The sequence below is a fragment of the Primulina eburnea genome, chromosome 17 (assembly GCF_022965805.1).
Source record: "Primulina eburnea isolate SZY01 chromosome 17, ASM2296580v1, whole genome shotgun sequence".
NCBI lineage: Eukaryota > Viridiplantae > Streptophyta > Magnoliopsida > Lamiales > Gesneriaceae > Primulina > Primulina eburnea.
Window position 1 is genome coordinate 28272061 of NC_133117.1, and position 121896 is coordinate 28393956.

Sequence of the window (121896 nt, forward strand, 5' to 3'; positions counted from 1 at the left end):
TGACTGAACAAGAGTGTTTGTCAAACTGAACTGAGAATCCATTATCGCATAACTGACTAATGCTTATCAGATTATACTTAAGATTCTCGAATAATAAAATATCATTAATGGTGAAGTTACCATGGATAAGCTTACCCTTACCCACAGTTTTACCTTTGGAATTATCCCCAAAACTGATGTTTGGACCATTGTATTTGACCAGTTGTGACAATAAGTTTGAATCTCATGTCATGTGTCGTGAACATCCACTGTCCAGATACCATATTGATCCAATACTTGTTCCTGTTGCCTGCAATTAAACACAGAATAAGATTCTGGTACCCTTTTCTATTTGGGTCCATAGTTGATTAGTTTTTTTGGAATCCAGACTTGAATCAGTTTAACTGACTGTCCTGTTGCTGTATTCCATATAGTCCTTCCCTGTCTGTGTGTGCTTGGTGTATAGTGTGTGGATGATATGACATGTGTTTTGTTCTTTTTCAACTGATTGTTCAGCCGATATCTTTTCTGAACTGGCTTACTATTGTAGTAGTTTGAGTAGCCATATGAATATTTCCTGCTGAGAGTTTTCGGTTGCTGATTCCATGAGCCAGTCTTACCCTTTGGAGTATATCCAATTCCACATCTCATGCCTTTATTCATATTCTGAGATGGTTGTTCAGTCAGTTTGCACGACTCTTCTTGATTTTGTACCATAACTGATTTTACAAAGTGAATATATTTCCCTTTGTTCATATTCAGTTTTGGTTGAGTATCTTGGGAAGACAAATCATCTTTACCACAGAATCCTAAACCAGTTTTATCATCAATTGATTTCTGAGAGTTCTGTATATTAGTTAAAGTTTTAGATGATTTGTTCCAAACTTGAATGAGCTCATTGAGCTTTGTATTTTCAAGCGACAATTTTTGAATCATTGATTGATTCCTGCTTCTTTCATCAGTGAGTTCATCAATCTACCTTTTCAGACTCAACATTTCAACGGATTCATCAGTTTTTGTTTTATTGTCTTTGGGATCATCTTGCTTTGCTCTGAGTTTTTCAAATGATAAAGCAAGCTTTTGATACTCATTGACCATGTCATGAAGAGTTGAGATGAGTTCTTCTCGTGTAAAATCAATAGAGCTAAAATCAAATACCTGCTCGCAGCTTGATTGATCTTCTATGTTATCTGCCATTAGACATGTTACTTCTTCCTCATCCTCACTTGAACTGCAAGAGCTTTCTGGATCTGACTCTTCGCTGTCAGTTTCTGCCCATTTGGCTTTGCTGTCTTCAGCTAGAAGTACTTCATGTCTCTTCTTGTAAGGCTTCTTTTCGTCTTTAGACCTTCTTTTGTGCTCATACATCTTTTTCTTTCTTTCAGTTGAGATTTGATTATCATTTTTAGGCTTTGGACAGTTGGCAATAAAGTGACTGGATTTGCCACAGTTGAAACATACATTAGTCTCTTCTCTGGAGTTGTTTCTTTGGTAGTTTTTCTGAAAATTTCCTTGATTTTTCCTCATGAATCTTCCAAATTTCTTAATGAATAGAGACATGGCATCATTGCTCAGCTGATCAGCAGTTTTCTCAACTGAACCAGTTGTTTCATTTCTAACAGCAGTCAAGGCAGTAGTTGCTGCTGGAGTAGATGGTTCTCCTTCTCGAGTTTGAAGTTCAAACTCATATGCTTTTAGATCTGCAAATAAATCATGAAGTTCAACTTTGTTAAGATCTTTGGATTCCCTCATTGCCATAGTTTTGACATCCCATTCTTTGGGAAGTCATCTGATTACTTTCAACGCTACTTCTTTATTTGTATACACTTTTCCAAGTGCATTTAGTTCGTTGATGATACAGCTTGTTCTTTCATCATACTCATCCATTGTTTCTCCCATCTTCATTCTGATGTTGTCGAACTTCTGCATAGCAACTGAAAGTTTGTTTTCTTTTGTTTGATCATTTCCTTCGCAAAGTTGAATTAACTTCTCCCAAATTTCTTTGGCGGTTTTGCACATTTTGATCTTACTGAACGTTACTTTGTCCAGTGTCTTATACAATATGTCTTTTGCAACGTTGTCTAGATTTGCCTTTCTTTTGTCCTCTGTAGTCCACTCACCTCGAGGCTTTTCAATTCGGTGAGGTGCCCCTTCAGTAATAGCAACAGCTGTGTTTGCTTTCAAAATTTTCATGGGTCCGTCAGTTATGACGTACCACATGTCATCGTCTTGTGCAGCTAGATTAGCCTGCATTCTGATTTTCCAATCATCAAAATCTTCCCTGGAGAACATTGGAATCTTATTGAATGAAGACATAGTGATTAGATTGAAGATAGATAATCTTTGACAGGATATGCCTTGCTCTGATACCACTTGTTAGGATCGGTTATTGACTAAGGAGTGTTTAGAAGGGGGGGTTGAATAAACACTTCTAGGAATTTAAATGTTTTTCGAAAAAGGTAGTTCAGTTTTGTTACAAACTGAACTGAGTATCCCGTCTGTCAATTATCAATCATTTAAACTGAATAAGCAGTTGCGGAAAATAAACTGATTGAAAGATAGAATATCTAACTGGAAATAAAAAGCTGAAGTAAAGACAACACAATATGTTTCTGGATGTTCGGAGAATTGAATAACTCCTACGTCACCCCTTCTATCACAAGGATAGGATATTCACTAAAAGACTTTGATCGAGTACAACGCTTGTACAGACCCACTTCAGTTAGGACTTATCTATTGCCTGAACTGAAACTCTTAGTATAATACAATGATCTCTGTAAGTAACTGAACTTAGCACTTATCGAGTTATCAATATTTCACAGTGCTAGATTGCTCAATATGTAGCCTTGATTGCTACGAATAGATCTGATAGGTGTGAGCGAGATTTTAACAGAGTAATGGCAAGTTTGAGATTGGTCAATCGTCTATATTGTCAACTGCTCTTTAGTCATATTTATAGACTTATCTTTCAACGGTAATTTTGAATTCTCGTATCCGTTGATTGCCTCCTTATCATTTCTTGGACAGAGTTCTTGATTGCCGCTTCATCATTTATTGTAAATGGCGTATTAATCTCAATAGCCGAAATACGTTTTTCTATGCAGTGCGGCTTTCCACATTCAGTTGCTGTCTGATATGTCTTTTTGTCTGTTGAATGATCTTTCCCGAGGTATCATCAGTTGAGAAGCTTTAATGTTTTCGGCTGAATGTTTTAACTGATCAGTTCTCAACTGATCAGTTTGTGTCAACTGATTTTAGTTGAATGTTCAGCTGCCGAATATGCTTTCATGTATTAGTTGATTTTATGTTTTGTCAAACTCCAGAATTTAGTTTCCAACACAGTGTCATTAAAATAGATTCGTCCTCTCCTGTATGTGCTTCGAGGATCGTCTTGGACGTCTGCTTCCCAGGATACAACAGAACAACCAGCAGTGACTTAGCATGAGGCACTACTATGGCGAATTGAAAACGTACCTTGACTTTATCACCGAGATTTAACAGAGACCAATTGGAAAGATAACAAAATGTAATGCAAGAAAGTGCTTGAAAGAAATAAAATTTTCATGCATTTGAAATGAGGAAATGAACACACTATTTATAATCCCCAAAATGCACACCAAAAGTCATGAAAGATTAATTAACTCAATTAATATTCCTATTAACTCAAGAATATGAAGAATCAAAAGCCTTCAATTAATTCAAGAATGTGGAAAGTCAAAAGAGACTCCACAATAATGAGCCACAACCAACTCAAGAATGTGGAGAGCCAAAAGGCACTCCCACATTCATCAGATATAATTTTTATTCAAATTTCCAACAAATACAGTATATAAAATAAACTAGAGTAATTAAAGTTGATTATGTTCAAATGATATAATTTTTTTCAGACAAAGATATCATTATGATAAATCATTTATACTTTGTTAGAAGTAAATTTCTATATCAAGAGATCTAAAAGCTACTTGACAAAATTTCGAATGTTATGAAGTAGTTCATTGACAAAATTTCAAATGTTATTGACAAAATCTCTAATTTACTCTCTTCGCTCTTGATCAAAGCATTCTTTATCATCTCCACTTTCATTGCATATGTATTTGTTCCTTCTGTCATTTCTCGGTTTTCTGCATCTTTCCCATCCCCCTTGGGACAAAAGGCTGATGTTTCCTTCAACATATTCAGGGCCAGTTCAGAGTTCGTACCTGCCAATTCAACTTGACTTTTAATTGAGTCGAGTTCACATCGTGCTACATTTATGCTATTTTCCAAAGATATAATTTCTTCCTGCAAAATTCGGCATTTGTTTTAACTCTATCTTATCTGCATACATTGCAGCATTCTTAGCCTCCGCTTCCCTAGCTGTCTTGGCATTCTCCTCAATTTTATTCTCCATCTCAAAAATCATTCCCTCGAAAACACGGGTAAGTTGCTTCTCTTCAACCCAAGCTTTCTTTATTTCATCCATTTCAATTTTAACCCGTTCAAGAGCGTCTCTATAACCCACAACTTGTGATTCTAAACTGGTAATTTTTCTACTTTATCACCACAAGATTTCTCCAATTCGGATATAATTCCCTTAAGTTCATCCACTTGAATCTTAAATGAGCCAATTTCAATATCCAATAAACCTTTAGCCTCCACCAAAACTGCTTTTTTTATCTATATTTTCTATTTCTCTCTTGTATATCATCTAATTGCTTCAACGCCTCACCCAAATCCTTCTCAATAGTGTTTTTCTCATCAATCAAACACTCTACTCTCTTCTCACCCAACTTGTGTTCTTCTAACTGTCTTTCAATCTTCCTCCCCTTCCTCACCTTCAACACGCTTAGTTTCCAACTTCCTAACTAAAACAAAAAAAAAAATTGACCCCCTCTTGTTGGTCTCACGCGCGGTAATTTGAGATAATAAATAAAAAAATAAAAAATAAACCTTGATAACGATATTTACGTTAAAAACCCCTAAAAATTATTAGGGTAAAAACCACGGGTAAGATAAAAAGAATTCTCTATAATCTTTTATTGTGTACAATCACTCACTGTATTTTCAAAGAGAACACACAATCTCTTAATACATGAGAACAAACAACTCACAAATAATATAAAACTAAGCACTCAAATGCTATGAGATGAGAGAAAACTCGATGAATGGATGATTTCTGAATGAGAAAAGAGAGCTCCATTTATATAACTTTTCGTCCGTGTTAAAACGTACGTGTTTTCTCGTATGATTCCTTCTGTTCAAATATATACCTACCATCATTAATGCTTCATGTTGGAATTTATTTTGCCGACATTTCTCCCACTTGGAGACTTGATTGATGATCAAACACATCTCTACTCATCCTTTCAATCTTGACATCACCTGCAGCTTACCTTTTTGTTAGGCCACTTGAGCATCTACACCATTCAAATTTATCAGTGTTCACTTGCTTGATCATAATATCAGCTATGTTATCTTTTGTATGGATCTTCTGCATATCAACACTTTCTTCTTCTACTACTTTCCGTACAAAGTGAAATTGGACTCCAATGTGTTTCGTCCTGGAATGAAAAGCTGGATTCCTTGTGATGTGCAAGGAACTCTGACTATCATAAAACAAAGGAACATTATCTTGTTTGTGCATGATCACCTCCAATAACAATTTAATCTATATTTTCTCCTTGCAAGCTTGAGTAGCAGTCATATATTCCGCTTCCTTCGTAGATAACTTCACAACTATTTGCAGTTTTGAAACACGGCTTATTGCTCCCTCTGCAAGTGTAAACATATAACCAGTAGTAGATTTCTCTTATCAGGATCGCCTACATAATTTGAATCAACATAGCCCCTGAGTGTAAAATGTGATTCTCCATAACATAATGCAGCATTTGAGGTACCCTTAATGTATCTAAACATCCTCTTAACAGTACTCCAATGCTCTCATCCAGGATTGGCCATATACAGACTAACTGCTCCTACCGCTTGAGCAATGTCTGTTCTTGTACAGATCATGACAATGTCTGTTCTTGTACAGATCATGACGAACATCAAACTTCCCATTGCTGATGCATATGATACTTGAGACATCTCCATCCTCTCTGCTTCACTACTAGGACAAATCTCGAATAACTTGAAGTTAACAGAAAGATGGGTCGAAATTGGCTTACTATCTTTCATTTTGATGCGTTGCAAGACTTTCTTCAAATTAATTTTTTGGGAAAGCCAAATTTTTATGTTACTTATGTCTTGGTGAACTTGCATCCCTAAAATCTTGTTTGCTGATCCTAAGTCCTTCATATCAAATTCTCTAGCCAACTATGCCTTCAATCCTTGGACCTGATCTTTCTTAGGGTTTTCTACCAACTTGTCGTCCACATATAATAGCAAAATGATATAATCGTCACCAGACCTCCTGGAATATGTATAAGGGTCTTCACTCAATATGTTGTATCCAAGGCTCATGATATAAGAATCAAATATCTTGTACCAACACATCGGCGCCAGTTTGAGACCGTACAAAAATTTGTTCAACCTCCAAACCAAGTTCTTTTTGTCTTTTTGCAAAACCTTCTGGCTAGAGCATATAGATATCTTCATCAAAATCTCCATGAAGAATGTCGTTTTCACATTTAGCTATTCTAAATGTAGGCCGAACACCGCATACAATGTCAACACCACTCTGACTGTTGTAAGCAGAACCATAGGTAAAAATATCTCATTGAAGTCAATGTCTTCTTCTGAGCATACCTTTTTACCACCAATCTAGCACAATACTGCTCCACTTGGTTATTACCATCACGCTTGATCTTATAGGCTCATCTATTATCAATGACTTTCCTCCCTCGTGGTAGTGTAACAAGATCTTAAGTTTTATTCTTGTCTAATACCTCTAACTCTTCTTGCATTGCTATCATCCACAAGGATACATCTGAGCTTTGAGTAGCCTCGTGGAAACTCGATGACTCACCATCCTCTGATAATAGACAATATGCAATATTTTTGCTTTCAGTGACATAATCTGAAATCCAACCTTGAGGTCTTCTGTCTCGAGATGAGTGCCTCACATTGGAAACCTCATACTCAACATGTTCTTGTTCTTTGTGCTCTAGTACTGCTTCACAAGAAATTTGACCTTCGTCCGTCTTATTTTCCACCTGAAAGATAGTAGTTTCTGAATCCAGTGTGTCTTTGTCTCCCTTTACTTTATCTTCCTCGAAGATAAAATCTCTGTTGATGACAAGCTTGTAGATAGTAGGATCCTACAAGCGAAACTCCTTTACTCCATCAGCATAATCCAAGAAGATACAATTCCTAGATTTTGAGTCCAACTTTGATCTTTCTTGCTCACTATACATAACGTACAGATGACTTACAAATGTATGTAAATGAGAATAATTTGTCGGCTTTTCGGTCCACATCTCCATAGGATTCTTCAGATCCATCGCCACTGAAGGAGAACGATTGATAATATAACAAGCGATTTTGACTGCTTCCGCCCAAATGACTTGTCTAGACCCGTAGTCCTCAAGATAGCTCTTGTTCTGTCCAACAAGGTCATGTTCATCCGTTCCGCTACTCCATTCTGTTGAGGTGTGTAAGCCGTCGTGATTTGTCATTTGATTCCCTCATGTTGAAAAAATGTATCAAATTCGTCACTGATATATTCTCCTCCATTGTCAGTCCTCGGACACTTTATTTTCTTTTCTGAATCAAGTTCAACTCGCGCTTTGAAATATTTGAAGATCTGGAAAACATCTAATTACTTTTTGATTGGATACGTCCAACAACTCCTAGAGAAATCATTAATGAACGAGAAAAAGTATCTCGCTCCTCCTAGGGATAATTGGTGCTTGCAAAACATCCAAAAGAATAAGCTCCAATATGATTTTGCTTCTGGCAGTAGAAGTATCAAAATTTAATCTGTGTTTTTTACTGATAACATAATGCTCACAAAAGGATAGTGACACTTTTGTAAGTCTCGGTAGCAGCTTCTGTTCTGAAAAAAATTTCAACACTCATTCTGACATATGCCCGAGCTTTCTATGCCAGAACATTATTAATTCTTCTCCTGAACAAATTGATGCAACAGCTAGTTTCTCCTTTTTGTGTGTTTATCCCAAAAATACATACAGATTTACCGCAACTTTTTCCGCCTTCAAAACCACAAGGGAACCCTTCAAAATTTTCACGATCTCGTTCTCGGTACGGATTTTGCACCCGATGTCATCCATTTGCCCCGAGGACAAAAGATTTTTCGTCAGTCTCTTCACATGCTGTATCTCCTGTATGGTGCAAACAGTGTCATCAAACATTTTTATTTTGATAGTACCTACTCCAGCGCTTTCCAAGGCATGATCATTTATCATTAATACAGATCCTCTTGAGACTGGTTCATAATGACCAAACCATTCTCTTCGAGACATCATGTGTCACGTCAGTCCTGAATCCAAAATCTACATGTCACAAAATCAGTTCCTGCCTTCTACAACTGTTGCTGCTTCACTGAATCATATTTCACCACCGCATGAAGTACTGGCCATATTTCCTTGAGAACTTTTGATAGGATCGATTATGGGGGTAATCGTTGAGCTAAAATAGCTCGGTTCTTGAAATATTGAACACCGATGAATTAAATCGAGTTTGATGTTCAAACCAAGCGGAAAATACTCGAAATAATCCTTCGTAGAAACCGAATAAATAATTTGTAAACCATTTAAAATATATGCACGTTGAATGAGTTAAAATATTCAGTTGAAGCATTTTATCAAACACTTGGTGTACAATATTTTGGTATTTGAAGAACACATAAAATGCTTCAACAATGCATCTTTAAAACTAATGGAAATGATAAGTAAATGCAATAAAGAAATAGACACGAATTTGTTTATGGATGTTCGGAGATTTCAAACACTCCTACGTCACCCCTTCTTCCCCTTGGGAAGGATCCACTAGAAGACTTTGATTTATACAACTCATTGTACAAACCCATTCAGCTAGGACTTACCCACTGCCTAAAACTGAACTCCTAGCACTCAAGATTGTAGGCAGCACCTCACAATCAGCATATTGTTTAATGTCTCATATGCAAAGACTACAAACACAATGTTTTACGTCTTTGTGTAAAGACTCACTCAACTAAACTTTTCAGCTCAAACTCTCTGTATATGTGTGAGTGATTGTGTGTGAGGAATTTATCAGTTACAGTGTACGTCTCAAATGTTTCCTCACACAAGGGCTTGTGCTCTCAACTAGCTGATATATTCATGCTAAGTGCCCATGCTTTGAATCCACTTCAAAAGCTCTTGTTTGATCTTCAAGATGTTGTATTTATAGGCTTCAACAATGATATATACGTTAGACACAAGAATATGACCGTTGGAAAGTTTCTGTACTGTTTCCGAGATTGCAACGGTCAAATTCAGCTTGCTGGACATTTTCCCGACTGGTCAACTCTGGTCAACTCAACTGATCGTTCAGTTCAACTGGTCAGCAGCTGGTTCAGTTCAGCAGGTCTGGTTGAGTTGAGTTTTCAACTGGTTTGCTGAAATCAGCCTAACTGATTTCAGTTGGTGCAGAACCAGTAGCTTCATCGCCATTTATCAGCATCTTAAGCTTCGATTCAGACTTTGACTTCTCATAATGATTTGTAGATCTTTGTCTTATCTTTCCAACGCATACTGAATCGCTTCATTTCGATAACCGAGCTGAGAGATATGACCAAAATACCACAGCTGCTCAAAGCCAACTGATTGCTGTTTTCGTCCAATCAGTTCGTCACTTCAGCGATCAGTTAGCCCTTGATAACATCCGATTTTGCCCAACTGACGTGAAATACGTTTTGTTCCAAATTAAGTTTTCTAATCAGTCCAATTCGCGGATTGTCATTTGGATCATCCAGTTGAGAGATATCTTCAAAACACCGAAGCTCGCCAGAAATTCAGTTTGTGCAAAATTCAGTTTCAGCTTGCTTCTTGTGTTTGCAACTTCACACTTGAGTAAATATGTTAGAAACACAATAACAAGTTTTGTTAACATCAAAATCAAGATTGCGAACTTGAAAAGTTCCAACAATCTCCCCCTTTTTGATGATCACAAAACTTGGATAAATAATCAACTCAACTAACATATTTCTCCCCCTTTTTGTGTGAATCAAAAAGTCATATTTTCAAAACATTTTAAACAAAATTTTCTCCCCCTCAATATTTAAAAATAATAACTCCATTAAAATCTTAATGAGGTCTCCCCCTATATTTTTGAAATTTTGAAAAATGTAAAAGAAGAGAGATAACTCACCAATTTTCTTCATGGCTCATTTTCTGCTGCAGCACATATGCTCTGTCTTCAACGAATAAACTGTATTTTCTGGAGCATAACTAGGCTGCAAATTTTATACCACTGTAAACCTCTACGAGTCTAGTTTGCAACGCAAAAAGCGGTTCGTCATTTGGACACTCGAGCAAAGAGATCTGCCATTTTTTCCATGGTCGCTACAAGCTGCGCGAAAATTCAGTTTTGCATATATATGTGTAAAAAATCTGAAATTTCGAATTTTAAACATCAAAATCAGTTTCAATGTTCTTTCAAGAACACCCGCTCTGATACCAATTGATAGGATCGATTATGGGGGTAATCGTTGAGCTAAAATAGCTCGGTTCTTGAAATATTGAACACCGATGAATTAAATCGAGTTTGATGTTCAAACCAAGCGGAAAATACTCGAAATAATCCTTCGTAGAAACCGAATAAATAATTTGTAAACCATTTAAAATATATGCACGTTGAATGAGTTAAAATATTCAGTTGAAGCATTTTATCAAACACTTGGTGTACAATATTTTGGTATTTGAAGAACACATAAAATGCTTCAACAATGCATCTTTAAAACTAATGGAAATGATAAGTAAATGCAATAAAGAAATAGACACGAATTTGTTTATGGATGTTCGGAGATTTCAAACACTCCTACGTCACCCCTTCTTCCCCTTGGGAAGGATCCACTAGAAGACTTTGATTTATACAACTCATTGTACAAACCCATTCAGCTAGGACTTACCCACTGCCTAAAACTGAACTCCTAGCACTCAAGATTGTAGGCAGCACCTCACAATCAGCATATTGTTTAATGTCTCATATGCAAAGACTACAAACACAATGTTTTACGTCTTTGTGTAAAGACTCACTCAACTAAACTTTTCAGCTCAAACTCTCTGTATATGTGTGAGTGATTGTGTGTGAGGAATTTATCAGTTACAGTGTACATCTCAAATGTTTCCTCACACAAGGGCTTGTGCTCTCAACTAGCTGATATATTCATGCTAAGTGCCCATGCTTTGAATCCACTTCAAAAGCTCTTGTTTGATCTTCAAGATGTTGTATTTATAGGCTCCAACAATGATATATACGTTAGACACAAGAATATGACCGTTGGAAAGTTTCTGTACTGTTTCCGAGATTGCAACGGTCAAATTCAGCTTGCTGGACATTTTCCGGACTGGTCAACTCTGGTCAACTCAACTGATCGTTCAGTTCAACTGGTCAGCAGCTGGTTCAGTTCAGCAGGTCTGGTTGAGTTGAGTTTTCAACTGGTTTGCTGAAATCAGCCTAACTGATTTCAGTTGGTGCAGAACCAGTAGCTTCATCGCCATTTATCAGCATCTTAAGCTTCGATTCAGACTTTGACTTCTCATAATGATTTGTAGATCTTTGTCTTATCTTTCCAACGCATACTGAATCGCTTCATTTCGATAACCGAGCTGAGAGATATGACCAAAATACCACAGCTGCTCAAAGCCAACTGATTGCTGTTTTCGTGCAATCAGTTCGTCACTTCAGCGATCAGTTAGCCCTTGATAACATCCGATTTTGCCCAACTAACGGGATATACGTTTTGTTCCAAATTAAGTTTTCTAATCAGTCCAATTCGCGGATTGTCATTTGGATCATCCAGTTGAGAGATATCTTCAAAACACCGAAGCTCGCCAGAAATTCAGTTTGTGCAAAATTCAGTTTCAGCTTGCTTCTTGTGTTTGCAACTTCACACTTGAGTAAATATGTTAGAAACACAATAACAAGTTTTGTTAACATCAAAATCAAGATTGCGAACTTGAAAAGTTCCAACAACTTTTCTCAATACTCGCACATTTTTCTTGAAGTTCCCTTTACAGCCACATTTAAAGCAATGAATATTTTTTTCTTACTTCTTGACTTTCATCTATCTCGTCTTTGGCTCCCACTAAAATCACGGTCCATAAATCTTCCTATTATTATCGGTAAAGCCTCTACCTGCTTCGACGTTACCAACTTATCTTCCTTTCTTGCGTCGGCGAGAACCGCAGTTAAGACATCGTCGAATTTTAGAGAGTTCATAAGAATAACGTTGGTTAAGTTGATCATATGAATCTGGTAGACTTTGAAGTAAAAGTTTTGCACGTTCATTTTCCTCAATTTTATGTCCCATAGAAGTGAGTTGGAAAAATAGAGTATTTAGTGTGTTGATATGGTCGATCATCGATGAGGATTTCGTCACCCGAAGAGTATAAATCCTTCTATTTAGAAAAATCTTGTTGTGTAGTGACTTGACCTTGTACATCTTTGTCATAGTATCACAGATAACTTTTGTTGTTTTTAACTCAGAGATACTTGACAGTACTTCATCCGCTCTATAGCCAAGTGTAAATTGGCAACAACATTATCATTCATCTCATTCAACTTTCCATCGTCCGTCATTTCCACCGGTATATCTCCAATAGCCACCAAGCAATTCTCCTTTCTTAAAACTGCTTGTATCTTTCATTTTCATAGCATAAAATTGCTTCCATTTAATTTTGTTATCTTGTACCTGGTCGTCATTACGTCTACAACAATTTAGTAAACTTGACAAAATAATCTCGTCTTAATCTTCAACATCAAACAGATCCTTTTTAATGTTGAAGATCAGTCTAGGCTGCAACCACAGAGCCTACTTAGAAATTTAAGAATTTTAAACAAGGATTTGATATCACTTGTTGATCTCACGTGCGGCAATTTGGGATAATATAACCTCTAAAAATTATTAAGGTAAAAATCACGGGCAAGATGAAAAGAATTTCACTATAATATTTTATGGTGTACAACCACTCACTGTGTTTCCAAACTGAACACACACTCTCTTAATACAGGAGAACAAACACATCACAAATATTATAGAAATAAGCACTCAAATGCTATGAGATGAGAGAAAACTCGATGAAGGGATAATTTCTGAATGAGGAAAGGGAGCTCTATTTATAAAGATTATCGTCCCTATGAAAAAGTGTATAAAAACGTGTTTTCTCGTCTGGTTCTTTTTTTCAAATATACACCTACGTCATTTATGTTTCGTGTTGAAATTTATTTTGCCGATATTTCTTAGACCTGAGTTTGCAGTGGTGGAATGACTCACTTAAATCATATGAGGTATGGATGTCAATTGTTATAGAGTTAAAAACAAAGACTTTGTTTTGATAGTATACATTTGGATTGACATATATAAAATTTCATTGGGTGGCCGATTATATTGTAAAGTCATTTATGATCAATCAAATATGAAAACTAACTTAATCAAAATAATAATAAAACTGGTCAAAGAAATGGACAAGTCGCCGGTAAAACAGTGGTATCGATGGATTGCTTCATTTTATGATCTTAAGATATTCTATATATATATATATATATCATGAGAAAAGCAAACGGTGTGTTTCATTTGATTTTAAAAATTAATTTTATTTTTTTATCATGAGAAAACCAAATGGTGTGTTTCATTTAATTTTTCAAAAAATAAATTTAATTCATATGTGACCAATTAAATTTAGATATTGTTTATATGTAAAAAAGTTTACTTCAGAATCTTACAAGAGTTGTGTCACGGAATGGAACTTGGCACGAGAGTCGAAGGAAAATGCTTTCAAGAGGCAAAGTTCAATCCAGAAAGATCCATAATGTTCTAACCATACATGATCAAAGAAAACTTCTTAAGGTTCCGGATCACTCAAGAGTTTTGTGGAATTGTCTATGTTGTTCGTGAAGAGTCTTGAGCATCTTAGAATCTTGTAGGAGGATGCAGAATATTCTAGATATGACTAGTTAATACTAAATTAATCTAGAATAATATAGCAATTTGGAACACTCTAGAATCGTGTAATTATATATAGAGTTGAGCACTCTATAATCCTCTCATTTTATAAAATTGTAAAATACTCTGAAAAGTAGGATGAGTAGTATAAATAGGTTTATACCTCTTATTCTTAAACACCACCCAAGCTTATCAAGTTAAAGGAAATATACGAGTGTTTTTTTTTTTTTTTACATTTGAAAAGCGGTGACTTCTTAACTGGGATTAGAGTTCACTTCTAATTGTCTTTGAGAAACTATTTCTTCATCACCGTGGATTATAAGACTCAAAATTTCTCGTTTTTTCCCCAAAAATCCAATGGCAAATGAACATATTCTAATACTCATTCATCCTCAAATTAACATGTATGAACAATTGCAAGCAACAAGTGACAAAGTTTTATTGTTTCATTTACAAATCTCAATATCTGATCAACTACGAATTCTACATGCGACTTACGTCTTTAAAATACTGAACCTGCGATTTCATTTAATTTGCCCCGATTATCTCAATCGGACTCACCACTCGTCCTTTAAAGTTGTAAGTGTGGATGAAACCAACAATTGCTTCAGGCGTCATCTCAAAAAGGAATCCAACATCGCCTGTGAATCCAAATTCCATGAGTTCTCCGATAAATCTCATTTTTTGTGGGGTTTCCACAAGAATGTCGTTCCTCTCAACCGATAGCACCTTCAAATCGTCGAGCTCCTATTGCATTTTGGCATATTTCTCGATTTTAGCATCAATCTAGAAATTCAGGCCATGTAAGATGGTGAAGAAAGTGTAGGGATTCATCATGTTTAGATTTAGGAGTTAACACTATTCATGAATTTACAATAGAAAGAACAATTTGTTCATTTATACTACAATAAATAAAAAGGGCCTAGACGCGGCACATTTCACACGCAGTGGAATCCAGATAGATATCTATTATTATATTTATATTCTTTTATTATATATATTAATTATGGTGTAATTTTAAATTTGTTTAAAACTATTTTTATTTTATCAAATTGGTTTTACAATAATATTTTTTTTATATTTTATTTTTTATCATGTCATTTCAATTTTAAAAAATTAATAAGTTCTATTTTAAATTTTTAAAACTATACTTTATTTTTTTACGGAATATAAGCATCGTGTATGCCACTACTATTAATAAAAAAAAACAAAGAATAACTGAATAACTTAGGATCACTACAAAGTCGATCTCCCTAGATTATCATATATCAGATGCTCATTTTGATATTGAAGTGTGAAGCAAACAATTTAAATAAAATCTATATTGATAGTATAAAGTTGACGAACGATTATTTTGGATTCGGGTATAAAAATATAAAGCCACAACCCAAATAACACTTCTCTATAATAATAACTATAAAGAAAAAAGAGTACAATTAACAAGTAGTGTAAAAAATTTGAGTTTTCTTTGTTATCACGATCGATTAACTGTTCGTAGCCCGTAGAAAAGCCTACAATAAGTTATTGTTCTCATCGGGTCCGGACAAAATGGCCCAACAAAACTTGGTAATGTTGGAAATATCAAGTACCATGCATATGAATAAATTAAATATATATCAACAAAAATCGTGCATATGGTGGTACTTGATTATTTTAAAAATAATTTAAACAATATATATCGACCAAAATCGTGCATATTGTGGTACTTGATTATTTTAAATTATTTAAACAATAATTTAGACATTTGTTGCAAGAATAATAATGTGGTTCAGTGGTTCTTCTCATAATATATGCTCAAATTCTCAGTTTATGTACGAAATTAGATACGAGAATTTGAGCATATATTATGAGAAGAACCACATTACTATTCTTGCAACATATATATATTTATATATATATATATATGAATGTATGCTACAAGTAATCTAATTTGTGCCAATAACTATATTGTTATTGTCTTGTGTTTGGTAGATAAAAAAGCATGGTAAGAACTTGCTTTGATAACAATTACCAATTAAATTTAAACATGAGCAAATTCTTAGTTTATATACCAAATTGGATACAAAATATGCTAAATTATATTAATATATGCTCGAATTAACCTATTTGGTGCCTATAACTATATCGTTATTGAATTCATGTGTTCGGTTGATAAACCATAAAACACTTGTTTTCCCAACTATTACTAACTAAATTTAGACATGAGTTTCAAGAAGTAGTAATATGATTCTCCTCAAAATATATGCTCAAATTCAAAGTTTATGTACCAAAATGGATAAAAAAAATATGCTAAATTTATATGAATGTATGCAGGAAATAACCTATTTTGTGTCAATAATAATATCATGATTGTCTTGTGTTTCATAGATAGAAAACATGATAAAAACTTGTTTTTTGATAATTCTTACTCATTAAATTTCGACAAGAGTTTGCAAAAAGAGTTATGGGGTTCCCTTCTTAGTTTATGTACCAAATTTGATACGGCATATGCTAATGTATCCTGGAGTTAACCTGTTTCGTGCCAATGATTATATCATTATTGTAACGTACCGTACTTTTCATACTCAAAATTTGCGGAATAATTAAAAATTTTCTTAAACATAAAGTAACATTCGAAGTTAAAAATATCTCAACCAAGTCCCCCATAAGACGTGGTTGTTCAAAATAACTACAATAAAATTTGCTCACAAAACGTTTACTCAAAATGTTTCCCTCAAAGCATGAAATCAGAGTAAATTAACATTTACATAAAAACATAAACATTGCGGTCCTCGGGTTAGCCTCCCGCTCAGTCCAAGCCTGCCCCTTGGTCACCACCTCCTGTCTCCTCATCAACATACTCACCTGCATCGATCAAGTCTAGTGAGTCGAAAGACTCAACACGTATAAACTGGGAAATGGCGAGTACTACATAGTAAAATCGCATGCACTTTAAAATAAGACATACATAACTTGAAGCTTGAACTTGCATAATAAACTTAGACATACGTACGTACATAACTAGACGGGCCATCAACATAAACTTTCATAAACATACTGCATACTTGAACATACATAACTTCATCATTTTGCGTAGAGGCATGTTTCAAAGCAAGTGACCCATAACATAATAAATACCTGATCAGAAAAACCATAGTACTGGGCTGACAGGGACGTATCCAGTGCCACATACATCAGATCCACGTTCATAATTTAACGGGCCGGTTGGTCCCCGTTCATAATTTAACGCTTTCCAACCTCGATCTAACCCGTTCATAGTTTAACGGGCGGACTGGTCCCCGTTCATAATTTAACGCTTTCCAATCCTAAACATAATTTGGTCACAAGACATGTAGCATACATCAAAAACTTAAAAGATTTTCTTGCACGTCAAACATACTTACTTGGCGTTGTGGGATTCGTTGGATTTCACTTGGAGCCGCTGCTGCACATGCTAAATGAATTTCAACACTTAACTTGCATAATTTAGACGTAGGTACTCGAGCTCACCACCGAAGTGCATAAATAGCTTGTCATTCTAGTTCACTCGGGACTCGACCTCGTTTAATCATACTAACCGTGACATCAAACACCGAAACAAACTCTACGGTGTCGTGTGAACATTTCCCAACCATAAAAGACATACACTTACTATTAAAACTTGAAAAGGAGCAAGAACAAAATGTTTGGACAGAAGGGGTGGCGATCGGGCGGTAACAAATTTCCGCTCGAGCGCCGAGCGTACTGGGAAGAACCCTCGGACAGAAAGAATGGCGCTCGGGCGGTTAGAAATTACCGCTCGAGCGCCGAGTTTACTGAACTTCGCGACTCTGAAACTTAAACTCTCCATTTTTTATTACACAGACCGTGACAACACACCGAGGCTCATCCTAGGACACTAAGGCACTGACTAGACTCTCCAAAACATTCCAACGACGACGTACACCAAGTAAGCAATCAAATTCGTAAACTCAAATTTTGACACCAATTGATTCCTACGATTTCTAATGCGACCAACGATCATGACGCGAACTCACCTCAAACTCATACTCAAATATACCTAAACACAGCAGCAATCACCCGTTGATCCCCAACGAAGCCTGCAACAAAAAAACTTCAAGAACACAATTTACGTAAAAGTCGCAGTTTGAGCAGTCCCACGAAAAACGCCATAACTCACTCGATTGTCATCCAAAAATCTCGAATTTTATATCAAATCGAAGGCATCCAAAATTTCTACAATTTTCTAGTAGAAAGTTTTCTTAAAATCTCGACTGAAAATTTGCAGTTTCAACCAGAACAGTAAAAACGTGATTTTGATCCCTAAAATGGTTTCAAAAGTGATTCCAACACAATTGCTTAAACTTCTACACGTTGCACACATGGTTTTACACATAAATAACAAAGCGCGCATAATATGACATGATCGATGCATCAAGAACAGAATATACGTGCCTTTTTTATATCAAACTTTACCGAAACGACGTCACCGAAGCGGAGATGGAAGCGAGGTTGATCCGGGACGATCGTGCAACGATTTTCTTGCAATAAAATCCACCAAAAAATTGATGGAAGATAAGGGGAAGGGGGCGTCTGCTTGAAGGGGTAAGAACCTTAGGTTTTCTTTCTCAAAAATAAATAAAATCTGAATGTGAAGTGAGTGTGTGTGTTTAGTCGTGTACAGGTGTGTGTAAAAGTGTGTGTGTGTGTGCGCGTGTGCTTTAGTAATTAGGGAGTAGATTATGCTTAATTAAATAATTAACAACTAATTAAAATACTAACACTCTTTAAACTTTAATAAAATCACTCAATTAAAATAACGCAAACCCAAAAATGCTAATTTTAAAAGTTTTAACCTCTTAACTCACTAAACACATAAATAAAGTTTTAAAATGCTAAACCAAATAAATTATTTAAAATGCCCCTTCCTAGCTTAAAAATAAAAATACCGCATTTTAATTTGCCAAGATTCGTCCCCAGTCTTTTCTTCGATCCCGCCTCGAATAAACGCCTGAAACATGAAACTCGAAAAACATTTTAACGTGCACCACATAAACATAAATAATTTAAAAATAATGCCTTCAAATAAATCATGCATGGCTTAAAACTCATTTTAAAATTAATTAAATGATTTACTAATTAAATAAATGCATGGGTTATACGTGTACTGAATTTGGGCACTACAGTTCCTCCCCCACTTATAAAAATTTCGTCCTCGAAATTAAGTCTTACCGAACAATTCCGGGTAGCGAAGTCTCAAATCTGCCTCTGATTCCCAAGTGGCCTCTTCCACAGATTGGTTTAGCCACCGGACTTTGACTAGCTTAGTCACTTTATTCCGGAGCCTACGCTCTTGCCTGTCTAAGATTTGGACTGGTTTCTCCTCATAGGACAGGTCTGGAGCCAACTGTAATGGCTCATAACTCAGAACATGAGAAGGATTATCCAAATATTTCCTCAGCATCGAGACATGGAACACATTGTGCACCCCGACCAGATTCGGCGGAAGGGCAACACGATAGGCTAGTGTCCCAACTTTGTCCAAAATCTCAAACGGCCCAATGAACCTCGGACTCAGCTTGCCCTTTTTCCCAAATCTCATCACACCCTTCATGGGTGCTATCTTGACGAATACGTGATCACCGACGGCAAACTCGAGATCTCTCCTTCTCTTATCAGCATAGCTCTTCTGACGGCTTTGGGCGGTCTTCATTCTGTCCCGAATCTTTGCTACTACAGCTGCGGTCTGCTGAACTATTTCTGGACCAAGTTCTGCTCTCTCACCAACTTCATCCCAATGAACTGGTGACCTGCACTTCCTTCCATACAACGCCTCATAGGGAGCCATACCAATGGATGCTTGGAAGCTGTTGTTGTATGTGAACTCCACTAGAGGTAGTCTAGACTCCCAAGTTTCTTGAAAATCAATCATACAGGCTCTTAGTAAATCCTCCAGAATCTGAATCACTCGCTCAGACTGACCATCTGTCTGCGGGTGAAAAGCTGTACTGAAAAGCAACTTCGTTCCCACGGCTGCGTGTAAGCTCTTCCAGAAGGACGATGTAAACTTCGGGTCCCTGTCGGACACAATCGAAACTAGGAACCCATGCAAACGAACTATATCTCGGATATAAAGCTCAGCATACTACGTCATGGAGAAAGTCGTCTTCACTGGCAAAAAGTGTGCTGACTTCGTGAGTCGATCCACAATAACCCAAATGTCATTAAAGCCTCTGACTGATCTAGACAATCCAATGACGAAGTCCATAGTGATGTTCTCCCATTTCCACTCTGGCATGGGGAGTGTCTTAACCAATCCCGCTGGCCTCTGATGTTCTGCCTTCACCTGCTGACAAGTGAGGCATTCAGACACAAACCTGCGGATGTCTTTCTTCATCCCTGGCCACCTGTACAGAATCTGTAGGTCCTTATACATCTTGGTACCTCCTGGGTGGATAGAATACGGGGATGTGTGTGCCTCTGCCAAAATATCCTGTCTGATCGCTTCACTGCTAGGCACCCACATCCTACCTCTGTATCTAACAATCCCATCTGACACTGTATAAAGAACACTGCCCTTGGCCTCATCTTTCAGTCTCCATTTCTGTAGTTGCTCATCTGAAGACTGTCCTGCCCGGATACGGTCTAGCAAATCAGATTTGACTGTCAGTGTAAAGGGCCTAGAACTTCTTGCTTGAAAATTTGCGGAAAATTAAAAATTTTCTTTTTTTTTTAAAAGAACTTAAATGGCCTCATTCATAAAATCGACTGATGAATCCAATTCATTGTTTAAAATAATAGCAGCGGAAAAATAAAGTTTGCCAACAACAACAATTTAAAATTTATCCAACGACTGATAAAATTGTTTGCGAAAAAATAATAACTTCTGCACCGAGGTCCTCGGGTGCCACTACTGTCGACCTAAGCTGGCTCACTGTCCCCACCCTCGGCCCTGGCCTCATCAGTACCTACAACAATCAAGTCTAGTGAGCCTAAAGACTCAGCATGCATATATCGCAGGATAACGAGTAAAATCTGAAGTAAAATATGCATGGGATAAAATATCATGTCTTGAGGCATGCTGAAAATAATCTGTACTGAGCAATTATAATACGTGCATAACTGAAAATCACAGTAAAAATATTTGCTACTTGGAGCCCTGTACTGAAATAACAGGTAAAATTTTCTATTGAGATTATGGTCTACGCCTATGGCCACTGCACTAAGCTGAACTGATCGGTAACTGGCTACCGGGGAGTCTGAAACTGAACTGAGCTGGCTGGTCACTGGCGATCGGGTGGTACCAAACTGAACTGAGCGGTCACTGGCGACCGTATAAAATAATACTCCCACATAGTGAATGAACCACAAGCCATATCGCATAAATCTCAAAAATAATCATTTTCTATTTAATGCACGTAAAATAATTAACCGGCATAATGAAAATTCCTGTATATGTTACCAACTGGATTGGATTGGATCGTCCCCAGGCTCGCTGCAACCTAACTGTCATGAAAAATATGCAATAGCTTAAACTTGGCCAACTATGCAATTTACGTTCAAAAAGTGCGACTCTGACGCCTAATGAATTCGTATTTAATCATGACTCCGAACCAACCTGAACCGACACTGAACCAACATATAGTCATGATTAAAATACGCTTAAAATACTGAAATAATGCTCCTATAATGATGAGGGTCGAAATCTAGGTGAAATGGAGGCCAAAACGTGAAACGCTCTTTCGAGAGTCAATTTGGCACATCGCACCGTAAATTCTCGTACGACCTCAAAAATGATCCGAATCACGAACGGTCAAAAACATGACCTTCCTAACTCAATGGGGCACTGTCCAGTCCAAGGCCATAGGCTAAAGGCTAACCAAGAACTCAAACGACGCCTCTGAACAGCAGCATACTTGCTGTCAAAAAAATTACAGCAGCTGCGCAAGTGTAGTGTCTTGCTTAGATCGATGTCTTGCATCGTTCCAGTGTCCATTTGATTGACCATGGCACAATCTATACATCTAGGGGCATGGTATGAACCGTGGCTAAGGGCTACAGGCCAACCAAGATCCATACCAAGCAACCAAAACCGAAATACATATGCTGAAATTTGAAGGGGCCGAAGGGACATGAGGGCTGTTGTGATGTTTTTATTAAAAACCGAGGAGCCATGGACCAAGCCACCAAAAGGGCGACTTAGTCACGTCTTAGACATGCTAGGGGAGTGATCTAACCATGGCTATAGGCCCTTGGGGCAGCCAAGATCAGATCCTTCCTCCTTGCCAACAAATCTGAAATTCGAAACTCATAATGGACCAAATGAGAAGTTGCTATCCATTTCTGAATTTCCAGCAACCAGGGGCTTGAACAAACGGACCAATCTGATCCTAATACCTCCTATTACGTGTACATATGTCGCCTTGGGAGCCTGGAGTCGAACCAATCACCTGAAACTCACAAACCAAGAAAAACGTGAAGCTTGCCAAGGAATATCAAAAATTCTGCATGTGTTGTTTCAAAATGTTTTGACATGGACCTCGATTTTTGCTTGAATAAACATGATCATGTACTGAAAAATAAATGATAATATGACTTGACTGAGGTTTGAAAGAATCTAGACATGCCTTGGTTATCGTTTGAAATAGAAACGAAAAGAAGAGACGAGACGGCGCGGAGGAGACGGAGTGGCTTGCTTTTCTTCCTTACTTGGCTCTCGATTTTCTCTCTATTTTTATAATCTGAAATGGGTCTGAATTTTCGAAATGGTGGAGGGGAGAAATGATGGTTATGAAGGTGAGGAGAAGGGTGCACAATAATAGGATCATATCAAGACTAAGTCTTCTCATTTTTGAATTTTGAATTATGGTTTGATATCAAATGAGTTGGTGGATGCTTCTTGGAGGTAGTGGCCGATTTCCTCCCTTGATATCTAGACTAGGATGTGCCCATTAATTAATTAAATTGTGCTCCCAAAAATCCTAGAATTATCCTACTAATTACATGCAAAGAAATGGTCAAAGTTGATGAGTTGGAAATTTGTGGTCTAGGCAAGGGGTGGCCGAAACATGCATGATAAATGGTAGGGGGAAATTGATTATCTAGTAATTTAATAACCCTTAAAAGCCTCACTAATCCCTTAAATAATTTAGTGAATAAAACCCTTAAGTATGCAACTTAAATGGGCTTATTTCTTAATCACCTCAAGTAACTAAATTAAATCCTCAAACCTCCCTTTCTAACTTAAATGAACTTACTTGCTAGCTAAATTAACTTCTGGTAATATTTCTCGAATCTTAAATTCTATCTCAAAACTCCAACTCCAGTCCGGCCTCACTGAAATAACTGAAATGCTAAAAATCAAACTACTGAACTGAAATAATAAAATAATTAACTTCAAAGAAATGCATTTAAAATAATCATGCAATGAAGTCAATTAAATTTTAAAAATCTAGAATTATGCATGGCTTATACGTAAACTGATTTACGGGTTCTACAGTCAGATTAGACAGCCTAGGAGCTCTGCCCTCACGATAAATCTCTAGACCAAACTTCTGATTTTCAGACTGAAGAGGTCTCTGCGCTGACAACTGAGCTACAACTGCCACTTTACTACTCAATGCGTCTGTGACAACATTAGCCTTTCCCGGATGGTAGCTAATTTCGCAGTCGTAATCTTTCACCAGTTCCAACCACCGTCTCTGCCTCATGTTTAGCTCTTTCTGCGTGAAGAAATATTTGAGACTCTTATGATCGGTGAAAATCTGAAATTTCTCGCCGTATAGGTAGTGTCTCCAAATTTTCAGTGCGAAGACAACGGCGGCTAACTCCAGGTCGTGAGTTGGGTAATTCTTCTCATGCACTTTCAACTTCCTGGAAGCATAAGCTATGACTCGACCCTGCTGCATCAATACTGCGCCTAACCCGAGCTTAGATGCATCGGTGTATAGCACAAAATCACCTTGTCCCGTCGGCATGGCTAGCACTGGCGCCTAAATGAGAGCTTGCTTCAACGTATCGAAGCTCTTCTGACATTCATCACTCCACACAAATTTGACATTTTTCTTGGTTAGTGAAGTGAGTGGCACTGCTATGGATGAAAATCCCTTAATAAACTTACGGTAGTAACCAGCTAAACCCAAAAAGCTGCGGATTTCTGATGCATTCTTCGGCTCAACCCATTCCTTGACAGCTGCTTACTTTCGCTGGATCCACCTCGATTCCACTGCTATATACTATATGCCCCAAAACGCTACTTTCTGCAACCAAAACTCACACGGACTGAACTTCACAAACAACTTGCGACTCTGCAGAACCTATAAGACTGTCCTCAAGTGTTGGCTATGCTCCTCATGGCTCTTCGAGTATATGAAAATGTTGTCGATAAACACGATGACGAACTAATCCAGGTAGGGCTGAAATACTCGGTTCATGAGGTCCATGAAGATTGCTGGAGCATTTGTCAATCCAAATGGCATTACTAAGAGCTCGTAATGCCCATATCTGGTCCTGAAGGCTGTTTTGTGGACATCTGAATCCTTCACCTTCAGCTGATGATACCCTGATCGAAGATCTATCTTAGAGAACACTGCGGCTCCCTGCAATTGATCAAACAAGTCTTCGATTCTAGGAAGTGAGTATTTGTTCTTGATTGTTACCTTGTTCAACTCACGGTAATCGATGCAAAGTCTCATACTCTCATCCTTCTTTTTCACAAAGAGTACTGGCGCGCCCCACGGTGAGAAACTCGGGCGGATAAACTCCTTGTCTAGGAGCTCCTGGATCTGTTGCTTAAGTTCTAACATCTCTGCTGGAGCTAATCTGTACGGTGCCTTAGAGATTGGCACTGTGCCTGGCATGAGATCGATTGTAAACTCTACCTCTCTATCTGGTGGAAGGCCTGCGACGTCGTCTGGAAAATCTCGGACTACTGGCACCCCTGATATGGAAGGAGTGGGCACGCCCGGTGCTGAGATGACACTGGCCAAGAAAGCCTGACACCCCTTAGAGATTAGTCTCCTCGCCTGCATGCAAGAGATCACTCGCGGGAAACTCCTCCATCTGGCTGGCTCAAAAAGAAACTGATCCCTGCCCAATGGTCTGACTAGCACTGATCTCTTCTGAAAGTCGATAAGAACTCTATTCTTAGTCAGCCAGTCCATTCCCAATATGATGTCGAATTCTGGCATCGGCAATATGATTAAATCTGCATATACTAGGTGGCCATGCAGTTCTAGATCGATATCTCTGACCACACTGGTAGCTAACAGCTCTTCCCCTAATGGGACTGTCACTGAAAAGTTCGCGTCTAGCCAATGGACTTGAGGTCCAAATGATTTCCAAACGTCTCCGATATGAAGGAGTGAGTGGCTCCTGAGTCTATCAGTGCAGTTGTGGATAATCTCTTAATAAAAATGTTTCCTGAGATGCGTTAGCACAACACAAAACTTATATTCCCAAAATTACTATCATACCTCAAGCATAATATAACTCAATATCCCTAGGCACACAAAATAATACTAGCACGCTAATAATCCCAAGTAAAAATTCCACATACAAGGCAAAATAATACTGAGCTTAGGTAGAAAAGTTTACCAGTCAGTAAAGTGGTGTCTGGGTCCGCCTCCTGCGCATGCATGGCGAATACCCTGCCCTGAGTTGGCTGCTTCCACTGCGGGCACTCTTTCAGTATGTGGTCGCTAGCTCCACACTTGAAGCACTTGCCTGATCCATATAAGCACTGACCCGGGTGCTGGCGGTTGCATTTAGGACACACTGGGTAAGCAACGGGCTTCTGAGGCGCCCCCTGCTGCTGAATTGGGCCCTTGCCCTTTGGTGGTCCATGATACTGCTTCTTCCCTGGTGGCCTCTGATACGGTTTCTTGAACTGGGGCCTCTGATGATGCTGCTGGTGCTGCGGTGCTTGGTAGGTCCTCTTGCCCAATCTGTCAGCCTCAATATCTCGCTGGTCTTTTTCCGTCGCCAAAGCCCTAGATACGGCGATTGCATAAGAAGTAGGGCCAGCTACCCTCACATCACGGCGCAAGATCGGCCGCTATCCGTCCATGAAATGCCTCAGTTTTGCTTGAGCGTCATTCGCAATGAATGGTACGAAGTAACACCCCCTCTCAAACTTTCTAACAAAATCTGCCACACTACTGTCTCCATGTCTCAGCGTCATAAATTCCCTGGTCAGACGAGAGCGTACCTCTTCAATGAAGTACTTGGCGTAGAACACCTCTTTGAATCCGTTCCACGACAGAGTCTGCAAATTTACTGCCACTGATGCACTCTCCAACCATAGCCTAGCATCCCCTGACAGCAAGAATATAGCACACCTGACCCTGTCAGCGTCAGTCAGCTCCATAAATTCAAATATTACCTCGATGGACTTGATCCATCCCTCAGCTACCATCGGGTCAGTAGTACCCGAAAACTCCTTCGGACTCATCCTCCGGAACCTCTCATATACTGCCTCGGGTCTAGGCCTCTCCTCGGGGCCTACAGCAGTCTGGTTCCTCGCGAACTGCGCGAAGAACTGCGTCATACCCGCAAGCATCTGCGCCTGCATATCTGGTGGTGGTGGTGGTGGAGGATTGACTCTTCCCCCGTCTCGAGGCTCTCTGTCCTCCTCCCTAGCTTCCTGGTTAATCATACGTCTAGGAGGCATACTGTTCCAATGAATTACCCAACACGTAAACCCAACATGCATGACTATGATATGAATGACATACGATCCACGAAATTTAAACTTAGACATGAACATGCTGAAATCATGGCTTAATGCATATTATATAGCATAGTTTTGAAACTTTAAAACTTACAGACTTGATGTGTGACTTTGTGAGCTTCTTGCGGCTGGCGGTAGGCGTAACCCTTTACAATAACACCGCTCTGATACCAACTGTAACGTACCGTACTTTTCATACTCAAAATTTGTGGAAAAATTAAAAATTTTCTTAAACATAAAGTAACATTCGAAGTTGCCATAAAAATATCTCAACCAAGTCCCCCATAAGACGTGGTTTTTCAAAATAACTACAATAAAATTTGCTCACAAAACGTTTACTCAAAATGTTTCCCTCAAAGCATGAAATCAGAGTAAATTAACATTTGCATAAAAACATAAAAATTGCGGTCCTCGGGTTAGCCTCCCGCTCAGTCCAAGCCTGCCCCTTGGTCACCACCTCCTGTCTCCTCATCAACATACTCACCTGCATCGATCAAGTCTAGTGAGTCTAAAGACTCAACACGTATGAAGTGAGAAATAGCGAGTACTACATAGTAAAATCGCATGCACTTTAAAATAAGACATACATAACTTGAAGCTTGAACTTGCATAATAAACTTAGACATACGTACGTACATAACTAGACGTGTCATCAACATAAACTTTCATAAACATACTGCATACTTGAACATACATAACTTCATCATTTTGCGTAGAGGCATGTTTCAAAGCAAGTGACCCATAACATAATAAATACCTGATCAGACAAACCACAGTACTGGGCTGACAGGGACGTATTCAGTGCCACATACATGAGATCCCCGTTCATAATTTAACGGGCCGGTTGGTCCCCGTTCATAATTTAACGTTTTCCAACCTCGATCTAACCCGTTCATAGTTTAACGGGCGGACTGGTCCCCGTTCATAATTTAACGCTTTCCAATCCTAAACATAATTTGGTCACAAGACATGTAGCATACCTCAAAAACTTAAAAGATTTTCTTGCACGTCAAACATACTTACTTGGCGTTGTGGGATTCGTTGGATTTCACTTGGAGCCGCTGCTGCACATGCTAAATGAATTTCAACACTTAACTTGCATAACTTAGACGTAGGTACTCGAGCTCACCACCGAAGTGCATAAATAGCTTGTCATTCTAGTTCACTCGGGACTCGACCTCGTTTAATCATACTAACCGTGACATCAAACCCCGAAACAAACTCTACAGTGTCGTGTGAACATTTTCCAACCATAAAAGACATACACTTACTATTAAAACTTGAAAAGGAGCAAGAACAAAATGTTTGGACAGAAGGGGTGGTGCTCGGGCGGTAAAACTTTACCGCTCGGGCGCCTGGGTCCGCGCTCGGGAGGTAACAAATTTCCGCTCGAGCGCCGAGCGTACTGGGAAGAACCCTCGTACAGAAATAATGGCGCCCGGGCTGTGAGAAATTACCGCTCGGGCGCCGAGTGTACTGAACTTCGCGACTCTGAAACTTAAACTCTCCATTTTCGATTACACAGACCGTGACAACACCCCGAGGCTCATCCTAGGACACTAAGGCACTGACTCGACTCCCCAAAACATTCCAACGACGACGTACACCAAGCAAGCAATCAAATTCGTAAACTCAAATTTTGACACCAATTGATTCCTACGATTTCTAATGCGACCAACGACCATGACGCGAAGCGAAGCATCGAACTCACCCCAAACTCATACTCAAATATACCTAAACACATCAGCGATCACCCGTTGATCCCAACGAAGCCTGCAACAATAAAACTTCAAGAACACAATTTACGTAAAAGTCGCAGTTTGAGCAGTCCCACGAAAAACGCCATAACTCACTCTATTTTCATCCAAAAATCTTGAATTTTATATCAAATCGAAGGCATCAAAAAGTTATACAATTTTCTAGTTGAAAGTTTTCTCAATTTCTCGACTGAAAATTCGCAGTTTCAACCATAACAGTAAAAACGTGATTTTGATCCCTAAAATGGTTTCAAAAGTGATTCCAACACAATTGCTCAAACTTCTACACGTCGCACACATGGTTTTACGCATAAATAACAACGCACGCATAATATGACATGATCGATGCATCAAGAACAGAATATACGTGCCTTTTTTATATCAAACTTTACCGAAACGACGTCACCGGAGCGGAGATGGAAGCGAGGTTGATCCAGGACGATCGTGTAACGATTTTCTTGCAATAAAATCCACCAAAAACTTGATGGAAGATAAGGGGAAGGGGGCGACTGCTTGAAGGGGTAAGAACCCTAGGTTTTCTTTCTCAAAAATAAATAAAATTTGAATGTGAAGTGAGTGTGTGTGTTTAGTCAGTGTACAGGTGTGTGTAAAAGTGTGTGTGTGTGCGTGCGTGTGCTTTAGTAATTAGGGAGTAGATTATGCTTAATTGAATAATTAACAACTAATTAAAATACTAACACTCTTTAAACTTTAATAAAATTACTCAACTAAAATAACGCACACCCAAAAATGCTAATTTTAAAAGTTTTAACCTCTTAACTCACTAAACACATAAATAAAGTTTTAAAATGCTAAACCAAATAAATTATTTAAAATGCCCCTTCCTAGCTTAAAAATAAAAATACCGCATTTTAATTTGCCAATATTCGTTCCCGGTCTTTTCCTCGATCCCGCCTCGAATGAACGCCTGAAACATGAAACTCGAAAAACATTTTAACGTGCATCACATAAACATAAATAATTTAAAAATAATGCCTTCAAATAAATCATGCATGGCTTAAAACTCATTTTAAAATTAATTAAATGATTTACTAATTAAATAAATGCATAGGTTATACGTGTACTGAATTTGGGCACTACATTTATTGCCTTGTTTTTTGGTAGATAAATCATGGTAAGAACTTGTTTTCTCAACTCCAACTCATTAAATTTAGATATGAGTTTTCAAGAAGATTAATATGGCTTCTCTCAGAATATAAGCTCAAATTCTCAGGTTATGTACTAATTTGGATACGAAATATGCTGAATTTATAGGAATGCATGCCGAAAGTAGCTTATTTTGTTCCAATAATTATATCGCTATTGTCTTGTGTTTGGTGGATAAAAATAACGATCAAAACTTTTTTCCTAACTATTACTCATTAAATTTAAACAAGAGTTTTCAAAAAAAATGACGTGGTTCCCCTCAGAATATATGTTCAGATTCTCATTTTATGTACCAAATTTGATACGAGATATGCTAAATTTATATTAATGTGTGCCGGAATTAACATATTTCGTGCCAATGATTATATCGTTATTGTAAAGGCCCGTATTTCGTATTCATAAATTTACGGAATTATTAAAAATTATCTAAATAAATAATTATCTTGTCTCATTTAAATAAAATAAACATGTAAATAATTTTTAACTTTAAAATAACAGCGGAAGCAAATATTGTTTTCAACAAACAATTTAAAAATAATCCAACGTAAACATCAATTTAAAAATAATCCAACGTATTAAAACTGAGTTTGAATAATAAAAGGTGCATAAACTAAATCATGAGGTCCTCGGTTTTACTACTGCTGTCCCAAGATCGCTCACTGGTCTCCGCCCGCAGTCTCGGCCTCACCAATACCTACAACAATCAAGTCTAGTGAGTCTAAAGACTCAACATGTATATATCGGGAATAACAAGTAATTATATCATAAAATCGCATGCAACGTAAAAATAAAGTATCGTAAAGCTTATGGTGAAAATCGTATCATGAATAATTATATCTACGTGCATATCTGAAAATCATACGTAAAAGCTTTGCTCAATAGAGCTCTGTCATAACATATCATAGTTTTCTGGTAGAGATAATGTTTCTAAGCAAGTGGCCCATAACATAACGTAAGCGCTTGATCAGACTAAACCACAGTATACTGGGCGGTAGAGATCCATCGCAGCCCTTGGACTGGATGTATGTACCAATACATAATCATAAACCGGTCGTAAGTCACCTGGCGGAGAGGTCCTCGGTTGCGCCTGCCGAATTCCAAACCCAAAACGTAAGGTGGCCACAAGAGATATAGCATATATCTCAAAAATAAACATTTTATATTTTTATGCACGTAATATAATTATAACCTTATTTTTACCGGATGAGTTGAATCGTCCCCAGGCTTACTGCGACTTAATTCTAATATGTGACACATGCTATAAATCTTAACTTGACAAAAACTTAACCAAAAATGAGATTATTAGGACCAACCACTTGAATTTTAATCATGGTATCGTACCAACCCGAACCAACATTAAACCGACGTTTAACCATGATTAACAATACCCCAAACATACTGAAAAATATGCATAATAACTGTAAAACACGAAAATAGGTGAAAGGAATCCAAAAACATAAAACACTCTTTTGAGAGTCATTTTGGCACATTTCACCGTAAATTCTCGTACGACCTCTAAACTCGACCAAATCACGAACGGCCAAAAAAATGACTTTCCTAACTCATTGAGGTACTGTCCAGTCCAAGTCCATGGGCTAAAAGCCGACCAAGAACTCAAACTAACCTCATGGACCGAACAACAAGTTGCTGTCAAATTACAGCAGGAGCAGCTTGTGTATTTGAGGGGAAATTCTGAAATTTAATGACCAAAGCTTGAACGACCACCCAAAGACTCTTACCAACATCCTAAGGCATGGCTTGGACCATGGCTAAGGGCTAGAGGCCAACCACAAACCAAACCACACCCCAAAACCGAAACCCACTCACACAGGAAATGGAAAGACCGAAATATGCACTTGTGTTGTTGTCTAAAAATTTTGAGGAAACCATGAACCAGACCTTGAAAGGACACCTTGGTCGCGTCCTAGACATGGCAAGTGAGAGTTCTAACCATGGCTATAGTCCCTAGGACAACCAAGATTAGAACACACACCTTAACCACCCAAATGACCAAAACCGTGACTCATTATTGCACCTAAGGGAAAGTTGCTGTCATTCTTTCGTTCTTGAGTGTATGGACTGAAACACATGAACCAAAAAACCCCTAACATACTCTAAATCATGCCTATAATCAGCCTTGGGAGCCTGGAACCGAACCAACTCCTGAAATCACAAGAAACATCTCAAACAAAAACATAAGCCAATGCCGAGGACCTGTGCAGATTTTTTTCGAAAATGTTGATGCCATAATTTCGTTTTGCCTCATGAATCTTGAACATATAATGTTTAAAAATATTTATAGGACTTGATTGAAGAGCAAAGAAACAACATATACATGCCTGGAAATTTGTTTTGAAGAAAACAAATCAATACGACGAATACGAGCGGCGGAGTCGGAGTTGTGTTTGCTTTGTTTCCTATTTTATTTCTGCTGCTATGCACGATTTTCAGCTGTGTTTCTTCTGATAATTTCGAGCATATTAGTGTAGATGATGTTAGGGATGAAGGTGAATGATATAGGAGGTGTTAAGGGGTCATAATATGCATTTAAGTGGGGAGTTATAAGTGCAAGAAGTTGAATAGTTTGAAATTGTTGCCGATGGATTCTTGCATTTGTTTTTGTTGCATTACACGTGAGCTTGTAACTTGTTGAGGAAGGATTAAGGTTAATTATGGTGTTTGAATTACCCATAACTATGGAGCTTAAAGGTAGAAAGTGAATGCACCATAAAACCATTTAGTGTCTACTACAATTTTTTAATTGTCTTAACCAAATATTATTACTACTTCTTGCATGGTATAATAGTGTTTTAAATCTTGCATTTTAAATTCTTAAGGTTTAATACACTTATTATATATATTTTTAATGAATTACAATTTAATTTAGAATAAAACATTGCATGGCATGCTTGACTTAAAATTTATGTATTTAAATGTTATGTTTAAATTTCTTGACTATTTTATACCTAGCTTAATTCATCCTCCATTTATTTACATATTTTTTTAAGCTTTAATTAAATATTAACCAAAATAACTTATTTACCAACTTAACTCTAATTAATTTATTAAATCCCAAGGAAATTATTTTTCTTTAAATTAAATTATTCTTTGACTTAACTTAAATTTAGGAATGTCTTTCTTATTATTAATCTTATCTCTAATCTCCAAACTCCGGTCCAGTCTCGTGTATTTATCCTGGAAAGATAAATCTAAACATCTACTTTTAAAATAAATGATCATGACTTAAAATTATTTAAATAAATCAAACACTTCATATATTTATAAAAATTCATTTTTTTTATTTAAATAGTAGCAATTATGCATGGCTTATACGTAATCTGATTTTTCGGGTTCTACGCAATTGTAACAATCAAGTTCAAGAAAATAGGTACGAAGTTGTACTGAAAAGCCTGCAATTGCGTGTTCATTGCTGGGCAACAAAAGAAAAGGCTTTTACAATGTGCCCGAATGAAGTTCCGATAATACTTTTAAAAAGAAATCCCGATTATCTATGTGAGACAAAATTTTATCTTAATTTAGGAAAATTCTACATGTAAATTGAGGTTTACACATTGCAATTGAAATTGCAAAATTATTCATGTTTTTTATTTGAATTTTTTTAAAAGATTTAAGATAATTTTGTAATTTCAAATACAATGTGTAAATTAATGTATAACCTTATGTAGTTATCTTAATTATTATTTACGAAAAGAAAAAAAGGATAATGATGTATTTAAAAAATGTTTCTATTTCAGTACATGTTTGTTGTGTTGTGTGATAGGCTCGTAATAATTTGTGTTTTTATTGTCATATTCCTCATTGTTGTCATTTACAACATGCTTAATTGACACATTTATATGTTATTTTGTTGTAGGGGGAATTTTTTTGCTCTTGGGATAAAAATGTGATTTTATATCACAATTAAAGTTGTCAATATGAACTTTATGCATAACTTGAAACAAAAAAAATTCAGAAGTAGACTTTCCACAAGACGTGATCACGCCTTGTGACTATTCTTCAGCTGTCTGCACAACCGAATCTGAAGTTCGAAAATTGTAAAGATAATACTAGATTATAGACTCATAATTAAAGTGTTTGACTTGTGAAAAATATCTTGAGAGAGATTTTGTTATTTTATTATTGGAGAAATAAATATAGCATATAATTTTATTTCATAAAAAATCTATACTCCTTTTTTGTAGTTTGAACACTAGGTTTTTTTTTAGGGGGAATTGGTGGGCTTCTCTCCTTGACCTAACAAGCATACACATGTGAATAAGTAGGGAGGCGCACACAACCAAGAAAAATAGATTTCTCTCATCTCTCTCTAACCATTCAACGTGAAACACAAGGAGACATATGAATTTTCATATTTTTTCAAGAAATCTAGGCTAAGTTTTTATTTTTGATTTAAGGGATATTTTTATTAATTTAATTTATCATTGTGAGGTTTTTTGCACTTAAATTTAATATTCTTGTTTGTTCAAGTATTTGTTGGTTTATGATTTATTTATATGAAAGTTGTAAATTGATTAATCTTACAATTTAATTCGATATATAATTTTCTATCGTTATCCATGAATTCAGTGATTCGTAATTGTCATGAACGATTGGTACATGAATAGTGATAGATTAGGTGTGTTGTGCTATAATAGCATACTTAATCTAAATATATCGACGAAACCAAATTTATCAATTGCAGCTATTTCGGTTGTTAGATTTTAGGATTAACTGTTTTCATAAAACGAAAATGTTATCTTTAATTAATATAGAACGCTATCATGCCCAGTTATTTATTGATAAGTTTTAACTGGATGCTGGATTTGGTCAATTAAATTAAAAAACACAAAGATTTTAGTGGATATCCCTATAATTCTAAAGTTAATTACTTGTAACTGCATGAATAAATAATATGTTAGCCGATGAACAGTGATACAATTGAATAGTGGAAACTCCTTGAATCAGAACTTGGAAGATTGAATTTTCTCATTCGTCAATCATTTATCGTTGTTATTTAATTCACATTTAGATTTATTATTATTTTTATTACTTTTTAATTTTAGCTTTAAATTTTTATTTTGTTCTTATAACAAAAAATCACCTTTTAATTGTCTTTCCTTGAAATACTAAATTTCCTGTTTTATGTGGATTTGACTCTATTCCCCATTACACTAATTTAATTTAGAAAGTAGAAATTTAAGTTTTATGACTGAACGACACACAAGGTTGTGTAACAAAAATAAAATGGTTCAACCCATGTGGGGTGCCGGACCCTATCATTTTTTTATATTCGGACAATACCATTATCAATCACATTTTAAAGTTATTATTATTTCAAATTTTAGACTAAATCGAAAAAATATGGAACTCTGTTTTTGTTTTAGAAATAATGACATTTTCAATAATAATGGTTCGAGGTAGTTTTAGCTATTAATGAATTATATGTTTCTTGTAAAACTGTTTTACATATTTATATTTGTGAGACGAGTCAAATCAATTTTTATCTACAATGAAAAACATAATTTTCACATAAAACATAATTTTGAAAACTTCCACTTACTTCAAGATTCTAGCCATGACTACATTGTCACAATCAATTTAAACAAAAGAGCTACTAAAATTTTACTGAAAAGACTGCAATTGCTTGTCGTTGCTGGGCAATAAAAGAAAACGTTTTTTCAATGTGCCCGAAGGAAGGAAGTTCCGATGATATTTTGAAAAAAATATTCTTGATTATCTATGTGAGACATAAAATTTGATCTTAATTTAGGAAAATTCCACATGTAAATTGTGATTCAAATTGGAATTGAAATTACAAAATTATTCATGTTTATTATTTGAATTTTAAAAAAAAATCATTTATGATAATTTTTTTAAATTTCAAATATAACATGTAACTAATGTATAACCTATGTTGTTGTCTTAATTATTATTTAAGAAAAGAAAAAACGAATGGTGTTGTGCTTAAAAGGGAAATGTTTCGATTTTAGTAATGGTTTGTTGTGTTGTGTTGTGTTGTGTTGTGTAACAAAAAGTGTTCCAACCTATGTCGGGGCCCGGACGTATCGTTCTCTTTTTCATTTTTTATATTTGAACAATATAATTATCTATCACATTTCAAAAAATTATTATTATTTCAAATTTTGGACTAAATCGAAAAAATAAGAAACTTGATTTTTTATTTAGAAATAATGGTATTTTCAATAATAATTTAAATTCGTACTGAAATTACGTGTTCATTGTTGATTTTTTTAAGGTGTAACTAACTTGATTTTTTTAAAAATTAATGTAAAAAAAAAAAGAATTTCAAAAATAATTTTTAAAAAAATTTTGCATAACTAATGTAATCCGTGCTTACAAAGCGCGGAACGTAAGCGCGGACGCTCGTCCACGTATATATATTATTATTTATTATTATTTTATTTATAATTATTTAATATTATTTATTATTATATTATGATTTATTATTTAATATTATTATAATAAAAAATTAATTTAATTCGAATATATTATTATTATTATTATTATTATTTATACATTTAATTCGAATGAAAAATATAAAATATAAATATTTATAATCTATGTTAATTATTAAATATTTTGTATTATTTGGTTGGGTGATTGAAAAATTAGAGATATTAGAGGATTGAAAAAAAACGTGCATAAAATCAATATTTTTAAAATATTAGAAGATTAAAAAAACATTTATTGTTCTATCTTAAATTATTGTTCTATTTTAAAAATATGAGAGATACGAGAGAATTGAAAAATATTTTTTATTTTTAAATTATTATTTCAAGAAAACATACATAAAATCAATTGATCAAAAGGATATTTTAGGAAGACCCATTTCGAATTCTCTCAAAATTATATAAACACATATTTCATAAAAAAAAAAAATTGTAAAACATATAATTATATATAATCGGTTTATTATTATTAATAGATTTATTAAATAAATCAATCTACAAAAATGATAAGGCCAAAAGTGAAGGAAGCAAGCAAGCATTAATAATTACTTGTATAATATATTAATATTGTATTTTTATGTTGTGATTAATATTATTTTAATGTTGTGATTGAAATTCAATTAATAATTATAGCTTAAATAGAAAATAAACAATATAAATTTACGAATAAAATGAAAATATTGTAATTCAATGTAAGTTTATCGATAATATATGCTAAAGTTAAACATCTTATTGGTGTACTGATGAAAGACTACAATTTTAATTTTTCTTAATTTTCTCCATTCAATCCTCTCATATCTCTAATTTTTCAATCATCAAACCAAAAATAAAAAATATTTAATAATTAACATATATTATAGATATTTATATTTTTTTTTCATTCGAATTAAATTAAGTATAAAAAAATAATAATAAAATAATAATATATTTATAAATATACTTTCAAGTCGTTTGAGTTTTTATGTTGCGATTGAAATTAAATTAATAATAATAGCTTAAATAGAAAATAAACAATATAAATTTAATAATAGAATGAAAATATTATAATACAGTGTAAGTTTCATTGATACTATATGCTAAATTAAACCTCTTATTGGTGTATTGGTGAAAGATTACTATTTTTATTTTTTTAATTTTCTCTTTTCAATCTTCTAATATTAACATATATTATAAATATTTATATTTTATATTTTTCATTCGAATTAAATTAATTATTTAAAATAGTAATATTAAATAATAAATCATAATATAATAATAAATAACAATAATAATAATAATAATAAATAATATTATATATATGTGGACGAGCAAAGCGCGGACGCTCGTCCACGTAAACAAGCGTTCGCGCTTTGTAAGCGCGGTTTACATTAGTTATGCAAAAAAAAATTATATTATTTTTGAAATTCTTTTTTTTTACATTAATTTTAAAAAAAAACCCGGCAATAAAATAAAACGCTTTTACAATGTGCTCAAAAGGAAGTTCCGATATATTTTTAAAAAAAAATCACGATTATCAATGTGAGATATAAAATTTGATCTTAATTTAAGTGACAGGCCGGAAGCTATCATTACTTTTTTAATTTTTATTTATATTCGGACAATTTCATTATCCATCACCATATTTTATATTTATTATTATTTCGGATTTTGGATTAAATCGAAAAATATGAAACTTAATTTTTTATATAGAAATAATGGAATTTTCAATAATAATGGCATGGGGGTAGTTGTTGCTATTAATAAATGATAGATTTCTTGTAAGATTGTTTTACACTTTTATATTTATGAGATAAATCAACTCGATTTTTATCTACAACAAAAAAATAATAATTTTGACATAAAACATAATTTTTTAAACTTCTACTTACTTTAGTGTTCTAGCCATTGCTCCATTGTCAAATCAAGTTCAACAAAATATGTAGTAAATTTGAACTGAAAAGCTGGTTTTATATTCGAACAATACCTTTATTTATCACATTTTAAAGTTATTATTATTTAAAAATTTTGGATTAAATCAAAAAATAAAAATTGAATTTTTTATTTAGAAATAATGGCATTTTCAATAATAATGGGATCAGATGGTTGTAGCTATTAATGAATGATATGTTTCTCGTGAGATACATTTATATTTGTGAAAACGGGTCAATTTGATTTTTATCTAGCATAAAAATAATATTTTTTCACGTTTCGAGTCGGATCAACTATATATATCACAAAAGTGATTTGTAAAAGTGTTTCATACGAGTTTATGTATTAATTGAAATTTTTATGGAAACATACAACCACCACCAATGTAAGAATATTTTTTAATTGGGATTATAAATCTGTTATTTACAAAATATATATTCATGAAAGTCTCATATATTTGATCGAATATGTTTGAATTTAACATGTTTTCCATCTCAATCCTATGAAGACATTAAAGCATTGTTGTAGGGACCCGGACGCTAATCAAGTTTTTAATCATCATTGGGACTAATTAATCAATTATAAACAGGGTCTAAATTTTTTTTAAAATGCGGAACGTAGTGACATACAAACATATACACATCTCAGTATATAAAATACAATACAAGTCCTGTACTGCATACATTCAACTAAACTAAGGTTTAAACAGCTAATGTCAAGTGTCCAACCCTATCTACCTCCAAGTCCGGAGCCACCACTCTAATCATGATCTCATCTCATCTCCTGGACCCTGATCCTGTCCCACCTGCCGTCATGTACACATACAGACAAGACAACAGCCGGATAACTCCGGTGAGAATAAATCCCAGTATAAATCAATGAAACACGCAATCATATAAACAATATAAAGCATGTAATCAGGTAACATGAATATATATCAAAATCTGAAACATAAACAATATCAAATCAAACTGTCGATATTACTCATAATTCAGACTAGACTCAATCCTAGTCTAGGGATCCCGGTTTCCAGATGTGGTATTCCTATATCGAATTCCGTAATAGGAGGAACCGTAATTCTATTACTCGATATAACTCTATCCGGTGTTCCTATATCGACTTCCGTAATAGACGAATTCCTATTCCCTGTTACTCGATATAACCAAACATCCGGTGTCCTGACCTAACCGTCATGGACTGTAGCTCTATCGCTAATATCCTATCTTGAGACATCGTGCAATGTGCCGTGGCGATACCACCACTATCCAGCACTTCTGTCACGAGATAACTCGTCTAATACCTGTCATCTAAATTCAAGAGAACAAGTACAATAATCAATGTAATGCAAATCTCCATGCAATAAAATAAAGTATGTGATTTAGGGAAACCCATGTCTAAACCGACTCAAGTCCATCTCCCAATACCACATTGACTTATACCTTTCTTTCGTCGGTTTCTGGCTCAGTCGAAGTCCTGAACTCACAGCCTGTCTGGCAATGACAATATCAATAATCTCATATCAATATACCGTCCAAATCAATAACAATCTGATCAATCTGGACTTAATTCAAAATCAACGGTATAACGGTACAATTTCAGTATTCCCGTCAATACGACATTACTAGATAACAGTTACAATCCATAACCCATATCCAGTACAATCCATAATCCAATTCCAATTCAAATCTGTCTGGTATAGATCAATATACCCTAAGAAATTCATAACAATTCCATACTCAGTCCGTTTCTCAGTCTGACTTCGATTCTACGATGTCTAATATGTCAAGAACATCATATATGAATTCCATTCAATTCTGACAATCGCATAATTTCAAATCATGTCAAAACGTAGCAAAACTTACGTCAAAGTGTAGCCTACGTCGCTAGGAACTCGGTACCGAAGTCGGATTCAAAATCAGACGGACGGATTTCTCAGAAAAGGCGTAAGGATTTTCAACAACTTTCCTCGACTCTCTTCTCTCGATTCTGATTTCTGAGGAAATGTCTTGCATGTATATATATATATACACCTCGCGCATGCCTTAAGCCAAGTGGCTTAATTCTCATATTACACGTCTCGCGCTCGAGCGGTGGAAATCTACCGCTCGGGCGCGAGCCCGGCGCTCGGGCGGGTAAAACTTACCGCCCGGGCGCGGGAGGTTCTGCCTCGATTCAACATGCTTGGCACTCGAGCGGTCAAAACTACCGCCCGGGCGCCACTTCCTCTGCCCGAGACGAATTGCTGTTGGACTTTGGCGCTCGGGCGGTCATTCCTTACCGCTCGGGCGCCACCAGTTCTGTCCAACAATTTTGCCCTTCTTATAAAATCTTATTTCGTGTCCCGATTAACCCTTTCGTAATCATATCAAATTATAAATCAATAATTACAGATTACTAGGATTAAATTTCAGGGCATTACATTCCTCCCCCCTAAGATACGATTTCGTCCTCGAAATCACAGGCAATCTATCATATCAAACAGGAGTATGTACAAACTGTATAAGGAATTTACATCAAGTAAACAATGCTGGGAATTCCTGTCTCATATCTGATTCCGTCTCCCAAGTGGCTTCTTCAACACCATGACGAGTCCATTGAACTTTCACAAGGGGAATCATTTTCGTTCTGAGCTGTTTTTCTTTACGATAAATAATCCTGATCGGTTTCTCGACATAACTCAATGTCTCATCCAGCTCGGTCTCGTCTGGCTGAATCACGTAAGAATCATCGGGGAGATATTTCCGCAGCATAGATACATGAAAGACATCATGTATTCCAGATAATGAAGGCGGCAATGCAAGTCGATAGGCACGATCTCCTATCTTTTCGAGAATCTCATAAGGACCAACATATCGAGGAGACAATTTCCCTTTCTTGCCAAATCTGACAACACCTCTGAAAGGAGAAATCTTCAGGAATACTCGATCTCCAGCCTCAAATACCAACGGTCGTCGTCTGAGGTTGGCATATTTGGCTTGTCGGTCTTGAGCTGCCTTCATTTTCTTCTGAATCAATTTAACTTTTTCTGTCATATCTCTGATCATATCAGGTCCAGTATCAGGAACTTCAGAGATATCATCCCAATAAAGTGGAGATCGACACTTCTTTCCGTACAACGCTTCGAATGGAGCCATCTCAATACTCGTTTGATAGCTGTTGTTGTACGAAAACTCACACAGAGGCAATGCATCTTGCCAATTAGTACTAAAATCCAGTATCACAGCTCTCAGCATATCTTCCAATGTCTGGATAGTCCGCTCTGACTGTCCATCGGTCTGTGGATGATATGCGGTACTCAGATGTAACTTTGTACCGAGAGCTTGCTGCAGACTCTGCCAGAAGTGCGAAGTGAATCGAGGATCACGGTCTGAAACAATCGATTTCGGTACTCCGTGCAATCTAACCACTTCTCGAACATAAATATCAGCCATCTGGTCATATCTATAGGTCATTTTGTATGGAATAAAACATGCAGATTTGGTCAATCGATCAATCACAACCCAAATCGCATCACAACCTCTGGAGGATCTCGGTAACTGTGTCACAAAATCCATGGAAATATGATCTCATTTCCATTCAGGAATGGACAAACTCTGTAACAATCCTCCTGGTTTCTTCCTCTCAGCTTTCACCTGTTGGCAATTCAGACACTTGGCTACAAATTTAGTCACATCAGATTTCATTTGTTTCCACCAATATTGTGTCTTTCAATCATTATACATCTTCCTGCCACCAGGATGAATGCTAAAACGACTGTTGTGCGCTTCTGTCAATATTCGCTGTCTCAAATCTGAAACATTTGGCACAACAATACGATTATTCACATACAAACTACCATTTCGAACCTGGTATTCCGATTGATGACCAGCTCTGACCATAGCAATCGAATTCTGTACATTCTGATCAATTTTCTGTGCCTCTTTGATTTTTACTATCAATTCTGGTTCAGCTCGAATCGCATATAATCTCAGAGGTTGACAATCGGTTTCAAAAACTAATCCAGACAAACAGCAGTCCTCTATCAAATTCGAGACACCTATCGTCGATAAGGATAGTGCACATACCTTTCGACTCAACGCATCTGCTGCTGCATTGGACTTCCCTGGATAATATTTAATCTCACAATCAAAGTCTTTCAATAAATCCAGCCATCTTCGCTGTCTCATATTCAGCTCTGATTGCGAAAACAGATATTTCAAGCTTTTATGATCAGAATATATATCAAATTTCTCACCATACAAATAATGCCGTCATATCTTCAATGCAAAGACTATGGCTGCCAATTCAAGATCATGAATTGGATAACGGGTCTCATGGGGTTTCAATTGTCTCGAGGCATAGGCAATGACATGCCCTCGCTGCATCAGTATACATCCCAGTCCTCTATGAGATGCATCGCAATAAACCACAAAATCACCAGTACCTGAAGGAATCGTCAACACAGGCGCACTGGTCAATCTCTTTTTCAGTTCAAGAAAACTGGTCTCACATTCCTCAGACCAATTAAACGAAGCATTCTTCTGAGTCAACTGCGTAATCGGTTTGGCAATACTCGAAAAATCTTGGATAAATCGACGATAATATCCTGCCAAACCCATAAAACTGCGAATCTCGGGTACAGATGTCGGTCTTGGCCAAGAAATCACTGCCTCAACCTTACTGGGATCAACTGATATACCATCTCCGGATATAATATGACCCAGAAATATCACCTGTTTCAACCAGAATTCGCATTTCGACAATTTAGCATACAGCTTCTCAGTCCTCAAAATCCTCAACACAGTCCTCAGATGATGAGCATGCTCAATCATATTCTTTGAATAAATCAATATATCATCAATGAATATGATAACAAAATCATCCAAATATTTCTGAAAGACGCGGTTCATCAATCCCATAAATACCGCCGGTGCATTCGTCAAACCAAAAGGCATGACAATAAACCCATAATGTCCATACCTCGTTTTGAATGCTGTCTTTGAGATATCAGAGTCCCTGACTCTCAGTTGATGGTATCCAGATCTCAGATCGATCTTGGAATATACAGATGAACCTTGCAACTGATCAAACAAATCATCAATACGAGGCAATGGGTATTTATTCTTTACCGTTGCCTTGTTCAGCTGCCGATAGTCGATACAAAGTCTCATCGACCCGTCTTTCTTCCTCACGAACAGTACTGGAGCACCCCAAGGAGATACACTCGATCTGATATACCCCTTGGCCAGTAAATCCTCCAACTGTTCTTTCAATTCTTTCAATTCGATCGGTGCCATCCTGTATGGAGCCCTAGAAATTGGAACTGTTCCTGACATTAACTCAATGCTGAAGTCTATCTCTCGAATCGGAGGTAATCCAGGAATCTCATCCGGAAAGACATCAGCAAACTCACACACCACTGGCAAATCCGCCAATGATTGGCTCGATTTCAGTAAGTCAACTGAATATACCAGGAATCCATCCGCTCCCTTCTGCAATAATCGAGTCATATTCATTGCAGATATCAAAGGAATTCTGGCTCTAGAACCCTTACCATAAAATTTCCACTCCTCAGCCATCTCAGGTCTGAATCGAACTATCTTGTGGAAACAATCGACTGTAGCTCGGTACTTGGTCAACATGTCGATGCCGACAATACAATCAAAATCAGATAAACCAAGAACAATACAGTCTAAATCAATCGTATGCCCGTCGTACTGCAGTATACACGATTTCACAGATTTCACCGATATCAAACCTGTTCCTAACGAAGACGTGACAGATACTACAGTAGCTAAGGACTCAACAGGCAATGAATGCATTAAAGCAAATCGCTCAGACATAAAAGTATGTGATGCACCAGTATCAATCAATACATAAACAGGATAACCAGAAATAAAACAGTTACCTGCAACTACATCATCAGGTGCATCCTGTGCCTGCTCCTCGGTCAAAGCAAAAACTCTGGCCTGCTGTCTCGGAGGCTGGCTCAATGTCTGGCTACCTCCGGGCCTCTGCTGTGACTGAGTAGGCGGTGCTGGCTGAAAGGAATGAATGGCAGATGGTCGTCTACCTGCCTGAGCCACTGATCCAGATGACTCAGCTGCCTGGGATCCCTGGGCACCTCTCTGTGGACATACTCGTGCAAAGTGTCCCTGCTGTCTACAAATACGACATCTACCAACTACTCCTCGGCACTGATCTTTGGAATGCCTCCCTCTACAAGTACCGCAGTACGGTCCTGCATAGCTCTGGCTCTGACCGGTCTGTCTAGAGCCACTCGAACTGGACGAGGTAGTCCCTGATTTCTTGAATTGCTTCCCTCTAGCCTTCAAGAAATCCTTCTTTCCGCTACCGCTGCTGCCACCTTCAAATCTAGGAGGTGGTGGTTGTCCCGATACTGGAACCACAAACGAAGCCTCTTTCTGCCTCATCAGGCCTGCCTCGGCTCCCTTGGCTCTGTTCAGGGCATCGGTGAAATTGTTAGGCCTCCCAGTATTCACCAGCGTAAAAATCTCAGGATTTAGGCCATTTATAAACTGGTATGCTACGGCCTCATCATGTTCAGCTACGTGGGGAGCAAATCGGAGCAATGTCGAAAACTTAGCCACATAATCCTCAATGTTCAACTGGCCTTGTTTCAGGTTTGCAAACTCGACTCCCTTGTCCTTCCTATACGAAACTGGAAAGAACCGTAGATAGAATTCAGTCTTAAACACATTCCAGGTAATGGCCGTACCTCTCTGTTCCAATGCCCTTCTAGTCGTGATCCACCAGTGTTTAGCAACGTCATGCAATTGGTGTATTATCAGTTTCGCCCTCTTTTCCTCAGTATACTCCAAAGATTCAAACAGTGATTCAATGTCGTCCAACCAACTTTCACATTCCACGGAGTTCTCCGTACCTTTCAAAGTCGGTGGATGAAATGACTGAAACCTTTTCAGCAACTTCTCCATTGCTGTAGGTGTCACATCCATGGGAGGATTCGAGGTACTCCCCTGTTCTGGCATCCTTCTCGGAGGCATATCTGAAATCAAAAGGATTAGCAACCCCAAACCAAAGTCTATTTCAATCCTCCTCCGATCATCTTACTGCTGATCCAGAATCGGCTCTGATTCAATCGCAATAATACATGTTTTCAAATCAAATCATATAAACATGTATCATAAAGCAGTAAATCATGCCAGCAATCAAAAGCAGGAAAGAAAACACATTCTACCCCGCTCACTAGCTCCTATCTCAATCTCAAGGATCTATCGCTCTGATACCACCTGTTGTGGGGACCCGGACGCTAATCAAGTTTTAATCATCATTGGGACTAATTAATCAATTATAAACAGGGTCTAAATTTTTTTTAAAATGCGGAACGTAGTGACATACAAACATATACACATCTCAGTATATAAAATACAATACAAGTCCTGTACTGCATACATTCAACTAAACTAAGGTTTAAACAGCTAATGTCAAGTGTCCAACCCTATCTACCTCCAAGTCCGGAGCCACCACTCTAATCATGATCTCATCTCATCTCCTGGACCCTGATCTTGTCCCACCTGCCGTCATGTACACATACAGACAAGACAACAGCCGGATAACTCCGGTGAGAATAAATCCCAGTATAAATCAATGAAACACGCAATCATATAAACAATATAAAGCATGTAATCAGGTAACATGAATATGTATCAAAATCTGAAACATAAACAATATCAAATCAAACTGTCGATATTACTCATAATTCAGACTAGACTCAATCCTAGTCTAGGGATCCCGGTTTCCAGATGTGGTATTCCTATATCGAATTCCGTAATAGGAGGAACCGTAATTCTATTACTCGATATAACCCTATCCGGTGTTCCTATATCGACTTCCGTAATAGACGAATTCCTATTCCCTGTTACTCGATATAACCAAACATCCGGTGTCCTGACCTAACCATCATGGACTGTAGCTCTATCGCTAATATCCTATCTTGAGACATCGTGCAATGTGCCGTGGCGATACCACCACTATCCAGCACTTCTGTCACAAGATAACTCGTCTAATACCTGTCATCTAAATTCAAGAGAACAAGTACAATAATCAATGTAATGCAAATCTCCATGCAATAAAATAAAGTATGTGATTTAGGGAAACCCAAGTCTAAACCGACTCAAGTCCATCTCCCAATACCACATTGACTTATACCTTTCTTTCGTCGGTTTCTGGCTCAGTCGAAGTCCTGAACTCACAGCCTGTCTGGCAATGACAATATCAATAATCTCATATCAATATACCGTCCAAATCAATAACAATCTGATTAATCTGGATATAATTCAAAATCAACGGTATAACGGTACAATTGCAGTATTCCCGTCAATACAACATTACTAGATAACAGTTACAATCCATAACCCATATCCAGTACAATCCATAATCCAATTCCAATTCAAATCTGTCTGGTATAGATCAATATACCCTAAGAAATTCATAACAATTCCATACTCAGTTCGTTTCTCAGTCTGACTTCGATTCTACGATGTCTAATATGTCAAGAACATCATATATGAATTCCATTCAATTCTGACAATCGCATAATTTCAAATCATGTCAAAACGTAGCAAAACTTACGTCAAAGTGTAGCCTACGTCGCTAGGAACTCGGTACCGAAGTCGGATTCAAAATCAGACGGACGAATTTCTCAGAAAAGGCGTAAGGATTTTCAACAACTTTCCTCGACTCTCTTCTCTCGATTCTGATTTCTGAGGAAATGTCTTGCATGTATATATATATATATATATATGTATATATATATATATATATACACCTCGCGCATGCCTTAAGCCAAGTGGCTTAATTCTCATATTACACGTCTCGCGCTCGAGCGGTGGAAATCTACCGCTCGGGCGCGAGCCCGGCGCTCGGGCGGGTAAAACTTACCGCCCGAGCGCGGAAGGTTCTGCCTCGATTCAACATGCTTGGCGCTCGAGCGGTCAAAACTACCTCCCGGGCGCCACTTCCTCTGCCCGAGACGAATTGTTGTTGGACTTTGGCGCTCGGGCGGTCATTCCTTACCGCTCGGGCGCCACCAGTTCTGTCCAACAATTTTGCCCTTCTTATAAAATCTTATTTCGTATCCCGATTAACCCTTTCGTAATCATATCAAATTATAAATCAATAATTACAGATTACTAGGATTAAATTTCAGGGCATTACAATTATGCATATTTTAGTTAATCGGAAACAGATCTTCTAGTCAATTAATGCATGCACACATTTTCAGAGAAAAAAGTAATTCTTTTCACTATCATTTCTTATTTTTCCGTCCTGTAAATTGTTATTGTTTATATATATATATATTGAAGGGAGGGCCTGGCCTATTTTTGGGATCTCTGAAAGAAACAGCGAGAAGGAAAATCAAGTAAGAAGCCAAGGCATGCAGTCTGCAGAGAAAAGATGCATGCAGACTTCTGTGATTCATGAGGAAAATGGAAACAAATTTAATTTCGAAATTGCTTTTAGCATTTTGGAAGGTGAAAAAACCTCATTGAATTATAATCCAATATGAAAAAACTGTGGACCACCCACCACGTATAAAAACTCATTCTTTTCTTGATATATAAATTATTTTGGATATGATAAATCATTTTCTTGCTATTTAAAATTTAAATATGTTTATATTCCAATATATCGAATTTGTAAAACCATTCGCAATAAATTAAAATTCTCAAATATAAATCGGAAGCAATGCGTTGCTTTCAACTCCTCCCATGAGGAAACTTTATGTTAACCGAAGTATTGATGTCAATATACTATTCTTAGTCTTTTTCTCATGTTCAAATTATCTTACATGTTATATCAACAAAATTAATATTATATCGTTGATGTAACGTCCAAATATACAAAGAGGGACACGGCTAGGGGAGGTGGTTTGCGCGTTCGGGTTTACGACTATGAAAATTATGAGAAATTAATTTTAAGCTTATACGATGGTTTGGGATATGCTTGAGTCGATAAAAGCAAGAGAACGTAAAAATCGGGAATTTTAGATCCCAAGGACAAAATGGTCATTTTACGTCTCGGGTAGTACGAAAAATTTGGCAGTGTACATGCTAAATGATATTTTTAAAACTTTTATGATAAAAATATGAGAATTTTATGATTTAGAATAAAGCTGTGCAATTTTTACTGTTAAAATGCTATTTTACGAATTTGGAAAGGACATGATATTTTATGAAAATAAAGGAAGAAAAATATGTTGAAGGATGTGAATTAACTGTGACAAATATGATATGATATATGATGATTGGTAATATCGTAAGGGAGAACACACCATAGGGAGCCCGTTTACGGGAGAATTCGTATTTCCATTTACGATAGTGCCTATTGCCGGTCCCCATGCGCAATGGTGAGCTAAGACTGAGCAGTCGACCACATGATACAGGTAGTCACTTTAAGGATCAAATTTCACCTAAAATGATATATGATAAGGGAAAGTTTTACGATTAAATGATTTATGATTTATTTATGATTACAAGCTTATTTTAAATAAAAGTATGATTTTAATGTTTGTGCATGTATATGTATTATTTGTTACATATGGTTAAAACGTGTTGAGTCATTAGACTCACTAGGTTTGGATGACTGCAGGTGAGGTTGTTATTGAAGGAGGCGCTGACACTTCAGTGGATCGAGTCCGACAATACACTCCCGAGAGACATTTATTTTCCGCATTAGCTTGCTAGTTGAAGTTTTGAAATAAAGATTTTGAGAATGATTTATTTAGATATTTTTATGCTTTATTTTGAAGTTAGTTTTGATCATATTAAAGGTTGACGTAGGATTTTTGTTAATTGACGACTTAGGGATTTTTATGCACTTAAGAATTTTAAATGTTAAATTAAATAAATTTTTGGATGTTGGAAATGTTGAGTTATTTAGTATACAAGTTTCGAATTTTACAAAAACAAAAATTAGTAGGATTTTTAAGTTAAAAAGTAATGGACGTTTCAGTTGATGAGTTGTAATTCATTTAATACTAAAATTTTTAATTTAAGATGAAGTTTTTAGTTTGGGTGTACAGTGCTCCCCAACTAAAAAAAATAGCAATTTTCCATAATAATTAAATGTTTAGAAAGGGTTTGGAACATATTATTTTTATTTTTGAAAATGTTTGGAACATATTATTAGATACGAGTACATTGTCAGTTGATTAAGAAAAAAGATATCGTTGAGTAGACAAATATTTCATGAAATAATTGTTTAGCTGGATATCTTAGAGATATATCCAAATTAGACCGTATTGAACATATAGTATCAAAATATAGTATGTTTTTTGTGAGACGGTCTCACGAATCTCTATCGATGAGGTCAATCCTACCGATATTCACAAAAAAATTAATACTCTTAGCATAAAAAGTAATACTTTTTCATAGATGATCCAAATAAGATATCCGTCTCACAAAATACGACCCGTGAAATCGTCTCACACAAGTTTTTGCCATCAAAATATTGAATATTTTTTTAAAAAATTTTATTCAAATGATAATGGATGGCTTAACGAAGTAGTGTTTTATCAAATATTTTTTAGATAAATTATTAACATTGAGATGTGGCCAACCCGAGCATACAATACGGTTTTTTGGTTTTTTGTTTCTTCCCCATTTTGTGCTAGTTTAAGTTACAGCTGAACCATATAAATGGATGGTCAAGATCCCGATGCGAGCACTTTGTACTTTTCTCAAGTCTGTGTTTGTTCAGATTGCATTCGAACTGTTGAAATGAACGATTATGATTTGATCTGTGTGTTTCTTTCTAAACTGTTGAGAAACACAAAATGTGTTGTATAGTTGAACAGTTTCACGAATTCTACATGTTAATCAACACACAATCTCCTAAACATAAAAAAAAATGAAAAACTGTAATGGCGAATATTTAATTAAATCCGAAGCACTGGGAAGTCACGTGAAAAGAGATTCACCTGGAAAAAATTTCCCTAACAAACTTTTACTTTCGTATATTCTTGTTAGAAAAAAAGTCATGTAAATCCTGTGACTTTAACTGTCCTTTGTATTAGTTTTGTACTTAGTCAAACTTAGGTATTGATCCTTTAACTTTTAAATTTTGATTATTTTTGTTCGATTTTGACCCAAGTGTCCCATTTCAAGGCTATAAAATCCAATCATATGACAACAAATTAAATCTATAGATTTTGTTTTTTATTTTTTTTTTGTGTTTTTCGTGAGTTTTCTCTTTGTTTTAATAGAATATTTTATAATTTTGGTTTGATTTCATGGAATTTTATGTAGCATATAATATGATTATTTCCCACTAAATTAAAAATCCCCAAATTTCTTGTCATGACATAATATTTTTAGTTAATAATTTTTATTCATTTTCGTTCTCTAGAATTTGATAAATATGGTAATTGTGTAGCAATTTTCAAAGTTTAAAGACTAAAGGTGTTGCGTTGAAATATTTAGGGATAAAAATATTTAAGTATGACAATAAGAGGACTAAAATGTATTTTTCCCAGGAAGTAAGAATATGACATTTGTACTTATTACTGTTATTGGGGTAACCATGTCCAGCATTCAAAAAATTAGAAAAGGAAAAATTCAGGTTGAAAAAGACTAATATATATTATTTAATTAAGATTCTAGTAAAATGAACACAGGATTAAAGATTGATTTTGAAGTTTTGATGCGATGTTTGTTACTTAGCTCTCTGATGTTATTTTTAAAGCAATATTCCTCGATGTACGTAATTAAATAAATATATACATTTTAATATTATTTATATATAAATAAAAAGGTGTTTTTTTTAATTTTTTAATTAAAAAAAACTAAAAACGTGATTTCCTCTATATAAGTGAGGCTAGCTTGGCAGCCATTCCACCATCGAGAGAAGCATGGTAAGTTCCTCTTTCTCTCAACTAATGAATAATTATATATCTTTTAATAGTTGATATTTAATCATTGCAGGAGAGAATCCCCGATATTCCCCCTGGTCATGGTGCCGCCACTACAAATCTTTTGAATGATGCACTCGCTAAAGAAGAAGAGATAAGAAGGCTAGAAGCTGAAATTGAAGGCAAGCGAAAAGAGCTGGAAAACCATGCTGCAATTGCTGTGCAAGGGCACGATTTTGAAGTGAGTCAGCAGGACCATGTCCATTGTGTGCGCATTTTGCTGCAAATGCATCCGGAATGGAGTGGTGTCCTCAGAGTTACGGCCAACAAACTGAGGACTCGTGAAAGTTTCAAACAACAACTTCACCAGATCGTAGATGAGGCTGGGAGGGCCGAAAAAATTACCATTGTCTGAGAGGGCCGAAAAAATTACCATTGTCTGAAGTTTGTTGGAATTAGTTGGGGGATTAGATGTAATGGCAACAAAAATTAGTTCTGGACTGCTGTAAAACTCTCTTTTTCTTCTAAAAGTTGCTGTGTATGTGCATTTTCTTTCACTCTTCTTGTATTTGAACTAAAACATGGTCGGTTCATGCATTGTGAAGTACTTTTATTTCCATGTCTTATGAAACATTTGAATGGTCCATTCTTAAAATATCCGGGAAAACTTCTATTATTACTACTATTATTATTATTATTATTTATTTTTTAATTTTTTTCCTTGAACAAGAGAAAAATCTTTTGATCTCTGCAAAGAAGCAGATAAATATTGATAAATCAATTACTGTTGCAGTTCATGAATAAAGTTCTTTATGCGAGAGTATCATGGATAGGATATTTGCTGACTTCCCTTGGCAAATAAGGGTGGAGGTTGATGGTGTTGAGATTGAGGTTCCTGAGGTAGGGGCGATCAACATATTTATAGCGAAGAGTTGTATTATTGATCTAAGCCCCTTCATTCTCGATTTTGTCATTTGTTGCGTCGATTTTTTATTTTTATTTTTATATGCAATTATTGATTAAGCCCCTTCTTGCATACTGATACTACATGAGTGCGAAGATCTCATTGAATGTGTGATATTCGTTTGATTCATTTTTTGTTTTTAATGAATAAATTTCCATTACAAAGGTAAATAAGTAACTTTATACAACCAAATCGAGAAATATACCCCGGAAACAGACAACAGAAACATGATCACATAATAGTGCCCGGTGAGAACTCCAGAATTTCTTAACCATGAGCATACTACTTCAGTTGCATATTTCCATGTCTCCTACTTTCAAGTTTCACCCAAAATGTGGCAACCTTAAGATTACCCATTTAGCTTATGCGGATGATTTACTACTCTTATCCCATGGAGATGTGCGTAGTGTGAATATATATATGCTTATGCGTTGCTTGATTGAATTTGGGGATGTAGCTGGGCTTCGTGTTAATGCAATGAAATCTAATATCTTCATGGCTAGCGTTGATGATGGTGTGACACAGGATATCTTGGGGATAACTGGTTTTGAAAGAGGGATGTGTTTTAATTGGTTCTTGCTAATTACCTAGATCGATCCGCTGTAACTTAATCCGGCTGTATAAATTTCATTTACGTGTTCGAACGCCTTATACATATTTGTTGGTTCAAATGCATGTCACTTGTAAAATGGTCTGACCATCCCTCTAGACTTCTCTTGTATACATTGCGCCAATGCATTTTGGAGAAACTCTTTAATTCCAAGTCAATTAAATCAGAAATAACAGGACAAGCGGCTTAGTTACTAATTAATGGACTAACCGGATCAAGATGAGAGAGAGGCGAGATAGGACGAATAAATGTATCTCAAGGGATCAAACTTGTATTTTAGAAAAATTATACAAGAAATTTTCAAGTTCTGTCGATCGAGGCCTTGGGATCGGAGCTAGTCGATTAATCCTAAATATCTTTATACTACATATACTTTGCAATGAGTTTAATTCTTTGGCTACGTTGTTCCATAAATGTAATGACCAAATTAAGAATGGAGCTGACGGTAATTCTCGAACACATTTTGTAAAGCAATTAATTAATAACCATTTCTGCAACATATGATGCAAGCATGCATGCAATGAATTATAACAGCTGATTAATTAATTTCAGTAGCTAGCTATGATCGAGACACAGCATATATTGCTCCAAACTAATGATTCTAGGCCATTATACCATGCAAGTTACGATTAACATCTTTCGAGAAAAGAAAGAAAAGGGAGATTTAAAATCATATAGCTTTACTGTACGTTCCGAAAAACTGTAACTTATATCAGGAAAGAATCGAACTTGAAATCAAGTATTTTATGTTTGACAACCTCTGCCGGTGTTGGTCATAACAAGATCAAGAGTTACTGTCTTTCAAGATGTTAGGAATATAAATTAAACTACAGGTACTACGCACGTTTAGTAACACAAACATTAAAGAAATATATATCATTTGACAACATAGAGAAATATGAATATAATGGAGAGAATTGAAGAGGAAAATTCTATCAAATCAAATTCATTCTTTTCCACGGATACTAAACTGGTAGTGTAAGCACCTTTGGCTCTGTCAATACTTGCAATGGCATTGAGTTCTGTACACAAAGGGGATCACATCATAATTTTTAGTGAATGAAAACCTTTTTTTTGTCCCAACATCTGTTTCTTTTGCATATTCCCAACAAATGCTGTGTGTCGGTGGCATGATGGCCTTTCTATTTTCGGGACTAGCTAATAACTTGGGATTGTACATTCAAAGCCAATAAATCAGGGGATTCATTAACCAAAATATGGCATCGTTGGATTAATGGGGTTGATGCACGCAGCATAATCAATTAACAATGGAGAAGGGTGCGTACTGCACGTGACTCTCGAGTCTTGGGCATTTCAGTACCATCTAACTTTTATGACTGATCCACTAACTTTTGGTCTACAACAATATTCATTTATCAATGGGATGACCAAAAAGAGCTCCTCAAAATTTTTATTTTGTTATATGGGCTTCTTTTTTTTCAAGAAAATATAATATATACTTGGAGCTTGCTCATTTAACTAAGTTTTTATATCACACACACACACACACACACATATATATATAGAAAGATTCGTAGATATGGAATATAATCACAAAGACAAGAAAATCGAATATTTAGAGCCCGGCCACCACGTACAGGTGGAAAAGGGTAGACAAAATAGGTATTTTTTTGGGGAAGATGAGAAGCTGGAACAGGGTATGTTTTAGTGAAAGCGTTTTATTAGTATGGTATGGGATAAAGGAAGACAGTGGCCAAACGTCAACCATCAGTCTCATTAATTCATGTTGGTCCCTGTCATCTCACAATATATATTTTTTCCTGAGTATGTCTCATGTGAGACCGTCTCACGGATCCCAATCTGTGAGACGGGTCAACCCTACCCATATTCACAATAAAAAGTAATACTTTTTCATGGATTATCCAAATAAAGATCCGTCTCACAAAATACGACCCGTGAGACCGTCTCACACAAGTTTTTGTCTTTTTTCCTAGTATGCCAGTCACCCTATTAATTAATTTATGGATAATTACATTTTTAATCTTTATTACTTATATATTTTTCACTTTTGATTTTGTTCACAATTGACAAAACATCTCATAAATGTTCGACGTATTGTCAGCAAATTTTGGTGTTTCGGTCATTATTTTCCCTCACCGGCCATATCAACATTTTTGTGGAAAAAATCAAATTAGTACACGCGTTCTAAAATTATGAATTGCCCGACAAAATTGAAAAACGTGTAACTTACCAAACCGAAAAATGTAAATTTTTTCATCAATTTAACACTCATGCATCCAACCAAATACATAGATAGACCTTTTTATTGTTTTTCAATCCATGCACACTTGAGGAAGGAGAATTTTAGTTTTCTTCGGTATAGCAAAAGCTATATAGGGGGTGTGTTTCGAAATGGATTTTCAGAAATTAAGAAATCTGACGTGTGTGTCTTGTATTTCCTACTATATATATAATGCAATATTTATGGAGTAGTTTAATTTTTTTATATACCAAGTTTTCTAGCAGGCAAAGTAGCTCCCATTACCGCTGTCAAAAAATGATACAAGAAGACTTGTCAAGCCACGTGTCATCCTGTGAAAGCTAGGTTCCCAACTGTATCTGGGATAATTCGATGTTACCCATGCAAAAATAGGTGTTCGTTCTTGCATATCCATAATTTCTTCAGTAAACCCATAAACAAAGAAGAAATACCAATCATTGGATAACCTTTGGAACAAGTCAAAAACTTGTGTGAGACAATCTCATGGGTCGTATTTGTGAGATGAATATCTTATTTGGGTCATACATGAAAAATATTATTTTTTATGTTAAGAGTATTACTTTTTATTGTGAATATCGGTAGGGTAGATCCGTTTCACAGATAAAGATTCGTGAGACCGTCTCAAAAAAGACCTACTCTTGGAACAATAACGTCTGATTTTCCCTCTATCTTACAAGATCTACATACAACAAGGATCTTCAAGTTGTTTCAGAGTGTTTATACAAGCTTTAAACTTCGCTTGTCCAAACGTTTATAAAAGCGTTTTTACAATTTTTTTATAAAAAATTTTGAAAATTGTTTCAAGCACAAATATACGTCTAAACAAATATTCTATAACACAAATACTTTACAGTTAAAAAATAATATATTTTGATTTCTATAATTGACTTCATATGTAAAAACATAAAAAAATATCTATTCTTAAAAAAAAAAAAACACTATTTAAAAAGCATTTTACAAAAATTTTATTCAAACGCATATTTTAAGTTTTTTACTTTAAAAACACTAAAAACGTTTTTAATTGACTTATCCAAACATAGCCTTTTAAGTACTAGTTAGTCTTTTTATAAAAATTAGATTCTTGTAACTCATAGTTGTCAATGATACATACAGTTGCACGGACTTGTTTTCGCCTGAATATACCGAATTTATTTTTGTATACAAATAATTGATATCTACACATTTAAATGAAAAACTGGAGACGCCCCCGCGGTACAGACCGGATTTCCATTCCCTCCTGGTGTGCGTCAGAGTATTCCAAGATGTAACTTTTTTTCGCCGTCCGATCTCATATGACCCACACTCATGTATGAATTGTGTCATTATTTTGGATATTTAATTTTCCACATATAAATGAAAAACGACGAGACAATATATCAAATCTAAAAACGTAAACGATTATGAAAACTCGCCAAAATAAAGTTGAACAGGATTCAAGTAATACGAATAAGTAACACAACCATAATGAAAATACATGTCATAGCAAACATCAGTAGCCACGTGAAGCATGATGTTTTCAAACTCTGAGAGTATACCTCCATAGCCCGAGTATTTGCTTGTCCAGTGCTTGCTAGGCTGTGTTCAACAGCTTTCTCTGTTGAGTCTAGTATCTACAGTCTACAGACAAATATATAAATGAATCCGTCGATCCAAGTGGATGTGAATTTTATAAATGGTGAATCACAGGCCGACTGTGGTCTGGCAAGGGGCTATAAACAAATCTGAAAGTTCCGTTTTCTCGGTGTGAACGTGACAAGGGTGAATGTTGTGTGTATCAGAATGTAAGTGTTGTGCGTAGGTGTTGTAACACCCACAACAACATGCAGCGGAAATTATACTTTTAACACACTAACATGTAACTGGAATAATAGTAATACGAGAGACGAGTCAGTTAATTATGCACAAGTATAAAATACTTGTGCGGTGCCTCAGGGCAAAATAATTCACTAGAAAAACTTGCATGTTTACAAAAACCAATACTAGTGAAAGAATCAAACAACTACCTTAAAAAGGTGAGTAACAAATTGCATCCTAAACCTCTAACAAACCGTATAACAAAACTATATCGGATGCATCAACTGAGAAGTGAAAAATCTTCAAAACTCAACACACTAATCAAAACAGTGATTAGGTGTTGTCTTCAAATGTTGTCAGCACTTCACAGCGAAACTTTTGTCAACGACGCGAGATTGCTTCACTCAGAAAACCTTTCTTCGTACGAATGCGTCTCTTCCCGTCTCTCTTTCTTTCCGTATCTTCTTCTCCTATTTATACTAGCTTGTCTTCACAGTCCTATAAAATATGGAAAACCAATTTTATAAGGAAATAAACTCTTTTGAATCAATGATAGCATATCTTAGAGATTATAACCTATCTTAAAGATATTATCGGTGACTATATTAGCTCTTATACGAGATCATATAATATGTCTAGAAAGGCAAAACAAAAAGGATCTTTTAAACAAGGAAATTATTAAAAAGGAAATATGTCGAGGAATAAAATTCCTTTCAATCTCCCCCTTTTTGCCTTTCTGGACAAAACCAGTCAAAAATAGTAACTCCCCCTGGATTAGTGAACCAGTTATTCAGCCAACTTCAGTTGACTCCCCCTGAAAACAAACCCAGTAAAATGTTGTAAGTTAGATGTTGTAATTTAGATGTTGTAACACCCAGATCATAACATCGAACAATTCAATACCCAGGAGAAACTAAGAACAGAACAGAAACAGAACAACACCAAAGTCAGAATATCATGAAAGCACATTAAAGCTAAAGCAACCTAAGGAACAGAATGAACTAAAACACATTAACCACAAAAATCAGTGTCCATCACTACTGTCAGCATCATCATCAGCAGTCATTTTTGCTCCACTCGTCCCAGCAGTGTCATCTACTCCCCCTTTTTGTCCAGAATGGAGACTCGCAGCGAGTAAAAGCTCGTAATCTGCCACTTGATTTTCGTAATGATCGATGGTCTTCTTAGCATTATCAATCTGTTGTCGACCATATGCGATTTGAGCACGAATGTAGGAGAGAGATAATGTAACATAACCAGTAGGAGGTGTCAGGGGCAGACTAGAGATATCGGGCATAGGCTCAGATGTTGTTTCAGCAGTGTGGTCAACATCTGCAGCAGTACTCAAACCCAGCCATGGCAGATCAATTTTTCGGTTCCCTTTGAAATAAGCAGGTGAGATCTTCAGGGAATCTCCAACAGGGCAGAGATCTTCATCAATATCCGAGATGAAACCTTGAGATTCCAAGATTCCAAAAATCAGCGAAGGGTAGGGCAGCTTGGTTTTCTTAAAATCACCCTCAGCATACTGCAATGCAGTCTTGAAAACGAGCTGTCCAAAGTTAGAGGCCCTCCCTGTTCCAATAGCAGCCGTCGGTTCTTCAAGAACTCGATCAAATTATGCTTTCCATACGCATCAAAATCAATGTTTTTCTCCTCAATCAATTCTCGATGAATAAATAGGGGCCACAATGCCAAGGCCTCTTCAGAGTAAAACTTCGGAGATAAAGACTTACTGAGATCATAATCAGCAGAGTCAGTGTTGTGGGTGGTGTTGTCAACATCTTCCTCAACACCCGGTGCAGCAGCAGCAACACTCTCAGAAGACTCGCTAGATTCAGAGTCAATGTCTTCATATGCATCATCACCTTGTTTCTCAGTTTCAAAATCAGAGACAGACGAGGAGGAGGGATCTTCAGAAGCGCCAGGCTGATTTTGCTCGAATTATTTCATCATTTCTGAATCGGGTTCTTCCTCTGGAGTCCTTTGTTTCTTGGCTGCCTTATCTTTTTTAAGCTGAGCAAGGAACTCAGCCAGAGATTGTTCATCCTCCTCAGCCTCATCAGGGATGCTTTCATTTGCAACGTCTGGAGTGTCCTTGACTGGGTGCTGCTTTTGGGCTCCAGACGTAGAACCAGTTTCCTTTGCAGAGACAGAAGGTTTGGGACGAGCTACCAACTCGAAATCCTCATCGTTGGAGTCGTCTCCGGAGGAGAAATCGGGATCCAGAATGTTAGAGAAGACAGACGCCCGTCGCTTCATGACAGGGACAAGATCAGGATCGAATCCTGCTTGTCTCTTTGACCTTCGCTCATAGGAGCTGTGGGGAAGGCTTTGTTCATAGCAGCAAAATCCGGTGGATTCTCGACATTAATTTCGTTCCCAGGTTCACCAGGAGCAATCATTTCCAGCGGCATAGGTTCTTCAGGCACACCCACAATTTCCATCCCCTCAACATCGATTTCTGCTGTGGGTGTTGTGACAGGGGAATTTCCACTCATGCTTGCGGTCATTTCGCTTCTAATGTCTTGTGGATCAAAGCCAGCCATCTGCAAAATTAATGATCAAAGACGTAGGGAGGTTCGAGACACACAGAAATTTATGAAGATCACAGATAATGTGCGCGAAAAATAGTTAGGGTAAATGAGATTTTAGAATATGAGAGAGAATATTAAACAGTAAATTTGTTCCCTATTTATCACTAATTCCTTGAGCACACCTCTACAACGGTAACATTTTGATGAGCCGCGACTACAGCATCTTTCCAAACCAGTTTTTACTCCAACGGTAACTTTCTGAGATGGTGACATCATTATTTCAAAATGTCAGGCAGTATAAACCCCACGTCAAATTAACCCCACGAACAGTTAGAAATCAAGAAATTTCAAAATTAAGTCGGTTAGGGTTTTCTTCGTTTTTCATGAGTTAATAACTGATAGCCCACTGGACATGATAAATTCACATAACAGCAGTATGAATGACTTAAATTTATGCCTATAATATGATCAATAATCAAAGACACACACATGTGATCAAACTGTGATCTGTCTGTACTTAAGTGTTGGTAACACCTTTTGGCAACACTCACTGTTTTGACTCAAACTTTCTTGAGAATGTTTAATTCAGACATGGTAGCTCCCACTCTAGAAGAAAGGTCTTCAATGGACTCCTCTAGGTAGCTTTTTCCATCTGTATTTTGACTTAGAAGTGGTAGCTCCCACTCTAGAAGAACGGTCTTCATTGGACTCCTCTAGGTAGCTTTTTCCATTTTCTTCTAATCATATTATTTTATTTTTCTCCTCTTTTCTGTTTTTCACCTTCTAAATCGTTTTCCACATAGGACAAGATTATGCGATATGCAAGCAGCATAATGACTTAGATTGAGCATACATCACACCTTAAAGAGTTTTGATAGAAAGTTTGATTCTCCACTGAGAGTACACCATTCAGTAACCTACACTTGTACAGACTTCACACAAAACAGGATAAATGAAATATGTCTAGCACCCTAAAAATAAAATGCACATGCATGCTGGGTGTTGTCCACAGGTGTTGTAACACCTAAGACAACATTAGTGAGTGATCATTGTACACACAAGCCGAGAGACTTCCTAAGATTGGAGAATCTCTCAAAATCCAATGGTTTTGTAAAAATATCAGCCAGTTGGTTCTCAGTTCCAACAAATTCCATCCGAATCATACCCTTCTCAACTAAATCTCGAATAAAGTTATGTCTAATGTCAATGTGTTTCGTTCGAGAGTGTTGTACTGGATTTTTTGAAATATTAATTGCACTTGAGTTGTCACAGTATACAATTAAGGTGTCACTGTTGAATCCATAATCGTTAATCATTTGATTCATCCATAAAAGTTGTGAACAACAGCTAGCGGCTGCAACATATTCGGATTCAGCAGCGGACAAAGATACACAATTTTGATTTCTACTATATCATGACACCAAGTTGTTACCAAGATAAAAACAACCACCAGTAGTACTCTTTCTATCATCCAGATTTCCAGCCCAGTCAGCATCACTAAAACCTACTAAATTGGTGTTTGTTTCTTTGGTGTACCATAAGCCTAAGTCAACTGTTCCAGCTATATATTTCAAAATTCTTTTGACAGCTCTTAAATGCGTGACCTTAGGATCAGCCTGATACCTAGCACATAGACATACACTAAACATGATATCGGGACGACTTGCACTCAAGTAAAGAAGACTGCCTATGATGCTGCGATACTGAGTGTGGTCAACACCTGCAGCAACATCGTCTTTGGACAATTTTTCAGTCGACCACATTGGAGTTTTCATGTGTTTAGTGTTCTCGGCAGAGAATTTCTTTACCAAATTTTTAGCATACTTGGATTGACATAAGAAGATACCATCATGCATTTGTTTGATTTGCAATCCAAGAAAGAAACTTAATTCTCCTACCATGCTCATTTCAAATGTGGTAGACATACAAGTAACAAAATCATCAACATGCTTTTGAGAAGAAGCACCAAAGATGATGTCATCCACATAAATTTGACACACAAGCATATCATGCTTCGACTTTTGAATGAAAAGGGTTTTATCAACCTCACCTCGTTTGAAGCCTAGGTCGAGCAGATATTCAGTGAGCCTACCGTACCATGCTCGTGGAGCTTGTTTAAGTCCATAAAGTGCCTTCTTCAATTTGTAGACATGGTCCGGGTGGTGTGGATCTTCAAATCCTTTAGGTTGGCTTACATAAGCTTCCTCTTTCAAGATGCCGTTCAAAAAGGCACTTTTCACATCCATTTGATATAATTTTATGTCCATATGACACACAATAGCAAGTAGAAGTCTAACAGATTCAATCCGAGCAACAGGGGCAAATGTCTCATCAAAATCAATTCCTTCAATTTGAGTATACCCTTGAGCAACTAGCCTTGCTTTGTTTCTCACAACAATTCCAGATTCATCAGTTTTTTTTTTTAAATCCATTTGGTTCCAATAACATTCACATTATCAGGTCTGGGAACCAAATCCCACACATCATTCCTAACAAATTGTTCAAGTTCCTCATGCATCGCATCAACCCAAAATTCATCTTTTAAGGCTTCATTTATAGTTTTGGGTTCAATGAGTGAAACAAAACAAGAATGGCTTACCTGAGAGTATACGGAAGTCATGCATACAAGTCCCATCATTTTCCGATAGTCTACCTTCTCCTTTCCTCTAGTTTGCATTCCTCCAAATGTTTCTCCAATGATCTGAGATGAAGGATGATTTTTCTGAATCTTACTGGGAATGTCAATCCCCTCATTGGTTACATCATCATCATTTTCAGAATTCTCTCCTTACTCATCTTTCGATTCTGCCGGTGCAGGTGTTGTCTCAGGTGTTACAACACCGGGTGCAACATCTGTGTTAGGCAGTGTCTCACTTGTATCCAGGAGTCCATCAACATCATTCTCGATTGTTTTTCCCGTTAAATCTGCAAGATCATCAAAAACAACGTTAATAGATTCTATAGTCGTTCTTGTTCTAAGATTATACATGCGATATGCACGACTATTGGATGAATAGCCAAGGAATAAACACTTATCACTTTTAGAGTCAAACTTAGCAAGATGGTCTCTGTCATTCAAAACATAACATACACACCCAAAAACATGAAAGTACTTCAGATTTGGCCTCCTACCCATGATAATTTCATAGGGTGTCATAGTAGAACCACTTCTTAAGTACACACGATTCGAAATGTGACATGCGGTGTTTAAGGCCTCGGCCCAAAATCGTTTTGAAATATTCTTTGAACTTAACATGACTCTGGCCATTTCTTGCAATGTCCTATTCTTCCTTTCGGCTATTCCATATTGTTGAGGAGTCTTAGGGGCCGAAAATTCATGAGTTATCCCTCTCTTTTCACAGAAAGAAATGAAGTGAGAGGTCTCAAATTCTTTACCATGGTCGATTCTTATCTTACCAACCCTCATATCATGTAGATTAGTAATCTTAGCATGCAATTTCTTAAAAACCTCAAAAGTGTCGGACTTTTCTTAAAGAAAGCTTACCCATGTAAAACGAGAGAAATCGTCCACACAAACACATGAATATTTCTTACCTCCAAGACTTTCCACTTCCATTGGACCCATAAGATCCATGTGCAGGAGTTCAAGACACCGTGTTGTCCCAAAGTGTTGCAACACTTGATGGGAACACGTGTTTGTTTACTTTTTTGACATGCACCACAAACATAAAGAATTTCAGACGATAAATTAGGCATACCTCTCACAGCATCGTACTTACCAAGGTTCTTTAAAGTCTTGAAGTTTGCATGACCCAACTTTTGATGCCACAAGTTTAATTCACTCACCTTTGAATGATTGCACACAAGGTTCTTTCCAAGTTGATAACAGTTGTCCACAGACCTTGTACCTGTCAAAATACACGTATCAGTATTATCAAAAACTTCACAATTATCTTTATCAAACTTAACATGCAAACCGTCATCACAAAGTTGACTTATGCTTATCAAGTTTGAGTTAAGTCCTTCTACATAGAGCACATTATGTAAAGTGGGTAGCCCATCAACATTCAACGTCCCTTTGCCAGCTATTCTTCTTTTAGCTCCTCCACCATACGTCACATGACTACTCCTCAGTTCAACATAGTCAATCAAATGGTCTTTAGAACCTGTCATGTGGCGTGAACAGCCACTATCAAAGTACCATATTCCTGCAATGTTAGTCTTTAATGAAGTATAAATAACAAAACATTGAATTTTAGCCTTTGGTACCCAAACTTTTTTTACCGTCGGTTTTCTGTTGGCAGTGTTGCGCCGGGTGTTATACAACACCTGTGGCAACACCTGTTCAGATTCTCATCTCTTGTAATCATCTCTCAGTTTAAAACAGTAGGGTTTGATATGTCCAGGTCTAAAACAATAGTGACAGATAAAGTGGCGTTTTCTGGATTTGGACTTCTTGGTAGACATATGCCTTCTTGGTGGAACACTTCTTTCAGGGTGTGTAGGATTCGAGGTTTTATCACTTCCTTTGACAAAGACAGTTGGTTTTCTCTCAGTATTGGAAGATTCTCCAATTTCAAACAGGTTATTCATATACCCAAGTTCGGCTTTGTCATTTTTTCCAATCATCAGAAGTGAATCAAGTTTGGATGAACTTGAATTCATTTTGGTGAGAATCTGAGTTGCTTCTCCAAGTTCCTCCTTGACTTTGCATAATTCCAGATCTTTCTTGCTCAAGATTACTTCAAGTCGTGATATTTGTGACTTCATCTCAGCGTTCTCTCTGAGGAGAATTGCATTTCCTTTAGTTCTTTTGATCCAGTCTTCATACAGTTCTTCGTACATTGTCTGCACGCTTTCTAAAGTGACTTCATCATCATCTACCTCTTGGGGGTTCAGACTGACTTGACTCCCCAAGAGTTGTGGAATTAAGACATACTGAATTCGAAGAAGTGTTGCGGCCAGGTATTGCAGCACCTGTGGCAACACCCAAAGGATTGATTTGCATTGAGCGTTTCTCCTTGGTCACAACAGATAACGATGTGTGATTTTCAGATTCATTTGATTCTTGATCATCTTCAGACTCTTCATCACTCAGGGTGACAGTCATGCCTTTGTTCCTTCGAAGTCGATTGGCACACTCATTGGCATAGTGTCCATATCCCGAACACTCTCTACATTGCACTGAATCGAGATTTCTGACATTTGATTGGATTTGCACTTCGTGTTTTTTTCGAAATTGTCCTTTCATATGAGTAAACTTTTGAGCTTTTACGGAAGACGTGATGTTGGGCAACACTGATTTCTGTCCAACTTTCTTCTTCTCTCTCATTTTATTCAAGTAATCACCGAATTTCTTAGTAAATAGAGAGATAGAGTCTTCACCTAAATCAGAATTCACTCACTTCTTTAGTTATTTGAAGGATCTCATCATAGGAGTCAGTTGAAACTTCAAGTGCTATTGTTTTCCCTTTATCCTTCTTTTGTAGGTCAAGATTCATATCGAAAATTCTGAGAGAGCTCATTAATTCGTCCAGGTTGATTTTTGAAGTATCTTTCAATTCTTCTATTGCACAAACTTTGACATTAAATTTCTCAGGAAGGGATCTCAAAACTTTGTTCACCAATATTTCATTTGTCATGGGATCTCCAAGACTGTGAGCTTCATTAGACAATTGTCTCAGCTGGCTATCATATTCAAGGATAGACTCCTTGTCATCCATTCTCAAGCTTTCAAATTTTGATGCCACCATCCTGAGCCTAGTTTTCCGCACACTCTCAGATCCTTCACAATGTTTCTGAAGTATATCCCAAGCTTCTTTGGCACAAATACAGTTGGTGATTAAATTGAACATCCTTGTGTCAACAGACGAAAATATAGCATTGAGAGCCTTAGAATTAAAGTTCGAAGTTTGCACTTCATCGATTGTCCATGTACTTTCAGGTTTGAGCCGAGTGTCTCCATCAATATCGTCGATCTTTGGTGGACTCCAACCATCAAGTACACGCTGCCAGGCTCTTTCCTCAATGGATTTAATAAAGACCCTCATCTTTACTTTCCACAAAGCATAGTTTGATCCATCCAGCACGGGAGGTCTAAAAACAGTGTTTGTTGATGCTTCCATAATCCTTTTTCACTCTGAGAAAACAAAACAAAACAGGATCTCACTTAGTAGCGTCAAGTAGAGGCTCTGATACCAATTGAAAGTTCCGTTTTCTCGATGTGAACGTGACAAAGGTGAATGTTGTGTGTATCAGAATGTAAGTGTTGTGCGTAGGTATTGTAACACCCACAACAACATGCAGCGGAAATTATATTTTTAACACACTAACATGTAACTGGAATAATAGTAATACGAGATACGAGTCAGTTAATTATGCACAAGTATAAAATACTTGTGCGGTGCCTCAGGGAAAAATAATTCACTAGAAAAACTTGTACGTTTACAAAAACCAATACTAGTGAAAGAATCAAACAACTCCCTTAAAAAGATGAGTAACAAATTGCATCCTAAACCTCTAACAAACCGTATAACAAAACTATATCGGATGCATCAACTGAGAAGTGAAAAATCTTCAAAACTCAACACACTAATCAAAACAGTGATTAGGTGTTGTCTTCAAATATTGTCAGCACTTCACAGCGAAACTTTTGTCAACGACGCGAGATTGCTTCACTCAGAAAACCTTTCTTCGTACGAATGCGTCTCTTCCCGTCTCTCTTTCTTTCCATATCTTCTTCTCCTATTTATACTAGCTTGTCTTCACAGTCCTATAAAATATGGAAAACCAATTTTATAAAGAAATAAACTCTTTTGAATCAATGATAGCATATCTTAGAGATTATAACCTATCTTAAAGATATTATCGGTGACTATATTAGCTCCTATACGAGATCATATAATATGTCTAGAAAGGCAAAACAAAAAAGATCTTTTAAACAAGGAAATTATTAAAAAGGAAATATGTCAAGGAATAAAATTCCTTTCAAAATCCATGGGGGATCAAATGCAACAGCTCTTAATAACAATTTCGGTACATGGGTGAAAGAGAATAGATTGCTTTCTGCAAAGGCCAATGGTGAAAATAACGGCAAGCAAGTAAAATTTCAAACTCACCTTCTGCGTGTTTTGGATGGATTGACTCATCACAAGACCACTCTCTTTAAGTTTCCTTGCCAAAAGAACCATTTCATCGATCAAATTTTCTTGAAGTATTCTGTATGGAAAAACAATAAGATGATAAGTTGCAGGTAAACATCTGCAACAAGGACAATGCTCTAAAATGGATACAATTATTAGAACTTTAAAAACTAGCAGATAAAGTAGACCAAGAAAAAGATATAACATGGATGGAGACCGGACAAGGCAAACCATTAATCAAGATCAGATAAGACTGAAATTTGTGACTCAGATTACCTAAATAAAATATTTATCACCGTTGCATGATTTTCAACCACATCCAGAATACCCAGTCAAAAATATAAATCCGGCCTAGTGTCCCTCTCAATTGATTTTGATCAAGATGTGTTCTAGATATTGTTGTACTTGTAAAACTTGTTTGCATTTTGAACACCAGAATGACCTTCGAATTCCTAAGTGCCTAAGCATATTTATTCAAACCGAACAATGGTCACAACAAAACGGAAAGTGTTCAGACAAACAAATACTGGAATAATCAGTCAAGGTTTACTTAAAAAAATTATCATAATCAAATTACTGGATATAAGAAAAAGCTAGAGTAATTGTGAATTTTTAATGTTGGAATGGGACAATATCTGAAAGCATACTCAGCATAACTCTGCAATGATTGGTTATGCGTAGTTGCTAAATCGTTGATATTTGATACAAGTTCTCAAACAAATGTTAACAGTTTAGATATTAGTTAAGTAAATTGCATTAATATACGGCACTTTATGACCAAAAAAATACTAAAATGAAAAGATACCGGTGTTTCTCAATATGACTCTGTGCTGCAGCATCCAATTTGATTGACCTTGAATTATTATCTTCAACAGTATCATGAGACCTATGCTCTGACAGGGGCCTGCATCAGTTAACATCGACTTCAGAAATATTAAACATATAACAATGACCACAGATGTCCCATTTCACTCACACAAATCTCTTCCTCAGTCCTCTGGGAGTATAAACACTCCCTTCCTCTGATTTAGAAGGGGATTCGTCAGTATCAGTCTTCAGAGAAGGCAGCTGAGGAACCTCTACACTGGACTCAGACTTGCCAAGTAAAGAAGAGTAGTTAGAAATTATTAACATAAACAGGAAGAGTTCAAACTTTATAAACACGATTGGTTTCAGTGTGCAGTGACTTTATATGTCAATGTTGTAAAAAGAGAGTAATCATATTATAAAACTATGTTTATTAGTCGGAATATGCATCAAAATTAAAGAATCATAGTCAATATTTATCAGTATATTGATTGTAACTAACAGCTGTGGATTTAAAATTTTAACAAATCTTATGATATCATCATATTTGAGAACATGCATTTTCAAGCTTCCGCCGAGATTTCAAATACCTACACAATGTTTCATAGAGCTACTGAAGGGGAATAAATACAAGGAACCAACTCACACTAAATATACCTCAGGTTCCGCTAACTTTGCTGCTATAGCTTCAACTTTCTCTGAATATTCTCTTAATTGACCTTTTGAAACTCTGTAAAATAGCGTGGAAGAAGAGTTAGAATTGAAGCCACAATAAAATCAAAGGAATGCAAGCATTCAAATTTAAGTTTAACATCAAGGAAGAAGCAATGGAGCATGTCAACAGAATGTAATTTTTCTGAATGAAGAGCATGAATAATTTTGTTTGACAAAGTCTACACCAATTACACTGTTAGGCCATAAATCTAAGAACATAACCCAAACCCAAAATGCTAACTTTCTTGGTGAAAGAGCACCTAAGGTTTATTAGTCTCTTCGAATTGCTTGGGGAATAGATGTGGGATCACGACTTTGCCCACCTCTTCGGAAGCAAGCACCTAAGGAAGCCCATCATGGAGGGTGTTTCACTCGCCTCTTAGTATTTGGCGCATATATTTCACTCTAGCATGTAATGTGAACATGAGCCACGGTACAAACAATGACATAATGGAGTTCTCATAGAACTGATGCCGGAGTCCAACGACGTATGACGTATCCCATCATCCTACAGTAATTCTTAGACATGCGGATGTTGGTAGTAATTCATTTCAATAGCCACGACAGATCAATTCTTCCAGGTACCCCTTAAAATAATTTGTTTTAAAATTCACCACCTCTCAAACTGTTATTTCGGACGTAAATTGCCATATCCATGAAGATAAGTTATACATAATCAAGAATTATGTACGAGTTATACAAAGGAGTAAAAAAAATCTGATCAACACATGAAATAAGTCCAATATAAGAGTACAATCTAATTCTAACTCACATAATTAGAAGTTACAAATCCTTTGCATACACGACGACATCAAGAAAATGTGATGTGAAATAAGATATATCCCAAGAGAAAAAACAAACAACCTTGGCAATCCTTCAGGACCCCTTTCTTCTCCCAATTGTTCCAATTGCTCTCTTAGAGTGGCTACATACTACAGAAAGAAAATGGTGTTTAAAAAACTTCAATGGCTTCCATGTTAGTATGAAAACAAAACTGAAATGCGAGCACTCAGACACTATATCAAAGGTGGTTAGAAGCTCAAACACCACACATCGCTCAGTAGATTAAGGCAGAATATCATGTTATAACAAGTAAATTTTCAAGAGGAATCAATGCTAATATTAAATGATTAAGCATAAATATTTGAAACTCAATTGACAGAAGTGCAAACTATCAGGCTATGATGGCCTATATAGCAATGGATTGAGAGGAAGGCGAGCTTACATGCAAGAGCTTTGCTTGATTTTGTTGTTGTGGAGTGGCTGCAAGTAACTTTCTTAAATTCACTTCGGTTTTGCTCATACCCATCAAAGAATTCTAGATACCACAAACTAAAATAACGATCAAAATAAATAGGAATTAAACAAACGCACCAATTAGAAAACAATAAGAACAGTCAATCTGTAAACAAGGGCAATTCAATTATCGTGTTTTGGTCACACAAATAAATGACGCGTAGGAAAAAAAAACCCTTTTTGCAGTGTTGTGCCCAACGAGTCCAATGTTAAATCTTTGGAAATAAAATTTGTAGAACACAAGAACTTCATTCACACATGTGAACAATGTACACAGACCGCATTTGAAAAACTCAAGAACTAAGACTCGGTTTTTGGTCATCTATAAACTAACAAGGAACCCACGTTATGTTTCGCCCACTGGGATTACCTCGACTTACTCGCACGAGATCGTCTGGCTTCCTTCCTCGGGCCTCGATTTGGATTTATGATTTGCTATTGTTCACTGCGAGAACATGGTACAAATTAGAACCAGAGGATTTGAATTGAAATTAGGCAGAGGAATGGGACTAGATGGAAAATTAAACCAAGCCAGGGACGGATTAGTATGTTCATTTTTCATCTTTTTTACCTCTGAACTCGAGGGCAAGGGTCAGCTACTCGATTCTAAGCCATCATCTATGGCGGCTATGGATAGCGAATAAATGGGTTTCCGATGACGGAGCGGCGAAGGCTGTTGATATAACTCGCAAGACTCCGGTGATGCTGCTGCGAAGGCAATCGACGTGAGACTTGGCCTGGGATTTCTTCGAAATTGCTTGGGTAGAGAATAATGGAAGAGAAAAGGTTGCAGGCTTGGTGATAGATTTTTCTCAGCATGGGCCAGCTGAAGCCCAATCCAATAAGTATCATGCAGATATGGCTCTGTACAAAAATTATATTTTATTTAAATATTAAACAAGAAAATTTGTTTGTTTGTTTTTTTTTATTTGGTAAATCTGCGATTTCAGCATTTTATTTTATGTTATAAAATTTCAATTTTAGTTATGTATTTTTCAATTATTGCTAATTTTAGTTTTTTTATCGAGATTGTTAATGTAACACTATACACATCGATATTACATCAGTACTATGTCGAAAAAATGCTAAAATTATAAATAAAAAAAACTCAGATATGACACAATAGATAAAAAAAAAACTGAAATATGACACAAAAGATGACCAAATCATAAATAAGCAATTATAAATTACCAAAAAACAAATTTCTCAATCGGTTAATTCGTTCTAACGATATTTTTATAACGATAACTAAAACTGAATTAATTAAATTTTTTTTAAAAAAATGAATTAACCAAAACAAATTTCTGAATTAATTCGGTTTAACCAGAATTTTGTTTACACCTAGATAGTACATTTTTAGTCATGAGATATCTTTTGATTTGAATTACAAATGAAAATAAAACTATTTTTACTAATAAAGTATCATTTATCCAAACATCTATACTATCAATTCAGATACACTCGTTATACATATATGATAAATTTATTCTTTTTACATCTTTATAATTTTATATTTTTATTTAATATAAAATTTATTCAATTAAAAATAATTTTAACATGTTCAAAAAAAAATTTGTTATTGATAATTTATAGATGATTAATTATATAAATATTATTGATAAAAATTAATTATAAAATTATAAAATACCAATTTGTTAATATATATATAAAATTACGTTTAATTGTTAAATCAAATTTCAAATTACATTTTAAATTTTTGCTAAATTCAAAATGGATTTCCAAATCCAGTTTCAATTCTATTTTTTTTCTTTTTTTTTTAGTGAATTAGACATATTATTAGTCTTGTAATCATGTGAAGACAAATTTCTTTAGTTATTTTTTCATCAAAATCATATTATTAAATGAAAGATATCATTATAGATTTATATAATTATTATATGGTTAAAAACTTGTATATCATGAGAGTTTATAATTTGCAATTAGGGATTAGGGTTGAGAAAATTTAATAGCAGCTTTACTAATTAAAAAACCCATCATATCATTATATGTACATATATTTAATCATATCATATAAATATAAAATTAAACAATAATATTTATAAACTATCGTGTTAGTCCGAATGTTTAGAAATGTAGTGGTCACATATGTCTCCTTAATAAAAAATAAAATAAAGTAGGTCTCTTGTGAGACGGTCTCACGAATCTTTATTTGTGAGACGGGTCTCACAATAAAAAGTAATACTCTTAGCATAAAAAGAAATATTTTTTCAGAAATGATCTCAATAAGAGATTCGACTCACAAAATTTATCTGTGAGACCGTCTCACAAAAATTTTCGTGAAAAAAATAATATTAGTTATTTAATTAAATAATTATGATGAATGTCATTCGATGAAAATAAATGACAAAAACACAAGGACTAAATTGAAATTCTCTACTTAGGCACAATTTGTAGTCCACTAATCCCTTATAATTTATCTTATTAATCATCGGCCTCTCTAAACCCTAGATTCTCGGAAGTTTGGCGGTGGTCGGAACTGCGAGATAAGAGGCCTTCTTCGATTGCATAAATTGTTTCCGACGGAAGCTTGTCCCGATTCCGATCGTTCATTCCGAGTTTCTGCCGAAACCGAGAGTTTTTTGTGCAAGCAATTATTGGACTAGAACCAGCCAATATCCGAGAGATTTAGAGCTCTGTTTTCTCTTCGAACCCTCCATGGCTCTGACGCTCGCAATGCCCTAATACAAGGTATGTTACAGGCAATGGGCTGTCAAAGAATTTCAATTCCATTTAATTCGGGTTGGACATTGTAATTGTAGTCAATAGGCTTCGGGCTGTTCAATGCTATTGGCTGCCGTTATGTTTATAATTTGTGTACGGGGCTCTGTTTGGTTAAATTATTCGTTTTTTAAATGTTTCACCTTTCTTTTGCGGTTGAACTTCCATGTTACCTATCTATTCATTTTTAGATTAATTTGAATTATGCCAAAAAGCTGTAAATGCAAAATATAGAAATTGGAAAGCTTCATCAAGAATGATAATAAACTCTTTACATGCTTGATTGAAACCCAAACAAGAAAGATGCTGCAGAAATGTTAATTACTCTTTTTAAGTAGTCCTCTTAAGTTTGAAAGTAGGAATAAATTCCGATTGTTGTATTGTTGAAACGATTTTCACTTTTTGTTGTGAAATTGTGTTTATTATTATTATCCTATAAATTAGGATCCTGAAGTTGTGGCCTTTTCTATTTCAGCAACTAGGGATGCTTCAAATCTGCTTGCCCATGAGGCTGCATTTGCTTTGGGTTAGATGCAAGATATTCGTTCCATTCCTGCTTTAGAAGTAGTTCTAAATGATCTTTCATTGCATCCCATTGTTCGCCATGAGGTAACTTGCTTTTGAATATTTTCTTCACTTGGTTCAGTCATTTGAAAATGTTCCCTTGGGTTTAGATAATCTTGTGAACTTGTGCATCCACAGGCTGCGGAAGCTCTTGGTGCTATCGGGTTGGAGTGTGTTATTCCCATTTTGAAGAGTAGTTTAACTTTAGATCCTGCCCAGGAAGTTCGAGAAACATGTGAGCTAGCACTGAGTCGAATAGAGGAGATGACGAATTCTGTGGCTGGAGAGTCATCTCTTTTCTTGTCAGTTGATCCGGCTGCCCCTGCTTCATGTTCTTCTGTAAAAGAACTTAGGTAGCCATTCTAGATATAGGTAGATGACTATATGTATCCTGATTCTACCAGTTGCTTTTACTTATCCCTTTCCACTTCTCAGAGAAATTCTATTGAATGAAAATAAGTGCACGTACGAGCAATATGCTGCTCTTTTTGCCCTCCGGAATCTTGGTGATAATGATGCTATATCTGCCATTATAGAATCCCTTGGTGCAAAAAGTGCTCTTCTACGACATGAGGTCTGTTGTTGTCTTCTTGCTTAATATATCCGATAGGATTGTAGTTGTCAGTTATTATCTTTATCCATTCGACATTGTTCACCTATTTGCATGACAATTACTTAGCACTAATGTTAAATTTATAGTTTGTATATGTAACTTTGTTGTGCAACCATATAAACTGGGCTTTTTCTCTAAATTGGTGGCTTTCCTCTAAATTGGTATGAGCCAACACTATTTCACCCTTAACCTATTAACCATATAGCCTGTTCATTGTTTATATTCGTTAACCTCCTTGTTTTTATTATTCCTCAGGTTGCCTATGTATTAGGGCAACTGCAGAACAAAAAAGCTTCAGATGCACTGTCCCAAGTCCTCAGGGATGTACATGAGCATCCGATGGTCAGACATGAAGCAGCTGAAGCTCTTGGTTCGATTGCAGGTTTGACCCCCGCCATATATTTTTGTTCCTGGATGGAATCACATTTGAATTGCTTATATTTAATGAGCTTGTGATGTGAATTTTTAAATACAGTAAGAGTTACACAAGCGTGTCTAAAAAAATTAACGATGTGCATGACATAACAAAGACCTGGTAGCCTGTTCGGTAGAGAAGAACTTCCTGAGAAAAAGAAAATGCTCGTGTATGTATCATGGAAAATTTGGTCCGTGTGAGATGAAAGTGTATGTACGCATAGAATTGAGAAAAAGAAAATGCTCGTCACTGCGAAATCAAGTTGAAGAACAATTTCTGGCGAAGAAAACCATCTTTTTCCCTCAATGGAAAAAGCAAATACAAAAACTAGATAAACGGCTGCCTCATGTGCCACAGGAGTCGTGCCATTTTAAGTTGTGCTAAATTCGTTATTGTCTTCTTCCAAGTAGTTGACATCGATTCATTGGAATTCTCGGATAAAACTGCAGCACCGAACTTTTTCAAATATGATATATTTTCAAAAAAAAAAATAATCAAAGAGAAATGAATATTACTCATTTTGTATATAAAATAAAATGGTGGCCAGAATATGCTATTGTTGGCTACTGTTTTAATTTGCAAGAGAGGAAGGAAGTTTGGACTCCAATCAATTGTTTAATGAATATATAATAATTAGATATGGAAAAAACATTTAAAAAATCATTAATTTTTCCATTTAATATCTACAGCCTGAGATATTAACCAAGTTAAATTTTTTTTGCAATTCACAAGGACCATCGAATTTGTTTGAAAGTTTTTGGATTTTGATTGTCAGTACAATGTATGTTAGTGGGCCTAAGCTCAAAGTGAGTCCCTAGATCCCACTGCGGTAACAAGTACTCTTATCATTTCTTTCACAGTCGGTGTGCAGAATCCTGTAGTCACGTTATTTCTGAATCTACACCGAGTGCAAAAGGAAGGCAGAAAAAGGGGCAAAAAGACAGGAAAGTGGGGGAAATGGCGAACCCTCCAAAGCCGTGGAAAGTGGAATATGCAAAGTCATCAAGATCGTCGTGCAAGACTTGCAAGAATCACATTGAGAAGGAGAATCTTAGGCTCGGAAAGATGGTCCAAGCTTCCCAATTTGATGGCTTCATGCCTGTATTTTTCTTTTATTCCTTCGCTCATATCTTCTTGTTGTTTCTTTTCATCATAAATTTTTAAAAATTAACTCAGTTTTAGTATTTTTTTTTCGTTCATATATCTAAAAATGATTTTTTTTTGTCTTTCTAAGTACAGTGATGTCATTTTTTTGTTTCCTGGTTTGTTTCTCCTTTAGTTCCTGACATTTGTACCATCGAGTCATTTTTGGGGTGCATTCTTGTCGTTTGCATAATTTAAACATTGTTTGCCCTCTGGGGTTTCTAGGTTCTTAGTGTTTCCTGTGTGGAACTTGTGTAACACGAGATTTTTTTGATATCTTGGGTTTTTGGAACCAACCATTACGTTTTTTAACTCCTTCACTTGATATTCAAATGGTTCTTAATTAAGCAACTAGCTTGTTTGATGCCACCTCACTTGTGTTTGTTTTTGGTGTAGCGCCCTTACCCGAGCCACTACTAAACAGACTAATAAACATGCAACATTAAACTTAATAACCACAATTAAACAGCGGAAACCAAATACTTAATCATCTTACAACTCAAACCAAACCAAAACAATAACAGCAGTCTTAAACATAATACAACCATAACAAAACATAATCCTGAACGATAATACGGTAACCACATGAAACCTCCACTGGATCACCACTGAAACCTCACTGCTCTAGCCACTGCCCTGGTCGTCCGAACCGTCCAACCTAAGACCTGCCCCGTGGAATGGGGTGCCCAAGATGAAAACAAGGACGTGAGCGACAATCGCCCAGTACGAGAATGTACGAGTATACAAACTGATATGATGCATGCGAAATGAAATATGCTCGGATATCAAGGATCAAGTCAAGAATCTCATGCTCAGTCTAGAGGCGCCTGAGTGTGTAGTCTCTGATCTGCCCTAGGCATGTTTTGGCTCCCACACTCATCATCAAGACGTGGACCTGCAATGTCCAGGTCATCAGAGCCCGCGGGTCCCGTCGGACACTGTAGCTCTCGATGCCCCATCGTCCACAATACAGAATAGGGCTGAGCGGCCCCAACAAACGAGGTATATCTCAAAAGATATCAGACTCAACATGATGTGTCATGCATAATATGCCAAAGCAGTAAAACATGTATCATGCAACAGATAAATATGCAGCATATAAGTGTGTATACTATGCTTGGATATCTCAGTCAGTACATCACGTACCTCACTAAAACAATCTGACAGAAAGCTCTGAACCTAGACAATATCAACACAATGAAATCACTAACAAACCAGATCAAACATGCTACAAGCTCCCTAACGATCCTTAAACCACTATCTAAGGATTTAGGGTTATACCTGCGTCCGTCGTCAGCCCGCTGATGATGTCTCGATCTCAGCTCACCGACCCCTCCTCGAGTCGATACTAGCTCCGAAACTTCCCGACACCAAAGTGCCCTAGAAACTGGCTAGAAAAACCTAAAGGATAACTAGAACTTCTCTCTGAAGAATGCGGTGAAGAACAAAAGAATCGGCTTCCATTTATAGGCTGCATCCGCACTATTTCAGAAAACCCGAACCAATCTTATCCGCCACGTGTCAGAATCTCATTGGTCTAGTTAGATTTCTCGAGATAATGAAATCTGAGGTAGATCGGATTATCCATTTAACTTTCGGTGGATACCAACAGCTTAATCCCGTATTAACAATTCTTAATAATACTTAATTAACAAATCATTATCTCTTAATTAATACTTAATTCAAAATAAGAATTCGGGTCATTACATTTGGAGCCAGATGTGGAACCATGCTCATTGCATCATGAAGAAAAAAAAACAGATAAAATCGTAAGTGCTATCATATACAGGATTTTATTCAACCTTTGATGGACTAATGGTAAATTCTTTTACATTTCTTATATTCACATCAGGGTTGATGATGTCGAAGGCTTAGAATTGCTTCGGTGGGAAGATCAACAGACAATTAGAAAATACGTAGATGGTGTCGGTCAGACAGATTCCGTTGCTTCTCCTGCCCTCCATTGTGGCATAGAAGTTTCACCAACATCCCGTGCTACTTGTCGATACTGCAATCAAAAGATTACAAAGGGAAGAGGTTAAGTATTTGTGACTTTCCCTGTTAAACAATAACGAGATTGATGTTTGATTTAGCCAATCTTCTATATATGTGCATGTACTCATCATCCTTTTTACTTGCATTCTTCCTAATTATAAGGTAAGATAGTTTTAAAACCTGTTTACTCCTGCTGGACCATATGATGGTGCACAATTTCTTAATGAAACAGATGAGTTGGGGATGTCGAGTGGGCTTTCAGTCAGTTACATCTGTAGCACAAACTTATTTAAGGGTTATTGTCAAGAACCTAATCATGGCATCTCTGTTCGTCACTATTTACTACACTAGTTACAGATATATAGCTATTCGGAAATAATTCATTATTTTCATGTCTATTCATGTTTTTTTTTTTGCAAGCAATTATTACAATCATGGCTTTGCATGCTCTGATGTCTCACTGTAAAGTCTTTACCTGATGCTATTCTGATTTCCCCAATTTCCAATTGAACTGAAGAGGGGTTCTTCTCGAACTGTCGTTACCATTGTTCCTTTCGCAAATTTAGATTTTGTAAATTTGCTTCATGACCAGTATACAGATGCCATCAGGTCCGTGGAAGCCTTGTTAAAGATCTGTCCCCCCCCCCCCCCCCCCCCCCCTCTCTTTACTTAGGTTCGTATATCAACTAAACCTGAAGGTGAAAGTGCTAGAGCCTTGGCATGGCACCATGCAAAGTGTTACATGGGAAATGTCACCGACTTCCAGGTAGAAAAATTTTCTGGATGGGAAAGTCTTTCAGCCACTGATCGTGCGACAGTTACTTCTCTTGTTACAAATAATGCCTCAGCTTTAGAAGGTCCAACTTTCAAATTTTCAGGATAAATCATTAGATTTCTTGGGGATTTCTTTGGATACTGTCATGATGACCCATGGTTTTTGTTTCAGGCACAAAAGTAGACGTTAAAGAGGAGAAAAATATGTTGCAGGATTCAACATCCAAAAGTGGTAACAAGAGGAAAAGAGCATTGAAAGTGATCCGAAACCGAAAAATTCTAAAGATGGAGGTAACAGTTCTTCAATCAAGTTGCCTTCTGAAAATAATGTGAAAAATGTTGAAGGTGAGCCCTTAAAAGAATCTGTCCTGGAAAGCCAACTTGAGGATCAGACTAAGGCTCTGTGGGAGCTTAAAGATGATCTCAAAAAGCATGTGACTTCTTCAGAGTTGAGGGAGATGCTTGAAGTCAATGATCAGGATTTGAAGGGATCAGAGCTTGATTTGCGAGAACGTTGGTAAATTTTATTCTCTTTTCGATCAATTTGACTGCAAAACTCTTTGACCTAGTGAAATCATTTGAAATGCTTACTTTAGAAAAGCCTAAAAAATCCCCTCCCACCCAAATGTTATATATCTGGATTGATTTATTACTATTTTTATCTCGCTGATTTTCGTTTCGTACATGTCCTGATTGGTTCTAATTTCATCTATTAACCTGCTAATTATTGTGCCATTCAGTTTTATCGTGTCAATGGTTCTCTAATGTTGGACCCCTCTTATTGTTTCTCCTTTTTTGGTCCTTTTAGTGCGATGGAATGCTTTTTGGAGCACTTTCAAAATGCCCTCTTTGCTCGGGAGTGGCTTCGTTATTCCTCAGGAATGTACCGATGCCTGTGGATATTTATCAGAGTGGAGTAAGTGTTCGTATTCCACCGCTAAACCTCAGCGTGTGAAGGGAAAGTGGAAAATCCCTGAAGAAACAAGTAACGACTTTCTCTTGAAGGTATGTTAGTTGATTAGCACCATGTAGTTTTTCTTATATTTTCTTTTGTCCTTTTATGACACTCACCTTATCAGGTCTGCGGAAACACAAATCCCAACCTCATTCCTAACAAATTGTTCAAGTTCCTCATGCATCGCATCAACCCAAATCATCTTTTAAGGCTTCATTTATAGTTTGGGTTCAATGAGTGTGAACAAAACAAGAAGGCTTACCTGAGAGTAACGGAAGTCATGCATACAAGTCCCATCATTTCCGATAGTCTACCCTCCTTTCCTCTAGTTTGCATTCTCTCCAATGTTTCTCCAATGCTTGAGATGAAGGATGATTTTTTCTGAATCTTACTGGGAATGTCAATCCCCTCATTGGTTACATCATCATCATTTTCAGAATTCTCTCCTTACTCATCTTTCGATTCTGCCGGTGCAGGTGTTGTCTCAGGTGTTCAAACACGGGTGCAACAATCTGTGTTAGGCAGTGTCTCACTTGTATCCAGGAGTCCATCCACATCATTCTCGATTGTTTTCCCGTTAAATCTGCAAGATCATCAAAAAAAACGTTAATAGATTCTATAGTCGTTCTTGTTCTAAGTATACATGCGATATGCACGACTATTGGAGAATAGCCAAGGAATAAACACTTATACTTTAGAGTCAAACTTAGCAAGTGGTCTCTGTCATTCAAAACAAACATACACACCCAAAAACATGAAAAGTACTTCAGATTTGCCTCCTACCCATGATAATTCATAGGGTGTCATAGTAGAACCACTTCTTAAGTACACACGATTCGAAATGTGACATGCGGTGTTTAAGGCCTCGGCCCCAAAATCGTTTTGAAATATTCTTGAACTAACATGACTCTGGCCATTTCTGCAATGTCCTATTCTTCCTTTCGGCTATTCCATATTGTTGAGAGTTTAGGGGCCGAAAATTCATGAGTTATCCCTCTCTTTTCACAGAAAAAATGAAGTGAGAGGTCCTCAAATTCTTACCATGTCTATTCTTATCTTACCAACCCTCAATCATGTGATTAGTAATCTTAGCATGCAATTTCTTAAAAACCTCAAAAAGTGTCGGACTTTCTTAAAGAAAGCTACCCATGTAACGAGAGAAATCGTCCACACAAACACATGAATATTTTTACCTCCAAGACTTTCCACTTCCATTGGACCCATAAGATCCATGTGCAGGAGTTCAAGACACCGTGTTGTCCCAAGTGTTGCAACACTTGATGGGAACACGTGTTGTTTTTTACTTTTTTGACATGCACCACAAACATAAAGAATTTCAGACGATAAATTAGGCATACCTCTCACAGCATCGTACTTACCAAGGTTCTTTAAAGTCTTGAAGTTTGCATGACCCAACTTTTGATGCCACAAGTTTAATTCACTCACCTTTGAATGATTGCACACAAGGTTTTTCCAAGTTGATACAGTTGTCCACAGACCTTTGTCACCTGTCAAAATACACGTATCAGTATTATCAAACTCACACATTATCTTTATCAAACTTAACATGCAAACCGTTATCACAAAGTGACTTATGCTTATACAGTTTGAGTTAAGTCCTTCTACATAGAGCACATTATGTAAAGTGGGTAGCCCATCAACATTCAACGTCCCTTTGCCAGCTATTCTCTTTTAGCTCTCCACCAAACGTCACATGACTACTCCTCAGTTCAACATAGTCAATCAAATGGTCTTTAGAACCTGTATGTGGCGTGAACAGCCACTATCAAGTACCATATTCTGCAATGTTAGTCTTTAATAGTATAAATAACAAAACATGAATTTTAGCCTTTGGTACCAAACTTTTTTTACCTCGGTTTTCTGTTGGAGTGTTGCGCGGGTGGTATACAAACACTGTGGCAAACCTGTTCAGATTCTCATCTCTTGTAATCATCTCTCAGTTTAAAACAGTAGGGTTTGATATGCCAGGTCTAAAACAATAGTGACAGATAAAGTGGCGTTTTCTGGATTTGGACTTCTTGGTAGACGAATGCCTTCTTGGTGGAACACTTCTTTCAGGTGTGTGTAGGATTCGAGTTTTATCACTTCCTTTGACAAAGACAGTTGGTTTTCTCTCAGTATTGGAAGATTCCCAATTTCAAACAGGTTATTCAATACCCAAGTTCGGCTTTGTCATTTTTCCAATCATCAGAGTGAATCAAGTTTGGATGAACTTGAATTCATTTTGGTGAGAATCTGAGTTGCTTCTCCAAGTTCCTCCTTGACTTTGCATAATTCCAGATCTTTCTTGCTCAAGATATTCAAGTCGTGATATTTGTGACTTCATCTCAGCGTTCTCTCTGAGGAGAATTGCATTTCTTTAGTTCTTTTGATCCAGCTTCATACAGTTCTTCGTACATTGTCTGCACGCTTTCTAAAGTGACTTCATCATCATCTACCTCTTGGGGGTTCAGACTGACTTGACTCCCAAAGTTGTGGAATTAAGACATACTGAATTCGAAGAAGTGTTGCGGCCAGGTATTGCAGCACCTGTGGCAACACCCAAAGGATTGATTTGCATTGAGCGTTTCTCTCTTGGTCACACAGATAACGATGTGTGATTTTCAGATTCATTTGATTCTTCTAATCTTCAGACTCTTCATCACTCAGGGTGACAGTCATGCCTTTGTTCCTTCGAAGTCGATTGGCACACTCATTGGCATAGGTGTCCATATCCCGAACAATCTCTACATTGCACTGAATCGAGATTTCTGACATTGATTGGATTTGCACTTCGTGTTTTTTTCGAAATTGTCCTTTCATATGAGTAAACTTTTGAGCTTTTACGGAAGACGTGATTTGGGGCAACACTGATTTCTGTCCAACTTTCTTCTTCTCTCTCATTTTATTAAGTAATCACGAATTTCTTAGTAAATAGAGAGATAGAGTCTTCACCTAAATCAAATTCACTCACTTCTTTAGGTATTTGAAGGATCTCATCATGGAGCAGTGAAACTCAAGTGCTATGTTTTCCCTTTATTCTTCTTTTGTAGGTCAAGATTCATATCGAAAATTCTGAGAGAGCTCATTAATCGTCCAGGTTGATTTTTGAAGTATCTTTCAATTCTTCTATTGCACAAACTTTGACATTAAATTTCTCAGGAAGGGATCTCAAAACTTTGTTCACCAATTTTATTTGTCATGGGATCTCCAAGACTGTGGCTTCATTAGACAATTGTCTCAGCTGGCTATCATATCAAGGATAGACTCCTGTCATCCATTCTCAAGCTTTCAAATTTTGATGCCACCATCCTGAGCCTAGTTTTCCGCACACTCTCAGATCCTTCACAATGGTTCTGAAGTATCCCAAGCTTCTTTGGCACAAATACAGTTGGTGATTAAATTGAACATCCTTGTGTCAACAGACGAAAATATAGCAATTGAGAGCCTTAGAATTAAAGTTCGAAGTTTGCACTTCATCGATTGTCCATGTACTTTCAGTTTGAGCCGAGTGTCTCCATCAATATCGTCGATCTTTGGTGGACTCCAACCATCAAGTACAACGCTGCAGGCTTTTCCTCAATGGATTTAATAAAGACCCTCATCTTTACTTTCCACAAAGCATAGTTTGATCCATCCAGCACGGGAGGTCTTAAAAACAGTGTGTTGATGCTTCATAATCCTTTTTCACTCTGAGAAAAAAAACAAAAACAGGATCTCACTTAGTAGCGTCAAGTAGAGGCTCTGTACCAATTGAAAGTTCCGTTTTCTGATGTGAACGTGACAAAGGTGAATGTTGTGTGTATCAGAATGTAAGTGTTGTGCGTAGGTATTGTAACACCCACAACAACATGCAGCGGAAATTATATTTTAACACTAAATGTAACTGGAATAATAGTAATACGAGATACGAGTCAGTTAATTATGCACAAGTATAAAATACTTGTGCGGTGCCTCAGGAAAAATAATTCACTAGAAAAACTTGTACGTTTACAAAAACCAATACTAGTGAAAGAATCAAACAACTCCCTTAAAAAGATGAGTAACAAATTGCATCCTAAACCTCTAAACAACCGTATAACAAAACTATATCGGATGCATCAACTGAGAAGTGAAAAATCTTCAAAACTCAACACACTAATCAAAACAGTGATTAGGGTGTTGTCTTCAAATATTGTCAGCACTTCACAGCGAAACTTTTGTCAACGACGCGAGATTGCTTCACTCAGAAACCTTTTTCGTACGAATGCGTCTCTTCCCGTCTCTCTTTCTTCCATATCTTCTTCTCCTATTTTACTAGCTTGTCTTCACAGTCTATAAAATATGGAAACCAATTTTATAAGAAATAAACTCTTTTGAATCAATGATAGCATATCTTAGAGATTATAACCTATCTTAAAGATATTATCGGTGACTATATTACTCTATACGAGATCATATAATATGTCTAGAAAGGCAAACAAAAAAAGATCTTTAAACAAGGAAATTATTAAAAAGGAAATATGTCAAGGAATAAAATTCCTTCAAAATCCATGGGGGATCAAATGCAACAGCTCTTAATAACAATTTCGGTACATGGGTGAAAGAGAATAGATTGCTTTCTGCAAGGCCAATGGTGAAAATAACGGCAAGCAAGTAAAATTTCAAACTCACCTTCTGCGTGTTTTGGATGGATTGATCACACAAGACCACTCTCTTTAAGTTTCCTTGCCAAAAGAACCATTTCATCGATCAAATTTTCTTGAAGTATTCTGATGGAAAAACAATAAGATGATAAGTTGCAGGTAAAACATCTGCAACAAGGACAATGCTCTAAAATGGATACAATTATTAGAACTTTAAAACTAGCAGATAAAGTAGACCAAGAAAAAGATATAACATGGAGGAGACCGGACAAGGCAAACCATTAATCAAGATCAGATAAGACTGAAATTTGTGACTCAGATTACCTAAATAAAATATTTATCACCGTTGCTGATTTTCAACCACATCCAGAATACCCAGTCAAAAATATAAATCCGGCCTAGTGTCCCTCTCAATTGATTTTGATCAAGATGTGTTTAGATATTGTTGTACTTGTAAAACTTGTTTGCATTTTGAACACAGAATGACCTTCGAATTCTAAGTGCCTAAGCATATTTATTCCAAACCGAACAATGGTCACAACAAAACGGAAAGTGTTCAGACAAACAAATACTGGAATAATCAGTCAAGGTTTACTTAAAAAATATCATAATCAATACTGGATATAAGAAAAAGCTAGAGTAATTGTGAATTTTTAATGTTGGAATGGGACAATATCTGAAAGCATACTCAGCATAACTCTGCAATGATTGGTTATGCGTAGTTGCTAAATCGTTGATATTTGATACAAGTTCTCAAACAAATGTTAACAGTTTTAGATATTAGTTAAGTAAATTGCATTAATAACGGCACTTTATGACCAAAAAATACTAAAATGAAAAGATACCGGTTGTTTCTCAAATGACTCTGTGCTGCAGCATCCAATTTGATTGACCTTGAATTATTATCTTCAACAGATCATGAGACTATGCTCTGACAGGGGCTGCATCAGTTAACATCGACTTCAGAAATATTAAACATATAACAATGACCACAGATGTCCCTTTCACCACAAATCTCTTCCTCAGTCCTCTGGGAGTATAAACACTCCCTTCCTCTGATTTAGAAGGGGATTCGTCCGTATCAGTCTTCAGAGAGGCAGCTGAGGAACCTCTACACTGGACTCAGACTTGCCAAGTAAAGAAGAGTAGTTAGAAATTATTAACATAAACAGGAAGAGTTCAAACTTTATAAACACGATTGGTTTCAGTGTGCAGTGACTTTATATGTCAATGTTGTAAAAAGAGAGTAATCATATATAAAACTATGTTTATTAGTCGGAATATGCATCAAAATTAAGAAATCATAGTCAAATATTACAGTATATTGATTGTAACTATAACAGCTTGTGATTTAAAAATTTTAACAAATCTTATGATATCATCATATTTGAGAACATGCATTTTCAAGCTTCCGCCGAGATTTCAATACCTACACATGTTTCATAGAGCTACTGAAGGGGAATAAATACAAGGAACCAACTACACTAAATATACCTCAGGTTCCGCTAACTTTGCTGTATAGCTTCAACTTTTCTGAATATTCTCTTAATTGACCTTTTGAAACTCTGTAAAATAGCGTGGAAGGACGAGTGTAGATGAAGCCACAATAAAATCAGGAATGCAAGCATTCAAATTTAAGTTTAACATCAAGGAAGAGCAATGGAGCTGTCAACAGAATGTAATTTTTCTGAATGAAGAGCATGAATAATTTTGTTTGACAAAGTCTACACCAATTACACTGTAGGCCATAAATCTAAGAACATAACCCAAACCCAAAATGCTAACTTTCTTGGTGAGAAAGGCACTAAGGTTATTAGTCTCTTCGAATGCTTGGGGAATAGATGTGGGATCACGATTTGCCCACCTCTTCGGAAGCAAGCACCTAAGGAAGCCCATCATGGAGGGTGTTTCACTCGCCTCTTAGTATTTGGCGCTATATTTCACTCTAGCATGTAATGTGAACATGAGCCACGTACAAACAATGACATAATGGAGTTCTCATAGAACTGATGCCGGAGTCCAACGAGTATGACGTATCCATCATCCTACAGTAATTCTTAGACATGCGGATGTTGGTAGTATTCATTCAATAGCCACGACAGCTCAATTCTTCCAGGTACCCCTAAAATAATTTGTTTTAAAATTCACCACCTCTCAAACTGTTATTCCGGACGTAAATTGCAATACCATGAAGATAAGTTATATAATCAAGAATTATGTACGAGTTATACAAAGGAGTAAAAAATCTGATCAACACATGAAATAAGTCCAATATAAGAGTACAATCTAATTCTAACTCACATAATTAGAAGTTACAATCCTTTGCATACACGACGACATCAAGAAAATGTGATGTGAAATAAGATATATCCCAAGAGAAAAAACAAACAACCTTGGCAATCCTTCAGGACCCCTTTCTTCTCCCAATTGTTCCAATTGCTCTCTTAGAGTGGCTACATACTACAGAAAGAAAATGGGTGTTAAAAAACTTCAATGGCTTCCATGTTAGTATGAAACAAAACTGAAAGCGAGCACTCAGACCACTATATCAAAGGTGGTTTTAGAAGCTCAAACACCACACATCGCTCAGTAGATAAGCCAGAATATCATGTTAAACAAGTAAATTTTCAGAGGAATCAATGCTAATATTAAATGATTAAGCATAAATATTTGAAACTCAATTGACAGAAGTGCAAACTATCAGGCTATGATGGCCTATATAGCAATGGATTGAGAGGAAGGCGAGCTTAATGCAAGAGCTTGCTTGATTTTGTTGTTGTGGAGTGGCTGCAAGTAACTTTCTTAAATTCACTTCGGTTTTGCTCATACCCATCAAGAATTCAGATACCACAAACTAAAATAACGATCAAAATAAATAGGAATTAAACAAACGCCACCAAAGAAAAACAATAAGAACAGTCAATCTGTAAACAAGGGCAATTCAATTATCGTGTTTTGGTCACACAAATAATGACGCGTAGGAAAAAAAAACCTTTTTGCAGTGTTTGTGCCCACGAGTCAATGTAATCTTTGGAAATAAAATTTGTAGAACCAAGAACTTCATTCACACATGTGACAATGTACACAGACCGCATTTGAAAAACTCAAGACTAGACTCGGTTTTTGGTCATCTATAAACTAACAGGAACCCACGTTATGTTTCGCCCACTGGGATTACCTCGACTTACTGCGCACGAGATCGTCTGGCTTCTCCTCGGGCCTCGATTTGGATTTATGATTTGCTATTGTTCACTGCGAGAACATGGTACAAATTAGAACCAGAGGATTTGAATTGAAATTAGGCAGAGGAATGGGACTAGATGGAAAATTAAACCAAGCCAGGGACGATGATGTATGTTCATTTTTCATTTTTTTACCTCTGAACTCGAGGGCAAGGGTCAGCTACTCGATTCTAAGCCATCATCTATGGCGGCTATGGATAGCGAATAAATGGGTTTCCGATGACGGAGCGGCGAAGGCTGTTTGATATAACTCGCAAGACTCCGTGATGCTGCTGCGAAGGCAATCGACGTGAGACTTGGCCTGGGATTTCTTCGAAATTGCTTGGGTAGAGAATAATGGAGAGAAAAGGTTGCAGGCTTGGTGATAGATTTTTCTCAGCATGGGCCAGCTGAAGCCCAATCCAATAAGTATCATGCAGATATGGCTCTGTAAATTATATTTTATTTAATATTAAAAAGAAAATTTGTTTGTTTGTTTTTTTTTTTTGGTAATCTGCGATTTCAGCATTTTATTTATGTTATAAAATTCAATTTTAGTTATGTATTTTTCAATTATTGCTAATTTTAGTTTTTTATCGAGATTGTTAATGTACACTATACACATCGATATTACATCAGTACTATGTCGAAAAATGTCTAAAATTATAAATCAAAAAAAACTCAGATATGAACAATAGATAAAAAAAAACTGAAAATGACACAAAGATGACCAAATCATAATAAGCAATTAAAATTACCAAAAAACAAATTTCTCAATCGGTTAATTCGTTCTAACGATATTTTTATAACGATAACTAAAACTGAATTATATTTAAATTTTTAAAAAATGATTAACCAAAACAAATTTCTGAATTAATTCGGTTTAACCAGAATTTTGTTTACACCTAGATAGTACATTTTTAGTCATGAGATATCTTTTGATTTGAATTACAAATGAAAATAAAACTATTTTTACTAATAAAGTATCATTTATCCAAACATCTATACTATCAATTCAGATACACTCGTCTATACATATATGATAAATTTATTCTTTTTACATCTTTATAATTTTATATTTTTATTTAATATAAAATTTAATTCAATTAAAAATATTTTAACATGTTCAAAAAAAAATTTGTTATTGATAATTTATAGATGATTAATTATATAAATATTATTGATAAAAATTATTATAAAATTATAAAATACCAATTTGTTTATATATATAAAAATTACGTTTAATTGTTAAATCAAATTTCAAATTACATTTTAAATTTTTGCTAAATTCAAAATGGATTTCCAAATCCAGTTTCAATTCTATTTTTTTCTTTTTTTTTTAGTGAATTAGACATATTATTAGTCTTGTAATCATGTGAAGACAAATTTCTTTAGTTATTTTTTCATCAAAATCATATTATTAAATGAAAGATATCATTATAGATTTATATAATTATTATATGGTTAAAAACTTGTATATCATGAGAGTTTATAATTTGCAATTAGGGATTGGGTTGAGAAAATTTAATAGCAGCTTTACTAATTAAAAAACCCATCATATCATTATATGTACATATATTTAATCATATCATATAAATATAAAATTAAACAATAATATTTATAAACTATCGTGTTAGTCCGAATTTAGAAATGTAGTGGTCACATATGTCTCCTTAATAAAAATAAAAAAAGTAGGTCTCTTGTGAGACGGTCTCACGAATCTTTATTTGTGAGAACGGGTCTCACAATAAAAAGTAATACTCTTAGCATAAAAAGAAATATTTTTTTCAGAAATGATCTCAATAAGAGATTCGACTCACAAAAATTTATCTGTGAGACCGTCTCACAAAAATTTTCGTGAAAAAAATAATATTAGTTATTTAATTAAATAATTATGATTGAATGTCATTCGATGAAAATAAAGACAAAAACACAAGCGACTAAATTGAAATCTCTACTTAGGCACAATTTGTAGTCCACTAATCCCTTATAATTTATCTTATTAATCATCGGCCTCTCTCAAACCCTAGATTCTCGGAAGTTTGGCGGTGGTCGGAACTGCGAGATAAGAGGCCTTCTTCGATTGCATAAATTGTTTCCGACGGAAGCTTGTCCCGATTCCGATCGTTCATTCCGAGTTTTCTGCCGAAACCGAGAGTTTTTTGTGCAAGCAATTATTGGACTAGAACCAGCCAATATCCGAGAAGATTTAGAGCTCTGTTTTCTCTTCGAACCCTCCATGGCTCTGACGCTCGCAATGCCCTAATACAAGGTATGTTACAGGCAATGGGCTGTCAAAGAATTTCTTCCATTTAATTCGGGTTGGACATTGTAATTGTAGTCAATAGGCTTCGGGCTGTTCAATGCTATTGGCTGCCGTTATGTTTATAATTTGGTGTACGGGGCTCTGTTTGGTTAAATTATTCGTTTTTTAAATGTTTCACCTTTCTTTTGCGGTTGAACTTCCATGTTACCTATCTATTCATTTTTAGATTAATTTGAATTATGCAAAAAGCTGTAAATGCAAAATAGAAATTGGAAGCTTCATCAAGAATGATAATAAACTCTTTACATGCTTGATTGAAACCCAAAACAAGAAAGATGCTGCGAAATGTTAATTACTATTTTTAAGTAGTCCTCTTAAGTTTGAAAGTAGGAATAAATTCCGATTGTTTGTATTGTTGAAACGATTTCACTTTTGTTGTGAAATTGTGTTTATTATTATTATCCTAAAATTAGGAGCCTGAAGTTGTGGCCTTTTCTATTTCAGCAACTAGGGATGCTTCAATCTGCTTGCCCATGGGTGCCATTTGCTTTGGGTTGAATGCAAGATATTCGTTCCATTCCTGCTTTAGAAGTAGTTCTAAATGATCTTTCATTGATCCCATTGTTCGCCATGAGGTAACTTGCTTTTGAATATTTTCTTCACTTGGTTCATCATTTGAAAATGTTCCCTTGGGTTTAGATAATCTTGTGAACTTGTGCATCACAGGCTGCGGAAGCTCTTGGTGCTATCGGGTTGGAGTGTGTTATTCCCATTTGAAGAGTAGTTTAACTTTAGATCCTGCCCAGGAAGTTCGAGAAACATGTGAGCTAGCACTGAGTCGAATAGAGGAGATGACGAATTCTGTGGCTGGAGAGTCATCTCTTTTCTTGTCAGTTGATCCGCGCGCCCCTGCTAATGTTCTTCTGTAAAAGAACTTAGGTAGCCATTCTAGATATAGGTAGATGACTATATGTATCCTGATTCTACCAGTTGCTTTTACTTATCCCTTTCCACTTCTCAGAGAAATTCTATTGAATGAAAATAAGTGCACGTACGAGCAATATGCTGTCTTTTTGCCCTCCGGATCTTGGTGATAATGATGCTACTATCTGCCATTATAGAATCCCCTGGTGCAAAAAGTGCCTCTTCTACGACATGAGGTCTGTTGTTTGTCTCTTCTTGCTTAATATATCCGATAGGATTGTAGTTGTCAGTTATTATCTTTATCCATTCGACATTGTTCACACTATTTGCATGACAATTACTTAGCACTAAGTTAAATTTATAGTTTGTATATGTAACTTTGTTGTGCAACCATATAAACTGGGCTTTTTCTCTAAATTGTGGCTTTCCTCTAATTGGTATGAGCCAACACTATTTCACCCTTAACCTATTAACCATAAGCCTGTTCATTGTTATATTCGTTAACCTCCTTGTTTTTATTATTCCCCAGGTTGCCTATGTATTAGGGCAACTGCAGCAGAACAAAAAGCTTCAGATGCACTGTCCCAAGTCCTCAGGGATGTACATGAGCATCCGATGGTCAGACCATGAAGCAGCTGAAGCTCTTGGTTCGATTGCAGGTTTGACACCCCGCCATATATTTTTTGTTCCTGGATGGAATCACATTGAATTGCTTATATTTAATGAGCTTGTGATGTGAATTTTTAAATACAGTAAGAGTTACACCAGCGTGTCTAAAAAAATTAACGATGTGCATGACATAACAAAGACCTGTAGCCTGTTCGGTAGAGAAGAACTTCCTGAGAAAAAGAAAATGCTCGTGTATGTACATGGAAAATTTGGTCCGTGTGAGATGAAAGTGTAGTACGCATAAATTGAGAAAAAGAAAATGCTCGTCACTGCGAAATCAAGTTGAAGAACAATTTCTGCGAAGAAAACCATCTTTTTTCCCTCAATGGAAAAAGCAAATACAAAAACTAGATAAACGCTGCCTCATGTGCCACAGGAGTCGTGCCATTTTAAGTTGTGCTAAATTCGTTATTGTCTTCTTCCAAGTAGTTGACATCGATTCATTGGAATTCTCGATAAAACTGCAGCACCGAACTTTTTCAAATATGATATATTTTCAAAAAAAAAAATAATCAAAGAGAAATGAATATTACTCATTTTTGTATATAAAATAAAATGGTGGCCAGAATATGCTATTGTTGGCTACTGTTTAATTTGCAAGAGAGGAAGGAAGTTTGGACTCCAATCAATTGTTTAATGAATATATAATAATTAGAATGACAAAAACATTTAAAAATCATTAATTTTTCCATTTAATATCTACAGCCTGAGATATTAACAAGTTAAATTTTTTTTGCAATTCAAGGACCATCGAATTTGTTTGAAAGTTTTTGGATTTTGATTGTCAGTACAATGTATGTTAGTGGGCCTAAGCTCAAAGTGAGTCCCTAGATCCCACTGCGGTAACAAGTACTCTTATCATTTCTTTCACAGTCGGTGTGCAGAATCCTGTAGTCACGTTATTTCTGAATCTACACCGAGTGCAAAAGGAAGGCAGAAAAAGGGGCAAAAAGACAGGAAAGTGGGGGAAATGGCGAACCCTCAAAAGCCGTGGAAGTGGAATATGCAAAGTCATCAAGATCGTCGTGCAAGACTTGCAAGAATCACATTGAGAAGGAGAATCTTAGGCTCGGAAAGATGGTCCAAGCTTCCCAATTTGATGGCTTCATGCCTGTATTTCTTTTTATTCCTTCCGCGCTCATATCATTCTTGTGTTGTTTTCATCATAAATTTTTAAAAATAACTCGAGTTTTAGTATTTTTTTTTCGTTCATATATCTAAAATGATTTTTTTTTGTCTTCTAGTACAGTGATGTCATTTTTTTGTTTCCTGGTTTGTTTCTCCTTTAGTTCCTGACATTTGTACATCGAGTCATTTTTGGGTGCATTCTTGTCGTTTGCATAATTTAAACATTGTTTGCCTCTGGGGTTTCTAGGTTCTTAGTGTTTCCTGTGTGGAACTTGTGTAACACGAGATTTTTTTGATATCTTGGGTTTTTGGAACCAACCATTACGTTTTTAACTCCTTCACTTGATATTCAAATGGTTCTTATTAAGCAACTAGCTTGTTTGATGCCACCTCACTTGTGTTTGTTTTTGGTGTAGCGCCCTTACCCGAGCCACTACTAACAGACTAATAACATGCAACATTAAACTTAATAACCACATTAAACAGCGGAACCAAATACTAATCTCTTACAACTCAAACCAAACCAAAACAATACACGCCGTCTTAAACATAATACAACCATAACAAAACATAATCCTGAACGATAATACGGTAACCACCATGAAACCTCCACTGTCACCACTGAAACCTCACTGCTCTAGCCACTGCCCTGGTCCGTCCGAACCGTCCAACCTAAGACTGCCCCGTGGAATGGGGTGCCCAAGATGAAAACAAGGACGTGGCGACAATCGCCCAGTACGAGAATGTACGAGTATACAAACTGATATGATGACATGCGAAATGAAATATGCTCGGATATCAAGGATCAAGTCAAGAATCTCATGCTCAGTCTAGAGGCGCCTGAGTGTGTAGTCTCTGATCTCCCTAGGCATGTTTTGGCTCCCACTCATCATCAAGACGTGACCTGCAATGTCCAGTCATCAGAGCCCCGCGGGTCCCGTCGGACACTGTAGCTCTCGATGCCCCATCGTCCACAATACAGAATAGGGCTGAGCGGCCCCAACAAACGAGGTATATCTCAAAAGATATCAGACTCACATGATGTGTCATGCATAATATGCCAAAGCAGTAAAACATGTATCATGCAACAGATAAATATGCAGCATATAAGTGTGTATACTATGCTTGGATATCTCAGTCAGTACATCACGTACCTCACTAAAACAATCTGACAGAAAGCTCTGAACACCTAGACAATATCACACAATGAAATCACTAACAAACCAGATCAACATGCTACAAGCTCCCTAACGATCCTTAAACCACTATCTAAGGATTTAGGTTATACCTGGCGTCCGTCGTCAGCCCGCTGATGATGTCTCGATCTCAGCTCACAGACCCCTTCCCGCTTCTAATGTCTTGTGGATCAAAGCCAGCCATCTGCAAAATTAATGATCAAAGACGTAGGGAGGTTCGAGACACACAGAAATTTATGAAGATCACAGATAATGTGCGCGAAAAATAGTTAGGGTAAATGAGATTTTAGAATATGAGAGAGAATATTAAACAGTAAATTTGTTCCCTATTTATCACTAATTCCTTGAGCACACCTCTACAACGGTAACATTTGATGAGCGCGACTACAGCATCTTTCCAAACCAGTTTTTACTCCAACGGTAACTTTCTGAGATGGTGACATCATTATTTCAAAATGTCAGGCAGTATAAACCCCACGTCAAATTAACCCCACGAACAGTTAGAAATCAAGAAATTTCAAAATTAAGTCGGTTAGGGTTTTCTTCGTTTTTCATGAGTTAATAACTGATAGCCCACTGGACATGATAAATTCACATAACAGCAGTATGAATGACTTAAATTTATGCCTATAATATGATCAATAATCAAAGACACACACATGTGATCAAACTGTGATCTGTCTGTACTTAAGTGTTGGTAACACCTTTTGGCAACACTCACTGTTTTGACTCAAACTTTCTTGAGAATGTTTAATTCAGACATGGTAGCTCCCACTCTAGAAGAAGGTCTTCAATGGACTCCTCTAGGTAGCTTTTTCCATCTGTATTTTGACTTAGAAGTGGTAGCTCCCACTCTAGAAGAACGGTCTTCATTGGACTCCTCTATGTAGCTTTTTCCATTTTCTTCTAATCATATTATTTTATTTTTCTCCTCTTTTCTGTTTTTCACCTTCTAAATCGTTTTCCACATAGGACAAGATTATGCGATATGCAAGCAGCATAATGACTTAGATTGAGCATACATCACACCTTAAAGAGTTTTGATAGAAAGTTTGATTCTCCACTGAGAGTACACCATTCAGTAACCTACACTTGTACAGACTTCACACAAAACAGGATAAATGAAATATGTCTAGCACCCTAAAAATAAAATGCACATGCATGCTGGGTGTTGTCCACAGGTGTTGTAACACCTAAGACAACATTAGTGAGTGATCATTGTACACACAAGCCAAGAGACTTCCTAAGATTGGAGAATCTCTCAAAATCCAATGGTTTTGTAAAAATATCAGCCAGTTGGTTCTCAGTTCCAACAAATTCCATCCGAATCATACCCTTCTCAACTAAATCTCGAATAAAGTTATGTCTAATGTCAATGTGTTTCGTTCGAGAGTGTTGTACTGGATTTTTTGAAATATTAATTGCACTTGAGTTGTCACAGTATACAATTAAGGTGTCACTGTTGAATCCATAATCGTTAATCATTTGATTCATCCATAAAAGTTGTGAACAACAGCTAGCGGCTGCAACATATTCGGATTCAGCAGCGGACAAAGATACACATTTTGATTTCTACTATATCATGACACCAAGTTGTTACCAAGATAAAAACAACCACCAGTAGTACTCTTTCTATCATCCAGATTTCCAGCCCAGTCAGCATCACTAAAACCTACTAAATTGGTGTTTGTTTCTTTGGTGTACCATAAGCCTAAGTCAACTGTTCCAGCTATATATTTCAAAATTCTTTTGACAGCTCTTAAATGCGTGACCTTAGGATCAGCCTGGTACCTAGCACATAGACATACACTAAACATGATATCGGGACGACTTGCACTCAAGTAAAGAAGACTGCCTATGATGCTGCGATACTGAGTGTGGTCAACACCTGCAGCAACATCGTCTTTGGACAATTTTTCAGTCGACCCCATTGGAGTTTTCATGTGTTTAGTGTTCTCGGCAGAGAATTTCTTTACCAAATTTTTAGCATACTTGGATTGACATAAGAAGATACATCATGCATTTGTTTGATTTGCAATCCAAGAAAGAAACTTAATTCTCCTACCATGCTCATTTCAAATGTGGTAGACATACAAGTAACAAAATCATCAACATGCTTTTGAGAAGAAGCACCAAAGATGATGTCATCCACATAAATTTGACACACAAGCATATCATGCTTCGACTTTTGAATGAAAAGGGTTTTATCAACCTCACCTCGTTTGAAGCCTAGGTCGAGCAGATATTCAGTGAGCCTACCGTACCATGCTCGTGGAGCTTGTTTAAGTCCATAAAGTGCCTTCTTCAATTTGTAGACATGGTCCGGGTGGTGTGGATCTTCAAATCCTTTAGGTTGGCTTACATAAGCTTCCTCTTTCAAGATGCCGTTCAAAAGGCACTTTTCACATCCATTTGATATAATTTTATGTCCATATGACACACAATAGCAAGTAGAAGTCTAACAGATTCAATCCGAGCAACAGGGGCAAATGTCTCATCAAAATCAATTCCTTCAATTTGAGTATACCCTTGAGCAACTAGCCTTGCTTTGTTTCTCACAACAATTCCAGATTCATCAGTTTTTTTTTTTAAATCCATTTGGTTCCAATAACATTCACATTATCAGGTCTGGGAACCAAATCCCACACATCATTCCTAACAAATTGTTCAAGTTCCTCATGCATCGCATCAACCCAAAATTCATCTTTTAAGGCTTCATTTATAGTTTTGGGTTCAATGAGTGAAACAAAACAAGAATGGCTTACCTGAGAGTATACGGAAGTCATGCATACAAGTCCCATCATTTTCCGATAGTCTACCTTCTCCTTTCCTCTAGTTTGCATTCCTCCAAATGTTTCTCCAATGATCTGAGATGAAGGATGATTTTTCTGAATCTTACTGGGAATGTCAATCCCCTCATTGGTTACATCATCATCATTTTCAGAATTCTCTCCTTACTCATCTTTCGATTCTGCCGGTGCAGGTGTTGTCTCAGGTGTTACAACACCGGGTGCAACATCTGTGTTAGGCAGTGTCTCACTTGTATCCAGGAGTCCATCAACATCATTCTCGATTGTTTTTCCCGTTAAATCTGCAAGATCATCAAAAACAACGTTAATAGATTCTATAGTCGTTCTTGTTCTAAGATTATACATGCGATATGCACGACTATTGGATGAATAGCCAAGGAATAAACACTTATCACTTTTAGAGTCAAACTTAGCAAGATGGTCTCTGTCATTCAAAACATAACATACACACCCAAAAACATGAAAGTACTTCAGATTTGGCCTCCTACCCATGATAATTTCATAGGGTGTCATAGTAGAACCACTTCTTAAGTACACACGATTCGAAATGTGACATGCGGTGTTTAAGGCCTCGGCCCAAAATCGTTTTGAAATATTCTTTGAACTTAACATGACTCTGGCCATTTCTTGCAATGTCCTATTCTTCCTTTCGGCTATTCCATATTGTTGAGGAGTCTTAGGGGCCGAAAATTCATGAGTTATCCCTCTCTTTTCACAAAAAGAAATGAAGTGAGAGGTCTCAAATTCTTTACCATGGTCGATTCTTATCTTACCAACCCTCATATCATGTAGATTAGTAATCTTAGCATGCAATTTCTTAAAAACCTCAAAAGTGTCGGACTTTTCTTAAAGAAAGCTTACCCATGTAAAACGAGAGAAATCGTCCACACAAACACATGAATATTTCTTACCTCCAAGACTTTCCACTTCCATTGGACCCATAAGATCCATGTGCAGGAGTTCAAGACACCGTGTTGTCCCAAAGTGTTGCAACACTTGATGGGAACACGTGTTTGTTTACTTTTTTGACATGCACCACAAACATAAAGAATTTCAGACGATAAATTAGGCATACCTCTCACAGCATCGTACTTACCAAGGTTCTTTAAAGTCTTGAAGTTTGCATGACCCAACTTTTGATGCCACAAGTTTAATTCACTCACCTTTGAATGATTGCACACAAGGTTCTTTCCAAGTTGATAACAGTTGTCCACAGACCTTGTACCTGTCAAAATACACGTATCAGTATTATCAAAAACTTCACAATTATCTTTATCAAACTTAACATGCAAACCGTCATCACAAAGTTGACTTATGCTTATCAAGTTTGAGTTAAGTCCTTCTACATAGAGCACATTATGTAAAGTGGGTAGCCCATCAACATTCAACGTCCCTTTGCCAGCTATTCTTCTTTTAGCTCCTCCACCATACGTCACATGACTACTCCTCAGTTCAACATAGTCAATCAAATGGTCTTTAGAACCTGTCATGTGACGTGAACAGCCACTATCAAAGTACCATATTCCTGCAATGTTAGTCTTTAATGAAGTATAAATAACAAAACATTGAATTTTTGCCTTTGGTACCCAAACTTTTTTTACCGTCGGTTTTCTGTTGGCAGTGTTGCGCCGGGTGTTATACAACACCTGTGGCAACACCTGTTCAGATTCTCATCTCTTGTAATCATCTCTCAGTTTAAAACAGTAGGGTTTGATATGTCCAGGTCTAAAACAATAGTGACAGATAAAGTGGCGTTTTCTGGATTTGGACTTCTTGGTAGACATATGCCTTCTTGGTGGAACACTTCTTTCAGGGTGTGTAGGATTCGAGGTTTTATCACTTCCTTTGACAAAGACAGTTGGTTTTCTCTCAGTATTGGAAGATTCTCCAATTTCAAACAGGTTATTCATATACCCAAGTTCGGCTTTGTCATTTTTTCCAATCATCAGAAGTGAATCAAGTTTGGATGAACTTGAATTCATTTTGGTGAGAATCTGAGTTGCTTCTCCAAGTTCCTCCTTGACTTTGCATAATTCCAGATCTTTCTTGCTCAAGATTACTTCAAGTCGTGATATTTGTGACTTCATCTCAGCGTTCTCTCTGAGGAGAATTGCATTTCCTTTAGTTCTTTTGATCCAGTCTTCATACAGTTCTTCGTACATTGTCTGCACGCTTTCTAAAGTGACTTCATCATCATCTACCTCTTGGGGTTCAGACTGACTTGACTCCCCAAGAGTTGTGGAATTAAGACATACTGAATTCGAAGAAGTGTTGCGGCCAGGTATTGCAGCACCTGTGGCAACACCCAAAGGATTGATTTGCATTGAGCGTTTCTCCTTGGTCACGGCAGATAACGATGTGTGATTTTCAGATTCATTTGATTCTTGATCATCTTCAGACTCTTCATCACTCAGGGTGACAGTCATGCCTTTGTTCCTTCGAAGTCGATTGGCACACTCATTGGCATAGTGTCCATATCCCGAACACTCTCTACATTGCACTGAATCGAGATTTCTGACATTTGATTGGATTTGCACTTCGTGTTTTTTTCGAAATTGTCCTTTCATATGAGTAAACTTTTGAGCTTTTACGGAAGACGTGATGTTGGGCAACACTGATTTCTGTCCAACTTTCTTCTTCTCTCTCATTTTATTCAAGTAATCACCGAATTTCTTAGTAAATAGAGAGATAGAGTCTTCACCTAAATCATAATTCACTCACTTCTTTAGTTATTTGAAGGATCTCATCATAGGAGTCAGTTGAAACTTCAAGTGCTATTGTTTTCCCTTTATCCTTCTTTTGTAGGTCAAGATTCATATCGAAAATTCTGAGAGAGCTCATTAATTCGTCCAGGTTGATTTTTGAAGTATCTTTCAATTCTTCTATTGCACAAACTTTGACATTAAATTTCTCAGGAAGGGATCTCAAAACTTTGTTCACCAATCTTTCATTTGTCATGGGATCTCCAAGACTGTGAGCTTCATTAGACAATTGTCTCAGCCGGCTATCATATTCAAGGATAGACTCCTTGTCATCCATTCTCAAGCTTTCAAATTTTGATGCCACCATCCTGAGCCTAGTTTTCCGCACACTCTCAGATCCTTCACAATGTTTCTGAAGTATATCCCAAGCTTCTTTGGCACAAATACAGTTGGTGATTAAATTGAACATCCTTGTGTCAACAGACGAAAATATAGCATTGAGAGCCTTAGAATTAAAGTTCGAAGTTTGCACTTCATCGATTGTCCATGTACTTTCAGGTTTGAGCCGAGTGTCTCCATCAATATCGTCGATCTTTGGTGGACTCCAACCATCAAGTACACGCTGCCAGGCTCTTTCCTCAATGGATTTAATAAAGACCCTCATCTTTACTTTCCACAAAGCATAGTTTGATCCATCCAGCACGGGAGGTCTAAAAACAGTGTTTGTTGATGCTTCCATAATCCTTTTTCACTCTGAGAAAACAAAACAAAACAGGATCTCACTTAGTAGCGTCAAGTAGAGGCTCTGATACCAATTGAAAGTTCCGTTTTCTCGGTGTGAACGTGACAAAGGTGAATGTTGTGTGTATCAGAATGTAAGTGTTGTGCGTAGGTATTGTAACACCCACAACAACATGCAGCGGAAATTATACTTTTAACACACTAACATGTAACTGGAATAATAGTAATACGAGATACGAGTCAGTTAATTATGCACAAGTATAAAATACTTGTGCGGTGCCTCAGGGAAAAATAATTCACTAGAAAAACTTGTACGTTTACAAAAACCAATACTAGTGAAAGAATCAAACAACTCCCTTAAAAAGATGAGTAACAAATTGCATCCTAAACCTCTAACAAACCGTATAACAAAACTATATCGGATGCATCAACTGAGAAGTGAAAAATCTTCAAAACTCAACACACTAATCAAAACAGTGATTAGGTGTTGTCTTCAAATATTGTCAGCACTTCACAGCGAAACTTTTGTCAACGACGCGAGATTGCTTCACTCAGAAAACCTTTCTTCGTACGAATGCGTCTCTTCCCGTCTCTCTTTCTTTCCATATCTTCTTCTCCTATTTATACTAGCTTGTCTTCACAGTCCTATAAAATATGGAAAACCAATTTTATAAGGAAATAAACTCTTTTGAATCAATGATAGCATATCTTAGAGATTATAACCTATCTTAAAGATATTATCGGTGACTATATTAACTCTTATACGAGATCATATAATATGTCTAGAAAGGCAAAACAAAAAGGATCTTTTAAACAAGGAAATTATTAAAAAGGAAATATGTCAAAGAATATAATTCCTTTCAAAATCCATGGGGGATCAAATGCAACAGCTCTTAATAACAATTTCGGTACATGGGTGAAAGAGAATAGATTGCTTTCTGCAAAGGCCAATGGTGAAAATAACGGCAAGCAAGTAAAATTTCAAACTCACCTTCTGCGTGTTTTGGATGGATTGACTCATCACAAGACCACTCTCTTTAAGTTTCCTTGCCAAAAGAACCATTTCATCGATCAAATTTTCTTGAAGTATTCTGTATGGAAAAACAATAAGATGATAAGTTGCAGGTAAACATCTGCAACAAGGACAATGCTCTAAAATGGATACAATTATTAGAACTTTAAAAACTAGCAGATAAAGTAGACCAAGAAAAAGATATAACATGGATGGAGACCGGACAAGGCAAACCATTAATCAAGATCAGATAAGACTGAAATTTGTGACTCAGATTACCTAAATAAAATATTTATCACCGTTGCATGATTTTCAACCACATCCAGAATACCCAGTCAAAAATATAAATCCGGCCTAGTGTCCCTCTCAATTGATTTTGATCAAGATGTGTTCTAGATATTGTTGTACTTGTAAAACTTGTTTGCATTTTGAACACCAGAATGACCTTCGAATTCCTAAGTGCCTAAGCATATTTATTCAAACCGAACAATGGTCACAACAAAACGGAAAGTGTTCAGACAAACAAATACTGGAATAATCAGTCAAGGTTTACTTAAAAAAATTATCATAATCAAATTACTGGATATAAGAAAAAGCTAGAGTAATTGTGAATTTTTAATGTTGGAATGGGACAATATCTGAAAGCATACTCAGCATAACTCTGCAATGATTGGTTATGCGTAGTTGCTAAATCGTTGATATTTGATACAAGTTCTCAAACAAATGTTAACAGTTTAGATATTAGTTAAGTAAATTGCATTAATATACGGCACTTTATGACCAAAAAAATACTAAAATGAAAAGATACCGGTGTTTCTCAATATGACTCTGTGCTGCAGCATCCAATTTGATTGACCTTGAATTATTATCTTCAACAGTATCATGAGACCTATGCTCTGACAGGGGCCTGCATCAGTTAACATCGACTTCAGAAATATTAAACATATAACAATGACCACAGATGTCCCATTTCACTCACACAAATCTCTTCCTCAGTCCTCTGGGAGTATAAACACTCCCTTCCTCTGATTTAGAAGGGGATTCGTCAGTATCAGTCTTCAGAGAAGGCAGCTGAGGAACCTCTACACTGGACTCAGACTTGCCAAGTAAAGAAGAGTAGTTAGAAATTATTAACATAAACAGGAAGAGTTCAAACTTTATAAACACGATTGGTTTCAGTGTGCAGTGACTTTATATGTCAATGTTGTAAAAAGAGAGTAATCATATTATAAAACTATGTTTATTAGTCGGAATATGCATCAAAATTAAAGAATCATAGTCAATATTTATCAGTATATTGATTGTAACTAACAGCTGTGGATTTAAAATTTTAACAAATCTTATGATATCATCATATTTGAGAACATGCATTTTCAAGCTTCCGCCGAGATTTCAAATACCTACACAATGTTTCATAGAGCTACTGAAGGGGAATAAATACAAGGAACCAACTCACACTAAATATACCTCAGGTTCCGCTAACTTTGCTGCTATAGCTTCAACTTTCTCTGAATATTCTCTTAATTGACCTTTTGAAACTCTGTAAAATAGCGTGGAAGAAGAGTTAGAATTGAAGCCACAATAAAATCAAAGGAATGCAAGCATTCAAATTTAAGTTTAACATCAAGGAAGAAGCAATGGAGCATGTCAACAGAATGTAATTTTTCTGAATGAAGAGCATGAATAATTTTGTTTGACAAAGTCTACACCAATTACACTGTTAGGCCATAAATCTAAGAACATAACCCAAACCCAAAATGCTAACTTTCTTGGTGAAAGAGCACCTAAGGTTTATTAGTCTCTTCGAATTGCTTGGGGAATAGATGTGGGATCACGACTTTGCCCACCTCTTCGGAAGCAAGCACCTAAGGAAGCCCATCATGGAGGGTGTTTCACTCGCCTCTTAGTATTTGGCGCATATATTTCACTCTAGCATGTAATGTGAACATGAGCCACGGTACAAACAATGACATAATGGAGTTCTCATAGAACTGATGCCGGAGTCCAACGACGTATGACGTATCCCATCATCCTACAGTAATTCTTAGACATGCGGATGTTGGTAGTAATTCATTTCAATAGCCACGACAGATCAATTCTTCCAGGTACCCCTTAAAATAATTTGTTTTAAAATTCACCACCTCTCAAACTGTTATTTCGGACGTAAATTGCCATATCCATGAAGATAAGTTATACATAATCAAGAATTATGTACGAGTTATACAAAGGAGTAAAAAAAATCTGATCAACACATGAAATAAGTCCAATATAAGAGTACAATCTAATTCTAACTCACATAATTAGAAGTTACAAATCCTTTGCATACACGACGACATCAAGAAAATGTGATGTGAAATAAGATATATCCCAAGAGAAAAAACAAACAACCTTGGCAATCCTTCAGGACCCCTTTCTTCTCCCAATTGTTCCAATTGCTCTCTTAGAGTGGCTACATACTACAGAAAGAAAATGGTGTTTAAAAAACTTCAATGGCTTCCATGTTAGTATGAAAACAAAACTGAAATGCGAGCACTCAGACACTATATCAAAGGTGGTTAGAAGCTCAAACACCACACATCGCTCAGTAGATTAAGGCAGAATATCATGTTATAACAAGTAAATTTTCAAGAGGAATCAATGCTAATATTAAATGATTAAGCATAAATATTTGAAACTCAATTGACAGAAGTGCAAACTATCAGGCTATGATGGCCTATATAGCAATGGATTGAGAGGAAGGCGAGCTTACATGCAAGAGCTTTGCTTGATTTTGTTGTTGTGGAGTGGCTGCAAGTAACTTTCTTAAATTCACTTCGGTTTTGCTCATACCCATCAAAGAATTCTAAATACCACAAACTAAAATAACGATCAAAATAAATAGGAATTAAACAAACGCACCAATTAGAAAACAATAAGAACAGTCAATCTGTAAACAAGGGCAATTCAATTATCGTGTTTTGGTCACACAAATAAATGACGCGTAGGAAAAAAAAACCCTTTTTGCAGTGTTGTGCCCAACGAGTCCAATGTTAAATCTTTGGAAATAAAATTTGTAGAACACAAGAACTTCATTCACACATGTGAACAATGTACACAGACCGCATTTGAAAAACTCAAGAACTAAGACTCGGTTTTTGGTCATCTATAAACTAACAAGGAACCCACGTTATGTTTCGCCCACTGGGATTACCTCGACTTACTCGCACGAGATCGTCTGGCTTCCTTCCTCGGGCCTCGATTTGGATTTATGATTTGCTATTGTTCACTGCGAGAACATGGTACAAATTAGAACCAGAGGATTTGAATTGAAATTAGGCAGAGGAATGAGACTAGATGGAAAATTAAACCAAGCCAGGGACGGATTAGTATGTTCATTTTTCATCTTTTTTACCTCTGAACTCGAGGGCAAGGGTCAGCTACTCGATTCTAAGCCATCATCTATGGCGGCTATGGATAGCGAATAAATGGGTTTCCGATGACGGAGCGGCGAAGGCTGTTGATATAACTCGCAAGACTCCGGTGATGCTGCTGCGAAGGCAATCGACGTGAGACTTGGCCTGGGATTTCTTCGAAATTGCTTGGGTAGAGAATAATGGAAGAGAAAAGGTTGCAGGCTTGGTGATAGATTTTTCTCAGCATGGGCCAGCTGAAGCCCAATCCAATAAGTATCATGCAGATATGGCTCTGTACAAAAATTATATTTTATTTAAATATTAAACAAGAAAATTTGTTTGTTTGTTTTTTTTTATTTGGTAAATCTGCGATTTCAGCATTTTATTTTATGTTATAAAATTTCAATTTTAGTTATGTATTTTTCAATTATTGCTAATTTTAGTTTTTTTATCGAGATTGTTAATGTAACACTATACACATCGATATTACATCAGTACTATGTCGAAAAAATGCTAAAATTATAAATAAAAAAAACTCAAATATGACACAATAGATAAAAAAAAACTGAAATATGACACAAAAGATGACCAAATCATAAATAAGCAATTATAAATTACCAAAAAACAAATTTCTCAATCGGTTAATTCGTTCTAACCATATTTTTATAACGATAACTAAAACTGAATTAATTAAATTTTTTTTAAAAAAATGAATTAACCAAAACAAATTTCTGAATTAATTCGGTTTAACCAGAATTTTGTTTACACCTAGATAGTACATTTTTAGTCATGAGATATCTTTTGATTTGAATTACAAATGAAAATAAAACTATTTTTACTAATAAAGTATCATTTATCCAAACATCTATACTATCAATTCAGATACACTCTGAAACGCTTGCCCTTTTTATTGCTTTAAAAGTACTAGAAATTTTTTTTTTTTTTAAAAAACCTCACATAGCATTCGGCCGAACCATAAAATTTCATAAAATATTTTTGACATCGTTTCAAAATAAACAACCAACTGACATTTTTCTAAATCTAAAAATAACATTTGAAAAGTATAGCACATACTATAACCTCTCAAAAACCACTCAAACTCATGATAAAAGTCATGAAAATCTTTTAACATAAATCATAACATATATGCGGAAACTAGCGTCGGTCCTCGGGTCATGTGCACCTTCAGTCCAGTCGGATCAACCATCAAGACCTCCATTAGCATTATCATGATAACCTGCATCCATCACACCTAGTGAGTCTAAAGACTCAACACACCATAATCTTTATAACGAGTAATACGTAATACAGTCAACATATAACGGTGAAAAATACTTGTACTTAAAATATCGTTTTCATGAAGATGCATAAACATTAACATTTTCGTAAACATTTTCATGATGCATAAAACTTTAAATATAAACATTTTCATGACATGCAAACATGAATTTCCTTTTTCCTCAACATGACATGACATAAATCATTTTTCATGATCATAAACATTTTCCTTTTCATTTTCCTCTGTTGAATTCAGATCGTTAATTGTGACTTTCCTCAACATGACATGACATGACGATGGATCCATCTACATAAAACCACAGTACTGGGCGGCGGGGACATCAGCGACACTCTCACCGGTCAACTGAGCCTTGGCCTAACATGATCGAATAGAAATACGATCGTCGGGGCTCCCTCTGGGGCCTTTTCCCATAAATGGGCTCCCTCTGGGGCCTTCTCCCCTCACGATATTCACATTCTTCCGTTACCACAAAACCGTTACCACATATCCGTTACCACATATTCGCAATGATGGAAACACGATCGTCGGGCTCCCACTGGGACCATAACCCTCACGACGTCGCCACCATTAACGAATTAGTCACAATCACTTCACATCCTTCAACATTTTTCCTTCACATCACTTTAGAAAAATCATGAATACATTTACATTTTCCATTTTTGAAACCAAGCATGCAACATGTATTTTAAATGTCTTCTTAAATAATAAAAATCAAATAGACATTTAAAAATCATAATTGAATCATGAGAAATTCATAAACATTTAAAAATATCATTTTTAACATGAAAACAACATTTCGGACACTGCCATGACCTTTACTAATTTCTAGGTGTAAAAAGACCGTTTTACCCCTGGACTCGACTTTTTACGAATTCGACTTTTTTCTTGATTTCATGACTCTAAAATGTCCCAAATAATTATTTAAGCTTACATGAATTTTCTCATATTTTTATTTGGCCTAAATCAATGACTTTTAATTTACCCCTTAAATGAGACGTACTAATGCGTTTTAATCCCGAAAAATTCCAAACCTCAACATAAAATTCCCAAATCAGAAACTTAGACTTATAATAATTATTTAAGCTTAAATCTAATTTTCCATGATTTTATGAAGCTTAAAACTAGACTTTTCAATTAACTCGATAGTTGACGTTTCGTGCGGCGATTAAATTCCTAATAAATCCAAAACTCGTTATTTTGATCCCAAATTTTTAACATAACCTTTTTATGATTTATTCTACCTATCCAAGTCATGAGCCACACCCGTGGACCCTTGGATCTATTTTTTGTTCTTAAATTCGAAATATTGATACCCTAGTGAACCCGCCGAGCCATCTCTCGATTTACTCTAGCCACGCCCGAGCCACTTCGAGCCAAAACCTAGCTAACCTACCTAGGCACCTTACTGTACAAGCCCAGGCCCCTAACTAGCCCTTTAAACCCTCCAAAAGCTTGCTGGAAACTCAAACCATGTGTTGTAGGTGTGTGTACGTGAGTGTCTTAGTGGCATTAGGACTCCTAGTTGCCTTAGAACTCTTCCAGCCCTTAACCAATGAGGACCCATGACCCTTACTGACCCTAGACCACGCCTAAACCCGACCCACGCCTAGCCCAGACGATTATGCACCCTCCTAGGGCCCTAAAGACCTAGCCTAGCCCAGCCCCAAAGCCCCTTAGCCGAGCTACTTCCTTCCCTGAACCAGCAAAACCTGTGCTGCCCTTAAACTGCTCTCGGGTGGACTTGGGTGGAGTCCTAGCTTGCTAGGACTCCTCCCCAACCGTACTCCTCGAGTCCTAGCCTGGCTAGGACTCGACCCTCGACCCCTCCTGACTCTAGCCCAGCCCTGGATGCAACCAAGCCAAGCCCATGCACCCAAATCCCCAACAACCGAACACACAGCCACCAAATAACGTGAGTTTGGGTCCAGCTTGTTTCCTTTGTTTGTGCAGCGAGTGTGGTGTGTGTCTAGGACCTTATAACTTGTGTAAAATCGCCCCTTAACAATCCTTAGTCATGGCAGCCCCATTAGATCACATAAAACATGATTTTGGATCAAAAATTCCCAAGTTATATACATGCCCATGCAATATTACGAAAATTTCAGAAAGTTTCTTTGATCTTCATGCAACCAATATTTAAAACAATTATATGATATGATGGATGAGAAAAAGAGATTAGGGTGTGCCTTTGCGTTATTAACGCTCGGATATTCGACGACGACGAAGAACGGAGGAAACGACGAGGCAAGAACCGCACGAAAATCCCTCCAACTCACGGCTGCTGCCCTTGGTTTTCTTATTTCCAGAAAAAAGTGCCGTGCGTGTGTGTGTGTTGGAGCTTGAGAGAGTTTAAAAAAAAAAATAAAGAGAGTAGCCGATGGATGATTCTAGAATTGTGGCAATTTACACTTTAAATACTAGTTTAATTTTTCTAAATAGGCTTAGGCCTATTAAGCCATAAATTAAAGCCCAATTAAATTACTTGGATTTTAAATAAAATAATAGTAAAGTTTTCTTTTAAATAAAAATGTGAATTTAATAGCCGGGATGCTCGAAAGCTCGAATTTTATTTAAAAAGCCAATACCGATAAAAATTACGTTCCGGCTTATAAAATCACCTCACAACCCGATACTTTCAAAATTTAAAAACATCGACCGCATTTTAAATAATTAAGAATAACTATTTAATAAAAATCTTTTACATTTTAGCCCTCGGTCCCCGTTCCTCGATCATCACTTGAATCTCCTTAAAAATTACATTTTAATGCAACAATGTAGAAAAATATATTTTAAACATGCAATTATGCACCACATAATTAAATAATGCAATTAAAACATATAATCAAAATACAAGAGAATTTAATAATTGCAAGCATGTGGTTCGCGTGGACCTTTAAATTTTCGGGACGTTACACACTCGTTATACATATATGATAAATTTATTCTTTTTACATCTTTATAATTTTATATTTTTATTTAATACAAAATTTATTCAATTAAAAATAATTTTAACATGTTCAAAAAAAAAATTGTTATTGATAATTTATAGATGATTAATTATATAAATATTATTGATAAAAATTAATTATAAAATTATAAAATACCAATTTGTTAATATATATATAAAATTACGTTTAATTGTTAAATCAAATTTCAAATTACATTTTAAATTTTTGCTAAATTCAAAATGGATTTCCAAATCCAGTTTCAATTCTATTTTTTTTCTTTTTTTTTTAGTGAATTAGACATATTATTAGTCTTGTAATCATGTGAAGACAAATTTCTTTAGTTATTTTTTCATCAAAATCATATTATTAAATGAAAGATATCATTATAGATTTATATAATTATTATATGGTTAAAAACTTGTATATCATGAGAGTTTATAATTTGCCATTAGGGATTAGGGTTGAGAAAATTTAATAGCAGCTTTAATAATTAAAAAACCCATCATATCATTATATGTACATATATTTAATCATATCATATAAATATAAAATTAAACAATAATATTTATAAACTATCGTGTTAGTCCGAATGTTTAGAAATGTAGTGGTCACATATGTCTCCTTAATAAAAAATAAAATAAAGTAGGTCTCTTGTGAGACGGTCTCACGAATCTTTATTTGTGAGACGGGTCTCACAATAAAAAGTAATACTCTTAGCATAAAAAGAAATATTTTTTCAGAAATGATCTCAATAAGAGATTCGACTCACAAAATTTATCTGTGAGACCGTCTCACAAAAATTTTCGTGAAAAAAATAATATTAGTTATTTAATTAAATAATTATGATGAATGTCATTCGATGAAAATAAATGACAAAAACACAAGGACTAAATTGAAATTCTCTACTTAGGCACAATTTGTAGTCCACTAATCCCTTATAATTTATCTTATTAATCATCGGCCTCTCTAAACCCTAGATTCTCGGAAGTTTGGCGGTGGTCGGAACTGCGAGATAAGAGGCCTTCTTCGATTGCATAAATTGTTTCCGACGGAAGCTTGTCCCGATTCCGATCGTTCATTCCGAGTTTCTGCCGAAACCGAGAGTTTTTTGTGCAAGCAATTATTGGACTAGAACCAGCCAATATCCGAGAGATTTAGAGCTCTGTTTTCTCTTCGAACCCTCCATGGCTCTGACGCTCGCAATGCCCTAATACAAGGTATGTTACAGGCAATGGGCTGTAAAAGAATTTCAATTCCATTTAATTCGGGTTGGACATTGTAATTGTAGTCAATAGGCTTCGGGCTGTTCAATGCTATTGGCTGCCGTTATGTTTATAATTTGTGTACGGGGCTCTGTTTGGTTAAATTATTCGTTTTTTAAATGTTTCACCTTTCTTTTGCGGTTGAACTTCCATGTTACCTATCTATTCATTTTTAGATTAATTTGAATTATGCCAAAAAGCTGTAAATGCAAAATATAGAAATTGGAAAGCTTCATCAAGAATGATAATAAACTCTTTACATGCTTGATTGAAACCCAAACAAGAAAGATGCTGCAGAAATGTTAATTACTCTTTTTAAGTAGTCCTCTTAAGTTTGAAAGTAGGAATAAATTCCGATTGTTGTATTGTTGAAACGATTTTCACTTTTTGTTGTGAAATTGTGTTTATTATTATTATCCTATAAATTAGGATCCTGAAGTTGTGGCCTTTTCTATTTCAGCAACTAGGGATGCTTCAAATCTGCTTGCCCATGAGGCTGCATTTGCTTTGGGTTAGATGCAAGATATTCGTTCCATTCCTGCTTTAGAAGTAGTTCTAAATGATCTTTCATTGCATCCCATTGTTCGCCATGAGGTAACTTGCTTTTGAATATTTTCTTCACTTGGTTCAGTCATTTGAAAATGTTCCCTTGGGTTTAGATAATCTTGTGAACTTGTGCATCCACAGGCTGCGGAAGCTCTTGGTGCTATCGGGTTGGAGTGTGTTATTCCCATTTTGAAGAGTAGTTTAACTTTAGATCCTGCCCAGGAAGTTCGAGAAACATGTGAGCTAGCACTGAGTCGAATAGAGGAGATGACGAATTCTGTGGCTGGAGAGTCATCTCTTTTCTTGTCAGTTGATCCGGCTGCCCCTGCTTCATGTTCTTCTGTAAAGAACTTAGGTAGCCATTCTAGATATAGGTAGATGACTATATGTATCCTGATTCTACCAGTTGCTTTTACTTATCCCTTTCCACTTCTCAGAGAAATTCTATTGAATGAAAATAAGTGCACGTACGAGCAATATGCTGCTCTTTTTGCCCTCCGGAATCTTGGTGATAATGATGCTATATCTGCCATTATAGAATCCCTTGGTGCAAAAAGTGCTCTTCTACGACATGAGGTCTGTTGTTGTCTTCTTGCTTAATATATCCGATAGGATTGTAGTTGTCAGTTATTATCTTTATCCATTCGACATTGTTCACCTATTTGCATGACAATTACTTAGCACTAATGTTAAATTTATAGTTTGTATATGTAACTTTGTTGTGCAACCATATAAACTGGGCTTTTTCTCTAAATTGGTGGCTTTCCTCTAAATTGGTATGAGCCAACACTATTTCACCCTTAACCTATTAACCATATAGCCTGTTCATTGTTTATATTCGTTAACCTCCTTGTTTTTATTATTCCTCAGGTTGCCTATGTATTAGGGCAACTGCAGAACAAAAAAGCTTCAGATGCACTGTCCCAAGTCCTCAGAGATGTACATGAGCATCCGATGGTCAGACATGAAGCAGCTGAAGCTCTTGGTTCGATTGCAGGTTTGACCCCCGCCATATATTTTGTTCCTGGATGGAATCACATTTGAATTGCTTATATTTAATGAGCTTGTGATGTGAATTTTTAAATACAGTAAGAGTTACACAAGCGTGTCTAAAAAAATTAACGATGTGCATGACATAACAAAGACCTGGTAGCCTGTTCGGTAGAGAAGAACTTCCTGAGAAAAAGAAAATGCTCGTGTATGTATCATGGAAAATTTGGTCCGTGTGAGATGAAAGTGTATGTACGCATAGAATTGAGAAAAAGAAAATGCTCGTCACTGCGAAATCAAGTTGAAGAACAATTTCTGGCGAAGAAAACCATCTTTTTCCCTCAATGGAAAAAGCAAATACAAAAACTAAATAAACGGCTGCCTCATGTGCCACAGGAGTCGTGCCATTTTAAGTTGTGCTAAATTCGTTATTGTCTTCTTCCAAGTAGTTGACATCGATTCATTGGAATTCTCGGATAAAACTGCAGCACCGAACTTTTTCAAATATGATATATTTTCAAAAAAAAAAAATAATCAAAGAGAAATGAATATTACTCATTTTGTATATAAAATAAAATGGTGGCCAGAATATGCTATTGTTGGCTACTGTTTTAATTTGCAAGAGAGGAAGGAAGTTTGGACTCCAATCAATTGTTTAATGAATATATAATAATTAGATATGGAAAAAACATTTAAAAAATCATTAATTTTTCCATTTAATATCTACAGCCTGAGATATTAACCAAGTTAAATTTTTTTTGCAATTCACAAGGACCATCGAATTTGTTTGAAAGTTTTTGGATTTTGATTGTCAGTACAATGTATGTTAGTGGGCCTAAGCTCAAAGTGAGTCCCTAGATCCCACTGCGGTAACAAGTACTCTTATCATTTCTTTCACAGTCGGTGTGCAGAATCCTGTAGTCACGTTATTTCTGAATCTACACCGAGTGCAAAAGGAAGGCAGAAAAAGGGGCAAAAAGACAGGAAAGTGGGGGAAATGGCGAACCCTCCAAAGCCGTGGAAAGTGGAATATGCAAAGTCATCAAGATCGTCGTGCAAGACTTGCAAGAATCACATTGAGAAGGAGAATCTTAGGCTCGGAAAGATGGTCCAAGCTTCCCAATTTGATGGCTTCATGCCTGTATTTTTCTTTTTATTCCTTCGCTCATATCTTCTTGTTGTTTCTTTTCATCATAAATTTTTAAAAATTAACTCAGTTTTAGTATTTTTTTTTCGTTCATATATCTAAAAATGATTTTTTTTTGTCTTTCTAAGTACAGTGATGTCATTTTTTTGTTTCCTGGTTTGTTTCTCCTTTAGTTCCTGACATTTGTACCATCGAGTCATTTTTGGGGTGCATTCTTGTCGTTTGCATAATTTAAACATTGTTTGCCCTCTGGGGTTTCTAGGTTCTTAGTGTTTCCTGTGTGGAACTTGTGTAACACGAGATTTTTTTGATATCTTGGGTTTTTGGAACCAACCATTACGTTTTTTAACTCCTTCGCTTGATATTCAAATGGTTCTTAATTAAGCAACTAGCTTGTTTGATGCCACCTCACTTGTGTTTGTTTTTGGTGTAGCGCCCTTACCCGAGCCACTACTAAACAGACTAATAAACATGCAACATTAAACTTAATAACCACAATTAAACAGCGGAAACCAAATACTTAATCATCTTACAACTCAAACCAAACCAAAACAATAACAGCAGTCTTAAACATAATACAACCATAACAAAACATAATCCTGAACGATAATACGGTAAACCACATGAAACCTCCACTGGATCACCACTGAAACCCCACTGCTCTAGCCACTGCCCTGGTCGTCCGAACCGTCCAACCTAAGACCTGCCCCGTGGAATGGGGTGCCCAAGATGAAAACAAGGACGTGAGCGACAATCGCCCAATACGAGAATGTACGAGTATACAAACTGATATGATGCATGCGAAATGCAATATGCTCGGATATCAAGGATCAAGTCAAGAATCTCATGCTCAGTCTAGAGGCGCCTGAGTGTGTAGTCTCTGATCTGCCCTAGGCATGTTTTGGCTCCCACACTCATCATCAAGACGTGGACCTGCAATGTCCAGGTCATCAGAGCCCGCGGGTCCCGTCGGACACTGTAGCTCTCGATGCCCCATCGTCCACAATACAGAATAGGGCTGAGCGGCCCCAACAAACGAGGTATATCTCAAAAGATATCAGACTCAACATGATGTGTCATGCATAATATGCCAAAGCAGTAAAACATGTATCATGCAACAGATAAATATGCAGCATATAAGTGTGTATACTATGCTTGGATATCTCAGTCAGTACATCACGTACCTCACTAAAACAATCTGACAGAAAGCTCTGAACCTAGACAATATCAACACAATGAAATCACTAACAAACCAGATCAAACATGCTACAAGCTCCCTAACGATCCTTAAACCACTATCTAAGGATTTAGGGTTATACCTGCGTCCGTCGTCAGCCCGCTGATGATGTCTCGATCTCAGCTCACCGACCCCTCCTCGAGTCGATACTAGCTCCGAAACTTCCCGACACCAAAGTGCCCTAGAAACTGGCTAGAAAAACCTAAAGGATAACTAGAACTTCTCTCTGAAGAATGCGGTGAAGAACAAAAGAATCGGCTTCCATTTATAGGCTGCATCCGCACTATTTCAGAAAACCCGAACCAATCTTATCCGCCACGTGTCAGAATCTCATTGGTCTAGTTAGATTTCTCGAGATAATGAAATCTGAGGTAGATCGGATTATCCATTTAACTTTCGGTGGATACCAACAGCTTAATCCCGTATTAACAATTCTTAATAATACTTAATTAACAAATCATTATCTCTTAATTAATACTTAATTCAAAATAAGAATTCGGGTCATTACATTTGGAGCCAGATGTGGAACCATGCTCATTGCATCATGAAGAAAAAAAAACAGATAAAATCGTAAGTGCTATCATATACAGGATTTTATTCAACCTTTGATGGACTAATGGTAAATTCTTTTACATTTCTTATATTCACATCAGGGTTGATGATGTCGAAGGCTTAGAATTGCTTCGGTGGGAAGATCAACAGACAATTAGAAAATACGTAGATGGTGTCGGTCAGACAGATTCCGTTGCTTCTCCTGCCCTCCATTGTGGCATAGAAGTTTCACCAACATCCCGTGCTACTTGTCGATACTGCAATCAAAAGATTACAAAGGGAGAGGTTAAGTATTTGTGACTTTCCCTGTTAAACAATAACGAGATTGATGTTTGATTTAGCCAATCTTCTATATATGTGCATGTACTCATCATCCTTTTTACTTGCATTCTTCCTAATTATAAGGTAAGATAGTTTTAAAAACTGTTACTCCTGCTGGACCATATGATGGTGCACAATTTCTTAATGAAACAGATGAGTTGGGGATGTCGAGTGGCCTTTCAGTCAGTTACATCTGTAGCACAAACTTATTTAAGGGTTATTGTCAAGAACCTAATCATGGCATCTCTGTCCGTCACTATTTACTACACTAGTTACAGATATATAGCTATTCGGAAATAATTCATTATTTTCATGTCTATTCATGTTTTTTTTTTTTTGCAAGCAATTATTACAATCATGGCTTTGCATGCTCTGATGTCTCACTGTAAAGTCTTTACCTGATGCTATTCTGATTTCCCCAATTTCCAATTGAACTGAAGAGGGGTTCTTCTCGAACTGTCGTTACCATTGTTCCTTTCGCAAATTTAGATTTTGTAAATTTGCTTCATGACCAGTATACAGATGCCATCAGGTCCGTGGAAGCCTTGTTAAAGATCTGTCCCCCCCCCCCACCCCCCCCCCCCCCCCCCCCTCTCTTTACTTAGGTTCGTATATCAACTAAACCTGAAGGTGAAAGTGCTAGAGCCTTGGCATGGCACCATGCAAAGTGTTACATGGAAATGTCACCGACTTCCCAGGTAGAAAAATTTTCTGGATGGGAAAGTCTTTCAGCCACTGATCGTGCGACAGTTACTTCTCTTGTTACAAATAATGCCTCAGCTTTAGAAGGTCCAACTTTCAAATTTTCAGGATAAATCATTAGATTTCTTGGGGATTTCTTTGGATACTGTCATGATGACCCATGGTTTTTGTTTCAGGCACAAAAGTAGACGTTAAAGAGGAGAAAAATATGTTGCAGGATTCAACATCCAAAAGTGGTAACAAGAGGAAAAGAGCATTTGAAAGTGATCCGAAACCGAAAAATTCTAAAGATGGAGGTAACAGTTCTTCAATCAAGTTGCCTTCTGAAAATAATGTGAAAAATGTTGAAGGTGAGCCCTTAAAAGAATCTGTCCTGGAAAGCCAACTTGAGGATCAGACTAAGGCTCTGTGGGAGCTTAAAGATAATCTCAAAAAGCATGTGACTTCTTCAGAGTTGAGGGAGATGCTTGAAGTCAATGATCAGGATTTGAAGGGATCAGAGCTTGATTTGCGAGAACGTTGGTAAATTTTATTCTCTTTTCGATCAATTTGACTGCAAAACTCTTTGACCTAGTGAAATCATTTGAAATGCTTACTTTAGAAAAGCCTAAAAAATCCCCTCCCACCCAAATGTTATATATCTGGATTGATTTATTACTATTTTTATCTCGCTGATTTTCGTTTCGTACATGTCCTGATTGGTTCTAATTTCATCTATTAACCTGCTAATTATTGTGCCATTCAGTTTTTATCGTGTCAATGGTTTCTCTAATGTTGGACCCCTCTTATTGTTTCTCCTTTTTTGGTCCTTTTAGTGCTGATGGAATGCTTTTTGGAGCACTTTCAAAATGCCCTCTTTGCTCGGGATGGCTTCGTTATTCCTCAGGAATGTACCGATGCTGTGGATATTTATCAGAGTGGAGTAAGTGTTCGTATTCCACCGCTAAACCTCAGCGTGTGAAGGGAAAGTGGAAAATCCCTGAAGAAACAAGTAACGACTTTCTCTTGAAGGTATGTTAGTTGATTAGCACCATGTAGTTTTTCTTATATTTTCTTTTGTCCTTTTATGACACCATAATGTGTTTCATTCTTTGAATCGTTGACCTAAAAGTTAACAGTCATTACTATTCAATTGAATCAACGGTATTTTTAAGACATCTTTTTCCCCTCCCCCATTATCTTGCTGATAAATGTTCTTTCAGCTATATAGAGGATTTGAAGAAGACTTTTTGTCTGACAAAGTACTTTCGCAGGAGAGTGGAAGAGCAAAATAGCGGAAGCAGGTGGACAGGTTCATACCAAGATAAGAAAAGGTTTATAGCCACTCTTCTTCAATTGAAATTTTGGGTTTTTTGTCTCTTAGTTCTTGTAAATCAAAATTGATGTTCTTCTAATATCACAGAAACCAATTGCTTAGTTGTAAGTGGTGTGTTGGATGAAATTGGTGCAGAAATAAGAAAGGCGAGGTAATCCTGGGAAACTGCAAAGAATATCATACCACCCATTGGTCCCTACCTCTCTGACCTTTTTTCTGTGTCCTTCTCTCCATGATTTCTTCCTAACAGGAGAATGAAACTACCAGTGTTAAGGGAAGATTATTTGATTGATTGCATTAAAAGACAGAAAAAACCCCTTTTTGATTTGTACAAAGTAGAATCTGTTGAAAAGGGTTTATTCGATTATACATGTACAGGCACTGCCTGAATCCATTCAGGCAGCGACACGTGGCATTTTTCTTGTTTTTTATTTTTAAACAAAAAAGACACAAAAAGATAAATAAGAGACAGGAGTCATTAACTATGGTTAGGTTTGGCCCATTAATTGAATTTTTCGGTTTACCATCCACTGCCACCTGGAATTACATATTAATTTTCTTGACAATAAAAATACCTTTTTATGTAAATTAAGTAAATTTCAATTATTGTTTCGTTTTTAGATCTCGTATTGCAAATTTTGTAGATCCCTCCTTGTCTCCTTCCAAACTTTTCTCCCATTTTTTCTCCTCACAAATAGTCGATCGTTGCCGTCGCCGTCGCCGCAGCCGCCGACTCCATCGCCGATTCCACTGTCACGCCGACTCACGATTCCACTGTCACGCCGACTCAATCAAATGAAACAAACATATCCTGAATCCGAATGATAAGCTTTGAGAACTCATTAATTCTCTCACTTATCTTATATCATATGATGAGCATAGCCGACCTTTTATTGCTGAGAACAAATTTTTCATTCTTATGCATGATAAACTCTTGTTTGCCCATCTACTTGACAAACAGAATCCATGTTTACTTGAACGGTTACAAACTTAAGTCTTCCCCCTTTTTGGATATTGTCCGATCCAATTGAGACAGCACATAACTTATGTACTGCTCTCACACCCCTTTGAATTGGATTTGACTTGCAACATCCACAATGTCCAGCAAGAGGGCAAAGGCAGCATCAGTGTCATTGAATTTAAAATTCAAGCTCAGCAGACAGTCATAAAACTGCCGATATTGGAGGATCAAAGTGACTGGAACTGAATCAATATAATTCTTCCATTTAACTCGTCTCTCATGCCATTCATTTCATGGATCCGAGAAATAATAATAACAGGGAAAACCTTTCGCATAAAAATTGAGCGAGATGATCCCTTACTAGATTAAGTAATATACCACCATGAATAATAAGAAATGAAGTCTAGCCGAACATAAATACTCCAAAAATTCAATAATATTTTCAATCACAATATAATTATCAAGCTGGGAATCCCAGTTCTTTCCTTAATTTCGTAGCTGCACATTTATAAAAATCTGAAAATCATGTAATTTCAGTCATCTTCCATTCAATCCACTCGGCCACTTTTTCCAACCAAAAAAAAGAAGTAAAAAAAAGGAAAAGAAAGGATTTGCATACATGTTTCTGCTATTCACCCCTCAAAAAAAGAAGAAGTTATATTAGCATTCCACATATCATGTTTTCATTGACATGCTGTTGAAGAACAATTGAATTCAAATAGAGCTGACGTCTCTTCCAAAAATTTGCATTCCACGAATATGAAATAAGAAAAGGAGATTTGTGACCACAATTTCTGATATACGAAGAATGAAATATTTTGTCAAACAACAGACAATAAGGAACAACAGATGCCCATAGTTATTTAATGCAAGGTTCCCTGCCATTATAAAATCCCTAAACAACAGACAATAAGGAACAATTGTAAAACAAAAGGCAATCTCTGATGTCCTTTAAAACTCGGCTACGACTTTGGATTCTTTTCAAACTCTTTGCTTTTGGATTCCCCCCAATCTTCATTCAATTCTCATCACCAAATCCCTAAACAACGTATATTTAATTTAATCAAATATAAATTTGTAAAAAATACCTATTTGATTTATACAACAGTCCTTACTTGATGTCTTTGTGATGTAGGAGGAGCCTCAAACGGATAAGATGGAAAATTCATTTGAGAAGCTTCAAAAAAATTAGTATAACCTACCTGCATTTTAAATATCAAAAAATATGTAATACAAATATGCATATAATTATGGAAAAAAACAAAGTTACCGTTTGACTTGAATATTGCACTTGGTCATTGTGCCCAGATACAGATGGAAAATGCGGGGATGCAAACTGATTTTGCGATTGTGATTGTATGAAGTTTATTTCCCGTGTTCTGTTGCCATCTTCTGAACATTGCCCCTTTTTTTTTGCTGTTATTTCATGTAGCACGTTCAAACCAATATAAACACCAACTAGTAGATAAAGTGTGTAATATGATCATGTAGATGAATAAAATGAATTGTATACAAATACTTACTTGAGATTTCAGCTTTTCCTTTCCTTTTACCTTTTCTTCTTTTGCTCGTATGATCCCAGTGTCGTGTAATATTTGCATTTGTAATCCCTTTCGCTTTTGCAGTAAGAGGGTTACGAATGCATACTTCGCCTATTTGATCATCACTCGGATCATCATCACACTGCTCGTTTATACTCAAATTCTGCACAAGGTTGGAGATTTCATCTTTTGCGGTGTCAACCAATGTATATAATGTTTTTCTCGCACACTCATAGGGTTTGCTCAATTGACTTAGATCATATACCGATCTCATTATTTGGTTGACAAATTCCATCTGAGATACATGAGCACCACCATCACCACCACTGCCACTTTCTTGCAAATCGGTGCTAACTCGACTTTTTATATTCTTCATCCATCTCCGCAAAATATAGCACTTGGGTATAACAGTGACATCCATGCAATTAAACACCATCAAAACATGTTTACACAAAATCCCCATTGTCTCAAACTTACAACAACTGCACTTTATTTCATGACTTTGCTTATTGAACACCACATGCCTAAACATTGAGTTTTCATCATGAGATTTTATTTTGATCTGAATCCAATTCCAATCATTGCAAAAACAGGCTGGTGGTTCAAGAGATTTACAATTCAAAGAATTCACCAATTCAATTTCAAATAACTGATAAATAGAAATTGTATAAACTTCAGCAGCATGAATCAACAAAGGATGGTTTTTCAAAATCTGTGGAGGCTTACCGTGACGACAACGAGTATCCTCTGTCTTCTCTTTCGACCGCCAATTTTTCTGAATCTTTGTGTAATTAAGCACAAATTCATACAAAGAACTCATCTTATTGCTTGTTTTTTTTAAAACCATATTCGTGACTTCGCTCTTCGAAGTAGCCAATAGTCCCGCACTGAACTTCCCATTACTAAAAGCAGTCGCCCATTTTTTCCTGATTCTGTACATCCCATTCAACCACTTATGACCATCCAAATTATATGTATCAGTCATGTATTTCCATGTTGCCTCAAATTCATATTCAGATTCACAACAATTCATACATTTATACCACAACTTCTTGAAATTTGAATCACCATTTAAACTACCAAAGTGTGAAGGAGCATTCTGATTTATATGCCACTGACATAACCGGTGATGTGAATCTGGGAAAACCGTTTCAATGGCATTCATCATGGCTTGACATTGATCTGAAAAGATAGTTTGCGGTTGCTTTCCATTCATAGAATCAAGAAATGTTGTAAACAACCATTCAAAAGAGCTTTCGGTCTCATCTGACATAAATGCCAAGCCAAACATAACATTTTGCATATGGTGATTGATACCAACAAATGGAGCACAAATCAAATTGTACTTATTTGTTTTGTAGGTTGTATCAATTGACAATACATCACCAAAAAATTCATAATCAACAGCACATCTATAATCCCTAAAGAAAAAGTTCATCACTCTATCGTCATCATCCAACTGAACATTCCAGTAAAAGTAATTCTCCTTATTCGCCTTATCTATAAAATATTTAATAAGCGCAGTGGCATCTCCATTCTCAACTTTTGTATGTTTTTTCAGTCGACTCATATGATCATATGCATCCTTTCTGATAAAACCTAAATTTTCTATCCCACATGCTTCATGTTCCATAAAAGAAACAGCATTGGAGACAGATATTCCAGCATTTACCATGGCTTCTAAAGTCGATTTTTTTGCATGTGATATATTGCGTGCCGATCTTAACAAGTGATTTTGATCAGATGCAAACATTTCATGGTTATGCTCCTCCACAAATCTACTCACCTGCCATCCACTTTCTTTTTCCCTTGTGATCTTCAATTTCGCTTTACAGTTAGTTCTAGTGATCAACTTTTGATAAACTAGAATCCTTTTACTAGAATTTCTTTCGTCTTTTGAACCTTCACATGAACAGATAAATTCTTTGGACTGAAGTTCATTAGTATGAGAAAAACATCGTTGGTCACCCTTCCTCACACTAAAACCTTTGGCATGTGCATATTGACAATACAATAAATAGGCATCTTCCACACTATTCACAACCGTACCCACTAGTAGTTTACTCTTCAAAACATCAACAACCGAATTTTCATTTTGTACCTCGAAGTTTTCAACCACGTGTTGTTCAGTCTGCTCGTCATCTTCTTGATCGTAGTTTCCGTCCAACTCCTCAAGTGAAATTGGCTCGTTATCTTCCATATTCCAACTATGCAATCTGAAAAAACAAAAGAAAATAAAAAATAATGAATAATACCAGTTATTTATACAACGAACGATTTCAATATGACAAAACATTGCAACCACTTCTAAAAAATCATCTACTACATCTTCTCAATGCCTTAAATATGCAGTCCCAAAATAAATATGGCTTGATTCGAAAATGAAAATTGTGCTTCAATGGTTGTTTTTAATCTTGCACATCCCTCAAATAAATAAGCAGGAACATGAAACATATAATCAATCATGACAAATATTATATTGCATTGTCATAATATGGCTTGATGTGGAAAATCTGATTCCACCGAGAAGACTTGATATTTACCTAATCAATGAACATCATGGGAAGGTGGAAATACAAGTTTGAATTGCTCACAAATCATGACTCTCCCAACATTTCGATGTATAATTCGAATAAAATTCTCAGAACCATGTTACCAAAACAATCCTTTTACCTAATATAATTGTTATAGGAAAATCGAGAAAATCCAAAACCAAAATCACCAAATTATTAAATTTTATTTATGTATGTAAAATTAATTACACGAGAAAAATGAATTTATAGGAGAATCAACATAAAATCACCAAATTATTAAATTTTATTTATGTATGTAATACAAAGAATCGGAATGCCATGAACATTGATATGTAAAAAAAACTCACCAGCAGACTTTCGTTTCGTTGAGGAAGTTCACCAGCAGACTTTGCCAGCAGAGTTTCGTTGAGGAAGCGGTGTCATGGAGGTGAAATTTTGAATTACTGAAATTTTGAAACAGGGTAGTCTTTTGTGGTACTTACGTGGGAACCGAAAAATTCAATTAATGGGCCAAACCTAACCATAGTTAATGACTCCTGTCTCTTATTTATCTTTTTGTGTCTTTTTTGTTTAAAAATAAAAAACAAGAAAAATGCCACGTGTCGCTGCCTGAATGGATTCAAGCAGTGCCTGTACATGTATAATCGAATGAACCGTTGAAAAGACACATAGCATGGCTACAGTCAAGGTGAAAGGGCAAAGTGCTGTACTCGAGTCTTCTGGTTTACAAGATTCTGGGCACATTCTGGAGGTTGGGAAAAGTATCTATATACAACTTTGAACATGTCCGACTTGTCAACTGGTGTTAATAGGTAAATGCTCTTATTCTTTCTGAAGTAATTTAATTAATGGTCATCTTAATAAGGCTTTCTTTCCGAATTTCTAACTTCTCGAATTTTATTTATAGGTTATATTTTGAAAAATTGATTTTTTATGCAAATGTGGTGCCAACTTGACAGCATATCAAGTGCTTCTATTGTTCTGAATTTTAGTTGTGGCATGTCAAGTGCTTCAACTGTTCCGAATTTTATTGTGGGTTCATATTTCTGGAGTAGGATGGAAAATTAAAATGTTGTGGGTGAATCATGCAGAGAATAATATTTTGTGATACGTATTCACGTAATGTTACATTTTATACTTTGTATTCCTAAGGTCAGACACCACCAATTACCAAACATAACATTTGATTTTAAACTTCCGCTGCGTTTGGAAACGTAGAAAACCGGGATCCAACAGTGGTATCAGAGCCATTATTTTTCTAAAACACCATCAAAATTATTTGATATTGAGTAATTGTCATGAACAATTGGTACATGATTAGTGATAGATTAGGTATGTTGTGCGATCATAGCATATTTAATCTAAATAAATCGACGAAACCAAATTTATCAATTGCAGCTATCTCGGTTGTTAAATTTTAGGATTAACTGTTTCACAAAACGAAAATGCTATATTTAATTAATATGGAACGCTATCATGCCCAGTTAGTTATTGATAAGTTTTAACAGGATGCTGAGTTTGGTCAATTAAATTAAAGAGACACTAGGTTTTTAACGGTTATCCTTATAATTTTAAAGTTAATTATTTGTAACTGCATGAATAAATAATATGTTAGGCGATGAACAGTGATACAATTGAATAGTGAAAAGTACCCCTTGAA

General features: G+C 36.2%; 6 protein-coding genes, 1 long non-coding RNA gene and 2 pseudogenes across 7 annotated transcripts; 4 read left to right on the plus strand and 5 right to left on the minus strand.

The window, feature by feature from the left end:
* Positions 1-56065: 56065 nt before the first annotated feature.
* On the minus strand, positions 56066-69795 carry LOC140818560 (uncharacterized). Its single transcript, XM_073178558.1, has 9 exons — positions 69683-69795; positions 69377-69409; positions 68926-69018; positions 68565-68632; positions 67644-67716; positions 67156-67274; positions 66985-67083; positions 66156-66255; positions 56066-56355 (listed from the first exon to the last, which is right to left on the minus strand). Exons 3-9 carry the CDS (start codon positions 69007-69009, stop codon positions 56179-56181), a joined length of 720 nt encoding a protein of 239 aa, XP_073034659.1. The 5' UTR covers positions 69010-69018; positions 69377-69409; positions 69683-69795; the 3' UTR covers positions 56066-56178.
* A 1663-nt stretch (positions 69796-71458) lies between these two features.
* Positions 71459-75019, plus strand: LOC140818564 (deoxyhypusine hydroxylase-B-like; annotated as a pseudogene).
* A 7831-nt stretch (positions 75020-82850) lies between these two features.
* On the minus strand, positions 82851-85289 carry LOC140817799 (uncharacterized). Its single transcript, XR_012114890.1, has 5 exons — positions 85212-85289; positions 84314-84384; positions 83828-83946; positions 83665-83760; positions 82851-82945 (listed from the first exon to the last, which is right to left on the minus strand). It is a non-coding gene; the product is annotated as an uncharacterized lncRNA (long non-coding RNA).
* A 1152-nt stretch (positions 85290-86441) lies between these two features.
* LOC140818007 (deoxyhypusine hydroxylase-B-like) lies at positions 86442-91307 on the plus strand (annotated as a pseudogene).
* A 6432-nt stretch (positions 91308-97739) lies between these two features.
* LOC140818008 (uncharacterized) lies at positions 97740-98474 on the minus strand. Its single transcript, XM_073177802.1, has one exon. It carries the CDS (start codon positions 98472-98474, stop codon positions 97740-97742), a length of 735 nt encoding a protein of 244 aa, XP_073033903.1.
* Positions 98475-98732: 258 nt separating this feature from the next.
* Positions 98733-103107, minus strand: LOC140818647 (uncharacterized). Its single transcript, XM_073178683.1, has 9 exons — positions 102995-103107; positions 102689-102721; positions 102238-102330; positions 101877-101944; positions 100956-101028; positions 100468-100586; positions 100297-100395; positions 99468-99567; positions 98733-99121 (listed from the first exon to the last, which is right to left on the minus strand). The coding sequence occupies exons 3-9, from the start codon at positions 102319-102321 to the stop codon at positions 99098-99100; spliced, it is 567 nt and encodes a 188-aa protein (XP_073034784.1). The 5' UTR covers positions 102322-102330; positions 102689-102721; positions 102995-103107; the 3' UTR covers positions 98733-99097.
* A 4929-nt stretch (positions 103108-108036) lies between these two features.
* Positions 108037-115352, plus strand: LOC140817718 (poly [ADP-ribose] polymerase 1-like). Its single transcript, XM_073177460.1, has 13 exons — positions 108037-108345; positions 108851-108984; positions 109078-109291; positions 109374-109512; positions 109807-109933; positions 110827-111067; positions 112831-112880; positions 112964-113147; positions 113789-113972; positions 114062-114407; positions 114701-114896; positions 115088-115198; positions 115288-115352. The coding sequence occupies exons 6-12, from the start codon at positions 110924-110926 to the stop codon at positions 115157-115159; spliced, it is 1176 nt and encodes a 391-aa protein (XP_073033561.1). The 5' UTR covers positions 108037-108345; positions 108851-108984; positions 109078-109291; positions 109374-109512; positions 109807-109933; positions 110827-110923; the 3' UTR covers positions 115160-115198; positions 115288-115352.
* Positions 108907-109980, plus strand: LOC140818010 (deoxyhypusine hydroxylase-A-like). Its single transcript, XM_073177803.1, has 4 exons — positions 108907-108984; positions 109078-109310; positions 109374-109512; positions 109807-109980. The coding sequence occupies exons 1-4, from the start codon at positions 108907-108909 to the stop codon at positions 109978-109980; spliced, it is 624 nt and encodes a 207-aa protein (XP_073033904.1).
* Positions 115353-116257: 905 nt separating the features above from the next.
* LOC140818011 (protein FAR1-RELATED SEQUENCE 5-like) lies at positions 116258-119902 on the minus strand. The gene is made up of 4 exons (XM_073177804.1): positions 117685-119902; positions 117432-117577; positions 117277-117363; positions 116258-116371 (listed from the first exon to the last, which is right to left on the minus strand). Exons 1-4 carry the CDS (start codon positions 119900-119902, stop codon positions 116258-116260), a joined length of 2565 nt encoding a protein of 854 aa, XP_073033905.1.
* Positions 119903-121896: the final 1994 nt, after the last annotated feature.

What these genes read in the sequence shown, in the direction of transcription:
- LOC140818560 (XM_073178558.1), bottom strand. Translation starts at nt 69,009, where the DNA reads ATGGGTATGAGCAAAACCGAAGTGAATTTAAGAAAGTTACTTGCAGCC. An exon ending in GGTCCTGAAGGATTGCCAAG is followed by an intron (nt 67,717 to 68,564) that starts GTTGTTTGTTTT and finishes GCTATTTTACAG; the next exon opens with AGTTTCAAAAGGTCAATTAA. An exon ending in CCATCCAAAACACGCAGAAG is followed by an intron (nt 56,356 to 66,155) that starts GTGAGTTTGAAA and finishes TGTAGACTGTAG; the next exon opens with ATACTAGACTCAACAGAGAA.
- LOC140818008 (XM_073177802.1), bottom strand. Translation starts at nt 98,474, where the DNA reads ATGGAAGCATCAACAAACACTGTTTTTAGACCTCCCGTGCTGGATGGA.
- LOC140818647 (XM_073178683.1), bottom strand. Translation starts at nt 102,321, where the DNA reads ATGGGTATGAGCAAAACCGAAGTGAATTTAAGAAAGTTACTTGCAGCC. An exon ending in ATCAAGCAAAGCTCTTGCAT is followed by an intron (nt 101,945 to 102,237) that starts GTAAGCTCGCCT and finishes TTCTTTCTGTAG; the next exon opens with TATGTAGCCACTCTAAGAGA. An exon ending in GGTCCTGAAGGATTGCCAAG is followed by an intron (nt 101,029 to 101,876) that starts GTTGTTTGTTTT and finishes GCTATTTTACAG; the next exon opens with AGTTTCAAAAGGTCAATTAA.
- LOC140818010 (XM_073177803.1), top strand. Translation starts at nt 108,907, where the DNA reads ATGCAAGATATTCGTTCCATTCCTGCTTTAGAAGTAGTTCTAAATGAT. An exon ending in ATCCCATTGTTCGCCATGAG is followed by an intron (nt 108,985 to 109,077) that starts GTAACTTGCTTT and finishes GTGCATCCACAG; the next exon opens with GCTGCGGAAGCTCTTGGTGC. An exon ending in GTGCTCTTCTACGACATGAG is followed by an intron (nt 109,513 to 109,806) that starts GTCTGTTGTTGT and finishes ATTATTCCTCAG; the next exon opens with GTTGCCTATGTATTAGGGCA.
- LOC140817718 (XM_073177460.1), top strand. Translation starts at nt 110,924, where the DNA reads ATGGCGAACCCTCCAAAGCCGTGGAAAGTGGAATATGCAAAGTCATCA. An exon ending in AAAAAAAAACAGATAAAATC is followed by an intron (nt 112,881 to 112,963) that starts GTAAGTGCTATC and finishes TATTCACATCAG; the next exon opens with GGTTGATGATGTCGAAGGCT. An exon ending in AAAAGATTACAAAGGGAGAG is followed by an intron (nt 113,148 to 113,788) that starts GTTAAGTATTTG and finishes CTCTTTACTTAG; the next exon opens with GTTCGTATATCAACTAAACC.
- LOC140818011 (XM_073177804.1), bottom strand. Translation starts at nt 119,902, where the DNA reads ATGGAAGATAACGAGCCAATTTCACTTGAGGAGTTGGACGGAAACTAC. An exon ending in AGGAAAAGCTGAAATCTCAA is followed by an intron (nt 117,578 to 117,684) that starts GTAAGTATTTGT and finishes ATGAAATAACAG; the next exon opens with CAAAAAAAAAGGGGCAATGT. An exon ending in CTACATCACAAAGACATCAA is followed by an intron (nt 116,372 to 117,276) that starts GTAAGGACTGTT and finishes CAATATCGGCAG; the next exon opens with TTTTATGACTGTCTGCTGAG.